Source organism: Hemitrygon akajei, chromosome 4, assembly GCF_048418815.1.
Source record: "Hemitrygon akajei chromosome 4, sHemAka1.3, whole genome shotgun sequence".
Classification (NCBI taxonomy): Eukaryota; Metazoa; Chordata; class Chondrichthyes; order Myliobatiformes; family Dasyatidae; genus Hemitrygon; species Hemitrygon akajei.
The window spans coordinates 107,237,017-107,381,195 of record NC_133127.1 but is presented as its reverse complement, the minus strand read 5'-3'; the positions used below and the strand labels follow the sequence as shown (position 1 = coordinate 107,381,195).

The 144,179-nt window shown below is 43.5% G+C and overlaps 1 protein-coding gene across 1 annotated transcript; it reads right to left on the bottom strand.

Annotated features, from left to right (window-relative positions):
* Nucleotides 1–30,342: 30,342 nt before the first annotated feature.
* Nucleotides 30,343–116,427, bottom strand: LOC140725947 (nectin-1-like). Its single transcript, XM_073041869.1, has 8 exons — nucleotides 116,347–116,427; nucleotides 92,889–93,125; nucleotides 88,748–89,008; nucleotides 84,493–84,613; nucleotides 74,027–74,193; nucleotides 65,791–65,869; nucleotides 46,434–46,467; nucleotides 30,343–30,651 (listed from the first exon to the last, which is right to left on the bottom strand). Exons 1-8 carry the CDS (start codon nucleotides 116,393–116,395, stop codon nucleotides 30,523–30,525), a joined length of 1,077 nt encoding a protein of 358 aa, XP_072897970.1. The 5' UTR covers nucleotides 116,396–116,427; the 3' UTR covers nucleotides 30,343–30,522.
* Nucleotides 116,428–144,179: the final 27,752 nt, after the last annotated feature.

Below are 144,179 nucleotides of genomic sequence, written 5' to 3'. Positions count from 1 at the left end.
GTCAATAGGGGTCAGCCTGTCCCTATGCCTCCTGTAGTCGACAACCAGCTTCTTTGTTTTTGTGACATTGAGGGAGAGGTTGTTTTCTTGACACCACTGTGTCAGGGTGATGACTTGTAGGCTGCCTTGTTATCATTTAAGATTAGGCCAATCAATGCAGTATCATCAGCAAATTAGCTGTGGGTGGTGACAGAGCAATCAGTATACAGACAGTAAAGGAGGACACTCCTGTGTTGAGGGTCAGAGGGCAGAGGTGAGGGAGCCCACTCTTACCACCCGCCGGCAATATGACAGGAAGTCCAGGATCCAGCTGCACAAAGCCGAGGTCTCTTGAGCTTTTTGTTGAGTCTGGAGAGAATTGTGGTGTTGAATGCTGAACTGTATCCCAAGAACAGCATTCTCACATAAGCATCCTTCTCTTCCAGATGTGTAAGGACAGTGTGCAGAGCTGTGGCTATTGTGTTATCTGTCGATCGGTTGTCAGAAGGCAAATTGTAGGGGTTCCAGTGTGGGTGGTGGCATGCTGCAGATGTACTCTTTGACCAGCCTCTCAAAGCATTTGCTTATTATTGGAATGCAAGGAATCTGGCAGAGGATAAAAAGGAGCCTTTATCAGGAGAGGACTTGGAGAATGACTATTCCCTGTCAACATTCTCCCTTTTTGCTTCCCCAAACAGTACTTCGGAAAAAGACCTCGACGATTGTAGGGGTGACTTGCAGCGGACTGAAAAGCTTGAACATGTAAATATTAAGGAAGAGGATGTGCTTTTGGAAAGCATCAAGTTGGACAAGTCACTGGGACCGGACAGGATGTACCCCAGGCTACTGTGGGAGGCGAGGGAGGAGATTGCTAAGCTTCTGGCGATGATCTTTGCATCATCAATGGGGACGGGAAAGGTTCTGGAGGATTAGAGTATTGCGGATGTTTGTTCCTTTATTCAAGAAAGGAAGTAGAGATAGCCCAGGAAATTATAGACCAGTGAATCTTACTTCAGAGGTTGGTAAGTTGATAGAAAAGATCCTGAGAGGCAGGATTTATGAACATTTGGAGAGAAATACTATGATTAGCATCAGCATGGCTTTGTCAAAGGCAGGTCATGCCTTACAAGCCTGATTGAATCTTTTGAGGATGTGACTAAATACATTGATGAAGGTAGAGCTGTTAGATGTAGTGTATATGGATTTCAGCAAGGCATTTGATAAGGTACCCCATGCAAGGCTTATTGAGAAAGTAAGGAGGCATGGGAAGCAAGGGGACCTTCCTTTATGGATCCAGAATTGGCTTGCTCACAGAAGGCAAAGAGCGGTTGTAGACGGGTCATATTCTCCATGGAGGATGGTGACCAGTGCTGTACATCAGGGACTATTCTGGGTCCCCTTCTCTTCATGATTTTTATAAATAAACTGGATGAGGAAGTGAAGGGATGGGTTAGTAAATTTGCTGATGACACAAAGGTTGGAGGTGTTGTGGATAGTGTGGATGGCTGTCAAAGGTTACAGCGAGACATTGATAGGATGCAAAACTGTGCTGAGAAATGGCAGATGGAGTTCAACCTAGATAAGTGTGAGGTGGTTCGTTTTGGTAGGTCAATTATGATGGCAGAATATAATATTAATGGTAAAATTCTTGGCAGTGTCGAGGATCAGAGGGACTTTGGGGTCTGTGTCCATAGGACACTCAAAGCAGCTGCGAAGGTTGACTGTATGGTTAAGAAGGCAAACGGTGCATTGGCATACATCAGCTGTGAGATTGAGTTCAAGAACCGAGAGGTAATGTTACAGCTATAGAGGACCCTGGTCAGACCCCACTTGGAGTACTGTGCTCAGTTCTGGTCACCTCACTACAGGAAGGATGTGGAAACTATAGAAAGGGTGCAGAGGAGATTTACAAGGATGTTGCTTGGATTGGGGAGCATGCCTTATGAGAATAGGTTGAGTGAACTTGGCCTTTTCTCCTTTGAGCGGCAGAGGATGAGAGATGACCTGATTGAGGTGTATAAAATGATGAGATGCATAGATCGTGTGGATAGTCAGAGGCTTTTTGCCAGGGCTGAAGTGGCTAACGTGAGAGGGCACAGTTTTAAGGTGCTTGGAAGTAGGTACACAGGAGATGTCAGGGGTAAGTTTTTCTACGCACGGAGTGGTGAGTATGTGGAATGGGCTGCCGGTGACTTTCGTGGAGGTGGATATGATAAGGTTTTTTTAAGAGTCTCCTGGAGCTTCTTGGAGCTTAGAAAAATAGAGGGCTATGGGTAACCCTGGGTAATTTCTAAAGTAAGTACATGTACGGCACAGCATTGTGGGCCCAAGGGCCTGTATTATGCTATAGGTTTTCTATGTTTCTATGTTTTCTTCACATTGCACAGAGGGTGAGGTAGGAACCCTATTTATCTACACCTCTAGGACCCCAGCTTTGAGCAACGCTAAAAACTTAAAATTACAGGACATGCGGGATCCCCCATTCCCCATCTGCTTATGTAACTTCCATACCTGCCTACGTACACCCTCTGCCACATACTCTAAATCTTATAATAATTGAATCACAACACATATAGGATGATCAACAGCAGGTGGGTTTAAAGGCAAAAATACCCCTTTAATTTGGGAAACTGGCCGTAACCACATGTCATATCATTCCAGAAGTTAATTCAATGTTCTCTGGCAGAGTACAACTATTGCGGTATAATTCTGTGATAAGGGACCACTGGTGTAGAATTTTAGTGCCCCCCTCCACTGTGCTCCACTCTGCTTGGGAGTTAAATTCCATTCAGTAGGAGAATGATATTTAGATTTAACGGCTCCCATTACTCGATCCCATAGTGATTGTTTGCTAGTGCTGTTGGGGAGGTTTTAAACCAATATAGCAGGGGGATGGGAAACCACACAGAAACGAAGAGAGAAGTATGCAGAGCCCAAAGCTAAAGTTAGTGAAGAAAAAAGTAAGAGTAGAGTGCATAAAGATAAAAAGCAAAATCACATAGATCACTACATTCTAAAAGGACAATGAGTATAAGGGCACTTTATCTAAGTGCCCGTAGTATTAGAAACAGTTCAGTACCAAGGTATATGATTTAGTGGCCATTACAGAAACCTGCTGATTTGGCCGGCTGGCGGTGTAGTGGTATCAGCACCGGACTTCGGAGCGAAGGCTCCCGAGTTTGAATCCAGCTGGCTCCAAAAACCATAGAATACTACAGCACAATACAAGACCTTCAGCCCTCCATGTTGTGCCGACCCATATAATCATTAAAAAAAAAGTACTAAACCCACACTTACCCATAACCCTCCATTTTTTTTTCATCCATGTGCCTGTCCAAGAGGCTCTTAAATACCCCTAATGTTTTAGCCTCCACCATCATCCCTGGCAAGTCATTTCAGGCACTCACAACCCTCTGCATAAAAAACTTACCCCTGATGTCTCCCCTAAACTTCCCTCCCTTAATTTTGTACATATGCCCTTTGGTGTTTGCTATTGGTGCCCTGGGAAACAGGTACTGACTATCCACCCTATCTATGCCTCTCATAATCTTGTAGACCTCTATCAAGTCCCCTCTCATTCTTCTGCGCTCCAAAGAGAAAAGTCCCAGCTCTGCTAACCTTGCTTCATATGACTTGTTCTCCAATCCAGGCAACATCCTGGTAAATCTCCTCTGCACCCTCTCCATAGCTTTCACATCCTTCCTATAATGAGGTGACCAAAATTGAACACAGTACTCTAAGTGACACAATACCTGGAGAAGTATGAGCTCCGCCAGGTTTAATATGCCCAAGCAATCACCATAAAGATCGGTGCAAAAAGCTTATCATGATGGCGCCTCGACTCCACCAGGAGTTAAGGGCACACACACACACACACACACACACACACACACACACACACACACACACACACACACACACACACACACACACACACACACACACACACACACTGGGAATTAAATATCCAAGGGTATCAAGTAATACAGAAAGATAGGCAGGAAGGCAAAGGAGGTGGGTGGTACTCTTAATTAAGGATGAGATCAGGGTGATTGTGAGAAACGATATAAGATCTATGGAGCAAAATGTTGAGTCTATCTGGGTGGAGATTAAGAATAGTAAAGGGAAAAAAATCGCTGGTGGGAATTGTTTTTAGGCCACCCTATAAAAATATTGCAGTGGCAGAGGCAATTAACCAAGGAATAACTGAGGCTTGTAAAAACAGAACAGCAATTGTCATGGGGGATTTTAACTTCCACATAGATTGGGTGAATCAGGTTGGTCAAGGAAGTGTTGAGAAGGACTTCATAGAATGCATCCGTGATGGCTTTCTTGAGCAGCATGTTAATGAACCTACAAGGGAAAATGCTATCTTAGAGTTAGTCTTGTGCAATGAGACAGGTAAGAGTAATGATCTTGTAGTCAGGGATCCTCTTGGAAAGAGTGATCATAGTATGTTTGAATTTCACATACAGATGGAGGATGAAATAGTTAGATCTAAAACTAGTGTATTATGCTTTAACAAGGGAGACTACAACAGGATGAGGGAGAAGTTGGCTAATGTGGATTGGGAGCACAAGCTGTTTGGTAGGACAGTTCAGGAACAGTGGAATACTTTCAAAGAGATTTTTTCACAGTGCTCAACAAAAGTATATTCCAGTCAAAAGTAAGGACAGTAAGTATGGGGAGAGCCAGCCTTGGATAACCAAGGAAATAGTATCAAATTGGGAGACTGGAAGATTAGGAAAACTTTAAAAAGCAATGAAGAACAACTAAACAAGAAATAAGGAAAGGGAAGATAGAGTATGAAAGTAAATTAGCACAAAATATAAAATCAGCAAAAGTTTTTATGAGCATATAAAGCGGAAGAGGGTGGCTAAAATCAATGTAGGTCCCTTGGAAGATGATAAGGGGAAGTTGATATTGGGTGATAAGGAAATGGCTGAGGCAATGAATGACTATTTTAAACATAGAACATAGAACATAGAATAGTACAGCACAGTACAGTTCCTTTGGCCCACAAAGTTGTGCCCACCCTTAATCGCTGCCTCCCATATATACCCGCACCTTAAATTCCTCCATATACCTGATATGTTCCTGGTAAATCTCCTCTCTACCCTTTCCAGTGCTTCCACATCCTTCCTATAGTGAGGCGACCAGAATTGGACACGGTACTCCAAGAGTGGCCTAACCAGAGTTTTATAGAGCAGCATCATTTTCTCGCGACTCTAAAATCTATCCCTTGACTTATGAAAGCTAACACCCCACAAGCTTTTTTAACTACCCTATCTACCTGTGAGGCAACTTTCAGGGATCTGTAGACATGTACCCCCAGATCCCCCTGCTCCTCCACACTACCAAGTATCCTGCCATTTACTTTGTTCTCTGCCTTGGAGTTTGTCCTTCTAAAGTGTACCACCTCACATTTCTCCAGGTTGAACTCCATCTGCCACTTCTTAGCATCCTATCAACGTCTCTCTGCAATCTTCGACAATCCTCAACACTATCCACAACACCACCGACCTTTGCGTTGTCTGCAAACTTGCCAACCCACCCTTCTACTACCACATCCAGGTCGTTAATAAAAATCACAAAAAGTTAAGGTCCCAGAACCGATACTTGTGGGACACCACTAGTCACAACCCTCCAGTCCAAATGTACTCTCTCCACCACGACCCTCCGCTTTCTGCAGGCAATTTTGAATCCACCTGGCCAAACTTCGTGGATCCCATGCCTTTTGATTTTCTGAATAAGCCTACCGAGTGGAACCTTGTCAAATGCCTTACTAAAATCCATGTAGATGACATCCACTACACTACCCTCATCTATATGCCTGGTCACCTTCTCAAAGAAATCTATCAGGCTTGTTAGAGATGATCTGCCCTTCACAAAGCCATGCAGACTGTCCCTGATCAGACCATGATTCTCTAAATGCAAATAGATCCTATCTCTAAGAATCTTTTCCAACAGTTTTCCCACCACAGACATAAGGCTCACTGGTCTATAATTATCTGGACTATCCTTACTACCTTTTTTGAACAAGGGGACAACATTCGCCTCCCTGCAATCCTCCAGTACCATTCCTGTGGACAACGAGGACATAAAAATCCTAGCCAGAGGCTCAGCAATCTCTTCCCTCGCCTCGTGGAGCAGCCTGGGGAATATTCCGTCAGGCCCCGGAAACTTATCCATCCTAATGTATTTTAACAACTCCAACACCTCCTCTCCCTTAATACCAACATGCTCCAGAACATCAACCTCATTCATATTGTCCTCACTGTCATCAAGTTCCCTCTCATTGGTGAATACCGAAGAGAAGTATTCATTGAGGACCTTGCTCACTTCCACAGACCCCAGGCACATCTTCCCACCTTTATCTCTAATCAGTCCTACCTTCACTTCTGTCATCGTTTTTGTTCTTCACATAATTGAAGAATGCCTTGGGGTTTTCCTTTACCCTACTCTCCAAAGCCTTCTCATGCCCCCTTCTTGCTCTCCACCACCCCTTCTTAAGCTCTTTTCTTGCTGCCCTATATTCCTCAATAGACCCATCTGATCCTTGTTTCCTAAACCTCATGTACACTGCCTTCTTCCACCTCACTTGTCACCCATGGTTCCTTCACCCTACCATTCTTTATCTTCCTCACCGGGACAAATTTATCCCTAACATCCTGCAAGAGATCCCTAAACATTGACCTCATGTCCATAGTACATTTCTCTGCAAAAACATCATCCTTATTCATACCCACAAGTTCTAGCCTTATAGCCTCATAATTTGCCCTTCCCCAATTAAAAATGTTCCTGTCCTCTCTGATTCTATCCTTGTCCATGATAATGCTAAAGGCCAGTGAGCAGTGGTCACTGTCCCCCAGATGCTCACCCACCAGATGAGCTGTGACCTGACCAGGTTTGTTACCTAATACTAAATCTAGTATGTGTGTGGGTGGAGTATTTGCTCACAGGGTGTGTGTGAAGTGTCTAGTGAAGTAGTGTAGTAGTGCTTGTAGATAGTGCATGCTGTATGCTGTATGCCACATAGTGCTCTCTGCTTGCTTCTTTCTGCTTACAGCTATTGCCACTGGCTAGCCTTCTCAACAGAGGGTGAAATGAGGAGCCGAATGTGCAAGCCTCCTCCTGCCAGTACAGAGCCTCTCCACCACCAAGACTCCTGCAGTGCCTTCTCGGCGCCACACGCAGAAACTGGGTATCTTACAGGCCCGCGTTAAACTACAGGAGATCTCGGAGCAGCAGTGGGCCTCAGAGACGTGGCATGCAGGCCCACCATTGTGTGGATACGCCTTGGTGCCCATCAACCACTGTCTCAGCTATGGGTAAATAGCCCCACTGTCTTGTGGTAAGTCTGTTGAGACAAGGCTAAGCGAGCACTCGCTGACAGAAAAGCAATGCGCTGGCAGTGCGCAATAGGTGGGCCTTAACAGACCAAGGACCCGGCAGCCTCTTGCAGCCAAGATGTTGGACCAGTTCTCCTGGGTTCACCCTTGCCACCGGGATTTACCTGATCATGGTGAAGATAGTGCTACTGGGGATGGCACCTCCCCGTGGCACTGTAAAATCTTCCTTATGCATGTCTCCACCTCTGACCACGGTGACCAATACCTGGACCTTACATATGGTTGAAGTCTGATGGCAATGGGGTGTCTGGCAACAGGAGCAGGTACGAATGGACTGGGAGCTCCTAGTCAGAACCCTGCATGGCAGCGGCACAGGGTATTTGGTCGCTAGCAGCTGGGAGTGAGTGGCAGCTGTTTTTGGCAGACCCCTGTGCAACTGAGCAGCCCTTTTTAGTGACTGCACTGCTCACCCCAATTGGGGAAGGGCCTAGAAAAGTTGGCCTAAAAATTGCCCATTCAATCACTCACCTGGATAGGTTACAACATCTCCACCGAGTAGGATTAGCCTTCAAGAACACCTTTCTACCAATTCTCACAGAAACACCTGTTGGCATTAGTGAAAGACTAATGACCCTCCGTATCTCCCTGGCAAAGAAACATTATGCCACGCTTCTCAGTGCCTATGCACCAACTTTGCCACCTGAGAATGAGGCCAAGGAATGCTTTTATCATACATTGGATGAAGATCTTTGCCAGATCCCTAAGAATGATAAGATCCTTTTGCTTGGGGACTTCAATGTTAGGGTGGGACAGAAAAACAGGATATGGAGTGGAGTGCTAGGTAGGCATGGTATTGGCAAGGTGAATGCAAATGGCATGAGGCTACTTACTCTTTGCTCTGAGCATAACCTTACCAAAGCCAACAACATCTTTCAGCAGAAGGCAAAATATAAGACCTCATGGTTGCACCCTCGCTCTAAACATTGCACATGGTCGACTTCATCATTGTGAGATGTAGTGACATCAAGAATGTTCTCATCTCCCGTGCAATGAGAGGTGCAGAGTGCTGGACTGACCATCGTATGATTGTGGCCCAGCTCCATATGAAAGTGCGACCCCCACCTCACCACGGCTGCAAAAGCCCAATAAAAGGCGTCTAAATTGCAACCACCTGAGAAACACAGAAGCAAGAAGTGAGTTTTGACGCATCCTAGATGAGAAACTAAGGGAGCTGGAACCTTGTCTGAGTTCAGAAAAACAGTGGACCTATATCAGCGCTGTGTTCTATAAGGCAGCAGCCCAATCCATCCGCCATAAGAACAGAAACCACCAAGACTGGTTTGACAATAACTCAGACACCATCCACGACCTGCTTAAGGACGTGCACAAAGCACACCTGGCAGCTTCCCCCCCTGTGTTCGTTTAGGAAGAGAGACAACCAACACCGGAATATTACAAAACTTGGGTTTATTGCAGAATTCGTAACTGGCACAGCGAATCCACGGAGTCGCTGGAGAAGGCGCGTTCCGACTTCCCCTTACAATCTGCTCTTATTTATACCCCTTTTTCCCCCCAGCACAACCCCCCGCTACATATTAGGTAATATCGGGCACTTGTGTCCATCTTATTGGCCCGATGCCATACACTCACGAGTTACCTGTTTCTTTTGTTTACTGAATCGCGTGACGCTAGTAGTTTCGGTGTAGCGGAATCCCCAGTTTCGCTTCCCCCCTCCCTCGCATTCCGGTCTCCTAATATTACATGAGCCACTCCTGACCTGTAATGGCAGTCTTGAATTAACCCTAACATTAACCCTAACACTCCCTCCCTTGGCCTCCCAGAGGCCACATCCCTTACAAGCTTTTCCGCGGCTGCCGGGATCAGGCAGGGAGGTGAGCGTCCCCCGGCACTCTTTGGCATGTCCTCCCTATTTGCATATCCTGATTTGTCCGACCTAGGGTCACAAAATATGGGTAGGGGTTCCCTAAACATCGGCAATTTTTACAAGTAGCATGCAACATTTCAAAAGACTTATTCAAAAGCAACTCTCAATTTCCCCCTCTGCACGGCCCATTCCAGTCCGTGTCCTCCCATAGCGCGTCCATTTTCCGGGAGGGCCGTGTCCTCCCCTTCCACCGGGAACAAGGGTGCCTGGTACGCCGGTGGAGGTCCATTCTTTCCAGTCAAGGCTCGATCTATAGTCCGGATGACTAGGGTCCTGATACAGGGTATGCAACAACAACCACACGTGATAAAGATAGCAATTGAAATAGACAGTCCTAGAGCCGACTGTCCCAGAAACGCTCCCCACTTGCCAGAGGTCTTATTTAGCCAGTAGAAAATGATGCCAGTTATTGTCCCCCTCCCTTCTTACCTTTTAATGCCCTGTTGGAGACCTCGGTGACAGGGTATGGACCATGCCACCGTTTTCCGTTCCAGGTGAGCCTCCCCGGCCTCGGAGGAACACTTCCACTCCTACCTTGATGGTGTCCGACCCCTGCGGCTGCTCACTGTTAGATTATTGAACTCGCACAGTTATCAATTTTACCATATTTCTAAAAACTCTCATATACTCTGTTACTCAACATGCAAATGTCTGAGTTTTGATAACTCGAAATTGAAGTGCTCCATGGCTCCCTAGTACACAGAGAGGATCAAATGTGGGACGGTCACCTTTCAAAACCTGACCTTCGCGTGGGAGATTTCTCCTCTTAACAACCAGTCTAAGGTAGGCGCCGTCAGTATCCCTGTGTACTACGGTGTACCGCGACACTTTTCTCCTCCTCACTCCTGAGACTTTTATGCCCTTCGTGGGCGGCGGGTACCCTCACTCAGAAGACTTTTCCACGGGCGGAGGATCTTCCTAAAAACAGATAAGAGTTAGTACTTACCAGTCACGATTCTGCACCGGGAATGATCTCTCCCAGGGTAATTTGGGGTTGGTGAGGATCCGTCAGCAGACAAGATCTAACTCGGTGATTTAACTATCTAGTGGAAGTCTTCGATATAACAGGCACTTCCTGACCTTAGTCGAGGTTGCGGCCGCAAGTTGTCTGCTGTCGGACCCGCCAGCCTGTGTTGTCTCTCCCTCCCCACGTCGGGGTCACCAAATGTTGGGCTTGAAATTCTGCCCTGTGTTCGTTTAGGAAGAGAGACAACCAACACCGGAATATTACAAAACTTGGGTTTATTGCAGAATTCGTAACTGGCACAGCGAATCCACGGAGTCGCTGGAGAAGGTGCGTTCCGACTTCCCCTTACAATCTGCTCTTATTTATACCCCTTTTTCCCCCCAGCACAACCCCCCGCTACATATTAGGTAATATCAGGCACTTGTGTCCATCTTATTGGCCCGATGCCATACACTCACGAGTTACCTGTTTCTTTTGTTTACTGAATCGCGTGACACTAGTAGTTTCGGTGTAGCGGAATCCCCAGTTTCGCTTCCCCCCCTCCCTCGCATTCCGGTCTCCTAATATTACGTGAGCCACTCCTGACCTGTAATGGCAGTCTCGAATTAACCCTAACATTAACCCTAACACTGCTTAAGGACGTGCACAAAGCACACCTGGCAGCTTTAGACAACCCTTTATCCATCAGCATCAGGCAGCTCGGAGAAAAGTGCAAAAGGCAATATGGACCATACAAAATGAGTGGTGGACTGAAATCCTCAAAACATCATATCATGCTCGCAGTGTCAAAGTGTAATGTTGAATCAGGTTCACAGGTCTGGCGAGTGAGACAGAAAATACAGACTGTGAATGCATATTAATCATTTATTTACAAACAGTGAAAATTCAACCAAACATTCATGTTCCCCAAGTTCCAGAAACTACAAAGTTGAATACTCAACAAACATACTTATTTAAAAGCTTGCACAGAGCTTACCTTCCCAATGGTCATGTGCACCGCTTGCCTCAAACAAAGGAAGAGACAGCAAGCCTCTCCCATGTGCTATTTTATACCCAGGATATTTGACACTGGACACCATGTAGCTAAACAATGGGAAAAGCTGCTAAGTTTTTAAACTAACCAATCATGATGCAAGCAACTTTTGACAGGACAGCTTATCACTCAAAAGTGCAGCACGACACATTGAAAGGGCCAAGCTTTAAATGACATCAAACTTATATATGTTGAGTTCAGCCAGTTCAAAGTAGAATTAAGCCAGAACTGCCATCAACCAAAAGTTCTGATAAAACTGTGCAGTGTTCCAATAGGACCACATGAATTGTGTTGTCCTATTACGCTAACTAGGAATCAAAAGGGATCTTGGATTCAGAATACTGTCTCAGCTTAAATTGTACAAGTGCACAAAGAGGATGCAGGGACATATTTCTATATCTTTCCACAGAAGCTGCCTGACCTACTGAGTGTTCTAGCATTTTCTTTTTTATTAGTTTAACATTTGTAAAGGAAAGACTGAGAACTCATATCCTGAAATCTTTCTCACACAATCTTTCTGGACATGTTTTCAAAAGAATTTCAGTCCAATATTGAGGTAAAGTAAATGAAGAAGCATTTTTTGTGTGAATATTCACCTGTACATCCACTATGACCTTCGCTCTCACAAGATACAACAGCTTTCACAATTACTGAACACAAAATATATTCTTTTGTCAAAATTAATAATACATTTTACAAAAAAAATTACTTCCTCCTGAAATATAAAAATGCAAATGAAATTTTTAAACAAATACATCATATTAAGATACAATTATAAATATGCAACCTGAGTTTTAATTCTTCAGTTTGAAATAAATTAGGCTAAGCTACAAGTTTAACTAAGCTGCTGAGTTTCCATGGAACAACTACAAAACAGCTACATTATTACTGATGGACTATGTTAGGAGCCCATGGTATTACAGGAAAGTTACTAACATGGTTAGAGCAATGGCTGTTTGGTAGGAGGCAGTGAATGGGAATAAAAGGTCCTTTTTCGTTTGACTGTCAGTGACTAGTGGTGTTCCATAGGGGTCAGTGTTGGGACTGCTTTTTATGCTGCATATCAATAATTTAGATAATGGAAAAGATGGCTTTGTTGCCAGGTTCGTAGATGATATGAAGATTGGTGAGGGACAGGTAGTGCTGAGGAAGCAGATAGGCTGTAAGGACTTAGACAGATTAGGAGAATGGGCAAGAGAGTGGTAAGTGAAATACAATGTTGGAAAATGCATGGTCATACACTTTGGTAGTAGAAATCAATGTGGGTCTTCCGGTATGGTGGCCACTTAGAGAGTCGTGTCTCACGCTGCTCTGCTTTAGCTACTGTGTGGGTGCTATAATGCCGAAGGCTGGTAAGATAAGTAAAGAGCATAGCGTCTTTTCAGCTGAAGTTAACTTACTACGGCAGCACACACAAAATGCTGGTGGAACACAGCAGGCCAGGCAGCGTCTATAGAGAGAAGCGTTTCGGGCCGGCGTCGACAGCGCTTCTCTGTAAATGCTGCCTGGCCTGCTGTGTTCCACCAGCATTTTGTGTGTGCTGCTTGAATTTCCAGCATCTGCAGATTTCCTCGTGTTTGCCTTTTAACTGACTACGGGGTTCGTGGTTAACGGAGAAATGGCAGAAGAGGAGGCCAGCGTAGCGGGGAAACTCGGAGTTATGAAGACGGACACAATAATGGCTGCTATAAACTGCAGGAAAACAGTTTTCATTAAGGCTTGACGGAATTAATGGCAGCGATACAAGATATGAGGAAGGAGATAAATGATTGTGCTGAACGTGTAGCACAGGCCAAAATACGAATATCTAACGCTGAGAATAATGTAGCAAACTTGAAGACTAAAATACATACACTGGAATCAAAAAATAAGACTTTGGAGGATAAACTATTGGATTTGGAAATGAGGTCCCGATGGAACAAACTGAGCCTGGTAGGCCTGCCGGAGGGTGTTGAGGGACGAGATACATGTTCTTTTTTAGAGAAGTGGTTACCGGAGGTATTGGAGATTAAAACTCTGCGGTCCTCAATCGATATTGAACGGGCACACCGAATTGGACTGATGAGGGAAAACAATGCGCCACTGAGAACACTAATAATGAAGTTCCTCAACTACAAGGACAAGCAGGCAGTCTTTACTACTTCACGGGCTAGAAAAAGACATTCGGTACAAGGACCAGCAAGTAAGATTCTACTCGGACCTAGCCACGGGAATACACCAATTGAGGAAGCAATTTGACCCGGCCCGCCAGGATCTATGTAGCTTGAGGATCCGACATGGAGTGGTTTACCCTGCAAAACTGTTAGTGACACATAAACGACGCACCTACACTTTCAAAACCCCGACCGAGGTGGAAGAGTTTAAGAAGATCTGGAAAGAAGCCGACTGAAGCTAAATAAAAACGGTAGAATATTTGAATAATGTAAGATAAAACAATGTACTAAACACATGACTGTTACAAAATCTTCTTAATCAGTGTTTTGGACTCTGCTACAATGTTTGGCTGATATGGCCAATATATTAAGCACAAATATGTTCACGCAGGCAGACGCGCATGTAAAAGCATACACATATTGAAATACTAAAAGTTGAAGTATAAAATATGTTCTTTAAGGATATGTTGTGTTTTATATGTGGGACAAAAATAGTTAAACGGTTAAGAGCTCATGACTTAGAGTAAAATACTACAGGTGTTGCAGATGAGAGTTAATTTGCGTTATAATAAGGATAGCAGCAGTGATTGATTGGTTTGAGTAAAGATAAGAGTGATCCTCATTAAGTGTGGAACTGTCATCAGCAATAACGGGAGACAATGTTTTTTTGGGGTTCCCACGAAAGTGGGAGGGGAGGAATTGTTTGTGTTCCGTGTGTTGGATGTGGGTTCAAGCATTTAGGTTTGTTAGGCTTCTCTTTAAATGTATTCCTATATTGCAAGGTAATCTATTTTTTGTTGGAAATGTCTCAAGGTGTAAACCTTAATTTTGTTTCTTGGAACTGCAGAGCTCTGCAGCAGCTTAGAAAAATTAAACAAGTCATGAACAAAGATAAACGATGCGAATTCCAAAATTATATTTTTGCAAGAAACTCATCTCTTAGATGAGGACAGTATAAAAATTAAAAGGAGGTGGCAGGGTAGTGTATACACAGCATCATTCTTATCTAGAGCTAGAGGAGTTATGATTCTTATTCATAAAACAGTCCCATTCCAAGTGAAAAATCTAATTAAAGATAGAAAGGGAAGATATTTAATAATCCAAGGTTCTCTACTAACTGAAAACTTAAACTTAGTAAACTTGTATGGCCCCAATATAGATGACTCTAGTTTTTTTGAAGACCTGTTTCTTAATTTATCAACATTTGCAGGGCAATACATAATAGCAGGAGATTTTAACTGCACATTGAACGCCAGTATGGATAGGGCCACAGGGATAGATCAAACATAACAGGTGTAGAACAGTTATTCATCACTTTATCAAAGAATTAAATCTGATAGATATATGGAGAGAATTGAAACCAAATATCAAAACCTACTCTTGTTACTCTAGTACATTCCAGATGTATTCTCGAATAGATTATTTCTTAATATCCTCAGGATTACGGACCAAAATTCAGAACTGCTACTATGACAATATTGTGATCTCAGATCATGCTCCATGTTGCCCAGAATACATAGATAAAAAGCTGACAAAAGATCCTTCTAGATGGCACTTTCAACACAAATGGTTACAAGATGAAGAATTTGTAAAATATTTAGGGAAACAGATAGATGAGTTCTTTGAAATTAATACTACACAAACATCTGCATGTACAATGTGGGAGGCATTTAAAGCTTTTCTTAGAGGGCATATCAGTTATACAGGCTCAAAATACAGATCCTCAGGGATCTGTATTGGGTCCAATGTTTGTCATATACATTAATGATCTGGATGATGGGGTGGTAAATTGGATTAATAAGTATGCAGATGATACTAAGGTAGGTGGCGTTGTGGATAATGAAGTTGGTTTTCAAAGCTTGTAGAGAGATTTAGGCCAGTTAGAAGAGTGGGCTGAACAATGACAGATGGAGTTTAATACTGATAAATGTGAGGTGCTACATTTTGGTAGGAATAATCCAAATAGGACATACATCATAAATGGTAGGACATTGAAGAATGCAGTAGAACAGAATGATCTAGGAATAATGGTGCATAGTTCCCTGAAGGTGGAATCTCATGTGGATAGGGTGGTGAAGAAAGCTTTTGGTATGCTGGCCTTTATAAATCAGAGCATTGAGTATAGGAGTAGGGATGTAATGTTAAAATTGTACAAGGCCGGTGTACAGTTCTGGTCACCGAATTATAGGAAAAATATCAACAAAATAGAGAGAGAATACAGAGAAAATTTACCAGAATTTTACCTGGGTTTCAGCACCTAAGTTACAGGGAAAGGTTGAACAAGTTAGGTCTTTATTCTTTGGAGTGTAGAAGGTTGAGGGGGGACTTGATAGAGGTATTTAAAATAATGAGGGGGATAGATAGAGTTGACGTGGATAGGCTTTTTCCATTGAAAGTAGGGGAGATTCAAACAAGAGGACATATTTGAGAGTTAGGGGGCAAACGTTTAAGGGTAGCACGAGGGGGAATTTCTTTACTCAGAGTGGTAGCTGTGTGGAATGAGCTTCCAGTAGAAGTGGTAGAGGCAGGTTCGGTATTGTCATTTAAAGTAAAATTGGATAGGTATATGGACAGGAAAGGAATGGAGGGTTATGGGCTGATTGTGGGCCACTGGGAATCGGTGAGTGTAAGCATCGGCACTGACTAGAAGGGCCGAGATGGACTGTTTCCCTGCTGTAATTGTTATATGGTTATAAAATCAAAAAAGGTGCATGAGGAGAGAGTACAATTGGAACACAAAATAAGGACTCTCCAGGTAAAAGTCTTAAACAGAAACCCACAATTGGAAAAAGAATTACTAGTTTTGAAAGTTGAATATGAGAAGATGTCTGTATTTAGGGCTGCTCCTAGTCGTCTTAGACTAAAGCAATCATTTTATGAACAGGGCGACAAATCAGGCAAATTATTAGCATGGCAGATCAAACAATTAGAAACTAAGACATCAATTACAATCATCATATTCAATGGGCACGAAGTTGTGGATCCCACAGAAATTAATGATGCCTTTAGAGGCTACTACGAAGAATTATATAATACAAAAAATGAAATCAATTTGCAAACCCTAAATAGGTTTTTGGATGAGCTACCTATACCACATATCTCAAAGGAAGATCTGGAATTAGATATCAACAAAGAAGAAGTTGGGCATGCCATTGATAATTTGAAATCAGGAAAAATTGGCCTTCCAATTGATCTGTATAAAAAAATTCAAGAATAAATTGCTAACTCCACTTTTGGAAATGTTTCTAGAGGCATTTCAGAATGGTAGTCTTCCATCCTCTATGAATAACTCTTTGATTACCTTACTGCCAAAACCATGTAAGCCTCCAAACAGGTGTGAGAACATGAGACCCATTAGTTTGTTAAATTCTGATCTTAAGATAATCTGTAAACTTTTTAGCAAAACATTTACAAAACTTACTGCCTAATATCAGTAGAGATCAAAATGGATTTATAATGAAAGGCAAGGTTTCCATAATGTAAGAAGGGTATTGAATATTATCCACAATAACAAGGAAGCATCAGATACAGCACTTCTATCATTGGATGCCAAAAAGGCCTTTGATAGGGTTGAATGGCCTTATCTTTTCAATGTCTTAGAAAGATTTGGGTGTGGAAATAACTTCATAAATTGGGTTCAGGTAATAAACAAAAATTCTACAGCAGAAATCTTAACAAATAGAAACATTTCAAAACCAATAACAATCAGTAAAGGTTACCAACAAGGTTGTCCACTCTCGCCCTTATTATTTACAATAGCAATTGAACCTCTAGCAATACGTTCACACCCACAGTTCTGTGGAATAACAACAGGACAGATAGAACACAGAATTGCCTTGTATGCTGATGATATAATTTTATTTATATCCAATTTAAATAAATCAATCCCAACCTTGCTACAGCTAATTAAATCATTTGGTGAGATTCCAGGATACAAAGTGAATAATACTTGTTACGTATTCAGGCAACAATAAATATATGTGAGTTAGGCAAGGGTTTTTATAACAAATAACACGTTTATTAAGCACTGAAAACAAACCCCCCAAAAGTAAACAAACACTAACGTAACTGGAAAACAGCTGCTGTGCGGCAGCTTAACAGTTCTTAAAATGATGTTGCAAAAACAGTTCTTTAAAAGTGGTATGCCAAAAGTTCAAAATGCTCACAGTCCATTTAAAAGGAGAGACTTTTTAAGGCGATTTAAATTCTCCTCCACGTCGTTTTCCTTCAATCCCCGGCGTTGAACTCTTCCCACGAAGAATTTTATGAAACGTAATGGCTTAAAGGCACTGACCTTTCCTTTATCACACTGTCCTCAATCTTCTGCTATCCCGCAGAGATTAACACGAGAGCAGTCAACGAAATCCTTCCAAATGAGGATCACACAAGGTCAAACCCGTTTCACAGTTGAAAATCAATTCTCCTCGATCTTTAACTTCCGAACTCCAATCTTCACTCTGCACTAGCAGTATTGTAAAGAAACTGCTGGCAATAACCCTTTAAACTTTAGGCATTAGATAAAACTTCATCTTTCAACTAAACTGCGTCATAACATTAAATCATGCACTGGCATGAAGTCAACATGGCAAATCCAACCACGAACTGCCCCACCTCACAGGGTGGGGTCTTCCTTTTATACCCTGTTAAAAAAAAACTGTCACATGATCTCTACTGGCGGGAAAATGACGTCACAAGACCATCACAAGACCATTACCTCAAGTCCAGTATAGCTTCAACCCCAGTCACGTGACAAGGGTACCACTGTCACGTGTCACAGGTACGTAACACCTCCCTCCAAAAAAACATTTTTGGTCTGACAAGAACAAAAATTTTAACAATTACTTACAAGAAAAACAAATGTATAAATTGTTAACATACACAATGTACAATACCATCATATAACATCTTACAACTCACAATACAGTAGGAGTGTTACAATTGAAAAAAAAACCACTCCATAAAAAAAATTACATTGTACATTCAACATCGAGATAGACAATCAGCAACCACATTATCTTTACCTTTAATATGAGTTATCACAATATTGTACTCTTGTAACATCAAACTCCAATTTAATAATCTTCTGTTTTTGTTTTTCATCTTACTCAGAAAAACTAACGGATTATGATCAGTGTAAACAATAAGTGGTTTTTGAGTTGTACCAACATATACCTCAAAATATTCTAAAGCTAAAACAAGAGATAACAATTCTTTTTCTATTGTCGAATAGTTTATTTGATGCTTATTAAATTTCTTAGAAAAGTAAGCTACTGGATGATCAACCTCATCACCCTCATTCCTTTGCATTAATACTACTCCCGCAGCCTCATCACTAGCATCCACAGCTAATGAAAAAGATTTTTCAAAGTCAGGTGCCTTAAGCACAGGTTGTTGACATATCATTATTTTCAATTTTTCAAATGCTTCTTGACAAGGCACTGTCCACACAAACTTCACATTCTTCTGCAAAAGGTTAGTTAATGGAAGGGCAACATTAGCAAAATTCTTACAAAATTTTCGATAATATCCTACCATTCCCAAGAATCTTCTGAGAGTTTTTTTCCCCGTTGGAGTGGGAATCTCTAAAATTGCCCGAACTTTTGCCTGAACAGGAGCTACCTTACCTTGACCCACAACATAACCAAGGTAAGTCACAGTGGCATGTCCAAATTCACTCTTAGCTAAATTAATAGTTAAGTTAGCTTTTGAAAGCCTTTCAAACAATTTCTCCACCGCAATTATGTGTGCTTCCCAAGTATCATTTCCTGTCACTAAATCATCAATATAAGCATCAGTATCTTTCAATCCCTGAATCACAGAGTTAATCATCCTCTGGAAAGTACCTGGGGCATTCTTCATCCCAAATGGAAGAACATTATACTCATATAACCCAGATGGAGTTACAAATGCAGAAATCTCTCTACCTCTGTCCGTTAATGGAACACACCAATACCCTTTCAATAAATCAATCTTTGTAAGGAACTTTGCTTTTCCAACTTTATCTACACAATCATCTACTCTAGGAATTGGATATGCATCTGTTTTCGTTACAGCATTCACCTTCCTATAGTCCGTACAAAACCTAATACTACCATCTGGTTTTGGCACCATAACACATGGCGAACTCCAATTCGAGTTAGAATGTCTAATAATATCATTCTCTAATATATATTCAATTTCTTTCTCAGCAAGTTCACATTTTTCAATGTTCATCCTATATGGATGTTGTTTGATAGGTTTAGCTTCTCCAACATCTACATCATGTGAAGCTATAGTAGTCCTTCTCAGAACATCTGGAAACAAATCCTTATATTTAAAAATCAATTCCTTCATCTGCTGTTTCTGCTCTAGCTGTAAATGTGCTAATTTCTCATCAATATTTTCCAGAATGGTTGAATTTGGTAACCTAACAGAAACAATGTTGGATTTAGAATGAAAGTCAGATGAATCATCTATCATGTTCCTAGTTAAATCAAACTCATTCTCCCTAACCACAACAGTCACAGTATCAGATTGTTTCCCAAAATATGGTTTTATCATATTTATATGGCAAAGTTGTGTTGACCTTCTATGACCTGGAGTTTTTATTACGTAATCCACATCATTGATTCTAGACACAATTTCATAAGGACCATGAAATCTAGCTTGTAAAGGATTTGTCTGCACTGGGAAAAAAAACCAACACCTTATCTCCAGGCTTAAACATCCTCATCCTAGCTTCTTTATCATACCAAGTTTTCATTTTCTCCTGAGCCAACTTTAAATTTTCCTTGGCTAAGCTACAAGCTTTATATAACCTGTCCTTAAATTTCAAAACATAGTCCAACAAATTAGTGTGTACTTCCTTTCTAATCCACTGTTCTTTCAATAAAGCGAAAGGTCCTCTAACTCTATGCCCAAACACAAGTTAAAATGGACTAAAACCTAAAGAATCCTGTACCAATTCCCTTACTGCAAATAAAAGTAAGTTTATACCCTCATCCCAGTCACTTTCATTTTCCACACAATATGTCCTAATCATATTCTTGAGGGTAGAATGAAACCTCTCCATGGCACCTTGCGATTCTGGATGGTATGCAGACAAAGTGATTTGCTTAGCTCCCAATTTATAAACTATCTGTTGAAACAATCCAGACATAAAATTACTGCCTTGATCAGTTTGTATTTCCTTAGGTAATCCAAAATAAGTAAAGAATTTTATAAGAGCCTTTGTCACAGTTTTAGCTTTTATATTCCTTAGTGGTACTGCCTCTGGAAACCTCGACGAAGTACACATGATAGTCAACAAATACTGATAACCAGTTTTTGTCTTTGGTAATGGACCAACACAATCTACAATAACTTTAGAAAACGGTTCACCAAATGCTGGAATAGGTTGTAATGGAGCTACTGGTGTAACCTGATTTGGTTTACCCACAATTTGACAAGTATGGCACATTTTACAAAACATCGCCACATCTTTTCTTAGACCAGGCCAGTAAAAATTTATTAAAATCTTGTCCACAGTTTTCCTTACCCCTTGATGTCCACCTAAAGGCACCCTATGAGCTAAAGTCAAAATCTCATTCCGATAAACTTTAGGAACAACTACCTGGTAAACAATATTCCATTCCTCACTTGCAGGAATTGTAGGCGACCTCCACTTCCTCATCAACACTCTTTTTTCCAAGTAATATCCTACTGACACCTTCTCAATTTCACTATCTAGTAAAGCTTGTTCCCTTAATTTTATAATCTCAGGGTCTCTATTCTGCTCTGCCATCATCTCCTTCCGAGACAGAGATAAATCTTCATAGTCAGACTTACTCCCAGAATCTTGTTCAAACAACAAAGGTAAGAAAGTCTCTGACACATCCTCAAAACCTGAATTCTGAGTTGAACAGTCATGAGTAACAACCTCATTCTGCACATCAATCTTTTTAGCCATAGCTCTAGTCACAACACAGGAAAAATCTGTGTTAGAATTCATCTCTGGTTCCTCTGACTCCATTGTCAAATGCACTTCAGGAAAAACATGTCCACCTGCCAAGTCATTACCTAACAATAAAGAAATACCCTTCACAGGTAAGCTATGCTGTAATCCTACTTTAACAAATCCTGTAACTAACCCTGACTTTAAATTTACTTTATGTAAATGTACAGGCATAATATCACTCCCAACACCTCTTACGTAATTTACCTCACCAGTATCACTCTCTTCATTAAACTTCAACACACTGTCTAACATCAGTGATTGAGAAGCTCCAGTATCCCTAAGGATTTTTATTGGCACTAGAGAAGATCCTTCTTTCAAGGATACAAACCCTTCAGTTATAAAATGATCATATCCCTTTTTAACTTGGTCAGACTCTAACAAAGCCTCATTTCTGTTTACCAAACCCTGTAACTTTACAGGTGCTTCAGTATGTTGCACACAAGCATCTGGAACTGCTTCCTTCTCTTTCTTTTTCAATTTGAAACAGTTAGCTATTACATGGCCAGGCTTCTTACAATAGTTACAAATAAGACCAAACTGTCTTTCCTTCACAGGTTTTCCTTCCTCCTTACCTTTCTCATTAACCTCTGATTTAATTTCTGATTTACCTTGAGTCTCCATGTTATTTTTCCTCTTAAAAATTCTGCCCTGAGGAAATTTATTCTTATGGATTAAAACATACTCATCAGCTAATCTAGCACAGTCCTGCAATTTATCAGTATCCCTCTCATTTAAGTAGGTCCTTACTTCAACAGGAATGCTTCTTTTAAATTCCTCCATTAAAATCAGCTCTCTCAATGTATCATAGACCCCATTTACATTTTTAGAAGAAACCCATCTCTCAAAACACATAGCTTTATCATAGGCAAATTCCACGTAAGTCTTTTTCAAACTTCTGAATCTTTCCCTATAAGCTTCTGGGACTAATTCGTACGCTTTGAGAATATGCATTTTCACAATATCATAATCAAGTGCTTGCACAGCAGTTAAAGCTGTGTAAACTTGTTGTGCTTTACCTTTAATTACACTCTGTAACAACACTGACCATTTATCTCTCGGCCACTCTGACATCCAAGCAATAGTTTCAAAATGTTGAAAATATCTTTCCACTTCTGTTTCACTAAATGGAGGGACCAATTTAATTTCTTGACTAGCAACGAACGGTTTTTTAGAACCAGAAGACTGTTTCCCAGACCTTAATTCCTCCATTGCATATTCAAACTCCCTCTGTTTTTGTGCAGCCTCTAATTTACAACGCTCTAACATCATTTGTTCGATTTGCAACTGCATCTCCAGATTACTTATTGGAAACGACTCTAAAACCGAATCATCAAAAACACCCGAATCCACATAGTGAGACGCAATTTTTCTCTGTATAACAGCCTTTGATGTAGTCTGCAAAATACCTTTAAGTTGCAATCTACTAGCTATCTCACTCAGTCTTTTTCGCCTTCGCTAATAACTCCGCGCCTGGCGAATCCAGAAACTCATCAATATTCATCGTTGCCGATTACCACTCACAAGCCAATCAAACAAATGAATCGAGTATCCCCCGTTTCCAAAACACCGACTCAAAAGTTAACAAGCATTTAAACTCAAACAATCCAATCCGGATGCAGCCCCCATATTTATGTTACGTATTCAGGCAACAATAAATATATGTGAGTTAGGCAAGGGTTTTTATAACAAATAACACGTTTATTAAACACTGAAAACAAACCCCCCAAAAGTAAACAAACACTAACGTAACCGGAAAACAGCTGCTGTGCAGCAGCTTAACAGTTCTTAAAATGATGTTGCAAAAACAGTTCTTTAAAAGTGGTCTGCCAAAAGTTCAAAATGCTCACAGTCCATTTAAAAGGAGAGACTTTTTAAGGCGATTTAAATTCTCTTCCACGTCGTTTTCCTTCAATCCCCGGCGTTGAACTCTTCCCACGAAGAATTTTATGAAACGTAATGGCTTAAAGGCACTGACCTTTCCTTTATCACACTGTCCTCAATCTTCTGCTATCCCGCAGAGATTAACACGAGAGCAGTCAACGAAATCCTTCTGAATGAGGATCACACAAGGTTGAACCCGTTTCACCATCGAAAATCAATTCTCCTCGATCTTTAACTCCCGAACTCCAATCTTCACTCTGCACTAGCAGTATTGTAAAGAAACTGCTGGCAATGACCTTTTAAACTTTAGGCATTAGATAAAACTTCATCTTTCAACTAAACTGTGTCATAACATTAAATCACGCAGTGGCATGAAGTCAACATGGCAAATCCAACCACGAACTGCCCCACCTCACAGGGTGGGGTCTTCCTTTTATACCCTGCAAAAAAAACCTGTCACATGATCTCTACTGGCAGGAAAATGACGTCACTCCACCATCACAAGACCATTACCTCAAGTCCAGTATAGCTTCAAACCCAGTCACGTGAGAAGGGTAACACTGTCACGTGTCACGGGTACGTAACATACTAAATCCTCTATATTACTGCGCAACACTAATGAAAGAAGGGATCCAATTTTGGAGGTAATCCAATTTAATGTTGTACAACAGTTATAGTATTTGGGAGTAGAGATTCTGCCTAGGTTAGAACATATTGTTAATGCTAATTATGACCCCTTGATGATAGATATTAATAAGTCAATTGGAAGATGGGTGGCTCTACCAATATCTACAATTGGGAGAATCAACATTCTAAAAATGAATATACTACCAAAGCCACTTTATCTATTCTAAAAATATTCCTTTGCCACCATCCTTAGACCTGTTCTCAAAAATCAAAAAGATATTTCTGAGATTTATATGGAACAATAGGAGAGCAAGACCGTTTATCTTTATTGTATTTGCCATTTGATCGAGGGGGTCTAAAATGCCCAAACGTCATGTGGTATTATTGGGCTGTACAGCTGAGAACTATTATGTTCTATTTTTCAACAAATGATTCTCCTCATTGGATAGAAATGGAATCTCATGGTCTAAAATTACCCCTTTTATACATATACTCAGATACAATTAAAAAAATTACAGAAGCAAACTAAAAATCCAATTGTAAAGCACATGACAAAGGTATGGTATGATGTAAAAAAAATTTAAAGGAACCATATGTATTATCACAATATAGTCCAATATAGGGCAATCAGTTCTTTGTACCAGGAAGAGCAGATGCGACATTTAAAGAATGGAAATTCAAGGGACTTCAAATGATTCAAAACCTTTATTTAGCAGACTCAGACATTATGATGTCTTTTGAAGAGCTGAGGTGTACCTTTAACCTCAATAGTAAACATTTCTACAAATACCTCCAGCTTAAGAAGTTTTGTTAAGGTAAACCAAAACAACACTTACCAGACCCCAACATTCACACTAGGAAAAAATTATGATAAAGGACAGTTTGAGAAAGGGTATCATTTCGGAATTTTATAATTTGCTGGTATCTTGCTCGTCTGAAAATTCACAATACAAATTGAAAACTTGGGAGGAAAATTTGCAGCTTAAAATTTTGGATGAAGAGTGGAAAACAGCTTGTACCAGTGCTCATACTAAGTTAATAAACACTCACCTTAAATTGATACAGTACAAATGGTTAATGTGGACATATGTCACACCAGTGGAATTAAACCGATACAACAAAAACAGATGTGCACAAAATGTACAGAAGCTAGAGGTACATTGTTTCATTGTATGTGGCAATGTAGAGAGACTGGAGCATTCTGGGAAGAGGTATGAGCTATAATAGAGAAAATTATTTCAAAACAAGTTTCACTGGATCCTAAACTCTTCCTGTTGGGTTTGTACCTAGAGAAACATAATTACAGTAAAAATGAATATGCATTTATAGATATCAGCTTACTTCATGCTAAAAAATGTATTGCACAATTATGGAAAAGTACTCGTAGACCAAGCACTACTCAATGGATAAGGCAGATGTTATCAAGTCTCCCATCGGAAAGGATAACCTATATATTAAGGACTAAACAGCAGATATTTGAGAATATATGGAGACCTTCATTAACTACGTCAAGGATTTGGACTTAACAGAAGATTAGAAGAGTATTAGACAATACTCTTTGTCTACAATACTGTAGACAATGCAGCTTCCAAAATTTGTAGAAAATTTATATTATTGATTTTTGAATTGTATTATAAATACCTGTTAAATTTTACACATTTTTTATATATAGATTACCACTTGTTGAAGTAGGAGAAGCATTTTTTGTGTATTTTTGTGTGTGTTGTCTTGTTTGTTGTGTTAATATAGCAACTAGTGTATTTTCTGAATAATGTTATGTACCCCGTAACTGGGTCACTTACCAGCAAAGATAGAGAGGTCCGTTGAAGTCTGATGGTACTAATTTTTTTAACAGTATTTATTGATAAAAAGACACAACATAATATTAATGCAAACATACAGATAATATACTTCGTCAATACTAACTCTAAAAGTGCGGGTATAATAATTAATCAATAAGAAATAGCTCTATCATTGTCTAGGGGATAATGTATTGTCCGATGGAAAAATAAAAGTCACTGTCATTCAAGCTGCAGCTCTTTGGGTTTAAGAGAGACAGTTTTAAACTTGCCCAGGTCTTTTATGATGCCAGTCCTTTGAGTCGGGGGAGTTGATTTCCCCGTTGCTAGCTAAAAGCCATTTTCCGTGGTTCCAGCCACCAGTCCCAAGCAATGGAACTGAACGCATGTGGCCTCCTTCAAATGGCTTCCCGCTATTACGGGATCACTAGCGTTTCTTCTGGTGCATCTGAGGGGCTGGTCCTACAGCCCCTCTTTTATCCTGACTTGCAGGGTTGTAGATGTCAATCAGGTTGGGGTGATGCAATCTCTTTCTCACCCAGCCCACTTTGGCCTGAGGGCATTCACGTAGCATAGCATCTCAATCCACAAATGTGTCTCCAAGAGACAATGGCCATGTCCCGTGGCTTTGAATCGCCGGGGAACGAGGCACTCTGCACGTCTCTCTCTCATTTCCGGGGTCCCCTGACCCAACCCAATAGTGATCTTGCAATTCTCACAAAGGAGGGGGCTGCAGGCATAACAATAATATAAGAAAATATAGGAAGGTAAAAGCTGTCTTTTGTGGTATTAAAATGCAAATAAACATATTGTGGCAAAAAAGAAATCAATGTGCAGACTATTTTCTAAATGGGGAGAAAATCCAAAAGCCTGAGATACAAAGGAACTTGGGAGTCCTTGTGCAGGACACCCTAAAGTTTAACTTGCAGTGGTGAAGAAGGCAAAAGCAATCATTTCAAGAGGCCTAGAATACAAGAGCAGGGATGTGATGTTGAGGCTTTATAAGGCACTGGTGAGGTCTTAGGCTCCTCCTCTACAAAAATATGTGCTGGCATTGGAGTGGATTCAGAGGGGGTTCACAAGGATGATTCTGGGAATGAAAGGGTTATCATATAAGAAATGTTTGATAGCTTTGTGATGGTGCTTGCTGGAATTTTGAAGGATGGGGGGTTATCTCATTGAAATCTTTTGAAGGTTGAAAAGGCCTACAGAGTAGATGTGGAAAGGATGTTTCCCATGGTGGGGGAGTCTAGGTCAAGAGGGTGCAGTCTCAGGGAGAGTGGCATCCATTTAAAACAGAGATGCGGAGAAATTTCTTCAGCCAAAGGGTGGTGAATTTGTGGAATTTGTTGCCACATGCAGCTTTGGAGGCCAGGTTGTTGGGTGTATTTAAGGCAGAGCTTGATAGATTCTTGATTGGACACGGCCTCAGAGGTTATGGGGAGAAGGTCGAGGAGTGGGACTAAGGAAAGGAAATAAAGGATCAGCCATGAATGAATGGTGGAGCAGACTTGATGGGCCAAATGGCTTAATTCTGCTCCTATGTCTTATGGTCTAATGGACTATTCCAATATCTCTCACTCACCTGAGTGACTCCAGTTGTAAAGAGCTCTAAATAACTTAAACAATGAAAAATAGTTTATTGAAATATTTGAAAAGTGAGCGGAGCTGTCAGAAAATTCTGAAGGGAAAATTTGTAGACATCACAGACAGTTGCAAGAAAAATAAGGTTATGGTATTGTTGACTATATTCCACATATTCAATGGAACACCCAAGGGAATAGAATAGATGGGATAGGGTTTGTCAAATGCGTTCAGCAGTTTCCTTAATCAATCTACAGAGGCCTCAAATTGAGAGTGTAATACTGGACCTCTTAGGGAATGAGTCAGGACCAATGACAGAAGTTTATGTAGGGGAACAGTTTGGATCTAGTGGGTATAATTCTATTAATTGCAGGATAATTAAAGAGAAGGATAGGTCTGATCCTTGGATTGAGATAATAAATTAGATGGCATCAGAAAGGATCTGGCAGCCCAGAAAGGACTGGGATTGGACGTTACCTGACAAAAGGATGCTCAGTAAGTGTGAGGCCTTTAAAGGTGATATATTGAAATATTGAGAGAACAGAGTTTATCTGTTCCTGTGAGAATAATAGGCAATGCTAACAGGTTTAGGAAATACTGGTTTTCATTATATATATTGAGGCCCTAGCTGAGAAGAAGGAAGTGCATAGCAGGTATACACAGCAAGGAGTAAATGAGGCTCTTGAGTATAAAAGTGCAAGAGAACAAGAGGGAAGACTAAAAGAAGGCAAGAGGTTGTGAAGAAGAATCCCATGGGATTCTATAGATATATTAAGATCAAGAGACAAAATCGGTCCACTTGATGATCAGAGCGGTTAACAATGCACGGAGCCAAAAGAGATGGGGGAGATCTTGAATTGTTTTTTGTCATCTGGATTTACTTAGGAGATGGACACAGAGTCTGTAGAAGTGGGGTAAGATGGATATCAGGGCAATATATGGTGACATATCTACTTTGATAATACATTTACTGTACCTTTGGCATATTGGCCTCATAAATACAACATATTGAGTACAGGAGTTGGGATGTAATGTTGAAATTGTATAAGATGTTGGTGAGGTCAGATTTGGAGTATTTTGTGCAGTTCTCGTCACCTAACTACAGGAAATATATCAATAAGAGTGTTACTTGTAGAATACACCTTCTGGTGCTACTTGGACACGTCTTCAGTGATGAACCAGGGGGTCATAGGATGTTTTGTGTCTTTAAATATCAGACATCCTTGCCCCTGGGTGATCAGCCCCTGACTTGTGTCCAAGTGGTGAACTAATCCACGGATTCCCCCCTCCGGATCCACAGCCACCGTGAGGCCTTTTCAGCAGCCTCCAGAATGTTCTTGGTGGCTCTTCTGCACTGCAGTCCTTTAACTCCAAGGAGTTTGAGTCCGCTGTAATGAATAGCAAGCAAAGCCCCAGCACCCAATTTTGACTGGCTCACAGCGAGCTCTCCAGCCATTACTCCAGCATTCTGCAACAAATTCTGTGTATTTAACCCTCTTGTTCTTGTTGACCTCTTCAATCTGGTCTTCCCAGGGGACAGTAAGTTCCATCAACACCACTTGCTTTGGAGACTCCAATATTAACACCATGTCTGGGCAGAGCGGAGTAGCTGCGATGATCTCTGGGAACTTGAGCTGCCTCCATAGGTCAACTTGGATCTGCCAGTCTCGTGCAGTGGCAAGAAGCCCTCATGAGGAGCTAGGCCGATTTTGAGCCTTCTCCCCGGCTCTAATAAAGGTGATGGACTGTTTGGAATTGCTGTGCTGATTGCGTCCGCCATTGACCTTGTGACTTGGTCATGGCGCCAGCAGTATCACCCTTCCCCCAATGACTCCGGGGAGCATTGAGGATATGCTCCAAAGTGCCCCTCTTCTGGTACAGTTGGTATGGTGGAGTGTTTGCAATGCCCCAGCTGTGCAGGTTGGCCAGGCTTGGGAGAACGTCATAGACTAATTGAAAGAGAAACTTGATGCAAAATGGTTCTACTCTCCAGAGCTCTGTCCAGGTGAACTTGCAAGGTTCTGCATGCTCCCATCTAGTCCGGGCACCCTGTTTGTACGACCATCTTGCTGTATTGTTCCTCCTGCACTTCTGCTCGTATCTCGTCCTGAACCAGTTGGCGCTTCTCCTTTCCATGGATTTTGTCATAGCGTGGTATGAGAAAACAGCCCAGTCTCTCCCGCCCCACTGCCCACCAAAACACTGTGCCACAGCCATGCCTCCGCTCTGTCGACACCTTCCTGTGCCTGCCACTTCCTACGCAGATTCCTGCCAAAGTGACTTTAACATCAGAGGAGTCTCGGTACATCATAACTTCCCTGGCTCGAGTGACTTTGAATTCCTCTGATAGGCCGCTGATGGGGAGCTGCAGTTTGGTAGAATGCCCATACAGGGCAATGCTGCTTAAGGTCCGGGGGAGCCCCAACCACCTCCGGAGAAACTGACCGATGGTCTTCTCTAGAGCCTCCACTGTTGACATTAGCAACATTTGTGTATTAAATGCATGCCTGTGTATCCTTAAAATGTTAATAGTGATTGATAATTGATATACATGGTGCCACCCAACTCTCCCACTCATCATCTACTACTGGGTGAAATAATACAGAGAAAATTTTACAAGGATTTGGCCGGGACTTGAGGACCCAAGTTATATGGAAAAGTTGAATAGCTTAGGACTTTATTCCCTGGAGCACAGGAGAATGAAGGAGAGATTTGATAGAGATTATTCGGAGCTGATATGTATCCATGTAAATCATGAATAGGTCTTCTATGGTTAAAGAAAGGGAATCAGGCATGCATAAGGAGTAAACAGGAGATTCTGCAGATGCTGGAAATCTCAAGGAACACATGCAAAATGCTGGAGGAACTCACCAGGTCAGGCAGCATCTATGGATGTGAATAAATGGCTGAGATTCTTCATCAGACATAAAGGAATTTGATTTTTACCTTTATTAGTGGTGAAAAATACATTTGTATATTAAATGAATGCCTGTGTATCCTTAAAATGTTAATGGTTATTGATAATTAATATACATGGTGCCACCCAACTCTCCCACCCACCATCCACTAATCCAATGCCACATGCAGAAGCTAAGTGGAATTAATTGCATGCTATTAAGTATAAGCTTATGATAGTTTCAATTTAACAGGTAACATTCTGAATTTAAGTTTCACACATCTTGACCTTTTCTTCAGAAGCAGCTGAATGATCAACATTATCTGAAGATTCAATGCTTTTTTTGGGAGTTCACTGGTGTAGAAACAGAGCCTGCACCAATTCCAGCATCTTGTTGGATTTTAATGCAGCAAGGGTCTTCCATGGTTGTTTGATATCCAAAGTTTTGAACTGAATATTGCTAAAAATGCAAATCATAAAACTTATTTCAATTATTCCAGGATATAAATATAGCAACTGTAAACATTAGGAGTAATGCATATTAATAAATTTTTCAGCCATGAAGATTTTGTGACCTTTGTCAGCTGGGCAGTAATCAGTCAGGATATAGAAATATGCCTATAAAGGCATATAGAATGAATATGTCTTCATTCTAAGGCAACCCAATACATTAACTTCCTGGCAGCAAACACCAATTTAAGCAAATTTCTTAATGTTGAAATAAGTAAAGATAAACTGATACAGTACCACCTTAGCATAAAAGATCATCTGATCCTAGGTTACACAAGCAGAGTAAAATACTACCCAGAATCAAGCAATTATAGGCCTGTAAGTTTGACATCAGTGTTGGGTAAATTAATGGAAAGTATTCTTAGAGATGGTATATATAATTATCTGGATAGACAGGGTCTGATTAGGAACAGTCAGCATGGATTTGTGCGTGGAAGGTCATGTTTGACAAATCTTATTGAATTTTTTGAAGAGGTTACGAGGAAAGTTGACGAGGATACAGCAGTGGATGTTGTCTATATGGACTTCAGTAAGGCCTTTGACAAGGTTCCGCATGGAAGGTTAGTTAGAAAGGTTCAATCGTTAGGTATTAATATTGAAGTAGTAAAATAGATTCAACAGTGGCTGGATGGGAGATGCTAGAGTAGTGGTGGATAACTGTTTGTCAGGTTGGAGGCCAGTGACTAGTGGTGTGCCTCAGGAATCTGTACTGGGTCTAATGTTGTTTGCCATTATACATTAATGATCTGGATGATGGGGTGGTAAATTGGATTAGTAAGTATGCAGATGATACTAAGGTAGGTGGCGTTGTGGATAATGAAGTAGGCTTCAAAGTTTGCAGAGAGATTTAGGCCAGTTAGAAGAGTGGGCTGAACGATGGCAGATGGAGTTTATTGCTGATAAGTGTGAGGTGCTACATTTTGGTAGGAATAATCCAAATAGGACATACATCGTAAATAGTAGGGCATTGAAGAATGCAGTAGAACAGTGATCTAGGAATATTGGTGTATAGTTCCCTGAAGGTGGAATCTCATGTGAAAAGGGTGGTGAAGAAAGCTTTTGGTATGCTGGCCTTTATAAATCAGAGCATTGAGTATAGGAGTAGGGATGTAATGTTAAAATTGTACAAGGCATTGGTAAGGCCAAATTTGGAGTATTGTGTACAGTTCTGGTCACCGAATTATAGGAAAGATGTCAGCAAAATAGAGTACAGAAAAGATTTACTAGAATGTTACCTGGGTTTCAGCACCTAAGTTACAGGGAAAGGTTGAACAAGTTAGGTCTTTATTTTTTGGAGCGTAGAAGGTTGAGGGGGGACTTGATAGAGGTATTTAAAATTATGAGGGGGATAGATAGAGTTGACGTGGATAGGCTTTTTCCATTGAAAGTAGGGGAGATTCAAACAAGAAGACATGAGTTGAGAGTTAGGGGGCAATAGTTTAAGGGTAACACGAGGGGGAATTTCTTTACTCAGTGAGTGGTAGCTGTGTGGAACGAGCTTCCAGTAGAAGTGGTCGAGGTAGGTTTGGTATTGTCATTTAAAGTAAAATTGGATAGGTATATGGACAGGAAAGGAATGGAGGGTTATGGGCTGAGTGCGGGTCAGTGGGACTAGGTGAGAGTAAGCATTCGGCACGGACTAGAAGGGCCGAGATGGCCTGTTTCCATGCTGTAATTGTTATATGGTTATAGCTGAGATGGGACTCTTGTTCAGTATGGGCCAAAGGGCCTACTTTTGCACTCTTGGATAACATGGAGTTAGGATTGCTTGATTCTGGGTAGTATTTTACTCTGCTTTTGTAACTCTGCTTGGGATTTTAATATCCCAAAAATAACTTTTTGGCAGGTGTACAATGAAATACATGATAAATAAATATAGAGAAAAAAGCTGAATTACTATAAGTAGATATACTTCTGTTAAATAGTTAAGTTTAAAAAGTAGTGCAAATAAAAATCTCCACTTTGGTCTTTGAGGGCCTCTATTATCTCCCAAGTTTTTCTTTTCCCTTTAATTACACTTCCTTCAGTGCTCCTTGATTACTTACTCTGCCTTGGGGTTGCCTTCTATATACTGATTCTGGAAATTTTCCTGGGCAGAGTTCACAAGATTCAGCCCATTTAGACCCTTAATACTCTTGATGGCCTGGCCAACACAAGGGAAACTAAAATCTCCTACTAATGCAAACCTATCATTCTTACAAGTAATTTCTCTACATATCTTCTCAAGTTCCTGCTGATTATTGTGGGGATATATATAACAGGCTTACTGCATCCCTTTGTTGTTTCTAAGTTTTATCCACTAGATGATTTAGCTCATCTGTCATGGACTTTATCTGGAAATGCACAGAGGACTGTGTGTCTCGCAAGATGATCCAGGTATTCCCTAACCAGAAGCCTTGGATGAATTGAGGTCCAGTCCCTTTTAAAGGCTAGAGCTGCGCCTTTTAGGTTTGGAGATACCAGTCGCTACATGGAATCCATGTGTGAACTCTGGAAAGCCATTAAGGGCACCAAGAGGCAATATCGAGCCAAGTTGGAGGCCCAGGCTAACCAGAGGGATGCCAGTAGACTATGGCAGGGTCTAAATGAGATCACTGGGCTCAAAGAAAAGGCTGGGAATATCAATAACTGTAGCGTTTCTCTTCCTGATGAACTTAAAGTATTTTACGCAAGATTCAAACAGAAGAGGAGCATCCTGCCCCCTCCAGATGAACTGGACCTGGTGGCATCAAGATTCATCGTCACCAAGGAAGACGTTAGAAGAGCCTTCCTGAAGATAAATCCAAGGAAGGCGACGGGCCCAGATGGCGTCCCGGGACGGGTTCACCGGGCCTGTGCAAGCGAGCTAGCTGGAGTGTTTGCTGACATCTTCAACTTCTCCCTGCTTCAGTCTAAATCTCTCATGTTTTAAGAAGGCAACAATAATCCTGGTGCCAAAGAAAAGCAAGGTGGCATGCCTGAATGACTACCGACCTGTGGCTCTGACATCAACTGCTATGAAGTGCTTTGAGCGATTGGTTATGGCACACATCAACCATAACCTACTGGTCAACCTCGATGCTTTGCAATTCGCATACCAGAGCAACAGGTCAATGGCAGATGCCATCTCTCTGGCACTACATTCCTCCTTAGAACACCTGGAGAATAAAGACGCATATGTAAGGCTCCTTTTCATGGACTACAACTCTGCCTTTAATACCATCATTCCAAATAAACTGATTCCTGGGTCTTAGCACTCAGATCTGCAGCTGGATCTTCAACTTCCTCACAGATGGGACCAGGCTGTAAAGATAGGGGACAAGCTCTCCTCCACAATCACTCTGAGCACTGGTGCCCCACAAGGCTGTGTACTCATCCCCCTGCTGTACTCACTGTACACCCATGATTGTGTAGCCAAGTTTCCATTGACCTCAATATACAAGTTTTCTGATGACACCACAATTATAGGCCGCATCTTGGGTAATGATGAATCTGAGTACAGAGAGGAAATTAAGAACCTGGTGGCATGGTGTGAAGACAATAACTTATCCCTCAACGTCAGCAAGATGAAGGAATTGCTTGTTGACTTCAGAAGGAGTAGCGGACCGCACAACCCCATCTACATCGGTGGTGCGCAGGTGGAACAGGTCAAAAGCTTTAAGTTCCTCAGTGTGAATATCACAAATGACCTGACTTGGTCTAACCAAGCAGAGTCCACTGCCAAGAAGGTCCACCAGCGCCTTTACTATCAGAGGAAGCTGAAGAAACTTGGCCTGTCCCCTAAAACCCTCACTAATTTTCATAGGTGAACCGTAGAAAGCATTCTTCTAGGGTGCATCACAACCTGGTATGGAAGTTGTCCTGTCCAAGACTGGAAGAAGCTGCAGAAGATCATGAACCTAGCCCAGCACATCACACAAACCAATCTTCCATCCATGGACTCACTTTACACCACACGCTGTTGGAGCAGTGCTGCCAGGATAATCAAGGATAAGTCTCACCCAGCCAGCACACTTTTTGTCCCACTTCCCTCTGGGAGAATGTTCAGGAGCATGAAGATTTTATACTACCAGATTTGGGATCAGATTCTTTCCAACTGTGATAATACTGCTGAACAGATCCTGATCCAGATCTGGGCCGTACCTTCCAAATATCTGGACCTGACTTGTACTACCGTACTTTCCCTTTTCTATTTTCTAATTATGATTTATAATTTAAATTCTTATTATATTTACTTTGATTTGTACTTCAGGGAGCGCGAAGTGCAGAAACAAATATCACTGTGATGATTGTACGCTCTAGTATCAATTGGTTGGTGACAATAAAGTATACCTCCCTTACAGCTCTGTCATGCCTGTAGCACCTGTATCCTTGAATACTGAGCTGCCAGTCCTGCCCTTCTGTCAACACTGCAAACACCAGAGGGCATAGGTACAAAATTAAGGGAGGGAAGTTTAGGAGAGACATCAGGGATAAGTTTTTTTTACACAGAGCGTAGTGAGTGCCTGGAATGACTTGCCAGGGATGGTGGTGGAGGCTAAAACATTAGGGGTATTTGAGAGCAAACACAAAGAAATCTGCAGTTGCTGGAAATTCAAACAACACACACAAAATGCTGGCGGAACACAGCAGGCCAGGCAGCATCTATAGGGAGAAGCACTGTCGACGTTTCAGGCCGAGACCCTTTGTCAGGACTAACTGAAGGGAAAGATGCTAAGAGATTTGAAAGTAGTGGGGGGAGGAGGAAATGCGAAATGATAGAGGATCGGAGGGGGTGGGGTGAAGCTAAGAGCTGGAAAGGTGATTGGCCAAAGTGATACAGAGCTGGAGAAGGGAAAGGATCATGGGACGGGAGGCCTCGGGAGAAAGAAAGGTGGGGGGAAGCACCAGAGGGAGATGGAGAACAGGCAGAGTGATGGGCAGAGAGAGAGAGAAAAAAACAAACAACTAAATATGTCAGGGATGGGGTAAGAAGGGGAGGAGGGGCATTAACAGAAGTTAGAGAAGTCAATGTTCATGCCATCAGGTTGGAGGCTACCCAGCCAGTATACAAGATGTTGTTCCTCCAACCTGAGTGTGGCTTCATCTTGATAGTAGAGGAGGTCAGGTATAGACATATCAGAATGGGAATGGGATGTGGAATTAAAATGTGTGGCCACTGGGAGATCCTGTTTTCTCTGGCGGACCATGCGTAGGTGTTCAGCGAAATGGTTTCCCAGTCTGCGTTGGGTCTCACCAATACATAAAAGACCACACCGGGAGCACCAGACGCAGTATACCACACCAGCCGACTCACAGGTGAAGTGTCGCCTCACCTGGAAGGACTGTCTGGGGCCCTGATTGGTGGTGAGGGAGGAAGTGTAAGGGCAGGTGTAACACTTGTTCTGCTTACAAGGATAAGTGCCAGGAGGGAGATCGGTGGGAAGGGATGGGGGGGGGGGGGCGAGTGGACAAGGGAGTCGTGTAGGGAGCGATCCCTGCAGAAAGCAGAAGAGGGGGGAGGGAAAGATGTGCTTGGTAGTGGAATCCCATTGGAGGTGGCGGAAGTTACGGAGAATTATACGTTGGACCTGGAGGCTGGTGGGGTGGTAGGTGAGGACAAGGGGAACCCTATCCCGAGTTGGGTGGTGTGTGGATGGGGTGAGGGCAGATGTGCAGGAAATGGGTGAGATGCGTTTGAGAACAGAGTTGATGGTTGAAGAAGGTTCCTTTGTTTAAAAAAGGAAGACATCTCCTTCGTCCTGGAATGAAAAGCCTCATCCTGAGAGTAGATGCGGTGGAGACGGAGGAATTGTGAGAAGGGGATAGCATTTTTGCAAGAGACAGGGTGGAAAGAGGAATAGTCCAGGTAGCTGTAAGAGTCTGGAGGCTTATAGTAGATATCAGTCGATAAGCCATCTCCAGAGATGGAGACAGAAAGATCAAGAAAGGGGAGGGAGGTGTTGGAAATGGACCAGGCAAATTTGAGGGCAGGTTGAAAGTTGAAGGCAAAATTAATGAAGTCAACGAGCTCAGCGTGCGTGCAGGAGGCAGCGCCAATGCAGTCGTCGATGTAGCGAAGGAAAAGAGGGGGACAGATACCCGTACAGACTTGGAACATGGACTGTTCCACAAAGCCAACAAAAAGGCAGGCATAACTGGGACCCATGCGGGTGCCCATGGCTACACCCTTGGTTTGGAGGAAGTGGGAGGTGCCAAAGGAGAAATCATTGAGAGTAAGAACTAATTCTGCTAGATGGAAGAGTGGTGGTAGAGGGGAATTGGTTAGGTCTGGAATCAAAAAAGAAGTGAAGAGCTTTGAGACCGTCCTGGTGGGGGATGGAGGTATATAGGGACTGGACGTCCATGGTGAAAATAAAGTGTTGGGGTCCAGTGAACTTAAAATCATTGAAAAAATTCAAAGCGTGAGAAGTATCATGAACATAGGTATTTAAGAGCCTCTTGGATAGGCACATGGATGAAAGAAAAATGGAGGGTTATGGGGTAGTGCGCGTTTAGTACTTTTTTTTAAGGATTATATGGGTCGGCACAACATGGAGGGTTGAAGGGCCTGTACTGTGCTGTAGGGTTCTATGGTTCTATTGTTTCTGTGATGGATGTACCATTCCAGTCACCAGACTTAATGCACACTCTGAGTTTTTCCACCTTACCTGTTAAGCCGTGTGCAGTTCAACTGAGTTCCCTTGCCCTCCCCCACCCCACCTTTATTATGCCCACAGCTATCCTGATGACTAAATTTGTTCTTGCTGCCAACTTGTTTATCCCATGGCTTGCTCCTGCTCAGAGTGCTCCTTCTCTGCCGATCTAGTTTAAAACCTCTCAAATAGCACCAGCAAATTTCTTTGCAGTATTTTAGTCCCTCTCCAGTTCACGTGCAACTTATCCCTCTTCTACAGGTTAACTCCACACCAGAAGAGATCCCAGTGATCCAGAAATGTGAAACCCTGCCTCCTGTACCAGCTCCTCAGCCGCACATTCATCTGGCCTATTGTTCTATTTGTGACTCACCAGCACATGACATCGAGAGTAATGTTGAAGATCACTGTCCTAAGCTCCTGTTCCTTACCTAATTACCTATAGTCATCCTGTTGGACCTCATCCCTTTGGCGTCTGTACAAACATGTACAATGACTAATGGCTATTCAACCTTTTCCGTGAGAGTATTTTGCAGCCACTCAGAAATACTTTCGATCCTGGCACCCAGGAGGCAATATACCAACCTGTTGTCTCTTTGGCTGCTACAGAAACACATGTCTAGCCCCCTTACTATTGAGTGTCTATCACTAGTAATATTACCCTATTTGTCTATACCCTTTACCTCAGAGTTTGTCACAGTGTCAGAGAGATCATCCCACTTAAAAATATCCAAAGAGGTATAGTTATTAATGACAGAAATGGCCACTCCCTCCATTGTCTGCCTACTCCGCTTAATTCTACTGGTGGTCAACCATCTATCTAAAGCCTGGGACTCAAGTGTAACCTCAATAAAAGTCTCAGGTACAGTGTTCTCATCATCAAGGATAATCTCAAGTACTTTCAACTCCAGCTCCAGGTTCCCTGACTCAGTTTGCCAGAAGCTGTGGATGAATACACTTCGCATTAATGTGGTCATCAGGGAGACTGTGAGATTCCTAGCCTTTCCACATCTTGCTGGAGAAGGTATGGAATGGCATCAAATCAGTAGAAATATGTGGCATAGGATTGGAACAGGTTGAATGCTTGTGGGTCGAGTTAAGAAATTGCAAAGGTAAAAGATCCCTGATGACAGTTATATACAGGCCTCCCAACAGAAGCTGTTGGATGACAGATTACAACAGGAAATAGGAAAGCCACGTCAGAAGGGCAATGCTATGATAGTCATGGGAGATTTCAACATTCAGGTTGATTGGGAAAATCAGGTTGGTAGTGGATCTCAAGACAGTGAATCTGTTGAATGCCTACAAGATGGCTTTTTAGAACAGTTTGTCGTTGAGACTACCAGGGGATCAACTATACTAGATTGGGTGTTATGTAATGAACTGAAGGTGATTAGGGAGCTTAAGGTAAAAGAACCCTTAGGAAGCAGTGATCACAATATGATTGAGTTCAACTTGAAATTCGATAGGGAGAAAATAAGGTCTGACATATCAGTATCCAGTGGAGTAAAGGAAATTACAGTGGTATGAGAGAGGAGTTGGCGAAAGTAAATTGGAAGGAAATGCTGGCAGGAATGACAGCAGTGGAGCAATGGAGTGAGTTTATGGGAAAAATGAGGAAGGTGCAGAACAGGAGCTGGAAAATGCATGTAAAAAGGGTAATGACACAATGTAATGGTGGACTTCAATATGCAAGGGGATTGTGAAAAACAGATCTGTGTCAGATCGCCAGAGATGGAATTTGTTGTATGCCTGCGAGATGGCTTTTTAGGGAAGCTTATAACCCAGATCTTATTAGGGAGCTTAATGTGAAGGAACCCTCAGGATCATAATATGACTGAATTCATATTGCAATTTGAGAATTAGAAACATAAGTCACATGTATCAGTATTGCAATGGAATAAAGGGCATTACAGAGGCATGAGAGAAGAGCTTGCCCATGTGGATTGGAGCAGGATACTGGTGGGGATGATGGTAGAACAGAGGTCGCTGAAGTTTCTTGAAATAGTTCACAAGACACAGGATAGATATGTCCCACAGAAGTTGTTCTCAGATGGCAGGGGTAGGCAACTGTGGCTGACAAAGGAAGTTAAGGACTGAATAAAAGCCAAGGAAAGGGCATATAAGGTAGCAAAAGTGAGTGGGAAGTTGGATGATTGGGAAGCTTTTAAAATCCAACAAAAGACAACTAATAAAGCTATAAGAAGGGAAAAGATGAAATATGAAGGCAAACTATTCTATAATATAAAACAGGATACTAAAATTTATTTCAGTTATATAAAGCGTAAAAGGGAGGTGAAAGTTGAGATTGGACCACTGGAAAATGATGCTGGTGAGATAGTAATGGGGGACAAAGAAATGGCAGATGAACTTAATGGGTACTTTGCATCAGTCTTCACTGTGGAAGACTCCAGCAGTGTACCAGAGGTCTGTGAGTGTCAGGGAGCAGGATGAGTGCCATTGCTATTACAAAGGAAAAAGTGTCAGGCAAACTGAAAGGAGGTAAGGTGGATAAGTCACCTGGACCAGACAGACTACATCCCAGAGTCCCGAGAGAGGGTTACTAAAGAGATAACCAATGCATTGGTCATGATCTTTCAAGAATTGCTTGATTCTGGCATGGTCCTGGAGGACTGGAAAATTGCAAATGTCACTCCACTTGTTAAGAAGGATGGAAAGCAAAGAAAGGAAATTATAGGCCAATTAGTCTAACCTTAGTGGTTAGGAAAGTGTTGAAATCTATTATTAAGGACGAGGTTTTGAGGTACTTGGAGACTAATGATAAAATAAGTGAAAGTCAGCATGGTTTCTGTAAAGGGACATCTTGCCTGAGAAATCTGTTAGAGTTCTTTGAGAAGTAACAAGCAGGGTGGACAAAGATGTCATTTGCTTGGATTTTCAGAAGGCATTTGATAAGGTGCCGTGAGGCTGCTTACTAAGATAAAATCCTATGGTGTTACAGTATAGATATTGACATGGACCAGAGGAATGGCTGACAGGCAGAAGGCAGTGAGTGGGAATAAAGGGGGGCCTTTTCTGGTTGTGTGTCAGTTAATAGTGGTGTTCTTCAAGGGACAGTATTGGGACCGCTTCTTTTCACATTGTCAATGATTTGGATAATGGAATTGATGACTTTGTGGCAAAGTTTGCAGATTATATGAAGATAGGTGGAGGGGTAGGTAGTGCTGAGGAAGCAATGCAATTGCAGCAGAAGTTGGACAAATTGGAAGAATGGGAAAAAGGTAGCAGCTGGAATAGAGTGTTGGGAAATGTATGATAATGTGTTTTGGTAAAAGAAACAATAGTGCGGATTATTATCTAAATGGGGAAAATGTTCAAACGTCAGAGGTGTAAAGGGACTTAGGAGTCCTCGTGCAAGACTCGCAGAAGGTTAATTTACAAGTTGAGTCTGTGGTAAAGAAGGCAAATGCAATGTAGGAGTTTATTTCAAGGGGAATAGAATATAAAAACAAGGAGATAATGCTGAATTATTTAAGATACTAGTCAGACTGAATTTAGAATATTGTCAACAGTTTTGGGCCCCTTATCTCAGAAAGGATGTGTTGTCATTGCAGAGAGTCCAGAGGAGGTTTACTGTCCAGTCGTGCTGAACCATTTAAATTGCCTCGTCCTATCAAACTGCACCTGGACCAGAGTTCTCCATAACCCTCCCATCCATGTACCTATCCAAACTTCTCTTCAATGTTGAAATCATCCCTACAATCTCCGTAGTGAATACTAAAGCAAAGTATTCATTAAGTACCTCTGCTATCTCCTCCACTTCCATACACTGTCACACTTGATTGGTCCTATTCTCTCACATCCTATCCTCTTGCTCTTCACATACTTGTAGAATGCCTTGGGTTTTCCTTAATCCTGTCTGCCAAGGCCTTCTCACAGCCCCTTCTGGCTCTCCTAATTTCATTCTTAAGCTCCTTCCTGCTAGCCTTTTAATCTTCTAGATCTTTATCATCATCTAGTTTTTTGAAACTTTCGTAAGCTCCTCTTTTCTTCTTGACTAGATTTACAACAGCCGTTGTACACCATGGTTCCTGTACCCTACCATCCTTTCCCAGTCTCATTGGAACGTATCTACGCAGAATCCCATGCAAATATCCCCTGAACATTTGCCACATTTCTTCCGTACGTTTCCCTGAGAACATCTGTTTCCTGTTTATGCTTCCAAGTTCCTGCCTGATAGCCTCATATTTCCCCTTACTCCAATAAAATACTTTTCTAACTTGTCTGTTTATATCTCTCTCTAATGCTATGGTAAAGGAGATAGAATTATGATCACTATCTCCAAAATGCTCTCCCACTGAGAGATCTGACACCTGACCAGGTTCATTTCCCAATGTCAGATCAAGTACAGCCACTCCTCTTGTAGGCTTATCTACATATTGTGTCAAGAAACCTTCCTGAACATACCTAACAAACTCCCATCTAAACCCCTCACTCTAGGGAGATGCCAATCGATATTTGGGAAATTAAAATTTCCCACCACAATAACCCTGTTATTATTAGACCTTTGCAGAATCTGTCACCCTATCTGCTCCTCGATGTCCCTGTTACTATTGGGTGGTCAATTAAAAAAAAACTCAGTATTTGACCCCTTCCTATTCCTAACTTCTACCCACAGAGACTCCGTAGACAATCCCTCCATGACTTCCTCCTTTTCTGCAGCTGTGACACTATCACTGATCGACAGTGCCACGCCCTCACCTCTTTTGCCACCCTCTCTGTCCTTTCTGAAACATCTAAAACCTGGCACTTGGAGTAGCCATTCCTGCCCCTGCACCTTCCAAGTCTCTGTAATGGCCACAACATCATAGCTCCAAGTGCTGATCCACGCTCTAAGCTCATCTGCTTTATTCATAATACTTCTCGCATTAAAATAGACACATCTCAAACCATTGGTCTGAGTGCGTCCCTTCTCTATCACCAGCCTATCCTCAGTTTCATACTGTCTCCAAGCTTTCTCTATTTGTGAGCCAACCACCTCTTGCTCCACCTCTCCATCCTCACCCCCCCAGCAATTCTAGTTTAAACTCTCCTCAATAGCCTTTGCAAACCTCCCCGCCAGGATATTGGTCCCCTCAGATTCAAGTGCAACCCATCCTTTTTGTACAGGTCACACCTTCCCCAGAAGAAGTCCCACTAATCCAGAAATCTGAATCCCTGCCCCTTGCTCCAATCCCTCAGCCATGCATTTATCCTCCACCTCATTCTATTCCTATACTCACTGTCACATGGCACAGGCATTAATCCCGAGATCACTACCTTTGCGGTCCTGGTCCTCAACTTCTTTCCTAACTCCCTGTAGTCTGCTTTCAGGACGTCCTCCCTTTTGCTACCTATGTCATTGGGACCAATATGTACCACAACCTCTGGCTGTTCTCCCTCCCATTTCAAGATATCATCGACGTGATCAGAAGCATCCCGCACCCTGGCACCTGGGAGGCAAACTACCATCCGTGCTTCTTTCCTGCATCCATAGAATCGCCTGTCTGAACCCCTAACTATAGAGTCCCCTATCACTGCTGCCATCCTCTTCCTTTCCCTACCCTTCTGAGCCACAGGGCTGGACTCTATGCAAGAGGCACAATCACTGTTGCTTCTCCCAGGTAGACCATCTCCCCCAACAGCACTCAAACAGGAGTACTTATTGTTAAGTGGGACAGCCACTGGGGTACTCTCTAGCACCTGCCTCTGGCCCTTCCCTCTCCTGACTGTTATCCACAATCTGTCTCCCGAGGCCCCGGAGTGGCTACCTGCCTCTCTTCCCCTAACACGGTCCCTCAGGAGCTGCAGGTTGATGTACCTGGTGCAGATGTGGCCAACCGGGAGGCTGGGAGTCTCCCAGACCTCCCATATCTGACACTGAGCACAGAAAACTGGCCTCACACACATACTTTCTGTCTGTATTCTAAACAGATAGCCTACCTCACCTTGGCTCATACACGCCATAGCCCCGTTGAGCCAAAGCCTTCCTACTCTGTCTCCCTCTACTCTAATGCCTGTTCTGTAAAGCTGTCTTCTTTTTAAACTCTTTTCACTGTTCTCACTGGCTGACATCCACGCGCTTGCACAGTCATGCCCCATTCAAACTGCTGAAGAAATAACCGTCACCTTTTGAACTCTTCTCGCTTTTAAACTCTTCTGTTCCCACTGGTCAGTTTTTTTTCTAAAGTGTTCTTTTGCATTTCATGTACTTCACTTGTTCCTACCTGGCTATACCTGCAATGCAGCTCATTATTTTCCTTAACCAAGGCCTCAATATCTCTTGCCTTTTATTCTGACAGGTACATACAAGCTTTGTACTCTCAAAGTTTCACTTTTGAAGATCTCCCACTTACCAAGTACACCCTTGCCAGAAAGCAGCCAATTCACGCTTGCCAGATCCTTTCTGATGCCATCACAATTGGCTTTTCTCCAATTTATAATCTCAACCTGAGGACCAGACCTATTATTTTCCATAATTACCTTGAAACTAGTGGCATTATGGTCACTAGATGCAAAGTGTTCCCCTACACAAACTTCTGTCACCTGTCCTGTCTCATTCCCTAATAGAAGATCAAGTATCACACAATGGGCTTTTAAGGTACTGATTAAGGAAACTTTCCTGAACACATTTTACAAACTATATCCCATCTCGTCCTTTGAGCTGTGATCTACTGTCACAGCCTTCTGTTTCTTGCAACCGTCTCTCTTAAATACTGTGGACTGTTGGGTGTTCTGAAATATAGCCCCATTCATGTGATCTGAAATATGGGCCCATTCGTGCGATCTGAAATATAGCCTCATTCGTGTGGTTTGAAATATGGCCCCATTCATGTGGTCATACCTTTCTTATTCCTCAGTTCCACCCATAAAGCCTCACTAGATGACTTCTCCAGTCTATCCTGATTGAACATTGTCGTGACTTTTTCCCTGACTAGTATTACCACCCCTCACCCTTTAAATCCTCCCTCTCTATCACATCTAAAACAGCAGAACCCCAGAATATTGAGCTGCCAGTCCTACCCCTCCTACAATCAAATCTCACTAATGGCTACAATGTCATAATTCCAGGTGTGATTACCCTGAGCTCATCTGCCTTTCCTATGATACTTCTTGCAAATGGAATATATACAGCCCCAGACATTAGTTACAGTGTTCAACCTTTTGATTCCTGACTGTCTGAGGTATTAACAACATCTGTCTCCACAACCTCTCCACTAACTGCTCTGGCAATCTGGTTCCCATCCCTCTGCAACTCTAGTTTAAACCCCACCGTGCAGTACTAGCAAACCTCCCCTCTAGGATATTAGTCCACCTCAGATTAGGTGCAAACCGTCTCTTCTGTACAGGTTCCACCTTCCCTGGGAGAGAGCCCAATGATCCATAAGTCTAATGTCCTATCTCCTACACCAACTCTTTAGCTGTGTTTTAAACAGTATGATCTTTTAAATGTAACTAGCCTCACTAGCATATGGATGGGTAGCAATCCTGAGACCACAATCTACTGTCTTTTAAGGTAGCATCTAACTCACTGTGTGGAGATTTTTATCCATTGTTGGGTGGAGCTACAATGGCTCTCGACAGCGACTTCTTCAAGCTCAACTGTGGAAACAGCTTAATTTCTACCTTTAATGAATTTATTTTTCCTTTTCAATGTAGACGGGGAGCTGCACTCAAGGTTTGGTTCCTTGTGGCGATGGGACCTGCTTCCAGCATTCACCAACCAGCTATTTTTCAGTATCCCAAGAAGGTGGCCTAGAAGATGAGGCTTTCCAGCCCTGGGGATGAGCTGATTCTATGCCAGTGCCACCGTATGAAGCATCGCAGGAGATAACAGAACATAAGGAACAGAGGATCAGCTGTTGGGGGCTCTGTACTCAAATGGTACTCTCCCTTCTCTTTCTCTCGTTGTGGGAGAGAGCTTGTTGCCGATTCTCGAATCGAAGAATTCAGAAAAAGAGTGACACGGCAGACTTCAATAGCAAAAACAGCAAGTTGTTTGTTTTCATTGAACTCGCTTCTCTTGATAAAAGTGGTGCACTTTTGATTGGTCAATTGGCCAGTTCCTGCTCCTATTTCTTTTTTTCAGATATATCTTATCTCCCTAGCAATAAATGATAACATTCCATTAAATTTCCTCATTTTATGTAGTAACTGTGCTGTAGGCTTTTGTGAATCATGCACTCTATAACTTTGGTTCTGCAATCTCTAACCTATTAGATAATATCTTTTTTAAATTGGTACCCATATTACACTCCATTTACCAGATATTAACTCATCCAACTATACTATCTCAACCACTCTGTAGCTTCCTTTTGTTCATTTTCCTACCTATCATTGTTTAATCAGTAAGTTTAAAAAGAATATTTTCAGTGTTTTCATGCAAGTAAATTATCTAAATTGTAAAAGCCTTAGTCTTCAATACCAGTTCTTCTGATACATTACTCATCAGATATTGCCAAGCAGGAAAAACACGTACGTTTACCAGATAACTGTGTAGATGGTGACATTTGTCATTGGTAGAAAATTGGCAGCAACCTTTGGCACAGCACCTGAATGACTACAAAATACTGGGAAACAGGCCTGAATTTCCTTGTATAAATGATATACAATACATTGCATGGCCTCTGCATACATTCTAGACCAATAATCTAATTTTCAACAGGCTATTCAAAGAGCTATCAATTCATTATTGTAGACGAGAAGCAAAGAGAGATCCTAATGATAACTACGATAGGTGACTGATAAGCTATGGCTTAAGGTAGAAAGAGATGAGTTATACAGCTCTTGTTACATGCACATGCTGTTCAACTCTTTGAGTGATTATGTGGAAAGTTTGAAGTTAATAAGTCATCTCCTTCTACCTTAAGCCACAAACTTATCAATCACCAATCTGTGGACACTTTCCGGAGGTCCAAGATCCGTATGCTCCACGACCGCTGGACTAAGTGTGTAAATGTAGGAGGGGACTATGTCGCAAAATAAATGTGCTAGGTTTTTTAAAATTGACTCCTTCTACCTTAGGCCACAAACTTATCAATCACCCCTCGTATAAGAGTTAAAGGAAAACTCTAAGATTTCTGCAACAACAGTAGCTGTCAGTGAAGAATCTTCTCACCTGAGGAATAACTACCAGTTGTTTTCTTTTATACCTGAAAAACAATAGTTCAATATTTCAATACATTTTCAGTAACTTTATTTCAATTACTGAATATCAGGATAGAACTGCGACACTACACATGACAATTTGTGACTATGTAATAGTGCACATCGCACTACTTACCGGATAGAAGCACAACCCTGAATGTTCAGTCTGGAAGAATGTGGAATAGGTTGTGATATCAGTCTTCTAACAAAATTCTATAGTGTATGTTTGGGTCTATTAAGCTGTGTATACACTCTATACTTCGGGTATTGTGTGAATTGCACCTTGGATAAGATGTCAGTGTATCAGGAAGACTTTACATACTGCATCAGCATTCAGACCATAAGATATAGGAGCAGAACTAGGCCATTTGATCAGTCAAGTCTGCTCTGCCATTCCATTATGGTTCAATCATTATCCCTCTATTCTGAGGTTTTTCTCCATCCTAGACTCACCCATTATAGGAAACATCATCTCCAGTCCACTCTATCTAGGCCTTTTAATATTCAATAGGTTTCAATGAAAACCCCTTCATTCTTCTAAACTCCAGTGAATACAGGTCCAGGTCCATCAAAGCTCCTCATGCACAAACCCTTTCATTCCCAAGATCATTCTCATGTGCTTCCTCTGGACCCTCTCCAATGCCAGCACTTCATTTCTTATATAAGGTGCCCAAACTTACTCACAATACTCCCAAGTGCCGTCTGACCATTCCCTTATAGAGCTTCAGCATTACATCCTTGTTTTTACATTCCAGTCCTCATGAAATGGACGCTAACATTGTATTTGCCCTCTGTACCACCAACTCACCCTGCAAGTTAACCTTTAGGGAACCCTGTATAGGAATCCCAAGTTCTTTTGCATCTTGGATTTCTGAATTTTCTCTCCATACACTTCCCTGTACTGTACTCCGTCTGTCACTTATTTGTCCATTCTCCTAATCTGTCTAAGTCCTTCTGACAGACTCATTACTTCCCCATCACTACCTGTGCCTCTACCTACCTCTGTATGACCCGCAACCCTTTATTCCCACGCTTTGCCTCCTGCCAGTCAGCCAATTTCTGATGCATGCTAGCATATTTCCTTTAATACTACAGACTCTAATCTTGTTTAGCAGCATCCTCTGTGGCATCTTGTTAAAGTCAAGTCAAGCCCACTTTTATTGTCATTTCGACCATAACTGCTGGTACAGTGCATAGTAAAAATGAGACAACGTTTTTCAGGACCGTGGTTTACATGACACAGTACAAAAAACTAGACTGAACTTCGTAATAAAAAAAAACACAGAGAAAGCTATACTAGACTACAGACCTACACTGGACTGCATAAAGTGCACAAAACAGTGCAGACATTACAATAAATAATAAACAGGACAGTAGGGCAAGGTGTTAGTCCAGGCTTCGGGTATTGAGGAGTCTGATAGCTTGGGGGAAGAAACTGTTATATAGTCTGGTCGTAAGAGCCCGAATGCTTCAGAGCCTTTTCCCAGATGGCAGGAGGGAGAAGAGATTGTATGAGGGGTGCATGGGGTCCTTCATAATGCTGCTTCCTTTGCGGATGCAGCGTGTAGTGTAAATGTCCATGATGGTGGGAAGAGAGACCCCGATGATCTTCTCAGCTGACCTCACTATCCACTGCAGGGTCTTGCGATCCGAGATAGTGCAATTTCCGAATCAGGCAGTGATGCAGTTGCTCAGGACGCTCTCAATACAATCCCTGTAGAATGTGATGAGGACGGGGGGTGGGAGATGGACTTTCCTCAGCCTTCGCAAAAAGTAGAGACACTGCTGGGCTTTCTTTGCTATGGAGCTGGTGTTGAGGGACCAGGTGAGATTCTCCGTCAGGTGAACACCAAGAAATCTGGTGCTCTTTGTGATCTTTACCGAGGAGCCATCGATGTTCAGCAGGGAGTGGTCGCTCCATGCCCTCCTGAAGTCAACAACCATCTCTTTTGTTTTGTTCACATTAAGAGATGGGTTGTTGGCTCTGCACCAGTCCATTAGCCGCTGCACCTCCTCTCTGTAAGCTGACTCGTCGTTCTTGCTGATGAGACCCACCACGGTCGTGTCATTGGCGAACTTGATGATATGGTTCGAGCTGTGTGTTGCAGCACAGTTGTGGGTCAGCAGAGTGAACAGCAGTGGACTGAGCACGCAGCCCTGGGGAACCCCCCGTGCTCAGTGTGATGGTGTTGGAGATGCTGCTCCCGATCCGGACTGACTGAGGTCTCCCAGTCAGGAAGTCTAGGATGCAGTTGCAGAGGGAGGTGTTCAGGCCCAATAGGCTCAGCTTTCCAATCAGTTTCTGAGGGATGATTGTGTTGAATGCTGAACTGAAGTCTATGAACAGCATCCGAACATATGTGTCTTTTTTGTCCAGGTGGGTTAGGGCCAGGTGGAGGGTGGTAGCAATGGTGTCGCCTGTTGAGCGGTTGGGACGGTATGCAAACTGCAGGGGGTCCAGTGAGGGGGGCAGCAGGGTCTTGATATGCCTCATGACGAGCCTCTCGAAACACTTCATGATGATGGATGTAAGTGTAACGGGATGGTAGTCATTTACGCAGGACACTGAAGACTTCTTCGGCACGGGGATGATTGTGGCGGCCTCGAAGCACGTTGGAATGGTGGTGCTGCTCAGGGAGATGTTGCAGATGTCAGTGAGAACATCTGCTAGCTGGTTTGCACATCCTCTGAGCACTCTACCGGGGATGTTGTCTGGTCCAGCAGCCTTCTGTGGGTTGACCCTGCACAGGGTTCTTCTCACGTCGGCCACGGAGAGACACAGCACCTGGTCATTGGCAGGAGGGGTGGACTTCCTCGCCGCCACGTCATTTTCCGCCTCAAACTGGGCGTAGAAGTTATTCAGCGCATTTGGGAGGGAGGCATCACCTGCACAGTCAGGTGATGGTGTCTTGTAATTGGTGATGTCCTGGATGCCCTTCCACATGCGCCGCGGGTCGCTGCTGTCTTGGAAGTAACTGTGGATTAGCTGGGCATGTGCACGCTTTGCCCCTCTGATGGCCTGGGACAGTTTGGCCCTTGCTGTTGTTAAAGCTGCCTTGTCGCCTGCTCTGAAGGTGGAGTCGCGGGACCTCAGCAGCGCACGCACCTCTGCGGTCATCCATGGCTTCTGGTTAGCGTGTATAGTGATGGTCTTGGACAGAGTAACATCATCAATGCACTTGCTGATGTAGCTGGTCACTGATGCTGTGTACTCTAAGTTGGTGGAGTTGCCATCGGTGGCAGCCTCCCTGAACATGTGCCAGTCTGTGTTTTCAAAGCAGTCTTGAAGAGCAGAGATGGCTCCTGCTGGCCAGGTTTTCACCTGCTTCTGAACTGGTCTGGAGCGCCTGACGACCGGTCTGTATGCTGGGATTAGCATAACAGAGATGTGGTCTGAGTATCCGAGGTGGGGGCGGGGATCTGCCCGGTACGCATCGGGAATGTTTGTGTAAACCAGGTACAATGCGTTCTCCCCCCTTGTTGCAAAGTCCACATACTGATAGAATTTGGGGAGCACTGACTGAAGGTTCGCGTGGTTAAGATCACCGGCGACAATAAACAGACCATCAGGATGTGCGTTCTGCAGTTCGCTAATAGCCCCGTACAGTTCACAGAGCGCCTCCTTAGCATTAGCACTGGGGGGAATGTACACACTGAATATAAGGACAGAGGTGAATTCCCGTGGCAAATAAAATGGTCTGCATCGAACTGCCACAAACTGCACTAACGATGAGCAGTGTCTGGAAACCAGCACAGAGTTCTTACACCATTCCGTGTCGATGTAAACACAGACACCGCCACCGCGGACCTTACCGGAGACAGCTGCATCTCTGTCGGAACGAAACAAAGCTAGCCCGTCTAGCTGGATGGCAGCGTCCGAAATCCCATCAGTGAGCCATGTCTCTGTGAAGACATACGCGGAGCAAACTCTGTACTCCCGTCGAGTATTACGTTGGAGTTGGATGTAGTCCATTTTATTGTCCAGGGAGTGGACATTGGAGAGCAGAATGGATGGGAGAGCCGGCCGGCTAGAGTTTGCTTTTAGCCTGGCATGGACCCCTGCCCGTTTGCCTCGCTTCTGCTTCCTTGCACATTGCTTTCGACGTCTCCATCTCTGGCTCCCAGCATCAGGCAAGTCCGAGGATTGTAGGCCCGTTCCCCTCAGCAAGCCGATGTCGCGTAATTCAGCCAGCAGATCTTTGTGAAGGTTTGTTTTTGGGCGATCTCTGTATTGTAGTGGTATCTGGCGATGGTAGATAGCCGCTCTGTTATCCGCTCTGATAGCCGCTCTGTGCCCTAATCGAAAATTGTGTATCAAACTTAAAATAGAAAATTAAATTAAATTAAAGTAACACCAGGTCTGAAAGGCCACTGCTGCTGTGCCGCGCCGCCTTATGGACTTTATGGCTGTCTTAAAGGCCTTCTGAAAATCCAAGGAAACAACATCAACTGACTCACCTTTGTCTATCCTACCTGTTATTTCCTCAAAGAATTCTAACCAATTCGTCAGGCAAGATTTTGCCTTAAGGAAACCATGCCAACTTCAGCATAATTTATTGTGTACCTCCAAGTACATTGAAACCACACCCGTAATAATGGACTCCAACACCCTCCAACTGAAGTCAAACTAATTGGCCTATAATTTCCTTTCTTTGGACTCCCTCCCTTCTGAAAGAGTGGAATGACATTTGAAAATTTCCAGTCCTCTGGAATGTTCTTGAATCTAGTGTTTCTTGAAATATTAATACTAACTCTTTTTATAATCTCTTCATATTCATATTTCAGAACCCTGGGGTGCAGTTTATCTGGCCCAGGTAACTTATGTACCTTTGAAACTTTCAGCTTCCTAAGCTCCTTCTTAGTTACAGTGACAACTCCCAATCCTGTCTCCTGATACTCGAATATCTGGCATACTGCTAGTATCTTAAGCCTGTTGCAAAATTTTTAGTGAGCTGAAAAGTAGGAGTTACAGGGTAGTAATCTTTCGATTGCTGCCTGTGCCACGAGGCCAGTGAGAGTAAGAATAGGATGATTTAGAAGATGAATGTGTGGCTGAGGACTAGTGCAGGTGGCAGAGTTTCAGATTTTTCAATCATTGGGATTTCTTCTGGAGAAAGTATGATCTGTACAAAGAGGACAGGTTATGCCTGAACCCAAGAGGGATCAATATCCAGGTTGCTGGAGTTGTTGGGGAGAGCTTAAACTAATTTGGCAGGTGGTTGTGAACCGGAGTGATAGGACTGAGATAAGATAAAACAACTTATCCCAAAGGAAATTATTGTTGCAATGCTGCTCAGTCAGAAATATATACTTTAAAATACAAAATTGAGGTCCAAAAAAGATACAAAGTATGTATTAAAAATTAACAGTCCAATATACAGCTGTGCAATGATAGAGGTGTGTAAAAGAAGCAGTGTGTAGTGAGACTGTGAGGAAGATCAAAGGGGAAAATTGCAGTCAGTGGGATGAGATGAAATGTAACAAAATGAAAAAGGTGATCAAGGCAGGATTGAAGGTGTTATATTTGTACACAGTATAGGGAATCTTGTAGTACAGATAGACTGACAGGTATGATGTTGTGGGCATCACTGAGTCATTGCTGAAAGAAAATCATTGTTGGGAGATGAACATCCAAGGATAGACATTGTAACAAAAGAACAGGCAGGTAGGCAGAGGGGTGACATGGCTCTGATGGTAAAAAATGAAATCAAATCCTTAGAAAGAGATGACATAGGATCAGAAGATGTAGAAATCTTAAGGGTAGAGTTAAGAAACCGTCAGGGAGTTATATACAGACACTGCTGGGAGTTATATACAGGCCTCCGAACAATAGCCAAGAGGTAGGGTATAAATTACAATGGGTGACAAAAAGGCCTGTCAAAAGGGGTAATGCTATGATAGTCATAGTGCATTTCAATATGCAGGTAGATTGGGAAAATCAGGTTGGAGCTGGATACTGAGAGAAAATTTGTAGAATACCTATGAAGGGTTTTTAGAGCAGCTTATGGCTGAGCCCACAAGGGGAGAGGTGATTCTGGATTGGGTGTTGTGTAATGAATCAAATTTGATTAGAATGATTGAATGTAAAGAAACCCTTAGGAGACAGTGATCATAATATGATCACTGCAGTTTGAGAGGGAGAAACTAAAGTCAGATGTATCAGAATTACAGTGGAGTAAAGGGAATTTCAGAGGCATGAGACAGGAGCTGGCTGAAGTTGATTGGAAGAGGACACAAGAAGACCATAAGACAGAAGAGCAGAATTAAGCCATTCAGCCCATCGAATCTGCTGCGTCATTCCATCATGGCTGACCCAGATCCCACTCAACCCCATACACTGCCTTCTTACCATATCGTTTGATGTCTTGACAGATCAGGAAACTATCAACTTCCGCCTTAAATATACCCAAGGACTTGGCTTCCACTGCAGTCTGTGGCACAGCATTCCACAGATTCACCACTTTCTGGCTAAAAAAAAATCCTCCTTATCTCTGTTCTAAAAAATCACCCCTCAATTTTGAGGCTGTGCCCTCTAGTTCTGGATACCCCCCACCACAGAAAACATCCTCTCCACATCCACCCTCTCTAGTCCTTTCAACATTTGGTAGGTTTCATTGAGATCCCACCAAATTCTTCTAAATTCCAAACACTCCTCATATGTTAATCCCTTCATTCCTGGAATCATCCTCATGAACCTCCTTGTCTATCCAATGACAACATATCCTTTTGGAGATATGGGGTCAGATGCACTAGTGAAGTTTAAGAGACTACTAGACAGGTATATGGAGGAATTTAAGGTGGGGGGGTTATATGGGAGACAGGGTTTGAGGGTCAGCACAACATTGTGGGCTGAAGGGCCTGTAATGTGCTGTACTGTTCTATGTTCTATGTATCGCCTCCACCACCGTTGTCGGCAGCCCATTCCATGCACTCACCAGTCTCTGCCTAAAAAACTTACCCCTGACATCTCCTCTGTACCTACTTCCAAGCACCTCTGGAATGATTGGACATGTGGTTATGGCCAGTTTCCCAAATTAAGGGAGTATTTCTGTCTTTAGTCCCACCTGCTGTTGGTCATCCTATAAGTGTTGTGATTCAATTATTACAAGGTTTAGAGTATGTGGCAGAGGGTGTACGTAGGCAGATATGGAAGTTAGATAAGCAGATGGGGAGTGGGGGATCCTGCATGTCCTGTAATTTTAAGTTTTTAGCATTGCTCAAAGCTGGGGTCCCAGAGGTGTAGATAAATAGGGTTCCTACCCCACCCTCTGTGCAATGTGAAGAAAACATATAAACATAGAAAACCTATAGCATAATGCAGGCCCTTGGGCCCACAATGCTGTGCCGTACATGTACTTACTTTAGAAATTACCCAGGATTACCCATAGCCCTCTATTTTTCTAAGCATCATGTACCTATCCAGGAGCCTCTTAATAGACCTTATTGTATCGGCCTCCACCACCATCACCGGCAGCCCATTCCATGTACTCACCACTCTGTGTGTAAAAAAAAAACGTAACCCTGACATCTCCTCTGTACCTACTGTCAAGCACCTTAAACCTGTGCCCTCTCATGCTAGCCATTTCAGCCCTGAGAAAAAGCCTCTGACTATCCATATCATCAATGCCTCTCATCATCTTATACATGTCTACCAGGTCACCTCTCATCCTCAGTCACTCCAAGGAAAAAAGGCTGAGTTCACTCAACCTATTCTCATAAGGCATGCTCCTCAATCCAAGCAACATCCTTGTAAATCTCCTCTGCACCCTTTCTATGGTTCCACATCCTTCCTGTAGTTAGGCAACCAGAACTGAGCACAGTACTCCAAGTGGGGCCTGACCAGGGTCCTATATAGTTGCAACATTACCTCTCGGCTCTTAAACTCAATCCCACGATTGTTGAAAGGCCAATGTACCATATGCTTTCTTAACCACCGAGTCAACCTGCACAGCAGCTTTAAGTATCCTATGGACTCAGACCCCAAGATCCCTCTGATCCACCAAACTGCCAAGAGTCTTAACATTATACTATATTCTGCCATTGTATTTGACCTACCAAAATGAACCACTTCACACTTACCTGAGTTGAACGCCATCTGCCACTTTTCAGCCCAGTTTTGCATCCTATCGATGTCTACTGTAACCTCTGATAGCTCTCTACACTATCCACAACACCCCCAACCTTTGTGTCATCATCAAACTTACTAACCTATCCCTCCAATTGCTCATCCAGGTAATTCATAAAAATTATGAAGAGTAGGGGTCCCAGAATAGATCCCTGAGGCACACCACTGGTCACCGACCTCCATGCAGAATATGACCCGTCTACAACCACTCTTTGTCTTCCGTGGGCAAGCCAGTTCTGGATCCACAAAGCAATGTCCCCTTGGATCCCATGCCTCCGTACTTTCTCAATAAGCCTTGCATGGGGTATCTTGTCAAATGCCTTGCTGAAAGATCATGATTCTTGAAAGATCATGACCAGTGCATCCAATATCTCTTCAGCAACCTCTTTGAGCTCTCTGGGATATAGTCCATCTATCCAGGTGACTTATCCACCTTAAGACCTTTGAATCTGCCTAACAATTTTTCTTTTGTGATAGCAATGGCACTCACTCTTGCACCTTGACAGTCATGGACCTCTGGCACACTGTTAGTGTCTTCCACAGTGAAGACTAATGCAAAGTACCCATTAAGTTCATCTGCCATTTCTTTGTCCTCCATTACTACTTCACCAGCATCATTTTCCACTGCTCAAATCTCAACTCCCTTTTACTCTTTATATAACTGAAAAGACTTCTGGTATCGTGCTTTATATTATCGGCTAATTTGCCCTCATATTTCATCTTATACCTATTTTAGTTGCCTTTTGTTTGAATTTAAAAGCTTCCCAATCATCCAACTTCCCACTCACTTTTGCTACCTTATATGACCTTTCCTTGGCTTTTATGCAGTCCTTAACTGCCCTTGTCAGCCACGGTTGCTTAGCCCTGCCATTTGAGAACAATTTCTTCTGAAGGACATATCCATTGTACGCCTTGTGAACTATTCCCAGAAACTTTAGCCATTTCATCCCCGCCAGGATCCTCCTCCAATCCACCTGTGCAAGCTCCTCTCTCATGCCTCTGTAATTCTCTTTATTCCATTGCGATACTGATACATGTGACTTATGTTTCTCCCTCTCAAATTGCAGTATGAATTCAGTCATATTATGATCACTGCCTCCAGAGGATTCCTTTATATTAAGCTCCCTAATGAGATCTGGGTTAGTAAACAAGATCGTATCTAAGATAGCTTATCCATGAGTAGACTCAAGCACAAGCTGCTCTAAAAACCAATTCGCAGACATTCAACAAATTCTTTCTCTTGTGATCCAACACCTGATTTTCCCAATCCCCTTGTATATTGAAGTCCCCAATTACAACTGTGTCATTACCCTTATTATACGAGGGGTGATTGCTAAGTTCAACTCTTTGGGTGATTATGCAGAGAGTTTGAAGTTAATAACTCACCAGTTAATAACTGATAGGTTATTGATAGGTTCGTGGCCTAAGGTAGAAGGAGATGAGTTATTAACTTCAAACTTTCTGCATAATCAAAGAGTTGACCTGCATGTGCATGTAACAAGAGCTGTATAACTCATCTCCTTCTACCTTAGGCCACGAACTTATCAATCACCCATCTGTGGACACTTTCTGGTGGTCCAAGATCCATATGCTCCATGACCGCTAGACTAAGTGCGTAAATGTAGGAGGGGACTATGCTGAAAAATAAATGTGCTAGGTTTTCTAAAATTGACTCCTTCTACCTTAGGCCATGAACTTATCAATCACCCCTTGTATGCTTTTTCCAGCTCCCTTTTCAATCTCAACCCCATATCTTGGCTCTGTTTGGAGGCCTATATACTGTATGATACCCATAATGGTTTTTTTCACCCTTGCAATTTCTTTGGATGGATTTGCAAGGATTTGGATTACAGCTTTGATAGCTGGAGGACTTAGATTGAGAGAATGTGCAAAGAACTGGCAGAAGGAATATAGTGTTGGGAAGTGTATGGTTATGAACTTTGGTAGTAGTAATAAAGATATAGACTATTTTCTAAATGGGGGAAAAATTCAAATATCAGAGGTGCAAAGGGAATTGAGAGTCCCCGTGCAGGATTCCCTGAAGGTTAACTTGCAGGCTAAGTCAGTGTTAAGAAAAGCAAATGCAATGATAGAATTCATTTTGAGCATACTAGAATATAGTGGCATGGATGTAATGTGTTGTTTTTAATGCACATAATGCAAGGATATAATGACTAATTTATAGGGAATTGGGTCAGATCACATTTGGAATGTTGTGAACAGTTTTGACCCTTTATCTAAGAAAGGGTGTGCTGGCATTGGAGATGATTCAGAGGAGGTTCTCAAGAAAGATTCTGTATGAGGAGCATTTGATGTCTCGGGCCCTGTATTTGCTGGAGTTTATAAGAATGAGGGGGGATTTCATTGAAACTTACCATATATTGAAAGGCCTAGATAGAATGGATGTGGAGAAAATATGTTCTATAGTGTGTGAGTTTAGGATTTAGGGCACAGCCTCAGAATAGAAGGATGTCCATTTAGAACAGAGCTGAGGAGGAATTTCTTTGTCCAGAGGGTAGTGAATCTATAGAATTTATCGCCAAAGACAGCAGTGGAGGGCAGGTCATTGGGTATATTTAAAACAGAGGTTGATAGGTTCTTGATTATTTAGGGTGTCAAAGGTCATAGGGAATGGAGTTGAAAGGGATGATAAATCAGTTACGATGGAATTGTGAAGCAGGCTAATTCTGTCCTGAGGTAGAGTTACGATGGTGCTCAATGGTGACTCTTTCACATTCGTCTACAAAAACAGCTTAATTTCTATCTTTGATGTCTCTAATCTTCATTTTAGGGAGGATGGGGTTCTGTTGAAGACTCTGACCTGGAGTTACACTCAGACTTCAATTCTTTGTGGTTATGGGACCTGCTCCCAAGGACTAGTGACCATCTGCTTTCAAGGGTGCGGCCTAGAAGATGAGTGTACCATAGGGTTTCTGAGGTTTTGCCAGTCGGTGCTACCGACTGTGGCATTATGGGAGAGAAAGGAACATGAGGAATGTCAGATCAGCTGTCAGAAGCTCTCTACTTGATGAATCATTTCCTCTCCCTCTCCCTCTTGCTCTCCCTCTCATTGGTGGGGAGAGATTGTTGCTGATTCTCCGGACAGAGAACTCCGAAAAAAAGTAATGCAACAGACTTTTAACACCATAAATTAGTGAGCTGTTTTGTTCTGTCTCGCCTATCACTGTGAAAGGAGACACCTCTTTTCCCTACATTAGGGAGAGAGATAGTTTATGGCATGTCGAATTGTCGGGTGAACAATTAGTTTTTGTTGTACTGCAGATCATGGTCTTTATTGGAGGCTTTGCTATTGCTTGTTTGGTGAGTGGAGGGTGCTGATTTTTTTTATGGAAGTGTGTGGGACTGGGGGATTCGTTGCTTTGCTGCTTCTAGTGTATGGAGAGGAGTAGGAGGGAGCTTTGGGGTTCTAACATTTTTAACTGTCACTCATTCTTTGGGGCACTCCTGTTTTTGTGAATGTCTGTGAAGAACAAGAATTTGAGGATGCATATTGCATATATTTTTCTGGTATTAAGTGGAACAATTGAACTACTTATATGGTTTTATGGTCTAGTGACAAAAGTTGAAAGTGACTTAACGTCCATGGTGCAAATGAGGTGATTAGAGCCAGGGAAGTAAAGGTTGTCCAAGAAAGTGAGAGTATCTCCTGCTTATCAGTGAAATTTACCTAAGCTATGTAATAATTTGAAGCTCTTTCTCTATAAGGTGTGACTCCAATCAACTGTTACGTATCCCGTAACTGGATCACTTACCAGCAGAGATAGAGAGGTCCGCTGAAGTCTGATGGTACCATTTTTAAACGTTTTTATTTATAAAGGGGCACAAACGTAAGGTTAATACAAACATTTAGATAACATACGTCATCAATACTCAATCTAAAGCGCAGGTATAGTAATAATCAATCAGAAATAAGCTCTATCGTTGTCTAGGGGATAATATATTGTCCATTTGGAAATATAAAAGTCATTCAAAAGTCTGTAGGCTTCAGCCTTTTGGGAACCGCTGGGTTTCCCGTGTTGGAGAGAGAGAGAGAGATTGGTGAGAAAAGGAACACTTGCCCGGGTCCTTACGAAGCAAAGCCGTGGAATCAGGGGAGCAGGCTTCCCTGTTGTTAGTTAAAAGCGGTTTTCCGTGATTCCAGCCACAGACTCCCGATTCGGAATCTAACGCACGTAGCTTCCTTCAAAATGGCTTCCCGCTACGACGGGATCGCTATCGTGTCTCCTTGGTGCGTCTGAAGGGGTCGTCCCCCCCTCCCCAGACCCTCCTTTATACTTCCTCACGGGATCGCAGGTGTCAATCTCTCTCTCAACCAGCCCACTTTGCCCGAGGGCTTTACATGTGGTCTTCATGAGACAATAGTCAAGGTCACCTTATTCTGCATCCCGGTGGAACGCGGGATTCAGCACGTCTCTCTCTCTCTCTCCCATTTCCTGTGTCTATTCAGCACGTCTCTCTCTTCTCTTGGGTCATTGACCCCCCCTTCACTAGGGCTCTTGCGATTCTCACAAAGGAGGGGGCTGGTATCATAACACAACGCAAGCAGATCACGTGAGTGATGCACCCAAATTTAAATCTGTGAATAAGTACCAAAGCACCAAGCCTCAAAATTATCATCACCCAATGTTGTAGTCATTTACCAAAGATGTACGTTCATACTTCAGGTGGGAACAGTACCTAGGCAATCTGACATGGGTCCCTCTTTAAAGGTGCATAGGTCCAAATGTGGGCAAATGGGACTAACTTCATCAGGTATGTGGTCGTCATAGCCAATTTGAGCTGACCGTCCTGTATCCGTGGTGTATTATTTTGTATTTCACTTTGTTTTTGACACAAATTTTCCAGCATGAATGAATTTCCAGGAAATTCATTTTTAAAGCAGTATTTAAATTGATATGAAGTCAAAATTGATAAATCTTTATCCCAATTTTAATAAGGTAAATTTGCTAAATTTCTGTAGCTCTCCATTAGCCAATTTCATACATCATAAGATTATACAGATTGAATAAGGGATTCAGACAAAAGCAAATTTTCAGTAGATAATAAAATTATCTTTCCTGTTGGTGTTAGTAATCTACTGCCTTTATATAGATTCATCATTCTGCCATTGATGTACTTCCTAAAGTGATCATGATTCAGTTTAAAATTTATCAATGGTTTAACCATTATTGTGCATATATCACTGTGGATTGTAGTCTGAGTTATGTTCACAACACCAACAGTAGCTAAATACGACATCAAGAATGTCTTGCTATTTTCCAGAATTGCCACTTATAATTTTAGCTAATTATTTAGTGCTGATTGACATATGAATTGTGGTTAATTTAAAAATTGTAACAACATCTTAACCAGTCTCATGCCAGAAAATGGCAGGTTGTAGCGGTGTGCTACACGCTGTGCTGCAATAACGACATGGAGTTGGTGAGCTGCAGTTACAAAAGAGGTTTATTCAAACTTCTTGGCCTCGCTTTAAAGCCTTCCTGATCCTGCCCTCCCCAGGCGGGAATGCGTATTCACAGTCCTGTCCCGCGCACGGGCTTTTCCCCTTGCTGGTGAAGCAGTCTTGGCGCCCTCTTTGGGACCTGCCTCAATGTCGGCGCGAGCCGCTTTGTGAGCCGGTTCGAGTGCGCTGGGAAGTGGGTCTCCACATAAGCACCCCCCCAGAACCGGCGATACACCCCCCAATGTCCACAGTCTGGGTCGGACTCTGTTTGGGAGGTCTGCCTCTGCGCCGCGGTGCCGGAATCTCAACCAGCTGCGCCAAGACCACATGGGCCGGTTTGAGTTGGTCCACCGTGAAAACCTCCTCTTTCCCTCCAATGTTCAGTACGAATGTGGACCCGTTGTTTCTAATCACCGTAAACGGCCCCTTGTACAAAAACAAACTTACAGTTTTGCAGGTATTTGGGTTCTGCCCATGCTGCGAAGTGGGTATGGGGGCCAGGTTACCGAGCCTCTCGTGTAGTCTGTCCAGGACTGCTGCGGGTTCTTCCTCTTGCCCCCTTGGGGCTGGTATGAACTCTCCTGGGACGACCAGGGGTGCACTGTACACCAACTCGGGTGACGAGGTGTGCAGATGTTCTTTGGGTGCCGTGCAGATTCCGGGCAGGACCCAGGGGAGCTCGTCCACCCAGTTAGGCCCTTTGAGGCGGGCCATGAGAGCCGACTTCAGGTGATGGCGGAAACGCTCCACTAGTCCGTTCAACTGTGGGTGGTAGGCAGTTGTGTGGTGCAGCTGTGTCCCCAAAAGGCTGGCCATAGCTGACCACAGGCTGGAGGTGAACTGGGCACCTCTGTTGGAGGTAATGTGGGCCGGTACACCAAAGCGAGATACTCAGGTGGCAATTAGTGCCTGGGCGCAAGATTTGGAGGTGGTGTCGGTGAGCAGGACCACCTCTGGCCATCTTGTGAACTGGTCCACAATAGTCAGGAGGTGCCGCGCTCCTAGCAACACTGGCAGGGGGCCCATGATATCCACATGAATGTGGTCGAAACGCCGGCGGGCGGGGTGGAACTGCTGTGGCAGAGCTTTGGTGTGCCGCTGCACCTTGGCTGTTTGGCAGTGCATGCACATTCTGGCCCATTCACTGACCTGCTTGCGGAGTCCGTGCCACACGAACCTGTTGGCTACCATCCGGATGGTTGTCCTGATGGAGGGGTGCGCTAAGTTGTGAATGGAGTTGAAAACGCACCACTACCGGAACGACGGGGCGGGGTTGGCCAGTGGTGACGTCACAGAGTAGGGTCTTCTCACCTGGGCCTACGGGGAGGTCCTGGAGCTGCAAACCGGAGACTGCAGTCCTGTAACTAGGGATCTCCTCGTCTGCCTGCTGCGCCTCTGCCAGTGATTCATAGTCTACCCCCTGGGACAGGGCTTGGATGTTAGGGCGGGAGAGGGCGTCCGCCACAACATTGTCCTTTCCCGAGACATGCCAGACATCCGTCGTGTATTCGGAGATGTAGGACAGATGTCGCTGCTGGCGGGACAACCAGGGGTCGGATGCTTTCGTGAACGCAAAGGTAAGCGGTTTGTGGTCCGTGAACGCGGTGAAAGGCCTACCTTCCAAGAAGTACCTGAAATGCCGGATTGCCAGGTATAGCGCCAACAGTTCCTGGTCGAAAGCACTGTATCTGAGCTCGGGTGGTCGTAGGTGTTTGCTGAAAGATGGCAGGGGTTGCCAGTGACCCTCGATGAGTCCACCGACTGCCGTGTTGGATGCTTCCACTGAGAGGGCGGTAGGGACGTCCGTTCTGGGGTGCACTAGCATCGTGTCGTTTGTCAAGGCTTCTTTGGTTTTAATGAAAGTGGTGGCAGACTCCTCGTCCCAGGTAATGTCCTTGCCCTTACCCGACATCAGGGCGAACATGATTGTTTGATTCGGGCAGCTGAAGGGAGGAAGCGGTGGTAGAAATTCACCATACCCACAAATTCCTGAAGGCCTTTGATTGTGTTGGGTCGGGGGAAATGGTGGACCGCGTCTACCTTGGGGGGGCAGAGGGTTGCCCTGTCTTTAGTAATCCTGTGGCCCAGGAAGTCGATGGTGTCGAGCCCGAACTGGCATTTGGCCGGGTTGATTGTCAGGCCGTATTCACTCAGTCGGGCGTAGAGTTGACGGCGGTGGGACAGATGCTCCTGATGACTGCTGCTGGCTATGAGGATGTCATCCAAATAGATGAAAGTGAAGTCCAGGTCACGTCCCACCGTGTCCATTAACCACTGAAACGTCTGTGCGGCATTCTTTAGGCCGAACGGCATGCAGAGGAACTTGAAAAGGCCAAAAAGGGTGATGAGTGCCGTTTTGGGGACGTCGTCCAGATGCATCGGGATTTGATGGTATCCCCGGACGAGGTCTATCTTGGAGAAGATCCGTGCACCGTGCAGGTTTGCTGCAAAGTCCTGAATGTGCGGCACAGGGTAGCGGTCTGGTGTTGTAGCCTCGTTCAGCCTGTAGTAGTTGCCGCACGGTCTTCGGCCCCCTGTTGCTTTGGGCACCATGTGCAGGGGGGAGGCCCATGGGCTGTCAGATCGCCGTATGATCCCCAATTCCTCCATCCTCTTGAACTCCTCCTTCGCCAGTCGGAGCTTGTCTGGGGGGAGCCTTCGAGCACGGGCGTGGAGGGGTGGTCCCTGGGTCGGGATATGGTGCTGTACGCCGTGTCTGGGCATGGCTGCTGTGAACTGCGGTGCCAGAACCGATGGGAAATCCGCCAGGACTCTGGTGAAGTCGTTGTCAGACAGCGTGATGGAGTCTAGGTGTGGGGCCGGCCACTGGGCTTCACCCAGGGAGAACGTTTGAAAGGTCTCGGCGTGGACCAGTCTCTTCCTGGGCGGGTTGACCAGTAGGCTGTGAGCTCGCAAACAATCCGCTCCCAGAAGCAGTTGGGCTACGGCGGCCAGTGTGAAGTCCCACGTGAACCGGCTGGAGCCAAACTGTAGCCGCACCGTACGGGTGCCGTAGGTCCTTACTGTGCTGCCATTCGCGGCCCTCTGGGTGGGACCTGGTTCTCTGTTGCGGGTGTCGTAACTCGTCGGAGGTAAGACGCTGATCTCAGCTTCGGTGTCGACCAAAAAGTAGCGTCCCGACTGCTTGTCCCACACATACAGGAGGCTATCCCGATGGCCAGCCGCCATAGCCATCAGCAGCGGCTGGCCCTGGCGTTTCCTGGGAACTTGCAGGGCGGACTACAGTGGCAGGCTTCTGTGCCCCACCGCTGGTGGTAGAAGCACCATTGTTCGTTGGTCTCTTCACCCCTGCCTCTGGGGTTAGTGGGCTCTGCGGCCGGGCCTGGTCTGGTTTGCTGCTGGGAGCGTGACCTGGTGATCTGTGTGACGGATGCCCCACTCTCCTTCTTGGCTTTCCACAGCACGTCCGGCTGGGCCGCCACCTTCCGGGGGTCGCTGAAATCCACATCAGACAGCAGCAGGCGTATGTCCTCGGGCAGCTGCTCTAGGAACGCCTGCTCAAGCATGAGGCAGGGCTTGTGACCTCCGGCCAGGGACAGCATCTCATTCATGAAAGCTGACGGTGGCCAGTCCCCCAAACCATCCAGGTGCAGTAAGCGGGCAGCTCGCTTGCACCGTGAGAGTCCGAAAGTCCTTATGAGCAAGGCTTTGAATTCTGTGTATTTGCCGTCCGCTGGGGGCGATTGTATGAACTCCTCAACCTGGGTGGCTGTCTCCTGGTCGAGGGAGCTCACCACGTAGTAGTAAAATGTGGCATCCGAGGTTATCTGCCGAATGTGGAATTGGGCTTCCGCTTGCTGGAACCATAGGTGAGGTCGCAGCATCCAGAAGCTTGGCAGTTTTAACAAAACTGCATGAACAGATGCGGTGTCGTTCATCTCCGGTCCAAATATTGTTTGGGCCGTCGGGGTCACCAATTGTAGCGGTGTGCTACACGCAGTGCTGCAATAAACGACACGGAGTCGATGAGCTGCAGTTACAAAAGAGGTTTATTCAAACTTCGTGGCCTCGCTTTAAAGCCTTCCTGATCCCGCCCTCCCCGGCCGGGAGTACTGTAGGGGGCACGTATTCACAGTCCCGTCCCGCGCGTGGGCTTTTCCCCTTGGTGGTGAAGTAGGCTTGGCGCCCTCTTTGGGACCTGCCTCAATGCTGGTGTGCGCCGTTTTGTGAGCCGGTTCGAGTGCGCTGGGGAGTGGGTCGTCACAAGGTGTCCATTTATGTTAATGGACATTAGGAGTACTCCCTTTCTTGTTATCCAAACCAATGGCCAGCGTTCCCAGTGCATTGCCAAAGCAAGCGGTAAAAATTGTAAATTTGTCAACTGTTTATCCTTGCTTTTCAAAGGGTCAGGAAAGAAGACAAGTATTTCTTAAATAGTTACTTCATTGCAAACATTTATGGATTTTCTATGAACCAGCTTGTATAAACCAGGAATAAAAGGATAGTGTTTCAGAACAAATGGCTGAAGATTTTAGAGGAATGACACACATAACACTCAGCTATATTAATAAGGATGAGGATAGTAGTGTACTTTTCAAGCATAATTCCCTCAAAATGAACATTGGTCTAATGGGTTAGGAGCAAGAACTAGGGTAAAAATTGAATGACTTCTTGGTACTAAATGACACCAAATTGGCTAGAAGCCAAATAGCAAGGAGCATATATATTTTTGATAGTTCAATTGAAGAAATAAGATGTATTTCATCAAACACATTAGATAATGTTTAATCTATTCAATTTATGGAGTAAAACATCACTGCAGTCTTCCTTACTGACTGGCTTCCAGGATGAGCATAAGGGATGCATAGAGAAACAGGTTATTGCGGACCGTCAGCACTATATTGCAGCTTTCCATCTAGCTCTTGAACCACACCTTATCACACAACATGGTACAGATTTGCTGAAATGCCCATGAATGTCCAAACCAATTTTGGAGGTGAAAATGAAAAAAACAATATGCACACAATGTAAGCATCTTGATGCAAACCTCTAGGCTAAAGAACTTCAGCCTGCTTGATAGGGTTGTAACTTAAAAGATGAAATATTGGGTGAACAGGACCAGGAATTAACTAGAAAACTGACAATAGATTCCACAAAGGCATTTTTGCTAATTACAGTACTTCTTGTTATTGATACCCAATTTTGCATAGAAAGCAAAATTATTAGAACAAAGATGTTTCTGAACCATGGAAAGTTTTTACTATGTAGTACAGAAATTAATGATACTTCACCGTTCTACAAACTCAATGCAAAATTCACAAAATTCACAATTAATACTTGATTAAGCCTGTAAAATGTAACCACTTGCTCTCTGGACTGCAACAACATTTATAGACAATTCCAGTAAAGCAAGCTGTGTGGAGTCCTTGTGTTGAACTCTACTTCTCATTAGGATGGATGTTTAGTACAGCACTCAAAGGTAAGTCCATAATGCCATTCAGTAACTTTACCCCAGAATACTGCAGAAGCTTGCTGCTAACTATCACAACCCAACTAGTCATGTGTTTGGGACAGAACAGAGATTTTGCATACTAATGACTGCTTTATCCATCACTCACATCCTAGCACAATTGAACTTGCAGGCTGGGGTGTTTAAGGGAAGTGCACAGGATGGCAAGTTAGAGCTTGCAGACTATTCTTGGATATTTTGAAAGAAAAGATTTTTGACAACGTGACTGGGTTGTTATCTATTTGAAGTACACTGATTTTCGTACTTACCACCTCAGAATACAGAAAAAAGAAACAACTCCTGTGAAGAGCACACACGATGCTATCAATATGGGTCTTGTAGGAATCCCTGAAAAGATAAATCATAATCAATAAAATTGTGAACATTTACTTACTGTGATTAATTGCTAATTCTTGTACAATAAGACCTCTTTGTCAGATCAAATAAAAAAGGCATACTGAAGGAAGATGAATTTAGAGTATTGATCAACACATGGGAATATTGTTATTGCAATGACAGAGAAGTGATTGAAAGAGACACAAAATTGGCAATATTTCAAGATAGAAAAGCTTCAGGTGTATATGGGGAGGAAGTGAAAAAGGAGACATTGCAGTTTTAATGCATTTATGCATGAGCTGGAAGGTGTTCTAATAAGGATATATGGTTTAACTTTGAAATAAAAAAAGAACAATCACTTTACTGCAGAGTTTTAAACAGTCAATTGGAGAACCAGGAGAAGATGATAGGATAATTACAAGAACACAAGAGCAAATGGATTATGGCAGTAGGGGATTTCAGCTTCTCTAATATTAACTGGGATTGGTTTTATGTAAAAGACCTGGAATGATCAGAATTTTAAAGTGTATTTGGGAAAGCTTTTATGGCCAGTTGTACCAGATAAGAACCTAACCATAGCTAATGAAGCCAAGCAAGTAGTTAAAGTTGCCTTGGGTGAGCATCGTTAGGACAGTCATGACTTGTCTGTAAATATCAAAATAGTTATGGAAAGGGATTGGGTTGGTTTAGAAATGCTGAATTCTGACAAGATCGATTTCAATATCATAAAACATCCTGGCTGAAGTGTTCTGGGAGCAGGTGAATCCATATTCAACAAGTGGAAACCTTTCAGGAAACTTATACAAGTGAAATACTGATGAGCTCAGGTGAAAGGTAAGGAAGGCGAGGACAGGGAGCCCTGAATGTCAAGGGATATCCAGGAACTGACAAAGGGAGCTTTTGCAGATGCAGAATGCTGCGAAAAGGGGAGATCTTATGAGGGATATAAACATGTGGTGGGGAGTGATTACAAATCAAATTAGGAGAGCACATTAGCCATATGAATCTCACTGGCAGACAGATTAAGCAAAATCCCAATACATTTTATTAATATATTAAGGAAAAAGGTGCAACCAGATCGCACTTCACAAGAACTTAGGTTTAAGTGAAGTGGCCAGGATTAGAGAGAAGATCTGCAGATGCTGGGAAATTCAAGCAACACACATAAAATGTTGGAGGAACTTAGCAGGCCAGGCAGCTTCTAGTCCTCAGCTTTTGTTTCTCCAGTCCTGCTGAAAGGTTTTCGACTGAAACATCAACTGTACTTTTTCTCATAGAATCTGTCTGGCCTGTTAGAGAAGAGAGATTGAGGCTTTACCTCAAGAGGTTTGTTGAGGAGAGGCGTAGACTTAGGCAAGTTTCTGGTATGTTTTATTCTTATTTCACAGTTAGAGCATTAGCAATGCCACTCAGGCCAATTGAATGTGCGTCAAGGGATGTGGGAAGACAGGGAGACCACCAGTATCCTTGACAACTACACCTGCAAGAAGTGCATCCAGCTGCAGCTTCTTACAGACTGTGTTAAGGAACTGGAGCTGGAACTAGAGTTAGATGAACTCCAGATCATTCAGCAGGTTGAGTAGTTGTTTGACAGGAGATACGGGGAGGTAGTTATACCAAAAATTCAGGACACAAGTAACCGGCTGACTGTCAGGAAAGAGGAAAGATATAAGCAGTTAGTTCAGTGTACCCCTGTGGCATTTCCCATCAATAACAAGTATACCATTTTGGTGGGGGGGGGGGAACGACACAATAATCAGGTCTGTGGCAGTGAGTGTGGCTTTGTGGCTCAGAAGAGAAGGGGGTTAAAAAAGGAGAGTGTGATGATAAGGAATTCAATAACTAGGGGAAAAGACAGGAGAATTTGTGGACATGACAGAGGCTCTCGATTGATATGTTGCTTCCCAGGTGCCAGGGTTCGGGATATCTCAGGTCTTGAGGAGAGTGAGCAGAAAGAAGTAGTGGTACATACTGGTACCAATAACATAGCTATGAAAGGGGATGAGGTCCTGAATGGAGAATATAGGGAGTTAGGTAGGAAGCTGAAAATTGGACCTCAAGGATAACAATCTCTGAATTATTGCCTGTGCCATGCACCAATGAGGGTAAGAGTAGGATGCTTTGACAGAAGAACATGTGGTGGAAGATTTGATGCAAGAAGCAAAGTTTAAGATTTGTAGATCATTGGGATCTATTCTGTGGAAGTTTAGATCTAAATAAAATTGTCAGGTTACACTTGAACTTGAGGGAGACCAATATCCTTGCAGGCAGATGTCTTAGAGCTATCAGGATGTGTTTAAACTAGTTTGACAAAGGGAAGGAAACATGAGTAATGGGTCAGAGGATGGGGCAGTTAGTGCAAAGGTAGATGCAGCCTGTAGAGAGGCGACATGGAAGGATAGGTAATGGGAAGATTCAAGATGCAAGTTTCTAACATGTAATTTCTGGTACATAAGTGTAAAGGAAGATGAAATAATTGTTTCTCTAGTAACTAGCTAGTGGCACAGTGACATCAGCCCCAGACTCCGGAACGGAGGTTCCCGGGTTTGAATCCCAAGTATGCTTTCCATCTGTGCGGAGTTGAGTGTTGAGCTGTAAAATAAAGGAAAATGTTTGGCGCACCACAGTCTTTCATTCTGTGCCTTGCAAGGCATGAGACTGCCCAACATTAGCCTCTTAGGCCTGAGTCAATGTCATCATCGTCATCTAGTAACAGGAACTAATAAAGAGGTGGTGGTGGGTGCAGGTGTTGATCAGCCTTACTGCTTGGGGAAAGTAACTGTTTTTGAGTCTGGTGGTCCTGATGTGGATGCTACATAACCTCCTCCCTGATAGGAGTGGGACAAAAGAGGGTGGGTCAGATCCTTCATAGTGTTATTGGCCTGTTTCCCGCATATTTCTGTATATATATCCTTGATGGAAGGTAGGCCAATGCATCGGGCAGTTTTGACCACCTGTTGTAGAGTCTCCCTGCCCACTGCAGTGCAGTTTCCATACCATATCAGTGTGCTCTCTACTGCGCATCTGTAGAAGGACATGAATATAGATGTCTACAGTCCAGCTCTCTTCAGCTTCTTTGGAAAGTAAAGATGTTGGTGAGCTTTCCCAGTTGTACAGGATGTGTTCTGGGACAATGAGAGGCTGTGCGACATGTGCACTCCCTGGAGTTTGAAACTGCTGGCAGTTTCCACTGCTGTGCTACTGGTGTGAAGAGGGGTGTGAGTAATATGAGTTCTCTTGAAGTCAATGTCTTGTTGACATTGAGGAAGGCGGTTTTTCCAGTTGTGGTAATTACAGGCATAATTTGCTAGGGCACTGGCAATTTCTGCATTCGCCTCCCACTAGGTCCGAGGGAACACCTTGTCAGGCCCTGGGGATTTATCTACCCTAATTTGCCTAACAGCAAATGCCTCCTCCTTTGTAATCAGTATGGTGTCCATGAAGTTGTTGCTGCTTTACCTCACTTCAATAGACTCTGTGACCCTCCTCTGGGTAAATACAGATGCAAAAAGTTCATTTAAGATCTCCCAGATCCGTGCCAGCTCCATGCATGGATTAGCATTCTGATCTTCCAGAGGACCAATTTTGTCTCTTGCAATCCATTTGTTCTTAACATTTCTGTAGAATCCCTTAGGATTCCCATTCACCCTGTTTGCTAGAGCAACCTTGTGCCTTCTTTTAGTCCTCCTGATTTATTTCCTTCCTTTTTTTTTTCTTAACCAGGGCCTCAAAATCTCTTGAAAATCAAGATTCCCCAGATGTTATCTTTACCTTTTATTCTGATGGGTACATACAAGCTTTGTACTCTCAAAATTTCACTTTTGATTGCCTCCCTCTTACCAAGTACACCTTTGTCAGAAAACAGCCTGTCCCAATCCACACTTGACAGACCCTTTCTGATACCATCAAAATTGGCCTTTCTCCAATTTAGAATCTCAACCCATAGAACAGACCGATCTTTTATCCATATTTACTTAGAAACTAAAGGTTTTATGGTCACTGGATACAAAGTGATCTCCTAGATAAAGTTCTGTCACCTGTCCTGTCTCATTCCCTAATAGCAGATCCAGTATCACATACTCTCTTGTTAGGACATCTATGTATTGATTAAAGGAACTTTCCTGAACACATTTGACAAACTCATTTTATGGCCCCATTAAAGAGGTCTTACCTCTCTTATTCCTCATTTCCACCCATAACACTTCACTAGTTGAGTTCTCCAGTCTGTCCCGACTGAGCACTGCCATGACATTTTCTTGACTAGTAACGCCACCCCTCTTCCTTTAATCTCTCCTGTTGTGTTTAAATCATCATAACCCTGGTATATTGAGCTGCGAGCCCTGCAACCAAGTCTCACTAATGTCATAATTCCATGTGTTGATCCACACCCTGAACTCATCCACCTTTCCTACAATACTTCTGGCATTGAAATAGACACATCTCAGGGCATTAGTCGCACCATGCTCAACCTTTTGATTCCTGGGAGAGAGCCCAATGATCCAAAATTCTGATGCCTTCCCTCTTACACCAACTCTTTAAACTGTGTGTTCTTTCTATTTCTGACTTCACTAGCACGTGGCATGGCTAGAAATCCTGAGATCACAACCCTGGAGGTTCTGCCAGGGTTAGCACCTTAGCATCTAACTAAGCACCTAACTCCCTGAACTCACTTTGCTGAATCATTATGAGGATTAATTTGTAAGCACCTTAAAGGCAAGAGGATAATCAGGAAAAGAGTTAAAGTGCATTCAAACTAATGAGGTGATTTATTATGGAACCAGACGAGGTGACTGTCATATTGACTGTAAGAGGCTGTTAACAAGTAAAGTGATTTCTGGCAAGTTGAAGGCTTTCAAAAGTGAGATAGGGATAATTCAATGACAGTTCTGTTTGAGTGAAGATCATGGTTGGAAAGATTAGGGAATCCTGGTTCACAAGGGAATTCAGGGAAGAAAACAGTTATGTTTTGAAACATAAAAACAAGTGCTGGAGGAGCTCAGATGTTCAGGCATCATCTGAGAAAATATGCTGTTAATGTTTTGGGTTGTTTTTGGTCTGAATGAAGAGCAGAGGGGAGAGAGTCAGTATAAAGAGGTGAGGGGGAAGGAGTGGAGGAAGAGCCACATGCAATGCGTGATCCAGGTGAGGAGAGGTGATATACTGATGTATGAGGGTAGAATAGAAGTAGCAATAGAGATTGGCAGATGGCAGGTAGAGGTGATGGAATCTGATAGGAAAGGAAGGTGGAAGATGGAAACAAAGAAGGGGATTGGGATGGGCAGATGGGAACAGTCAGTGAGGGACCCAGTGTGAGGACTGTTTGGGTGATGGGCAGGCAGGTGGAATAGTTGGAGGAGGGCAAAGAAGTGTGTGTGTGTGTGTGTGTGTGTGTGTGTGTGTGTGTGTGTGTGTGTGTGTGTGTGTGTGTGTGTGTGTGTGTGTGTGTGTGTGTGTGTGTGTGTGTGTGTGTGTGTGTGTGTGTGTGTGTGTGTGTGTGTGTGTATAACTGGGTTAGATAGGGAGGAAGGGAAAAGGAACAGCGGAGAATTCAGTGCTCAAGCTGTCAGGTTGTAGAATCTGAGGTGTTATTCCTTTAACTTGCATTTACCTTTACCCTGGCAGTGGAGGATGGACAGATCAATGTGGAAACATAAGGGCAGAAATTAAAATGGTGTGCAGTCAGGAGTCCCAGATAGCAATGGCAGAGGTAGAGTGGTCCCTGCAGAAAACAAAATAGGTGGGGAGGGAAAGGTGTGGCTGGTTGTGGAATCACATTTTAGCTGGCAGATAGATCAAAGAATGTTGAGCTGGATTCAGAGTTTGGTGGGGTGAAGAGTAAGGAGGAAGACAACTCTGTCCCTACATCATGCTGACAGGGTGAGCACACAAGTGTGGGAAGTTGAGGAGATGCAGTTGAGGGTTCAATCAATCATAGTAGTCCAGCAAGTTCCATTTTCTTTAAAATATGGATATGTCAGAAGTCCAGGAGCATAAAGCCTAGAAACATTATGCCTTTAAAAAGATCCACGTTACAAAAGAGAAGATATTGTTGGTCTTAGAGAAGAGAAAGGAGGATAAATCCTCAGAGCCAGACCACGTGCAGCTTGGCACATTGTTGGGAAAAAAAGAAAGAAGTGCTTGGCAGAGATTTTTGGTTCATCATTTAGTCATGAGTGGGGTGCCATTAGACTGGAGAGTGGCGAATGTTAAGCCTGTATTTAAGAAGGGTGCAAGAACCTGACAGTGAACTATAGGCTGCTGAGCCTTCTATCACAGCGAGGAAGTCATTGGAGGGGATCTGAGATACAGGATCTAGCTGCCTTTGGAAAGACAAGGACAGGTTAGGGTTAATTGTCATGACTTACTGCTTGGAAAATCATATATCATGAATTTAATTCAATTTTTTGAAGAAGTAACCAAGAAGATTGATGGGAGCAGGGCATCAGAGTTTGATATAGTACTTGACAAGGTCCTGCATTGTATACCTGTACTTGGCAGGAAGGTGAGAACACATTAGGATCCAGGGACAATACCCAACCTGGTACAAAACTGACTTTGTGCAGGGAGTCAAAGGGTTGTAGAGGAGGTTTTTATCAGACTGAAGGCCTGAGACCAGTGGTGGGGCACAGGATTGGTGCTGGACCCTATTGTTTGTCATCTATAGTAATGATCTGGATGAAAATGTAGCGGATGTTTAGCAAGTCTGTGGATGCCATCATAATTGGTGGTGTTGTGGACAGTGAAAAGATTATTTAAGTAAACTACTTAAGAACTTTTTAAAAGCTATTATTAATGCTTTTTGAGAGGGTGATTTTAGATGCATATCATATTTTTACTGAGTTAATTATTGTATGTAATTAGTTTTGCTACAATAAGTGTATGGGACATTGGAAAAAATGTTGAATTTCCCCATGGGGATGAATAAAGTATCTATCTATCTATCTATCTAAGAGTTATCCAGGGTTACAACAGGATCCAGATCAACTGTGGAGGTGGACTAAAGATTTTCAGCTAGAATCTAATTCTGATAAATGTGAAGTGCTGCATTTTGTGGCGGTGAACAGGACAGGTCTTACACAGTAAATGGCGGAGATTTGTAGAACAAGGAAGGTACAAGTACGTAGTTCCCTGAAAGTGGAAATATAAGGGGATAAAGAAGGCATTTGACAGACTTGTCTTCATTGGCTCTGGCATTAAGCATGAGCTGTGACATGATGTGGCAGCTGTCCAAGACTGGTTGGAGGATGTGTACAGTTTTGTGTCATTAATCTGGAAAGTGTACTGGGATGATCCACAAGGATGCTACCAGGACCAGAGAGCTTGAGTTGTAAGGAGTGGTTAGATTGGCTGGTGCCATTTTTCCTGGAACATAGGAGGATAAGATTAAAATCATGATCTTCATTGATAAGCTGAATAGTCACAGATTTCCCCCAATTTAGAGGAGCCTAGTGGAGCATAGGTATGAAGTGAGACAATAAAGATTTAAAGGGACAAGCTCATTTTACAAGACCTTGGTGGGTACATGGAGCTAGTTGCTACAGTAAGTAATAAAGGCAGGTATAATTAAAATTGTTAAAAAGACGTTTGGACAGGTATATGAATATTAAACAGATATGGCCAAGCACATGAAAATGTAACTAGCTTAGGCAGGCAGTTTAGTCAGCATGTACAATTTGGACAGAAGAGCTACTTTTGTGCTCCTATGTCTGGAAACAGGTTGGCATCAAAGTTCCATCACTCACCTACACAGTCAGGATCATTTATTTACCTACCAATTGCACATCATCAGGGTATGGCAGGAAACCTGAGCAACTGGAACAATTCTGTGCAATCCCAGAGAGAATCCGCAAACGCCTACAGAGAGCGCTAGAGATTAAGACTGAGCCTAGCTCTGAAGCAGCAAATGTACTCGTTGTGTACTATACCAGATTCATGTTTTAAATGAATATTCTGAGTTATACACCTCAGAAGGTTAGTCACATTTACCACCTATAGTAGAACCTTAATGACTTCATTTCTACAACTTGTGAATATTCGCATGTATTTTTCCAACTATATTACTACAAATAAAGCATTAATTTGATTTATAAAAGCAGATCATTCAAAGAAGTACTCCAACACTTTTTCTGTCCAACATAAAATGTTCTTAATTAATTTATTAATACATACAGTGATTTTCATCCGAAGTAATCTCAATCTCCCACTGTGCTGACAACTTCCACTGTTGATTCAAAGCTACACATACATACTTGCCAGGGTAGCTTTCTCTCATAGGTCCTTTGAATATGAGGTGATTTTTAATCAATTCAATACCTTCAGGAAAGGAGCCATTTTTTCTTGGAGGAAACAAAACAAATGAAAGGTCGAATAGCTCTAACTGTATTTGGCAAAAGCACATTTCTTAGAATATGATGCAAAACACTTAAGACATTATGACTGTATGTTTTGACTATTGCATTATATTTACTAATAAGCTAAGACATGGACCTAACCCTACATTATTTGCATTTGCTTCTGGTTTGTAAAGGTCAGTCAAATCTAGGGAGACCAAATGATAAGAAGGATGTCATCCAAAAAGATCTTTATTTGTGGACACCTTTAACATGTCATCATCCATTTATCCAGCCCTTAGTAACATTAGCTGATTTGATTTCCTTCCATGTGTATTCTGATTCTTAAGGACTCAGAACTAAAAGTGATAAACACACACCATCTCTTGCTTAACCAGATCACCATGAGGCTGAAATCACTGCATTGTCAAAGCTGGTAGCCTTTCCAGGCCATTCCAGAATATTCCACATGTGTTCCAAATTTCCAAATAGTTATCAGAAATAAACAACAATAGATTAATAATAAATGCATTGAAATAAATCTATGTGAAAAGTTGAGTATGATGGCCTAGGTGATTACACATTGCAGGGCTAGATACAATCAGAATCAGAATGCAGTTTATTATCATCGGCATGTGACATGAAATTTGTTAACTTAGCAGCAGCAGTTCAATGCAATACATAATATAGAATAAGGAAAAAATAATAATAATCAATAAATCAATCAATTACAGAATATTGAATAGATTAAGAATCATGCAAAAAACGGAAATATATATTTAAAAAGTGAGGTAGTGGTCATGGGTTCAATGTCCATTTAGGAATCGGCAGCAGGGAAGAAGCTGTTCCTGAATCAGTGAGTGTGTGTCTTCAGGCTTCTGTACCTCCTACATGAGGGTAACAGTGAGAAAAGGGCACAGCCACTGCTGGAATAGCATGGATTTGCAAAGTCACAGTAAACATTTATGTCATTTATGGAACAGGGCCATGGAGTTGCAGTGCTGTACAGCACAGAAAAAGAATCTGTGGCCTATCACATCTATACAACACATCCACACTAATTTCATTTGCCCTCACTAGGTCCATGGGCTTCTATGCCTTACCTTTTTAATAGATCTCTAAGCATCTCTTAAGCATAGTAATTATATCTGACTCCACCATCTCCTCCGGTATCAACTACTCTATAAAAACTATAGATGGATTTTGGGATACAAGCTGATGGCTCCCTAAAAATGGCATCACAACTGGATGCTGACCAAGAAGGTGTACTACATGCTAGCCTTCGCTGGTTGAAAGTAAAAGTTAAGCAGCTATTTAATTAGGCCATGGTTGGAATATTATGTGCAGTCTGTACTCTACATTATACCAAGAAATGGAGTCTTTAGAGAAAGTGAAGATGAAGCTCACTGGGATTGGAGAGTATTAACTATACAAAGAAGATGGAAAATCTTGGATTGATTTCTCTGGAGTATTGAATATTGAACTAATCTGAATGAAGTACATAAGATTATGAGGGGCATAGACAGGGTAGATAGTCAGTGACTTTATCCCAGGGTTCCAATTCTAAATAGCACAGATTTAAGATGAAAAGTGAAAATTTTAAAATAGGTTGTCGTCTTTGCTGTTTCTTGAAGTTATATGCAGAGAAGTTAAGCATCCAGTTAGGATGATTTCTAGGGTGCATTGACAAACGTTTAGTAATGATTGAAAAAGGCATGCCAAATTGCTTTAGATTCCCGAGGAAGTAGAGGCATTGGTAAGCTTCCTTGGCCATGTTGTCTATGTGATTGGACCAGGGCAGGTCCACTCCTAGGAACTTGGAGCTCTCAATCTTGGCAATGTCAATGTAGACAAGAGCAGGTGCACCACCCACCCTTCTGAAGTCGATGACCAAATATTTTGCTTTACTGACATTAAGGGAAAGGTTCTTGTTATGACAGCATGCAAATAGGTTGTCTCTGTCCACCCTGCACTCTGATTTATCATTATTTGAGGCACAGCCATTACGGTGGTTTCATCTACAAACTTATAGATGGAGCTAGGGTGGATTCTGACAATGAAGTTCTGAGTACTGTAGAGTAGGGGACTAAGGACATAGCCTTTTGGAGCAACAGTATTTAGGATAATCATGGCTGAGGTTGCAGAGGAAGATGTTGACTTCCAGGGTCTAGAGTTAGATGCTGACTTACAGTATGCTTCTCATTATTGTATAAACCTCTGTCAGGTTTACCCTCAGCCTCTGCCACTTGAGAGAAAACAAATCAAGGTTGCCCTACCTCTCCTTAAAGTACAAGCCCCTCGTCCTATCTCTCCTTTCTTCTTCATCCTCTCCAAAGACTCCCATCCTCCCTATTGGGATATAATAACCATATAACAATTACAGCACAGGAACAGGCCATCTCGGCCCTTCTAGTCCATGCCAAATGCTTACTCTCACCTAATCCCACTGACCCGTACTCAGCCCTTAACCCTCCATTCCTTTCCTGTCCATATACCTATCCAATTTTGCTTTAAAAGACAATACTGAACCTGCCTCTACCACTTCTACTGGAAGCTCATTCCACACAGCTACCACTCTCTGAGTAAAGAAGTTCCCCCTCATGTTACCCTTAAACTTTTGCCCCCTAAGTCTCAACTCATGTCCTCTTGCTTGAATCTCCCCTATTCTCAATGGAAAAAGCCTATCCACGTCAACTCTATCTATCCCCCTCATAATTTTAAGTACCTCTATCAAGTCCCCCCTCAACCTTCTACGCTCCAAAGAATAAAGACCTAACTTGTTCAACCTTTCCCTGTAACTTAGGTGCTGAAACCCAGGTAACATTCTAGTAAATCTTCTCTGTACTCTCTCTATTTTGTTGACATCTTTCCTATAATTCGGTGACCAGAACTGTACACAATACTCCAAATTTGGCCTTACCAATGCCTTGTACAATTTTAACATTACATCCCAACTCCTGTACTCAATGCTCTGATTTATAAAGGCCAGCATACCAAAAGCTTTCTTCACCACCCTATCCACATGAGATTCCACCTTCAGGGAACTAGATCACTCTGTTCTACTGCATTCTTCAATGCCCTACCATTTACCATGTATGTCCTATTTGGATTATTCCTACCAAAATAAGCAGATGAGCAGAATTAAAAGCAATGCTCAAGATGCAACTTAACTAGAGATTTATAAACATGCAACTTAATTTCCTGACTCTTGAACTCAGTGCCTTAACTAATAAAGGCAAGCATGCCATATGCCTTCTTCACCACCCTGTCAACTTGTGTGACCACTTTCAGGGAGTTAGAGACCTAGACCCCATGATCAATCCATACATCAACACTAATAAGGGTCTTGACATAAGCAGTTCATTATCCTTTTACAGTTGATCTCCCAAAGTGGAAAATCTCATACTTAGCTGGATTAAAGTCTATCTACCATTTCTTGCCTCATGTAGAAACATAGAAACATAGTAAATCTAGAGCACAATACAGGCCCTTCGGCCCATGATGCCCTGCTGAACATGTACTTATTTAGAAACTACCTAGGGTTACCCATAGCCCTCTATTTTTTAAGCTCATGTACCTATCCAGGAGTCTCTTAAAAGACCCTATGTATCCATTTCAGCCCTGGGAAAAAACCTCTGACTATCCACAAGAACAATGCGTCTCGTCATTTTATACACCTCTATCAGGTCACCTCTCATCCTCTGAGAAAAGGCTGAGTTCCTAATATTGATTGGCACCTGATTAGTTCCAATATTTTAGATGGGGCAGAGTTTGTCAAGTGTGTCCAGGACGGATTCCTGTCACAGTATGTTGACAGATCGACTGGGGGAATGCCATACTAGATCTAGTATTAGGTAACGAACCGGGTCAGGTCACAGATCGCTCAGTGGGTGAGCATCTGGGGGACAATGGCCTTTAACGTTACCATGGAAAAGGACAGAATCAGAGAGGACAGGAAAATTTTTAGAGCAAACACGAGGAAATCTGCAGATGCTGGAAATTCAAACAACAACACACACAAAATGCTGATGGAACACAGCAGGCCAGGCAGCATCTATAGGAGAAGTACTGTCGACGTTTCGGGCCGAGATGTCGACAGTACTTCTCCTATAGATGCTGCTTGGCCTGTTGTGTTCCACCAGCATTTTGTGTGTGTTGTTGCAGGAAAATTTTTAATTGGGGAAGGGCAAATTATGAGGCTATAAGGCTAAAACTTGCAGGTGTGAATTGGGATGATGTTTTTGCAGAGAAATATACTATGGACATGTGGTCGATGTTTAAGGATCTCTTGCAGGATGTTAGGGATAAATTTGTGCCGGTAAGGAAGATAAAGAATGGTAGGGTGAAGGAACCATGGGTGACAAGTGAGGTGGAGAATCTAGTCAGATGGAAGAAGGCAGCATACATGAGGTTTAGGAAGCAAGGATCAGATGAGTCTATTGAGGAATATAGGGTAACAAGAAAGGAGCTTAAGAAGGGGCTGAGGAGAGCAAGAAGGGGGCATGAGAAGGCCTTGGCAAGTAGGGTAAAGTAAAGCCCGAAGGCATTCTTCAGTTATGTGAAGAACAAAAGGTTGACAGGATAGGACCAATTAGAGATAAAGGTGGGAAGATGTGACTGGGGGCTGTGGAAGTGAGCGGGGTCCTCAATGAATACTTCTCTTCGGTATTCATTAATGAGAGGGAACTTGATGACGGTGAGGACAATATGAGTGAGGTTTATGTTCTGGAGCATGTTGATATTAAGGAAGAGAAGGTGTTGGAGTTGTTAAAATAATTAGGACGGATAAGTCCCCGGGGCCTGACAGAATATTCCCCAGGCTGCTCCACAAGGCGAGGGAAGAGATTGCTGAGCCTCTGGCTGGGATCTTTATGTCCTCGTTGTCCATGGGAATGGTACTGGAGGAATGGAGGGATGCAAATGTTGTCCCCTTGTTCAAAAAAGGTAGTAGAGATAGTCCGGGTAATTATAGACCAGTGAGTCTTAAGCTGTTGGAAAAGATTCTTAGAGATAGAATCTATAGGCATTCAGCGAATCATGGTCTAATCAGGGACAGTCAGCATGGTTTTGTGAAGGGCAGATCATGTCTAACAAGCCTGATATAGTCATTTGAGGAGGTAGCCAGGCATATAGATGAGGGTAGTGCGGTGGATGTGATTTACATGGATTTTAGTAAGGCATTTGACAAGGTACCACACAGTAGGCTTATTCAGAAAGTCAGAAGGCATGGGATCCAGGGAAGTTTGGCCAGGTGGATTCAGAATTGGCTTGCCTGCAGAAAGCAGAGGGTCATGGTGGAGGGAGTACATTCAGATTGGAGGGTTGTGACTAGTGGTGTCCCACAAGGATCGGTTCTGGGACCTCTACTTCTTGTGATTTTTATATGTGGGGGTAGAAGGGTGGGTTGGCAAGTTTGCAGACAACGCAAAGGTCGGTGGTGTTGTGGATAGTGTTGAGGATTGTCGAAGATTGCAGAGAGACATTGATAGGATGCAGAAATGGGCTGAGAGGTGGCAGATGGAGTTCAACCTGGAGAAGTGTGAGGTGGTACACTTTAGAAGGACAAACTCCAAGGCAGAGTACAAAGTAAATGGCAGGATACTTGGTAGTGTGGAGGAGCAGACGGATCTGGGGGTACATGTTCACAGATCCCTGAAAGTTGCCTCACAGGTAGATAGGATAGTTAAGAAAGCTTTCACAAGTCGAGGGATAGAGTTTAAGAGTCGCGAGGTAATAATGCAGCTCTATCAAACTCTGGTTAGGCCACACTTGGAGTACTGTGTCCAGTTCTAGTCACCTCACTATAGGAAGGATGTGGAAGCACTGGAAAGGATATAGAGGAGATTTACCAGGATGCTGCCTGGTTTAGAGAGTATGCATTATGATCAGAGATTAAGGGAGCTTGGGCTTTACTCTTTAGGGAGAAGGAGGATGAGAAAAGACATGAAAGAGGTATACAAGATATTAAGAGGAATAGATAGAGTGGACAGCCAACGCCTCTTCACCAGGGCACCACTGCTCAATACAAGAGGACATGGCTTTAAGGTAAGGGGAATAAAATTCAAGGGGGATATTAGAGGAAGGTTTTTCACTCAGAGAGTGGTTGGTGCGTGGAATGCACTGCCTGAGTCAGTGGTGGAGGCAGATACACTAGTGAAGTTTAAGAGACTACTAGACAGGTATATGGAGGAATTTAAGGTGGAGGGTTATATGGGGGACAGGGTTTAAGGGTCTGCACAACATTGTGGGCCGAATGGCCTGTACTGTGCTGTATTGTTCTTTGTTCTTTGTTCACTCAACCTATTCTCATAGGGCATGCTCCCCAATCTAGGCAACATCCTTGTAAATCTCCTCTGCACCATTTCTATAGTTTCCATATCCTATAGTGAGGTGACCAGAACTGAGCACAGTGCTCCAAGTGGGGTCTGACCAGTGTCCTATAAAGCTGTAACATTACTTCTCAGCTCTTAAACTCAATCGCATGGTTGATAAAGGCCAATGCACCGTATGCCTTCTTAACCACAGTCATCCTACGCAGCAGCTTTGAGTGTCCTACAGACTCCGACCCCAAGATCCCTCTGATCCTCTGCACCGCCAAGAGTCTTACCATTAATACTATATTCTGCCATCATATTTGACCTACCAAAATGAACCACCTCACACTTATCTGGGTTGAACTCCATCTGCCACTTCTCAACCCAGTTTTGCATCCTATTGATATCCTGCTGTAACCTCTGACAGCCCTCCACACTATCCACAACACCCCCAACCTTTGTGTCATCAGCAAATTTACTAATCCATCACTCCATTTCCTCATCAAGGTCATATATAAAAATCACAAAGAGAAGGGGTCCCAGAACAGGTCGCTGAGGCACACCACTGGTCACTGACCTCCATGCAGAATATGACCCGTCTACAACCACTCTTTGCCTTCTGTGGGCAAGCCAATTCTGGATCCACAAAACAAGGTCTACTTGGATCCCATACCTCCTTACTTTCTCAATAAGCCTTGCATGGGGTACCTTTCAAGTGTCTTGCTGAAATCCATATACACTACACCTACTGCTCTACCTTCTATAACTGATCTGTATCCTATTTTATCCTTTGGCAATCTTCTGCATTAATCACAAGGCTAGCAATCTTTACATTGTCAGTTCACTTACTAACTTATCCATCTACAATTGAATTCTGGTCATTTATATAGATCACAAGCTGCAAAGGTCTCAGTATGGATCTCTGCACAACTCCACTAGTCACATGAACAGCTTCTCCACTATGATAAGGCAATACCAACTCCAATGATAGGTCAAGTCATTCTGATGCCCAACTCACGTCTCCCAAAATAGATCCTTTATCCCCAATTGAAGGAAGTTCAGTGAGCCCCTGGTGGGCAAAAAAAAGTTTCACAGATAACATCAAAATCCATCAGAAGAAATTCAACATTATGTTTAAAAACTGGGACGATATTGCAGTCAATAGATACAGACGGTAGAAATCTGTTCAAGAGGGAGCCATGCTACATTAGAGCAATTTCTGCTATGCCAGAGAGAACAAGTAGCAGCTGCAAAAGAGGAGAATGAACAAACAAAAGGCCCAGACTCTTAACCATACCCACTACTTACTCGTATCACACTACAGCAGGATACATGGATCCTGAATCGGCTCTACAGACATCAGAGGACCCATCAATGGACATGCCCGACAGAGAACATCATTCTCCACTCCAGGGATCGCAGTACTACCATTTATATCAGATGTTATTTACATATATTTTCTTCCTTTACACATTGGATGTTTGCCAGTCTTTATTTATGAATAGTTTTTCATAAATTCTATTATAATTCTTTATTTTCCAGTAAGTGCCTGCCAGAAAATAAATCTTAAGGTAGTATATGGTGCCATATATGAACATTGGTAATAAATTTACTTCTACTTTGACTCTAGTTAACCACATCTTTCATATAACAGGTGACCAAAACTGCATACAGTTCTCCGAGTTCAATCTCAGCGATGTATTCTACAACAGCAATATAACGTCCCAACTCCTATACTAAATACCCAGATTGACAAAGGCCAACGTGCTAAACATTTTCACTATACTGCCTACCTGCGGCACTTCTTTCAATGGACAATGCAATTGTATCTTAAGTCCTTCTGTTTCATTACACTTACCCCACCCACCCCCCCCCCACCCCCAGTGCCTCATCATTCATAGCATAGATCCTTAACTGGTTTGACTCTTCAAAAAGTATCAGCATTGGAATCTATTGCTCACTTGTCTAACTGATCAAGATCCCTCAAGGGCAGTAATCTTGGGATTGCTGCCTGTGCTATGTGACAGTGCAGATAAGAATAGAATGAGGTGGCAGATAAATGTGTGGCTGAAGAATTGGAGCGGGGGACAGGGATTCAGATTTCTGGATAATTGGGACCTCTTCTGTGTCAGGTGGGACCTATACAAAAGGGATGGGTTGCACTTGAATCTGAGGGGGACCAATATTTTTGCAGGCAGGTTTACCAGAGCTGTTGGGAGTAGTTTAAACTAACATGGCAGGGGGATGGGAACCAGTATGATAGAGCTGAGGATGAGCCAGCAGGTTTACAAATAGATGATGGCTGTAATATGAATGTAAGTAAGGACAAGCCAATGATTGGGTACAAATGCAGACAGAGCAAAGAGCTAAATTGTACCACAGAGGCAAAATTCAAAAGGGCAAAGAATGCAGGACTGAAGGTACTACATTTAAATGAGTGTTACATTCGGAATAAGGTGGATGAAATTGTGGCGCAATTAGAGATTGGTCGGTATGACGTTGTGGGACTCACTGAGTTGTGGCTGAAAGAAGGTCATCATTGGGATCTTAACATCAAAGGATATACTTTGTATTGAAAGGACAGGAAGGAAGGCATAGGCAGTGGTGTGGTTCTGTTGGTAAGAGATGGAATTACATCTTTAGAAAAAGATGACATTGGATCAGAGAATGTCGAATATTTGTGAGTGAAGAGACTACAAGGGTAAAAAAGACATTATGGGAAACATATATAGGCCTGCAAATAGTAGCCAAGATGTAGGGTTGAGATTGCAAAGGGAACTGGAAAAGGCATATAATAAGGGTAATGTCACAATTGTAATGGGGTATTTCAATATGCAAGGGGATTGGGAAAAACAAGTTGGTGTCAAATTGCAACAGGGGCAACTTGTTGAATGCCTACAAGATGGCTTTTTAGAGCAGCTTGTCCTTGAGCCTACTTGGGGAAAGGCTATCTTGGACAGGGTGTTGTGTCATAACCCAGATCTTATTAGGGAGCTTAACGTAAAGGAACCTTCAGGAGGCAGTGATCATAATTCATCCTACAATTTGAGAGGGAGAAGCATAAGTCACATTTATCAGTATTGCAGTGGAATAAAGGGAATTACGGAGGCATGAGCGAGCAGCTTGCCCAGGTGGATTTGTGGAGGATACTGGCAAGGATGACAGCAGAACAGAGGTGGCTGACGTTTCTGTGAACAGTTCACAAGATAGATGTGAACAGTTAACAAGATAGATGTGTTCCACAGAAGAATATTTTCTCAAATGGCTGGGGTAGGCAACCGTAGCTGGCAAGGAAAGTTAAGAACTGCATAAAAGCCAAGGAAAGGAAATATAAGGTAGCAAAAGTGAGTGGGAAGTTGGATGATTGGGAAGCTTTAAAGATCCAACAATCAGCAACTATAAAAGTTATAAGAAGGGAAAAGATGAAATATAAAGCAGGCTATTAAGAGTTTTTTTCAGTTTTATAAAGAGTAAAAGGGAGCAGAGAGTTGATATTGATGTTGGTGAGGTTGTAATATGAATTCTCATGCAAGTTTCCCAGAAGGTTAATTCGCAGGTTGAGTCTGTGGTAAAGAAGGCAATTGCAATGTTGCCATTTCTTTCAAGGGAATAGAATATCAATGCAAAGAGATCATGCTGACACAAGGAAATCTGCAGATGCTGAAATTCAAGCAACACACACAAAACGCTAGTGGAACACAGAAGGCAAGGCTGCATCTATAGGAAGAAGTACAGTCAACGTTTTGGGCTGAGACCCTTCGTCAGTCCTGCTTCCATAGCTTTCAACACATTACTTATGGCCACTTGAGGTGTTGCATTTGCAAGTATTAGTCTTGATATTTGTGTTCACATTGAGCTCACTGTCATTCATTTATCTTCAATTTACAAGCATGTTTCAGTCCATGTGAAATGTTAGCTTCTGTTGAAATAACTTTTGGAATAGAACTAAATAGTCATTTCCCAAATACTTCAGGAAACCAATTCCACTTACTTTGAACAGCTGAAGTCAACTTTCTCCACAGAGCCTGTTATTTCAACCTGAATGATGCCCTCACTGTTTTTTCTCCCCTTAACACCATGACTGTTGCTTTTAATTCTGATTCTGAAAGGATCTGTGGAAGAAACGGTTTATTCATTAATACAGACTGCTCCCTAAACAAACCATCTCTGGTTTGTGCACTGCAGTACTGAGTGCAATGGCCTTCAATGACCAGTGGAGATCAATGGCATGATCTGGTGTCTAAACAGGCTTCAGGGAGGGAGACATGGGTCTGTGAGAGAAACTCTAATCCAGCTTTTGGTTCAATGTGGTGATGTTAGTACAAACCAGACAGTTAAATGATGTGTCTTTACTGGCACTTTTCTAGTTAATAAGTTATTAAGAGGGTGATGAATAGCTGAACATCTTGGCTGAGGGGAAGGCATATTCTGCACTCCGTAGAAGATCACAGATGCTTTCAGTATTCCAGAAAATGACATGCAGAGAAAGTGTCTCTGGTTGTAGAAGCTTTAGCAGCACCAGAAGACATTCTACCACATCCATTAGACTAACAATTTTAGCAATGTGGTTGGATTATACTTTAAACATGTGTAAAAAGAGAGGACACAGGTGTGAGTACCAAACAAACTGGAAGCCGTCAGGTAGTTCAGGAAATCTCCAAGCCCACCTCACACTCTCATCTGTTGTGCGGAAGTGCCCTGAGAGGTTGGCCATGGACAGAATCAGCTCCAGCATAAGCAAGGACCTGGACCCATTTCACTTTGCCTATCATCACAACAGGTCAACAATGGATGCAATGTCACTGGCTCTCCATTCAGCCTTCCATCAAATTTCAAAGGTCAAAACTTTGAAGAAAATTTATTATCAAAATATTTCACCATTTACTACCCTGAGATTTCTTTTCTTCTCGGTATCCACAGTAAGTACAAAAATATGCACAAGAGAATCAATGAAAAAGGTAAATAACAAGATGGACAAATAACCAATGTGCAAACAACAACAAACAGAGCAAATACAAAAAGAGAAAAATAAAAAAAAACAAAAACAATAATAATAACAAATAAATAAACAATAAATATAGAGAACATGACATGAAGAGTCCTTGAGTCCATAGGTCGTGGGAACAGTTCAGCATTCGGTGAGTGAAGTCCCCTTTGGTTCAAAAGCTAGATGGTTGACGGGTGATAACTGTTCCTGGGCTACTTGCATCAGAAAATGCAGAAGTTGACTGAAAGTGGCTTTCTAGGGATAAATAAAGACATTTGGGAGCCTATTATAGAACTAGTTGGTTAGTGTACTCGACCAGCATATTCCTGTGAGGATGAAAGATAAGATGGCAGGGTGGCAAGGTTCAGGAGCCTTGGGTAACAAGACATATTGTAAAGTCAGTCATAAAGGAAAAGGAAGCATATGCATGTAAAGATTAGAAAGCTGAAATCAGACAGGGTTTTTGAAGAATATAAAGCATGCAGGAATGAACTTGAACAAAGAAATAGATGCATTAAGGGGCTAGAAAATGCTCTTTGTGGGTAGATTAAAGAAAATACTCAGATGATTTATTAAGAGTAGAAGTGTTAATCAGGAAGTGGTTATTACTCATGTCAAAGGAAGTAATTAATGTGTAGATCCCGAGGAAGAGGGGAAGAGGGTGAGATCAAAATGAGTACCTTGCACTGTTATACATGACAGAGATCAATGATATTCTAGGGTATATTGATATTAAGGAGGAGGCAACAATGGGTGTCTTGAAAAACAGTGTTTTTCCAGGGCCTTTTGGAACTACCCCAGAGTACTGACAAAGCCAAATCAGAAGCTTGCCTGAGCATTTCACAGGATTCTCTTTAGCTACATTTGAGGTCCCAGGTTAATGGAGAATAATCCATGTTATACCTTTGTTTAAGGGCTACAGGAAATGGCAGGCTGATGAGACTTACATCCATAGGAAAGATATTATTGGAAAGGATATCTAAGGATAGGATTTGCTCGCATTTGAGAAAGCATTGTGGATATTGACGATATCAAAGGATACCGTGGGATATAAATGAGTTGAAAATTTGTGTGAAGAAATGGCAGAGGGAGTTTAATCCACAAGTGTCAGGAGATGCACTTTGGGAGGTCAAATGCAAAAGGGAAGTGTACAATAAACAGCAGAGCCCTTGGGAGACGTTGAAATCCTGGAGTGCAAATTAATCGATTCCTGAACATGGCAACATGATTGGACAGGGCGGTAAAGATGTATAATATGCTTATTTTATAAATTGAGACATTGACTACAAAATTCACAATATCATATAGCTAGAAAAAAAATCTTTGACCCATGATATTGTGGCAAACTAATGAAACACCAAACTAAACTAATCTCTATGGCCTACACAATGTCTATATCCCTCCATTCTCTGCAGTCATGTGCCTATCTCAGAATTTTTAAAACTGAATATTACTGCTGTATAAAAAATTCGGAGTATTGTGACAGTTCTGAATGGCACACTATCAGAAGAAAGTGGAGGCTTTGGAGAGGTTAATGGGAGCTACCTCAGGATGTTGTTTAGATCAAAGATCCCAGCATTGATCCTGGTGGAACACATTACAGACCTCCAATGAGAAAAACAGTTCTCTATCGCTACATGTTATCTGCTATCTTCTATGCCAATCGGAATTCAATTAACCAACTCACTGTGGGGATCCCACATGACTTATTATTTGTAAATATTTACTAAATTTACTGAACTCCATATAGAACATACCCATTTCCCTACTTACAATCATCTTCATCTCCTCAAAAAATTTCATAAAATTCTGCGGTGGAGACCAAGCCCATGGGTATATTTAAAGTGGAAGTTGATAGTGTCCTGATTGGTCAGGGCATCAAAGGATAAGGCAGGTGTATAGGGTTGAGTGGGATCCAGGTTTGAATTGACTTTATTTCTTACATCCTTCACATACATGAGGAGTAAAAATCTTTATGTTATGTCTCTGTCTAAATGTGCAATATGCAATCATAGTAATTTATAATAATTAATAATAAATAGAACAGTCAATGTAACATAGAAATACACTCAAATCAGCTTGAGTTAATCAGTCTGATGGCCTGGTGGAAGAAGCTTTCCTGGATCCTGTTAGTCCTGGCTTTCATGCTGCGGTACCATTTTGCAGATGGTAGTAGCTGGAACAGATTGTGGTTGGGGTGACTTGGCTTCCCAATGATCTTTGGGGCCTCACACCTTTTCTCACACCTGTCTTTGTAAAAGTCCTGAATCATGGGAAATTCACAACTACAGACGCGCTGGGCTGTCTGTACCACTCTGCAGAATCCTGCAATTAAGTGAGGTACAGTTCCCATACCAGGCAATGATGCATCCAGTGAGAATGCTCTTAATTGTGCCCTGTAGAAAGTTCTTAGGATTTGGAGGCCCATACCAAACTTCCTCAACAGACTGAGATGAAAGAGGAGCCATGATGAAATGGCAGAACAGACTTGATAGGCTGACTGGCCTAACTCTGCTCCCATGTCTTATGGTTTTATGGTCTAAAATTATGTGTCAGGACTTCCCATGCACAAAACCATGCTGACTATCCTCAATTAGTCTCCGCATTTTTCCAAATGCAAGTAAATCTTGATTAAGCATAAGGAAAGGCTAGACAAAGATGGATTACATTGCCAAGGGGAATTGTGGATGGAGATACAATAGCAATATTTAAGAGGTATTTAGACAGATACAAGAACAGGAAGGAAATCAAATGATAAGTACTACTGGCAGGCAGATAGGATTAGTTTAAATTGGCATTGTGTTCAGCATATACATAGTGGACCAAGGTTCTGAGCTGTATTGTTCTGCACTGTATAACTTCAAGTCAAGTCAAGTGAAGTCAAGTTTATTGTCATTTCAATCAGAAACTGCTGGTACAGTACACAGGAAAAATGAAAACAACTGTTCCTCCAGGACCCTGGTGCTACATGAAACAACACAAAACTACACTAGACTATGTGAGACAGTATAAGGCTACACTAAACTATGTAAAACAACATAAAAACTGCACTAGACTACAGACCTGCACAGGACTACATAAAGTGCACAAAACAGTACAGGGCAGTACAATAATTAATAAGACAATAGGCACAGTAGAGGACAACTTACAACATAATAATAAATGATGTAGGTGTCAGTCTAGACTCTGAATATTGAGGAGTATTCAGATTGCATTTCCAAATCATATGCAGTAATAGGAAATATTAAAAAATACTCACATCTTATGAATAGTTCCAGAGGTGTAAAAGTTGGTGGATGGTTTATTAGGCAGGTTATATTCTCCAAATGGTTGCTATACCGTGTTGACTTGTAATTACAAGCAACAGTCCTGCTTGCATTCTGCTGTTCATGTTCATACTTCCGTCTTGCTTCCGATGAAATCCACACAGTACTTTCTGCAAGGCCACCCTTAGCATTTCGGCACATTGTCACAAGTTGATCTTTTAAACTCTTCTGGTACTTTGCACTAAAAGGCTGGACTAGACAGGGCAACAGATTATGTTATTGTGTGTAATTGAGACTACAAAAACTGAAATGACATTCAGAGATTAAGAATTTTATTTCCATTTATTCATCCAATTTCCTGACAATAATATTTCTAGTTTTCTAGATATCTTAACCCCACTTAAAAGCACTTTGATCAAATCAATTGATAAAGTACACTAATTGTCCAATTTGTCTGTTTTTATCTTAACACCGCTCTGATTGGCACAACAGAGATCAATAATTCATCCTTAGTGGACAGTTTGTTGACTGGACTGTGACTAAATCCCAAAAAGGTTTCATACAATAGTTTCCTTCTTGTGAATGCTTTAAAATGGACAAAATTTCTTGAAAATGTTGATGCACTCTATAAATAAAAACTAGCTCACAGCAAGTGATGGGGACTCCCAAATTGTAAAAGGACTAGATGGGATAGAGTTTGTCAAATGTGTTCTGGAAAGTTTCCTTCCTCAGTACCTAGAAGTTCCAACAAGTGAGTGTGTGATACTTGGTCTGCTAATAGGGAATGAGACAGGGCAGATGACTAAAGTTTGTGTAGGAGAACACTTTGCATTCAGTGATCACAATGCCATTAGTTTCAAGGTAAATATACAAAAAAGATAGGTCTGGTGCATGGGTGGAGATTCTGAATTGGAGAAAGGCCAATTTTGATGGAATGAGAAAGGATCTGGCAATTGTGGATTTGCCAGGTTGTTTTCTGACAAAGGCATACTTATTAAGTGGGGCAATTACTGAAAGTTCAAGAAATTGATGGTTCATGCATCAGGTTGGAGGCTACCCAAGCAGAATATAAGGTGTTGCTCCTCCAACCTGAATATGGCCTTGTCATGGTGGTAGAGGTGGCCATAGACTGACATGTCAGATGGGAATAGGAAGTAGAATTGAAATGGACGGCCAATGGGAAATTATGCTTTTTCTGGCAGATGGAGCATAGGTGCTCGGCAAAGCAGTCTCTCAATCTATGACAGATCTCACCGATATACAGGAGGCCACAGTGGGGGCACTGGATATGGTAGATGACCCCAATAGGCTCACAGGTGAAGTGTCACCTCACCTGGAAGGACTGTTTGGGGGCCCTGAATGGTAGTGAGGGAGGAGGTGTAGGGACAGGTGTAGCACTTGTTCCACTTGCAAGGATAGGTACCAGGAGGGAGATGACTGGAGAGGGACGAGTTGGATGCGGAGGCTATTATGTAACAAGTGACATCTGCCCTCACCCCATCCTCCTGTCACAGCACAAGAGACAGGGTTCCTTTTGTCCTTACCCACCACCCCACTAGCCTCCACATCCAGTGCTCCCAGTGAGACCTGACATAGATTGGGAGTCTGCTTCACCGAGCTCCTTCACTTCATCCTCCACAAAAGCAGGAACTGCTGGAGGCCACCCATTTCAATTCTACTTCCAATTCCCATTTCAACATGATTAAGATAAAGAAGGATGTGCCTGGCAGGAACAAATGAGGTGCTTATGGAGTATAAGAAATGCAAGAGAAAATTTAAGGAAGAAATCAGGAAGGCTAAAAGAAGTCATGAGAGTGCCATAGCTGACAAGGTGATATGTTAAGAGCAAAACGATAGCAAGGGACAAAATTGGCCCTCTGGAAGGTAATTTATGCATAGAATCAAAAAAGATTAGGTGGAGATCTTAAATGTGTTTTTTACATCTGTATTTACTCAGGAAATGGACACGGAGTCTATAGAAGTGAGGCAAAGTGGCATCAACTTCATGGACCCTATACAAATTACACAGGAGGAGGCATTTGCTGTCTTGAAGCAAATTAGGGTACATAAATCCCCAGGATCTGACAAGGTGTTTCCTCAGACCTTATGGGAGGCAAGTGCAGAAATTTTTGGGGCCCTAGCAGAGATATTTAAATCATCCTTAGTAACAGGAGAGGTACTAGAGGCTGTTTAAGGAAGTCTCTAAACGTAAACCAGGGATTTACAGAAAGGTGTGCCTGACATCAGCAGTGGTAAAGTTTTTGGAAGGCATTCTAAGGGACTGGATAGACATGGACTGATTAAGGATAGTCAGCATAGGTGTGGTAGGTCATGTCTAACCAATCATATAGAGTTTTTTGAGGAAGTTACCAGGAAAGTGGATGAAGGCAAGGCAGTGGATGTTGACTAATGGACTTTAGTAAGCCAATTGACTGGATCCCACATGGGAGGCTGGTCAAGAAGGTTCAGTCACTTGGCATTCAAGATTAGGTAATAAATTGGATTAGACATTGGCTTTGTGGGAGAAGCCAGAGTGTGCTAGTAGAGGGTTGCCTCTCTGACTGGAGGCCTGTGACTGGTGGAGTGCTGCGGGGATCGGTGCTGGGTCCATTGTTGTTTATCATCTATATCAATAATTTGGATGAAAATGTGGTTAACCGGATCAGCAAATCTGCGGATGACACCAAGAAAGAGGGTGGAGTGGACCATGAAAAAGGCTATCATGAGTTGCAATGGGTTCTGGACCAGCTTGAAAAATGGGCTGAAAAATGGTGAGGTGTAGAAATTTGGTAGGACCTACCAAGGTGGATCTTATACAGTGAACGGTAGGGAACTGAGGAGCGTGGTAGAACAAAGGAGTATGGGAATACAGGTCTATAAATTATTGAAAGTGGTGTCACAGGTAAATAGGATAATAAAGAAAGCTTTTGCTGTATTGTCCTTCATAAATCAAAGTATTGAGTACAGGAGATGGGATGTTATCTTGAAGTTATATAAGTCATTGGTGAGGCACAATTTGGAGTATTTTGTGCAGTTTTGGTCACCTACCTACAAGACAGATGTAATTAAGATTGAAAAAGTACAGAGAAAATTTACAAGACTGTTACTGGGACTGGAGGACTAGAGTTATAAAGAAAGAATGAATAGGTTAGGACTTTATTCCTTGAAACATGGAAGATTGAGGGGGGATTTGAGGTTTACAAAATTATGAGGGGTATAATAGGGTAAATGTAAGCAGGCTTTTTCTACTGAACAAACATGAGGAAATCTGCAGATGCTGGAAATTCAAACAACACACACAAAATGCTGGCGGAACACAGCAGACCAGGCAGCATCTATAAGGAGAAGCACTGTCGACGTTTTGGGCCGAGACCCTTCCTCAGGACTAACTGAAAGGAAGGATAGTAAGAGATTTGAAAGTAGTGAGGGGAGGGGAAATGCGAAATGTTATCTCCCTCTGGTCCTTCCCCCCCTTCCCCCTTTCTTTCTCTCGAGGCCTCCCGTCCCATGATCCTTTCCCTTCTCCAGCTCTGTATCACTTTCGCCAATCACCTTTCCAGCTCTTAGCTTCATCCCACCCCCTCCGGTCTTCTCCTATCATTTCGCATTTCCCCCTCCCCCCACTACTTTCAAATCTCTTACTATCCTTCCTTTCAGTTAGTCCTGACGAAGAATCTCGGCCCGAAACGTCAACAGTGCTTCTCCTTATAGATGCTGCCTGGCCTGCTGTGTTCTGCCAGCATTTTGTGTGTGTTGGTTGTTTTTCTACTGAAGTTGGGTGGGACTGCAACTCATGGTTATGGGTTAAGGGTGAAAGGTGAAAAGTTTAAAAGGAACATGAAGGAAAATCTCTTCACTCAGAGAGTCTTGAGAGTATGGAACAAGCTGCCAGTGCAAGTGGTGCATATAAGCTTGATTTCAACATTTAAGAGAATTTTAGATAGGTACATGGATACTAGGGGTATGGAGAACTATGGTCTCAGTGCAGGTCAATGGGAGTAGGCAGTTTAAATGATTCGGCATGGACTAGATGTACTGAAAGGCCTGTTTCTGTGCTGTTCTTTTCTAAAACTCTAAGTTCATAACTATGTGAATGACAAGGGTTAGTGAAACATTTTGTTAAAGTTAACTTACTCAGAACTGTCAGTGTTACATGATTTCCACTGGCTGCACAGGAGTTTTTAAATGCATGCATCAGCTCTTCAGCACACACCATATTTTCCAAAGAGCTATTCTGTAAGATTACACCAAAGACATGTACTGTTTTATTGATTTCCACGTGCCACTGAGATTGGCTGATTACTACATTCTCTGTTACATTGCATCTAGTGGTCACTTGATTTTTCAGTTCAGGTCGAACATGGTGTTTCCCTGCAAAAATAACATAATTAATAGCAGAACAGAATCATGTTTAATATCATCGACATATGTCATGAAATTTGTTGTTCTGTGGTTGTGGTACACTGCAAACATAGTAATAAAAATAATAAATTACAATAAAAAGTAGATAGAAAAAATAAATTCAATAAGTTGTGCAAAAAGAGAAGGAAAAGTAGTGAGGTTGTGTTCATGGGTTCATTGTCCATTCAGAAATCTGATGGCAGAGGGGAAGAAGCTATTCCTGAAATATTGAGTGTGTGTCTTCAGTGTCCTGGTAGCAATGAGACGAGAGCATAATTGGCTCATTATATAAACAATATTTATTTAATATGCCTAAGAATTTCTTGATGAGTGGCATTGATAGCATGATGCTCAACTTTCCAAATGCCAATATGATTTCACTTCTGGTTCTGTATTTACATGACTAATTAATCACTCCTGATTTACATTGATGACCATTGACTCCAAGCATTGAAGTTAAAACTCTTCATCTTCCTATAGATTAATCCCACCTTCTCAATGCATTCTTTATATTTCTGAAATCTTTATGCTCTCCCTTGTTCTTGTTTGATGTATGTGTCCCTCTTTGTGTTTATGTTATTTATTTAATGCAGTACGGGCTCTTCCGTCTCAACGAGCTGCAATACCAGCAACCCAGCTACTTGACAGTAGCCTAATTACCGGACAAGTTACAATGAACAACTAACCCTCTAACCAGTAGGACTTTGGACTGTGCAAGGCCACTGGATCGCGCACAGGAAAACCACACATTCACAGGGGGAAACGTACAGACTCCTCACAGACAATGAACTCCAAACTCTGGAATGCACTGAGCTGTAATAGCACTGTACTAACCAGTACACTACCTCACCTCTTTAGTTACCATGATTGCACCCTTTTTAGGTGATTGCTAATGGATTTGTCCATCTTCAGCATTAAAGGAAATATTCAATGAAATCTTCATTCATACAAGTTAATTTCTCTTCACACACTGAGGTCCAAATGACATTTTATATAATGGTGTTTTTTTTACATAAATAAAGTTAAAAAATTGCAATATGTTACTCTGAAAAGCTCTATTTAATCTATATTTTCTAATATATTAACCCACAGTGGCATAGTTCTTCAAGCAAAGCACCCATATTATCAGGTTTCAAATCCTAAGTAGATATATATATATATATATATAAACTGTAATTATTAAAGCCTTCTGGATTATAAATCACAGTTTAAGTAAGGACAGAATGTCATTGCTAAGTCAGGCAATGAATTCATATGTAGAATGAAAACAATCCTAGTTTGTATTGCTAATTAGCATAACTGTATCTTCTGCTTCATGAAAAATCTTGTATAATTATGTTTTAGAGTTTGTCACATTGGCTCATGAATATATAGGGAATTGAAGGATATGGATCATATACTGACAAAAGAATAATTTAATTCAGCATAGTTTTCTACACAGACGTTGTAGACTGAATGACGTATTCCTGTGCTGTACTGTTCTATGTTTATACTCATTCATAAAGGATTGGTAAGACCAGAATACCATAAGACATAGGAGCAGAATAAGTCCATCTGGCCCATCAAGTCTGCTCCACCATTCTATCATGGCTGATCCTTTTTGCTCCTCCTCAGCCCCACCTCCTGGCCTTGTCCCTGTACCCTTTGATGCTGTGTCCAATCAAGAACCTATCAATCTCTGCCTTAAATATACCCAATGACCTGGCCTCCACAGCTGCCTGAGGTAATACATTTCACAAATTCACCACCTTCTGGCTAAAGAAATTTCTCCACATCTCCGTTTTAAATGGACGCCCCTCTATCCTGAGGCTGTGCCCTGTTCTCTTAGACTCCCCCACCATGGGAAACATCCCTTCCACATCTACTCTGTCTAGGCCTTTCAACATTCAAAAAGTTTCATTGACATCCCTCCTCATCCTTCTGAATTCCAGCGAGTACAGACCCAGAGTCATCAAACATCTCTCATTCCTGGAATCATCCTGGTGAACCTCCTCTGGACCCTCTCCAATGCCAGCACATCTTTTCATAGATAAGGAACTAAAAACTGTTAACAATACTCAAGGTGAGGTCTCACCAGTGCCTTATAAAGCTTTAGCATTTCATCCCTGCTCGTATATTCTAGACCTTGTGAAATGAATGCTAATATTGCATTTGCCTTCCTCCGACTCTACCTGCAAGTTAACCTGTAGGGTGTTCTGCACAAGGACTCCCATCTCTTTGCAGCTCAGATGTTTGGATTTTCTCCCAGTTTAGAACAAGTGTATTTATTCTACACATCTGCAAATGTCTGCACATTTATTTCTACTACCAAAATGCATGACCTTGCATTTTCCAACATTGTATTTCATTTGCCTCTCTCTTGCCCATCCTGCTAATCTGTCTGTCCTTCTTTCCCCCCCACCTCCAAATGCTGTGGACGCAATCCAAGATGTCTCTAACCCTGGCATCTGGGAGGCAACATAACATCCGGGTGTCTTGTTCATCTCCACATAATCTCCTGTCTGCTCCATAGAACTATAGAACCATAAAACACTACAGCACAGTACAGGCCCTTCAGCCCTCCATGTTGTGCTGACCCATATAATCCTTTAAAAAAGTACTAAACCCACACTACCCCATAACCCTCTATTTTTCTTTCATCCCTGTGCCTGTCCAAGAGGCTCTTAAATATCCCTGATGTTTTAGCCTCCACCACCATCCCTGGCAAGTCATTCCAGGCATTCACAACCCTCTGTGTAAAAAAACTTATCCCTGATGTCTCCCCTAAACTTACCTCCCTTAATTTTGTACATATGCCCTCTGGTGTTTGCTATTGGTGACCTGGGAAACAGGTACTGACTATCCACCCTATCTATGCCTCTCATAATCTTGTAGACCTCTATCAAGTCCCCTCTCATTCTTCTACGCTCCAAAGAGAAAAGTCCCAGCTCTGCTAACCTTGCTTCATATGATTTCTTATCCAAACTAGGCAACATCCTGGTAAATCTCCTCTGCATCCTCTCCATAGCTTCTTCATCCTTCCTATAATGAGGTGACCAGAATTGAACACAATACTCTTAAGTGCGGTCTCACCAGAGATTTGTAGAGTTGCAACATGACCTCTCTACTCTTGAACTCAATCCCCCTGTTAATGAAGCCTAGAATCCCATAGGCCTTCTTAATTACCCTATCAATCTGTGCAGCAACCTTGAGGGATGTATGGATTTGAACCCCAAGGTCCCTTTGTTCATCCACACTCTTAAGTAACTGACCATTAATCCTGTACTCAGTCTTCTGGTTTGTCCTTCCAAAATGCATCACCTCACACTTATCCGGACTGAACTCCATCTGCCACTTTTCTGCCCAACTCTGCAGCCTGGCTATATCCTCTTGTAACCTTTGACAATCTACAGCTCCATCCACAACTCCTCCAATCTTTGTGTCATCCGCAAACTTACTCACACATCCTTCCACCTCTACATTCAGGTCATTTATAAAAATCACAAATAGCAGGGGTCCCAGAACAGATCCCTGTGGCACTCCACTAGTCACCGAGCTCCAGGCAGAATACTTTCCTTCCACAACTACCCTCTGCTTTCTTCCTTTAAGCCAGTTGTTTTATCCAAACAGTCAAGGTTCCACTTATCCCATGCCTCATGACTTTCTGGATGAGTCTCTCATGAGGGACCTTGTCAAATTCCCTGACCATTGAGTCGCGCTCCCTTCTATCCCCTCTTTCCTCTTTCTACCACTACTGCTCCCTTCTTCCCCCTCTTTCCTTTCTGCACCACAGACCTGTGCTCAGTGCCAGTTACCCAGTCTCTGCAGCATTAACTGCCTATTTACATTTCCATTTCTCCTGACAGCTACTCGACTTCTCCAACTGCAGGGTGACTACTGCTCTATAACTGAAATTGATAACAGTATTTGCATTTCACCAGTCATTGGTCATAAGTTGTATAACCAGAATAACTTCTCTGCATTGCTTTCTGTCTTAAGGAATGATACCTTTTTGCAAGTTACTCCATTTAAAGGAGGTGGTGCAAACCACACTTCGACCAGATATTGACCTGCGGCCCACCCAAGACAAGAAGATCATCCTGGAGGAGCTCACATTACCATGGGAGGAAGGACACGAGGGGGGCTCCCAAGAGGAAGGCCCTGAAATACCAATCCTTAGTCCTAGAGTGTACAGACAAAGAATAGCAGTCGTGCCTATTCCCAGTGGAGATCAGCTGTAGAGGGTTCCGGCAACATTGCTGTGGAGATTGCTGTCTGTGCTGGGACTTGGTGAAAAGACGAAGAACCAAGCAGCTCACAGGATGGGGGAGGAAGCAGAAAGAACCTCTTGCTGGATATGGAGCAGGCGAGAAGTGCAGTGGTTAAGGGTCGAAACACTCTGTGAAGGTTGGGCACCACCTAACGGCATCTGCTCCTGGCCAAAGGCTATGGTTACCTCATCAGGTAATTGTAGAGAGCATGCAAATGACATCTGGTTTGCTAGTGACTTCTAGAAAAGACTGGACGGCAATCAAGGAAGGTTGGTGATGCTGGAAAGACAACTGATCTCCAGGAAAGACTGACATGGACACATAAGGCTAGCAACCTTATGTGCATGACTCACAAGAGGGAACATACAAGCTACGGATGAATTAAATACACAATAGCCCCAGAGTCTCCCAAGAGTGAGGGGGTGAGAGACTCAGTAGGATTGACATAATGGCAATGGCCAGGACTGAAAATACAATAACGAGAAGGCTCAAGCAAACAACACTGAGCAGGGAGGCATTCAAAGTGCCATTTGAGGCAAAATCATCAATGGCCTCAAATGATGGCCCGCTGATGGCTACGGCGGCTGGCCATCTGGATAGCCTCCTGTATGTCTGGGACAAGCAGTCAGGACGCCGCTTTTTGGTCGACACCGGAGCCAAGATCAGCGTCTTACCTCCGACGAGTTACGACACCCGCAACAGAGAACCGGGTCCCACCCTGAGGGCCACGAACGGCAGCACAGTAAGGACTACAGCACCTGTACGGTGCAGCTACAGTTCGGCTCCAGTCGGTTCACGTGGGACTTTACACTGGCCGCCGTAGCCCAACCGCTCCTGGGAGTGGATTTTTTGCGAGCTCACAGCCTATTGGTCGACCTGCCCAGGAAGAGACTGGTCCACGCCGAGACCTTTCAAACGTTCTCCCTGGGTGAAGCCCAGTGGCCGGCCCCACACCTAGACTCCATCATGCTGTCTGACAATGACTTCACCAGAGTCCTGGCAGATTTCCCATCGGTTCTGGCACCGCAGTTCACAGCAGCCATGCCCAGACACGGCGTACAGCACCACATCCCGACACAAGGACCACCCCTCCATGCTCGTGCTTGAAGGCTTCCCCCGGACAAGCTCTGGCTGGCGAAGGAGGAGTTCAAGAGGATGGAGGAATTGGGGATCATACGGCGGTCTGACAGCCCATGGGCCTCCCCCCTGCACATGGTGCGCAAAGCAACAGGGGGCTGGAGACCATGCGGCGACTACCGCAGGCTGAACGAGGCTACAACACCAGACCACTACCCTGTGCCACACATTCAGGACTTTGCAGCAAACCTGCATGGCGCACGGATGTTCTCCAAGGTAGACCTCGTCCGGGGATACCATCAAATCCTGATGCATCTGGACAACGTCCCCAAAACGGCACTCATCACCCCTTTCGGCCTTTTCGAGTTCCTCCACATGCCGTTCGGCCTAAAGAATGCCGCACAGACGTTTCAGCGGTTAATGGACGCGGTGGGATGCGACCTGGACTTCGCTTTCATCTATTTGGACGACATCCTCATAGGCAGCAGCAGTCATCAGGAGCATCTGTCCCACCGCCGTCAACTCTATGCCCAACAGAGTGACTACGGCCTGACAATCAACCCGGCCAAATGCCAGTTTGGGCTCGACACCATTGACTTCCTGGGCCACAGGATTACTAAAGACGGGGCAACCCCTCTGCCCGCCAAGGTAGACGCGGTCCGCCATTTCCCCCGACCCAACACAATCAAAGGCCTTCAGGAATTCGTGGGTATGGTGAATTTCTACAACCGCTTCCCCCCTTCAGCTGCCCGAATCAAGTGCCCCCTGTTCGCCCTGATGTCGGGTAAGGGCAAGGACATTACCTGGGACGAGGAGTCCGCCACCACTTTCATTAAAACCAAAGTAGCTTTGGCAAACGCCACGATGCTAGTGCAGCCCAGAACAGACATCCCTACCACCCTCACAGTGGACGCATCCAACACGGCAGTCAGTGGAGTGCTGGAACAACTCATCGAGGGTCACTGGAAACCCCTGGCGTTTTTCAGCAAACACCTACGACCACCCGAGCTCAAATACAGTGCTTTCGACTGGGAACTGTTGGCGCTATACCTGGCAATCCGGCATTTCAGGTACTTCTTAGAAGGTAGGCCCTTCACCGCGATCACGGACCACAAACCGCTTACTTTTGTGTTCACGAAAGCATCCGACCCCTGGTTGTCCCGCCAGCAGCGACATCTGTCCTACATCTCCGAATACACGACGGATGTCCGGCATGTCTCGGGAAAGGACAATGTTGTGGCGGACGCCCTCTCCCGCCCTAACATCCAAGCCCTGTCCCAGGGGGTAGACTATGAATCACTGGCAGAGGCGCAGCAGGCAGATGAGGAGATCCCTAGTTACAGAACTGCAGTCTCCGGTTTGCAGCTTCAGGACCTCCCCGTAGGCCCAGGTGAGAGGACCCTACTCTGTGACGTCAGCACCGGCCAACCCCACCCCGTCATTCCGGCAGCCTGGCGGCGGCACGTTTTCGACTCCATTCACAACTTAACGCACCCCTCCATCAGGACAACCGTCTGGATGGTAGCCAACAGGTTTGTTTGGCACGGACTCCGCAAGCAGGTCAGTGAATGGGCCAGAACGTGCATGCACTGCCAAACAGCCAAGGTGCAGCGGCACACCAAAGTTCTGCCGCAGCAGTTCCACCCCACCCACCGGCGTTTCGACCACATTCATGTGGAAATCATGGGCCCCCTGCCAGTGTCGCGCGGAGCACGGCACTTCCTGACTATCATGGACCGGTTCACAAGATGGCCAGAGGCGGTCCCGCTCACCGACACCACGTCCGAATCTTGCGCCCGGGTACTGATTGCCACCTGGGTATCTCGCTTTGGTGTACCGGCCCACATTACCTCCGACAGAGGCACCCAGTTCACCTCCAGCCTGTGGTCAGCTATGGCCAGCCTTTTGGGGACACAGCTGCACCACACAACTGCCTACCACCCACAGTCGAACGGACTAGTGGAGCGTTTCCACCGTCACCTGAAGTCGGCTCTCATGGCCCACCTCAAAGGGCCTAACTGGGTGGACGAGCTCCCCTGGGTCCTGCTCGGAATCCACACGGCACCCAAAGAGCACACCTCATCGGCCGAGTTGGTGTACGGTGCACCCCTGGTCGTCCCAGGAGAGTTCATACCAGCCCCAAGGGGGCAAGAGGAAGAACCCGCAGCAGTCCTGGGCAGACTACGTGAGAGGCTCGGTAACCTGGCCCCCATACCCACTTCGCAGCACGGGCAGAACCCGACCTGCAAAACTGTAAGTTTGTTTTTGTACGACGGGGCAGACATCGGGCACTGCTGCAGCGGCCCTCCGAGGGGCCGTTTACGGTGATTAGAAACAATGGGTCCACATTCGTGCTAAACATTGGGGGGAAAGAGGAGGTTTTCACGGTGGACCGACTCAAACCGGCCCATGTGGACTTGGCGCAGCCGGTCGAGATTCAGGCACCGCGGCACAGAGGCAGACCTCCCAAACAGAGTCCGACCCAGACTGTGGACATTGGGGGGTGTATTGCCGGTTCTGGGGGGGGGGGTTATGTGGCGACCCACTTCCCAGCGCACTCGAACTGGCTCACAAAGCGGTGCGCGCTGGCATTGAGGCCAGTCGCAAAGAGGGCGCCAAGTTTGCTTCACCAGCAAGGGGAAAAGCCCGCACGCGGGACGGGACTGTGAATACACGCCCCCTACAGCATTCCCGCCCGGGGAGGGTGGGATCTGGAAGGCTTTAAAGCGAGGCCGCGAAGTTTGAATAAACCTCTTTTGTAACTGTAGCTCACCGACTCCGTGTCGTTATTGCAGCACTGCGTGTAGCACACCGCTACAATCCTTTCATTCCCACTTGCTGCTTCATATCAATCAGCCAATTTCCTAACCATGCCAGTAAATCTCCTGTAATACCATCTGTTCTTAATGTGGTAAGCAGTCTTATGTGTGGCCCTTTGTCAAAGGCCTTCTGAAAGTCCAAATATCCATTACATCCCTTTATCTATCCTACCTGTAACCTCGTCAAATAATTCCAGCAGGTTCATCAGGTCAGATTTTTCCTTAAGGAAATAATGCTGGCTTTATCCTCTCTTGCTCTGTGTCACCAAGTACTCCATAACCTCATCCTTAACAATTGACTCCAACATCTTCTTAGCCAATGAGGTCAGCCTAACAGGTATATAGTTTCCTTTCTGCTGCCTCCCTCTTCTTAAAGAGTGGAATGACATTTGCAATTTTCCAGTCCTCTGGCACAATGCCAGAGTCCAATAATATTTGAAATGGCTGAAGGATGCTTTGTTCCCAAGGAAGAAGATTCCTCCACAATCACCCAGTTTAGGACAATCTCCTTCCGTAGCATGGAGTGCAAGATATTCTTCCCGGTGCTTGAGAGAAGGCTGACTTCTTACTTAATGAAGGACCACTGTATCAACAGATCCATCCTAAAATGTGGCAGCCCGGGTTTCTCTGGGTGCCTTGAACTCACCTCAGTAATCAGCCAGTTGATCCACAAGGCCAGGCAGAAGAAAGGCGACCTAACAGTCATCTGTTTAGTCCACATGTCCTCATCCAGGTTGGCCTGGACCACTACCATATCCCCCCAGTAACACGAGATGTGATCACTAGCTACCTACGAGGATTCAAGCTACGCTTCACTTCAGCCCACTTTACAGCCAGGAGGCAAGACCTCCAAAAAGGGCTTCTACCCGGCTGTACCTTCTCCCCCATCTTGTTTGTCATGAGTATGAACCTCCTCATGTCAACAGCAGCAGACATAACGCGAGCCCAGTGTTGGAGCCCTGCAACATGGGTGTTTATGGATGACATCACAGCTACCCATGTTCAAGCAAGATGTAACCCTGGACAACTTAACTACCTGGGCTAGGATGACCTTCAAGGCCAGGAAGTCCAGATTCATTGAAACACATTGATGAAGGTAGAGAAATGGATGCAGTGTACATGGAATTCAATAAGGCATTTGATAAGGTTCCCCATACAAGGTTCATACAGAAAGTAATGAAGCATGGGATCCAAGGAGACCTTGCTTAGTGGATCCAGAACTGGCTTGCCCACAGAAGGCAGAGTGGTTGTAGATGGTTTGTATTCTGCATGGAGGTTGGTGACCAGTGCTGTTCTGCAGGGATATGTTCTGGGATCCCTCTTTTTTGTGATTTTATAAGTGACCTGGATGAGGAAGTAGAAGGGTGGGTTAGAAAGTTTGTTGATGACACAAAAGTTTGGAGTGTTGTCAGAGGTTACATCGGGACATCGATATGATGCAGAACTGGGCTGAGAAGTGGCAGATGGATTTCAACCCAGATAAGTGTGAAGTGGTTTATTTTGGTGGCTCAAATTTGAAGACAGAATATTAATGGTAAAGCTCTTTGCAGAGTGGAGGATCAGCGAGATCTTGGGGTCCATGTCCATAGGAAACTCAAAGTTGCTGTGCAGGTTGACAGTGTTGTTAAGAAGGTGTATGGTATGTTAGCATTCATCAACTGTGGGATTGAGATCAAAAGCCGTGAGGTAATGTTACAGCTGAGCTGAGAACTGAGTTAGACCCCATTTGGAGTACTGTTTTCAGATCATGTCACCTCACTACAGGAAGGATATGGATACTATAGAGAGAGTGCAGAGTGGATTTACAAGGATGTTGTCTGGATTGAAGTTCGTGCCTTGTGAGAGCAGATTGAGTGAGCTTGGCCTTTTCTCCTTGGAGCGACGGAGAATGAGAGGTGACCTGATAGAAGTGTACAAGATGATGAAAAGCATTGGTTTTGTGTGGATAACCAGAGGCTTCTTCTCAGGGCTGGAATGGCTAACACAAGTTTTAAGGTGCTTGGAAGTAGGTACGGGGGGATGCAAGAGGTAAGTTTTTCGCACAGAGAGTGGTGGGTCTGTGGAATGCACTGCCAAAAAAGGTGGTAGAGGTGGATACAATAGGGTCTTTTAGGAGACTCTTAGATAGATACATGGAGCTTAGAAAAATAGAGGGCCATGCTTCTAGGTAGTTTCTAGAGTAGGTTACATGGTCGGCACAACATTGTGAGCCGAAGGGCTTGTAATGTGCTGCAGATTCCTGTGTTCAATGTGATCAAAAAGGACAAAGCTATTAGCAAACACGAGGAAATCTGCAGATGCTGGAAATTCAAACAACACACACAAAATGCTGGTGGAACAGTTCCCTGGCCCCCACAGCCTTATTTTCACCATGGACGTCCAGTCCCTATATACCTCCATCCCCCACCCAGATGGTCTCGAAGCTCTTCGCTTCTTTTTGGATTCCAGACCTAACCAATTCCCCTCTATCACCACTCTCCTCCGTCTAGCGGAATTAGTTCTTACTCTCAATAATTTCTCCTTTGGCTCCTCCCACTTCCTCCAAACCAAGGGTGTAGCCATGGGCAACCGTATTGGTCCCAGTTATGCCTGCCTTTTTGTTGGCTTTGTGGAACAGTCCATGTTCCAAGTCTATATGGGTATCCGTCCCTCTCTTTTCCTTCGCTACATCGACGACTGCATTGGCGCTGCCTCCTGCATGCTGAGCTTGTTGACTTCATTAACTTTGCCTCCAACTTTCACCCTGCCCTCAAATTTACCTGGTCCATTTCCGACACCTCCCTCCCCTTTCTTGATTTTTCTGTCTCCATCTCTGGAGATGGCTTATCTACTGATATCTACTATAAGCCTCCAGACTCTCACAGCTACCTGGACTATTCCTCTTCCCACCCTGTCTCTTGCAAAAAGGCTATCCCCTTCTCACAATTCCTCCATCTCCGCCACATCTGCTCTCAGGATGAGGCTTTTCATTCCAGGACGAAGAGGGTGTCTTCCTTTTTTAAATAAAGGGGCTTCCCTTCTTCCACCATCAACTCTGCTCTCAAACGCATCTCTCCCATTTCCCACACATCTGCCCTCACCCCATCCACCCACCACCCCACTCGGGATAGAGTTCCCCTTGTCCTCACCTACCACCCCACCAGCCTCCAGGTCCAACGTATAATTCTCCGTAACTTCCGCCACCTCCAACGGGATCCCACTACCAAGCACATCTTTCCCTCCCCCCCTTTCTGCTTTCTGTGGGGATCGCTCCCTACGCAACTCCCTTGTCCTTTTGTCCCCCCCATCCCTTCCCACCGATCTCCCTCCTGGCACTTATCCTTGTAAGCAGGACAAATGCTACACCTGCCCTTACACTTCCTCCCTCAGCACCATTCAGGGCCCCAGACAGTCCTTCTAGGTGAGGTGACACTTCACCTATGAGTCAGCTGGTGTGGTATACTGTGTCCAGTGCTCCCGGTGTGGCCTTTTATATATTGGTGAGACCCGACGCAGACTGGGAGAGCGTTTCGCTGACCACGTACGCTCGGTCCACCAGAGAAAGCAGGATCTCCCAGTGGCCACACATTTTAATTCCATGTCCCATTCCCATTCTGATATGTCTATCCATGGCCTCCTCTACTGCCAAAATGAATCCAAACTCAGGTTGGAGGAACAACACCTTATATACTGGCTGGGTAGCCTCCAACCTGATGGCGTGAACATTGACTTCTCTAACTTCCGTTAATGCCCCTCCTCCCCTTCTTGCCCCATCCCTGACATATTTAGTTGTTTGCCTATTCTCCAGCTCCCTCTGGTTCTCCCCGCCCCCCCCCCCCCCCGCCACTTACTTTCTTCCGAGGCCTCCCGTCCCATGATCCTTTCCCTTCTCCAACTCTGTATCACTTTCGCCAATCACCTTTCCAGCTCTTAGCTTCATCCCACCCCCTCCGGTCTTCTCCTATCATTTTGCATTTCCCCCTCCCCCCACTACTTTCAAATCTCTTACTATCTTTCCTTTCAGTTAGTCCTGACAAAGGGTCTTGGCCTGAAACATCGACAGTGCTTCTCCTTATGGATGCTGCCTGGCCTGCTGTGTTCCACCAGCATTTTGTGTTAGTTGGGCAAAGCTATTAGCAAGTTCAGTCTTCTCTTATTCATCCCCACCTATCATGGTTGAAGACTGGAGTTTCGACTTGAATTTACTAATCACAAAAAGGATTTAAAATCACTTATAAAATTTCAAAGGAACATCCAAACATAAAGCATTATTTTCAGTCATGTCTCTGAGCAATTAACAATATCATATTCCCATACGAAAATCAGTACTCTGTGTTTAACTGCAGAACTGAAGATAAGTAAAAACAGAGCAAAGTTCCACAGCACTGCTGAAGAACAGATACATGGATGAGAAAAAAATAACAGTTCTGAAAGTCTCACCATCAAGTTATTAACTGACGTAAGGAAGCAGATACCAGCGGTGACTGAACAAACACATTAATAAGAATTGTTTCCTATTGGCCTCATTATCACAGACTGATAGTGGAAAAGAAAACCACTTGGCTTCCTGTTCATCTGTCAGTTTATTACACTCTAATTTATCACACTGCCTCACTCCTTCTGAAAACCCCTATTTTCTTCTGTTCGAGTTCTTCTGTTACTCTTTTACATATTACATTTATATCTGCTTTTGCCCCTTATAGCGTTCCAGATCAGAACAATCTTTACAACACAAGCCAGGTTGCTTCCACTTCTAACAATTTCTTATTCTATTTACTTACTCTTCTGCCTATTGTAATGTTTACTCCTTATCAAAATTATTCATGATTCAAATATCTCTATCGAATCTCTGCATAATGAATGTGTAACAAAGCATTTGTTCAAAATTATCCAAAGAAAACTATTGAACAGTAGGAGATTGCAGTACACAATTGTACCAATAATGTACCTATCAGTAAAATAGGTATAAAGTTCTGCAATGTGAATTTATTGAGCTCGGCCAAAGATTAACAAAATTTGTAATCTCTAGATTACTTCCATTGCCACCTGGCAGTAACTATAGGAGTAGAAAGATAAATCAGATGAAAGTATGGTCAAAGAGAAGTGGAGAAGAGAGAGAATTTTAGATCACTGGGACTATTTCTGGGAAAGGTGGCAGTTTTACAAATTGAAAGGATTGCACCTGAACTGGAACAGGTCAAATATACATACTTATAGAGGTTTGCTACTGCTGTGGAAAAGTTTGAATGAACTTAGCAGGGGAGTGAGACATAAAATATAATTTGAAAGGAGGTGCCATCAAACACTGTAGGGAAATGAGGTCAGTTTGGAAGGTAGAACAAACATGGATGTGACATACTGGGGAAAGGAAGGAATCGGACTTGTAAGACAGTTGAACAAAGAATACAAATTTAATGCATAGGAATATGCTATTGTTGCTATCGCAGAGATATGGTTGAAGGAACCGCAGGACTAGCAACATCACACTAATATATAGAATCCACAGATATACTAGGTGAAGATGCAGAAAAGGAGGCAGCAATGCAATACTAATTAAGACCGTAAGAAATAGAAGCAGAATTAGGCCATTTGGCCCATTGAATCTGTTCCGCCATTCAATCATGGCTGATTTATTATCCTTCACAACCCTGTTTTCTTGCCTTTCCCCATAACCTTTGAAGTTCCAATTGAAGTAACTTCCACTTTAAATATATTCAAATACTTGACTTCCACAGCCATCTGTGGCAATGAGTTCCACAGATTCACCAACCTTCTGGCTAAAGAAACTCCTCTTCATCTCTGTTCTAAATGGCTGTCTCTCTGCTGAGGCTATGCCCTCTGGTCCTAGCTCACTCACCATAGGAAACGTACTCTCCATATCCTCTCTATCAAGGCCTCTCAATATTTGATAGGTTTCAATGAAATTCCCTTCTCATGTTTATAAGCTCTAGTGAGTACAGACCCAGAGCCATCAAATTCTCCTCATATGATAACTCTTTCATTCCTGGAGTCATCCTCGTGTAGCTCCTCTAGTCTCCAATGCCAGGACTTCTTTTCTTAGATAAGGGCCCCAAAATTACTCACAGTACTCCAAGTTCAGTCTGACCAATGCCTTATAAAGCCTTAACATTACATCTTGCTTTTATAGATAGATAGATAGATAGATAGATAGATAGATAGATAGATAGATAGATAGATAGATAGATAGATAGATAGATACTTTATTCATCCCCATGGGGAAATTCAACATTTTTTTCCAATGTCCCATACACTTATTATAGCAAAACTAATTACATACAATACTTAACTCGGTAAAAATATGATATGCATCTAAAATCACCCTCTCAAAAAGCATTAATAATAGCTTTTAAAAAGTTCTTAAGTAGTTTACTTAAATACATTGAGTCCTAACCCCGGCACTTTAACATATCTTACTCCTGGCGGTTGAATTGTAAAGCCGAATGGCATTGGGGAGTATTGATATTCTTGTCCTTTCAAAATGAATGGAATATAAAAGCAAGGATGTAATGCTGAGGCTTCCATCACTGCAGTAATGAAAGGGAATATCCTAGACGACTCATCAAATGAGGCTGCATGAATTGAATTCAGGAAAAAAAGAGATATTAACATGACTCATTCCCAACAATCAACAGGAGATAAGAAGATGATGAAATGTCTTAGCAAGATGAAAATTGCTGTGCGCTGACAGAGATTTTTAATTATTTGTTAGTCATGGGTGACATGACAACAGGGTTAAGCCAGGGTTAACTGGCATCCAAGTCTAATATTAGTGGTAGGGGTTTAGCTTTCCAGATGGCAGTCTACATTCTACACCGGGCAGGTATGGAACCTACACTCAATGAATTATACAGCCTTGAAGCGGGATTCCCTGAGGTAATCTTTATCATTGCCAGTTACAGCTTCGAGAGTGTGTAACCAAAATATTACCAACATGTCTCCTGCCTCACCAGAAGCTTTGACCTTTGACACGCCTTTGACCGTTGCCAGAGAACTGTCAAGGATACCTACTGAGCCAGTCCCTGTCCACATTTTGGTAACACAGAGCAGCAGGTTGTGCTCTTTCTCCCTGGATACAGAGTCTGAAACTTGAGGATCCAGTATAGAAAATAGATGAGCTTCTACGTAGCTGTTTTGAGTTAGTAGACTTGGCCACGTTCATGTTCAGAAACTCAGCACTGAGCTTAGATAAGGATGTCACCACCTCAGGTACTTTATCAGCAAGTGCTTTGAGGACTGTGTACCAAAGAAAACAAGTTGTGTGTCCCAAACTGGAAACCATGGCTGAATCAGGAGACCCTCTCTCTAATGAAGCCTAGAACTGCTGTAAATCAGGTGACTCTGGCCTTTATAAGAAATTGAGATAAGCCCTTCGTATTTCAACAGGTTACCAAGAGACAATACCAGTCCAAAGTAGTGTTAGTTGTGGCAAGGCTCACATGCTGTCTGGTGATACAACTTCCGCCATGGTCTCAGTATAGCTGGACTCTATTGCTCTCAGTAGATGGTCTGGCACTCCATAAGCTTTCAGGATCTTCAGCATTTTACCTCAGTGAATGGAGTCAAAAGCTTTGCGAAAATCGATGAAAGTAAGCACAGCTGGTAGGTTGTTCTTCTTGACTTCCTTGATGATTCTATGGAGAGCAAGTATTTGCATTACTGTTGTGTGCTTCTGCCGAAAACCATCCTGATTGACTCTTAGCTTAGGGTCAATGGCTGTGCGAATCCTATTCAAGATCACTCGATTGTATAGCTTTGCTAAGATGCAGGTCAAGCTGATACTGCGGTAGTTATCTGTCTTTGTGAGGGATCCAGACAATACAGCAGTGTTCAAGTTCCTAGCTGGTGTGCTACAAGGAGACACTCTGGCACCCTGCATCCTTATAATCGTCCTTATAATCGTTATTACGCTCTACATCAAACTACCAAAGATCATGACAAGCTTGGTTTTACCTTAAACCAGGATGAACCAAAAGGGTCAGACCAGTTACACTCACAGATCTTGATTTTGCAGATGACATAGTCCTGCTCTCTGACCAGATTGAGGAAGCACAGCAGCTACTGACAAAAGTGGAAATTGAGTGCAATAAAGTTGGACTTCACCTAAACACTAAAAAGACAGAGTACATGGCATTCAACTGCGACAAAGTACTCTCAAGACTGTAAAGAATGATACTATTAAGAAAGTCTTAGACTTCAAGTACCTCGGGTCAAGAATGATGAGTTTGGAGAAGGACATAAAGATAGAAAAGACGCTAGCGTGGAGGACTATGAATGACATGAAGGAAATCTGGAGGTCGAACCTGACCAGAAGGCTCAAAAAGAGGATCTTCATAGCAGTCATAGAGTCCATTCTCACATACGGATGCAAGACGAGGACACTCACCAAGACCATGAGAAAGTTGGTTGCTATACACGAATGCTCTGGTTGTCTCTTGAAGTGACGAACGTCGAGCTCTATGATGACCGACCGATGCTCACTACTAAAACTGAGGCAAGAAGACTGCAACTAGCAGGGCACTGTCTACGCCACCCTGTGCTACCTGCCAGCCTAGTCATCACATGAGAGCCCAAACATGGGAGGATGAACCCTGGGTGCCCTCCCAAGACTATGGTCAACACGCTCCTAGAAGATAGCGGCATGGCTAATGTAGATGAACTGAACACAATGATGAGGGAGAGGGAGGAGTGGAGAGCCCGTCATCGTGCCCGACGCCGGCCCCCTAGGCTTGAGTTGACATAGTAGTAGCAGTTACATGCTGTAAAGGGCTACGAAAGTAAGTCAGGCAGAATCACTGAACATAGCACATCCCTTCCTAATAAGCATAACTTATTCATGAATGTCACCACCCACCCGAACAGTCTCCAATATATCTGACCCCACAGTCACTATTGCAGATGTAAGATCTGTCTTCCAGAGAGTGAGTGAACGCACAGAAAGCAACTGGCCCAGAAGGTGGCCCTGGCCTGTCCTTAAATCCTATGGAGATCACTTTACTCTGCACTCTTACTGTTTTACCTTGTATATTAAACTGGAGAAACTGTTATCCACTATAGACAATCAGGCACATCCTCTCCATGACCATGAATAAGCAGCTGAGCACCCTTTCAAACAGACTCATTCAGTTCCACTGTCACAAGGATCATAACAGAAAATCTTTCCTTAAGTGCAATAAGCACTTACAACAGTTCATCTCTGTGTGACAGGACAACGCAAATCATAATATGACAGTCTCTGCTTTATTATTTTGTAAATTATTATTCCACATTATTGAACATTGGTAAATTATTATTGTGTATATTATTATTCTGTACTTTATTATTAGTTATGTCTGCACATTGCTAAGTGTGTTTTTAAATGTTGCTGCTGTAGCAAAAGGAATACCCCCTTGTGATCAATGAATTTTTTTTATTATTATTACTAGTACCTCAATGTAGTATTGTAATGTATTGATCTGTAACAACAAAATGCAAAGCACATTCTTCCACTGTACCTCGCTACATATGACAAAATTAAAACAAATTACTGAAAAAAAGGACTCAGGTATAAGAATAACCTGCACTTGGAACAGGAATTAATCAAAGATAGTCAGCATGGTTTTTTTTTGGCAGGAGATCATTCCAGTTTCAAGATTGCTTATTGTCATTCTTCAGTACATGAATGTAAGGGAAAATTATTGTTACTCTAGATCTGACGGAGTGTAGAACACCCCAGCGTGGAAACAGGCCTTTCGGCCCATCTAGTCATGCTAAACTAGTAATCTGCCTAGACCCATTGACTTGCATTCAGACCATAGACCTTCATAACCCTCCCATCCACATACTGTACCTAGCCAAATTTCTCTTGTATTTGAAATCAAACCTACATTCTGCTAGCAGCTTATTCCACACTCTCACCACCCTGAGTGAAGCTGTTCCCCTTCATGCTCCCCTTAAACATTTCACCTTTCACCCTTAACCCAAGACCTCTAGTTCTAGTCTCATCCAACCTCAGTGGAAAATGACTGCTTGCATTTACTCTATCTACAACCTTCACAATTTTGTACACCTCCATCAAATCTTCCCTCATTCTTCAACAATCTAGGGAATAAATTCCTAAGCTGTTCAACATTTCCCAATAACTCAGGTCCTCCAGTCCTGGCAGCATCCTTGTAAATTTTCTTTGCACTCTTTCAATCTTATTTAAATCTTTCCTGTAGGTAGCTGACCAAAACTGAACACAATACTCCAAATTAGGCCTCACCAATGTCTTATAAAAGTTCAACATAACATCCCAACTCCTGTACTCAGTACTTTGATTATGAAGGCCAATATGCCAAAAGTTTTCTTTACAATACCATCTACCTGTGGTGCCACTTTCAAGAAATTATGGATCTGTCTTCCCTGAACCTCACAACTGCCATTTCATGAACGAACTTGACAATGTAATTGCTTGGGTGTCTGGCCATACAGTCACGTGTGTGCAGAGTGTTCAGGCGTGAGCTCAGCACACAGTTCTAGGGGGCACCCATATTGAGGGTGATGGGAAGGGAGGAGCAGTTGTGTGTCCTGCCTGAGAGTTAATTAGATCCTGTCTAATTAATTAGATTTAAAAGGGTCCTGCGGGGAATTTTTTTTTCATATAGAAGTCAGCGAGGATATGGAATGAATTACTAGAAGAAGTGGTAGAGGTAGGTTGAATTATGACATTTAGAGGCATTTGCACAGTTACATAGATGAGAACTGTTAAAGAGATTAAGGCCAAATGTAGACAAAGGGACATTCAGAGCCTGTTTCTGTGCTGTATAGCACTACATGTCCAGCAGCTCCCACCATTATCACTGACTGAAAATTGATTTTCTAAAATAAAAATCGTACAAAATCTTCTTGACATGGAAGAATATTTCAACAATAATGCATGATGTCCTGTCAAAGTACTACAAGGGTTTCAGCTTCACTCACCTGGCGTTGAGAAGTGAATTTGTCAATTTATCAGTAGTAGGACATACAGAGGAGCAACATGGTCTTAGGTTGGGAATTCTTGGCTTTGATGCAGCATAGCTCATTATGGGTGTGCTTTCCTTAAGTTTAGGATTTATACAAAACTCATTTAAAAATTAGGCAGATCATGTTTAACAAATCTTATTGAATTTTTTGAAGAGGTTACTAGGAAAGTTGACGAGGGTAAAGCAGTGGATGTTGTCTATATGGACTTCAGTAAGGCCTTTGACAAGGTTCCACATGGAAGGTTAGTTAGGAAGGTTCAATCGTTAGGTATTAATATTGAAGTAGTAAAATAGATTCAACAGTGGCTGGATGGGAGATGCCAGAGAGTAGTGGTGGATAACTGTTTGTCAGGTTGGAGGCAAGTGACTAGTGATGTGCCTCAGGGATCTGTACTGGGTCCAATGTTGTTTGTCATATACATTAATGATCTGGATGATGGGGTGGTAAATTGGATTAATAAGTATGCAGATGATACTAAGGTAGGTGGCGTTGTGGATAATGAAGTAGGTTTTCAAAGCTTGCAGAGAGATTTAGGCCAGTTAGAAGAGTGAGCTGAACGATGGCAGATGGAGTTTAATACTGATAAATGTGAGGTGCTACATTTTGGTAGGAATAATCCAAATAGGACATACATGGTAAATGGTAGGGCATTGAAGAATGCAGTAGAACAGAGTGATCTAGGAATAATGGTGCATAGTTCCCTGAAAGTGGAATCTCATGTGGATAGGGTGGTGAAGAAAGCTTTTGGTATGCTGGCCTTTATAAATCAGAGCATTGAGTATAGGAGTAGGGATGTAATGTTAAAATTGTACAAGGCATTGGTAAGGCCGAATTTGGAGTATTGTGTACAGTGCTAGTCACCGAATTATAGGAAAGATGTCAACAAAATAGAGAGAGTACAGAGAAGATTTACTAGAATGTTACCTGGGTTTCAGCACCTAAGTTACAGAGAAAGGTTGAACAAGTTAGGTCTTTATTCTTTGGAGCATAGAAGGTTGAGGGGGGACTTGATAGAGATATTTAAAATTATGAGGGGGATAGATAGAGTTGACGTGGATAGACTTTTCCATGGAGAGTAGGGGAGATTCAAACAAGAGGACACGAGTTGAGACTTAGTGGGCAAAAGTTTAAGGGTAACATGAGGGGGAATTTCTTTACTCAGTGAGTGGTAGCTGTGTGGAACGAGCTTCCAGTAGAAGTGGTAGAGGCAGGTTCGGTATTGTCATTTAAAGTAAAATTGTATAGGTATATGGACAGGAAAGGAATGGAGGGTTATGGGCTGAGTGCGGGCCAGTGGAACTAGGTGAGAGTAAGCATTCGGCATGGACTAGAAGGGCTGAGATGGCCTGTTTCCGTGCTGTAATTGTTATATTGTTATAATTTTTATTTAAAAATGTTTAAGAAAAACATTGAAGAGCAATGCCTCTCCAGAAGCAAATGGGTTTCATATCAAACACTAGATGAATGAAACTGATGGAAAGTCCCTGGATTCTGCAGGCCCTTCAGATCAACAAAGTGTCATTACAAGAGATTTTGGCTGGAGTGGAATATTAGATGGAACAATAAAGTCTAAGGACATCTGAAAGGAGCTTGGGCAGTGTACGAATGTTAAACTAATGATTAACGGCCTAAATCTCACCTTTCATTGACACAGGAGCGCAACATTTGTAGTTCTCCATTCCTTTGCAATTTTTGCAAAAACTGCTTTAGAGCTGGCTGCACATGTTCACCCTTCCCTTGGTAATATGAGGTATATCATTTCCAGCTATTTTTTTCTTTAATCTCTATTTCAATCAATTTGATTTCGTGACAAAGTCTTCCTCTATAATACCAAGCATTCACAATAAAGGCAAAGAGGACATTTAAGATTGAAGACATGTCCTGTTATGGTAAGAATGGCATTTTAGCAAACCACATTGTGATGAAGAATATTCTGGCATTGGATATAAAGTACTGTGATTCCAGGTGCCCAAAATAAAAATGGAAAAGGTTGGAAATACTCAGGAGATAGGACAGCATCTGTGGTGAGATGAAAAGGATAGGGGCCAACAATGAGAAATTGAGAGAGTAAGTGGGAGATAAACAAGCTTTGAGAAACTCAGCACTTCAAAGGGACGGTCTGGTCCAATCATTCCAGTCTAGTCCATTCACTCTATTCTGGGTCAGTCATTCTGGTCATACACACAAAATGCTGGAGGGACACTGCATGCCGGCAGCATCTATGGAAAAGAGTAAAAAGTTGATGTTTCAGGCCAAGACCCTTCATCGGGACTGGAAATAAAAAGTTTATAAGACAGGGTAAGGAGAGCAAGAAGTACATGTGAAACTGGAAGAGAGAGAGAGAAGTGAAGTAAAGAGCTGGGAAGTCAATTTGTGAAAGAAGTAAAGGGATGGAGAAGAGGAAATCTCATAGGAGGGGACAGAAAGCTATGAAAGAAAGGCAAGGAGGAGGAGCGCCAGAGGGAGGTGAAGTGCAGGTAAGGAGATAAGGTGAGAGAGGAAAATAGGAATAGGGGAAAGATGAAGAGAAGGGGGGCCAATTACTGTAAGTTAGAGAAATTGATATTCATGCCATCAGTTTGGAGGCTACCAGACAGAATACAAGATGTTGCTCCTCCAACATGAGTGTAGCCTCACTGCAATAGTAAAGGAAGCCATGAACTGACATGTCAGAGTGGGAATGGGAAGTAGAATTGAAATGGGTGGCCACTGGAAGATCCCAGTTTTTCTAGCTGATGGAGTGAAGGTGTCCCCACCAGGGTTAGGGTTCCTCTTGTCCTCATCTACCACCCTATCAGCCTCCGTCTAGCAAATAATTCTCTGTAACTTCTGCCATCTCCAATAGGATCCCACCACCAAGCACATTTTTCCCTCCCCCCATTTTCCACTTGCTGCTCTCTGTGCGACCCCCTGTCCATTCGTCCCTCCCCACTGATCTCCCTCCCATCACATCCTTGCAAGCAGAACAAGTGCCACACCTGCCCCTTCTCCTCCTCCCTAATTACCATTCAGGGTCCCAAACAGTCCTTCCAGGTGAGGCAACATTTCACCCGTGAGTCTGTTGGGTGATCTGGTGCTCCTGGTGTAGCCTCCTGTATATTGATGAGAATTGACGTAGATTTGGAGACCGCTTCACCGAGCACCTACAATCCACCAGAGAAAGAGGGATCTCCCGTTACAATTCTACTTTCCATTTCGACATGTCAGTCCATGGCCTCCTCTACTGTCACGATGAGGCCATCCTCAGGTTGGAGAAGAAACATCCTATATTCTATCTGGGTAACTTGAAGGCATGAACATTGATTTCTCTACATCCAATATTTGCCCTCCCACCTTCACCATTCCCCATTCCCATTTCCCTCTCTCACCTTACTTCCTTACCTGCCCATCACCTCCATCTGGTGCTCCTCCACCTTCTCTTTCTTCCATGGTTCTACCCTCTCCTATTAGATTCCCCCTTCTCCAGCTCTATACCAATCGACTGCCTAGCTCTTTACTTCACTCCTCCTCCTCTCCTGGTTTCACTTATCACCTCCTCCCTAATATTTATCCTCTACTCCCCCCGCCTTCTTATTTGACTTCTAATCTCTTTTTTTCCAAATCTTGATGAAGGGTCTCAGCTCAAAACATCAACTGTTTACTCGTTTCCATAGATGATGCCTGGCCTGGTGAGTCCTCCAGCATTTTGTCAGTGTTGTTTTAATCCATTACCATCTATACAGAATGTGAACTCATAATTAAATATATACAGAAATCTAAACATAAGCTGTATGCGGTAATGATAACTATAAACTTTAAAAGTTCCTGTGAGAACAAAGGATCAGATACACAAAATATGACCACTCATTGGTACATCTAGTGTGGCCCCATTCACCAACGACCTCCAAATGAAGAGAGCTTCAGACCAAAGTGTCAAGGTATCTGAAATTTATTCTAAAACACAATATGTTTTACCCTGAATATGGACGTAGATGAAATTGCCCACTATTGCAGCTAGAAAATAGTTTATTCCCCCTTTTTGTATGGTATAATTGATAAAAACAAAACCTTTTTGAAACTTACCACCGGTGCAAAGAAAATAACAGATCAGAAGACAAAGTACGAGCCCCATTTTCAGAAGTGAAAATGCACAACTGATAACAATCTCTGTTCTGAGCAGAAAGGAAGTGAGTCAGCTGAATCAAATCAAATGACCAATCAGACTTGCATTATTCCACCATAGTCAGCAATGATGAAAATAACTGCATCAAGCTTGCATGCTTCACAGTTATACATGGTGAATAGTGGCAAAAATGATGTGCCATGCCTCTAAAAGGTATTCACCCCCTTGGAAGTTTTCATGTTTTTGTAGCCAAATGAACCTGTTGGCTACCATCCGGACGGTTGTCCTGATGGAGGGGTGTGCTAAGTTGTGAATGGAGTTGAAAACGCGCCACCGCCAGGCACCCGGGACGACGGGACGGGGTTGGCCGGTGGTGATGTCACAGAGTAGGGTCCTCTCACCTGGGCCTACGGGGAGGTCCTGGAGCTGCAAACCGGAGACTGCGGTTCTGTAACTAGGGATCTCCTCATCTGCCTGCTGCACCTCCGCCAGTGCTTCATAGTCTACCCCCTGGGACAGGGCTAGGATGTTAGGGTGGGAGAGGGCGTCCGCCATGACATTGTCCTTTCCTGAGACATGCCGGACATCCGTCGTGTATCCGGAGATGTAGGACAGATGTTGCTGCTGGCAGGACGACCAGGGGTCGGATGCTTTTGTGAACGCAAAGGTAAGTGGTTTGTGGTCCGTGAATGCAGTGAAGGGCCTACCTTCCAAGAAGTACCTGAAATGCCAGATTGCCAGGTATAGCGCCAACAGCTCCCGGTTGAAAGCACTGTATTTGAGCTTGGGTGGTCGTAGGTGTTTGCTGAAAAACGCCAGGGGTTGCCAGCGACCCTCGATGAGTTGTTCCAGCACTCCACCGACTGCCGTGTTAGATGCGTCCACTGTGAGGGCGGTAGGGAAGTCCGTTCTGGGGTGCACTAGCATCGTGGCATTTGCCAAGGCTTCTTTGGTTTTAATGAAAGCGGCGGCGGACTCCTCGTCCCAGGTAATGTCCTTGCCCTTACCCGAAATCAGGGCATGATTCCGGCAGCTGAAAGGAGGAAGCAGTGGTAGAAATTCATCATACCCACGAATTTCTGAAGGCCTTTGATTGTGTTGGGTCGGGGGAAATGGCAGACCGCATCTACCTTAGCGGGAAAAGGGGTTGCCCCATCTTTAGTAATTCTGTGGCCCAGGAAGTCGATGGTGCGGAGCCCGAACTGGCATTTGGCCGGGTTGATTGTCAGGCCGTATTCACTCAGTCAGGCATAGAGTTGACGGAAGTGAGACAAATGCTCCTGACGACTGCTGCTGGCTATGAGGATGTCGTCCAAATAGATGAAAGTGAAGTCCAGGTCGCGTCCCACTGGGTCCATTAACTGCTGAAACGTCTGTGTGGCATTCTTTAGGCCGAACGGCATGCGGAGGAACTCGAAAAGGCCAAATAGGGTGACGAGTGCCGTTTTGGGGACATCGTCCGGATACATCGGGATTTGATGGTATCCCCGGACGAGGTCTACCTTGGAGAAGATCCGTGCACCGTGCAGGTTTGCTGCAAAGTCCTGAATGTGCGGCACAGGGTAGCGGTCCGATGTTGTAGTCTCATTCAACCTGCGGTAGTCGCCGCATGGTCTCCAGCCCCCTGTTGCTTTGGGCACCATGTGCAGGGGGGAGGCCCATGGGCTGTCGGACCGCCGTATGATCCCCAATTCCTCCATCCTCTTGAGCTCCTCCTTCGCCAGTTGGAGCTTTTCCGGGGGAAGCCTTCGAGCACGGGCGTGGAGGGGTGGTCCCTGTGTCGGGATGTAGTGCTGTACGCCGTGTCTGGGCATGGCTGCCGTGAACTGCGGTGCCAGAACCGATGGGAAATCCACCAGGACTCTGGTGAAGTTGTTGTCGGACAGCGTGATGGAGTCTAGGTGTGGGGCCGGCAACTGGGCTTCACCTATCTTGGCGTGGACCAGTCTCTTCCCTTGCAGGTCGACCAGTAGGCTGCGAGCCCTCAAAAAATCTGCGCCCAGGAGCAGTTGGGCTACGGCGGCCAGTGTGAAGTCCCATGTGAACTGGCTGGAGCCGAACTGTAGCTGCACCGTACTGTAGGTCCTTACTGTGCTGCCGTTCGCAGGGTGGGACCCGGTGCCCTGTTGCGGGTGTCGTAACTCGTTGGAGGTAAGACGCTGATCTTGGCTCCAGTGTCGACCAAAAAGCGGCGTTCCGACCACTTGTCCCAAACATACAGGAGGCTATCCCGATGGCCAGCTGCCGTAGCCATCAGCGGCGGCTGGCCCTGGCGTTTCCCGGGAACTTGCAGGGCGGGCTACAGCAGCGGGCTTCTGCTCCCCACTGCTGGTGGTAGAAGCACCATTGTTCGTTGGCCTCCTCACCCCTGCCTCTGGGGTTAGCGGCCGGGCCTGGTCTGGTTTGCTGCTGGGAGCGTGGCCTGGTGATCTGTGCGATGGACGCCCCACTCTCCTTCTTGGCTTTCCACAGCATGTCTGCCCGGGCCGCCACCCTCCGGAGGTCGCTGAAATCAGCGTCGACCAGCAGCGGGCGTATGTCCTCAGGCAGCTGCTCCAGGAATGCCTGCTCAAACATGAGGCAGGGCTTGTGACCTCCGGCCAGGGACAGCATCTCGTTCATCAAAGCCGACGGCGGCTTGGCTCCCAAACCATCCAGGTGCAGTAAGTGGGCAGCTCGCTCGCGCCGTGAGAGTCCGAAAGTCCTTATGAGCAAGGCTTTGAATTCTGTGTATATGCCGTCCATTGGGGGAGAATGTATGAACTCCTCAACCTGTTCCTGGTCGAGGGAGCTCACCATGTAGTAGTAACGTGTGTCATCCGAGGTTATCTGTCAAATGTGGAATTGGGCTTCTGCTTGCTGGAACCATAGGTGAGGTCGCAGCGTCCAGAAGCTTGGCAGTTTTAACGAAACTACATGAACAGATGTGGCATCGTTCATCTTCGGCCCAAATATCGTTTGGGCCATCGGGGTTACTAATTGTAGCGGTGTGCTACATGCAGCGCTGCAGTAAACGACACGGAGTCGGTGAGCTGCAGTTGCAAAAGAGATTTATTCAAACTTAGCGGCCTCGCTTTAAAGCCTTCCTGATCCCGCCCTCCCCGGGCGGGAATGTTGTAGGGGGTGCGTATTCACAGTCCCATCCCGCGCACGGGCTTTCCCCATTGCTGGTGAAGCAGACTCGGCGCCCTCTTTGGAATCGGCCTCTATGCTGGTATGCGCCACTTTGTGAGCCGGTTCGAGTGCGCTGGGAAGTGGGTCACCACATTTTATTGTTTTACAACACTGAATCAAGTGGAATTAATTTGACTTTTCTGATACTAATCAACAAAAAAAGTCTCATGTCAAAGTGAAAACAGATCTCTACAAAGTGATCTAAATTAATTTCAAATATAAAACACAAAATAATTGATTGCATAAGTATTCACTCTTCCCCACCCCCCTTTGAAATAACACACCAAATCATCACTGTTACAGTCAATTGGGTTTAGAAGTCACATAATTAGTTAAATGGAGATCTGTTTTTGGAGACCTGTGTGCGATCAAAGTGTTTCAATTGATTGCCCGAAAAATACACCTGTATCTGGAAGGTTCAACTGCTGCTGAGTCAGTATCCTAGCAAAAACTACACTATGAAGCCAAAAGATCATTCCAAGCAGCTCCGTGAAAAGGCTATTGAAAAGCACAATTCAGGAGATGATTACAGAAAATGTCCAAGTCACAAAATATCCCCTGAAGTACAGTTAAGTCAATCATTGAGAAATGGAAAGAATATGGCACAGCTGTAAATCTGCCTAGAGCAGGCTGTCCTCAAAAACTGAGTGACCGTGCAAGAAGGGGACTAGTGAGGGAGGCCACCAAGAGGCCTATGACAACTCTAGAGGAGTTACAAGCTTCAGTGACTAAGATGGGAGAGACTGCACATACAAGAACTGTTGCCCGGGTGCTTCACCAGTTGCAGCTTCATGGGAGAGTGGTGAAGAGAAAGCCATTGTTGAAAAAACTCACATGAAATCTCAGCTATAATTTGCCAGAAGGCACATGGGAGACTCTGAAGTCAGCTGGAACAAGGTTCTATGGTATGATGAAACCAAAATTGAGCTTTTTGGCCATCAGACTAAACTCCATGTTTGGTATCAAAAACACACCAACCTTACCATGAAGCATGGTGATGGCTGCATCATGCTGTGGGGATGCTTCACTGAAGCTGGCCCTGGAAGGCTTGTGAAGGGAGAGGGTAAAATGAATGCAGCAAAATACAGGGACATTGTGCAGGAAAACCTGATACAATCTACAAGAGTTTCTGATTTCAATTTAAGCATTAAAGTGAATGATGGCAAGGATCTCTGAAACTGTGAAGCAGCTGCTCTACAATAGGCTGATCAACCAGCCAGAACATTGAGCTTGATGGTCACCAGATCTCAGAACACACTCTTTCTTGAATGAAAGTTCAAGAAAGCAGTCATAGGCTCAGAGAAATTTACAGTGCAAAAACAGGCCCTTTGGTCCATCTAGTCTGTGCTGAACCATTTAAACTGCAAATTCCCCTTATCCTGCACCAGGACTATAGCCCTCCCATCTATTTACCTATCTAAACTTCTCTTAAATGTTGAAATTGAGCTGATACAGCTCATTCCACACTCACAAACCTGAGTTTCCCCTCATGTTTCCCATAAACTTTTCACTTTTCACCCTTAACCCATGATCTCTCGTTGTAGTCCTAAACAACCTCAGCGGAAAAGCCTACTTGAATTTACCCTATCTATACTCCTTGTAATTTTGTATAGCTCTATTAAATCATCCTTCAGTCTTCTACATTCCAAGTTCTGATCTATTCAATCTTTACTTACAACTCAGGTCCTCCAGTCCCAGCAACAACCTTCTAAATTTTCACTGTACTCCTTCAACATTATTACATTTTTCCTGTAGACAAGTGAGCAAAACTGTACACAATACTCCTAATCAGGCCTCACCAATGTCTGATACAGCTTCAACGTAACATCACATCTCCTGCACGCAATACATTTATTGACAAAGGCCAATGTGCCAAAATCATTCTTCATGACCTTTTGCTGTGATGCTATGTTCAATGAATTATGGACCTGTATCCCCAGATCCCTTTGTTTTACAGTACTGCTCAGGGCCCTACTGCTCACTGTGTAAGACTGACTTTGATTGGTCCTACCAAAGTGCAAACCTCGCACTTGTTTGCATTAAATTCCATCTGCCAGTTTTCAGCCCGTTTTTCCAGTTTGACCAGTTCCCACTGTAAGCAGTGATGGTCTTCCTCTCTGTCCACTATACCCTGAATCTTGATGTCATCCACAAATGTGCTGATCCAGTTATCGTCCAGATCATTGATTTAGATGACAAACAACAACAGACCCAATGCCGATCCCTGCAGCACTCCACGAGTCATGGGCCTCCAGTCAGTGAGGCAACCATCTACTACCACTCTCTGGCTTCTCCCACAAAGTCAATGTTTAATCCATTTTTTCTATCTCATCTTGAATGTTGAGTGACTGAAACTTCTTGACCAACCTCCCATGTGGGATCTTATCAAATGCCTTGCTAAAGGCCATGTAGACATTATCCACTGCCTTGTTTTCATCAACTTTCCTGATAACTTCCTCAAAAAACTCTATAAACTTGTTTGGACATGATCTTCCAGAGGTCCAATTTTGTCCTTTGCAATCTTTTTGCTCTTAACATATGTGTAGAATCCCTCAGGATTCCATTTCACTTTGTCTGCTAGAGCAACCTCATGTCTTCTTTTAGCCTTCCTGATTTCTGTCTTAAGTGTTCTCTTGCATTTCTCACACTCCATAAGCACCTCAACCAGGGCCTCAATATCTCTTGTAAACTAAGGTACCTTTAACCTGTTATCTTTACCTTTTATTCTGACAGGCACATACAAGCTTTGTACTCTCAAAAGTTCAGTTCTGGAGGCCTTCCACTTACTAAGTATACCTTTACCAGAAAACAGCCTGTCGCAATACCTGCTTGGCAGATCCTTTCTGATGCAATCAAAATTGGCCATTTCTCCAATTTAGAATCTCAATCTGCGGACCAAACCTATTTTTTGCATGCTGAATTTGAAACTAATAGCAAAAACTAGATGCAAAGTGTTCTCCTACACAAATTTAATCACCTGTCCTATCTCATTCCTTAATAGAAGGTCAAGTATCGCACATTCTCTCATTGAGACTTATACGTACTGATGAAAGAAACTTCCCTGAACACATTTGTCAAACTCGATCCTATCTAGTCCCTTTTCAGTATGCGAGTCCCTGTCAATATGTGGAAAGTTAAAAACACCTACTATCACAACCTACACACACAAAATGCTAGTGGAACGCATTTTGGAAGTACTTCTTCCTATAGATGCTGCCTGGCCTGCTGCATTCCACCAGTATTTTATGTGTGTTGCTTGAATTTCCAGCATCTGCAGATTTCCTTGTGTTTACTATCACAACCTTATGTTTCTTGCCTGTGATCTCTCTACATGTTGGCTCCTCCAAATCCCGCACTGTTGTGTGGTCTGTAATAAGGCCCCATTAGCATGATGATACCTTTCTTGTTCCTCAGATCCACCCATAACACCTCACTAATGAGTTCTCCAGTCTGTACTGACTGAGCACTGCTGTGATATTTTCTCTGACCAGTAACACCACTCCTTCCCTTTTATTCCCTCCCACTCTGTTATATCTAAAACAACAGAACCCCAGAATATTTTAATATCTTTTAAGAGACTCTTAGATAGGTACAGGAAGCTGAGAAAAATAGAGGGCTATTGGTAACCCTAGGTAAGGACCTGTTTGGCACAGCTTTGTGGGCCAAAGGGCCTGTATTTTTTATGTTTCTAATATTGAACTCCTAGTCCTGGCCTTCCTGCAACCGTCTCACAAATGGCTACAATATCATAATTGCATGTGTTGATCCATGCCCTGAGCTCATCTACCTTTCCTGGGATATATCTTACAGTGAAATTTATGCAACTCAGGATATCTGTCACACCATGCTCAACCTTTTGATTCCTGACTTTGTCTGAGATCTTCACAACGTCCGTCTCCACAACCTCTCGACTATCTGTTCTTGCATTCTGGTTCCCATCCCCCTGCAACTCTGGTTTAACTGCCTCCCTCCCCTGTGCAGCACTGGCAAACCTTTGCACTAGGATAGCAGTCCCTCTCCAGTTCCAGTGCAAACCATCTCTTCTGTACAGATCCCAGCTTCTGTGAGAGAGAGCCCAATGATCCAAAACTCTGATACCCTGACTCCTATGTCAACTCCTTAGCTGTGTTAGCACATGGCATGGGCAGCAATTCCTGCCCTTAACTTTGCACCTAACTCCCTGGACTCACTTTGCAGAACCTTGTCACTCTTCCCACCGGTTATTGGTACCTACGTGGACCACGACCTCTGGGTGTTCACCCTCTCACCTCAGAACACTGAGGATTTGATCAGAGATATCTCTGAAGGCTGATTTATAGTTCTGCCTATGGGCTACGCCGTAGACCTAATTTATACTTCTGCATAGGCTCTACGCCGTAGCGAGCACGCATTGGTGTGCGCCAAAACGCTAGTTGGCGGTGGGGTTTCTATGCCACTGTGTTGAGTTTCTTCGTGAGAGACATGGACGAGGAAATGCATTTCAAACCTACATGTCGGCAGGTAGATTTGACGATTTGGTTCATCTATTTTGCATCAGCGTACAGACATGGCGGAGAAGAAGCAACTGGAAATTCGTAGAAGGAAATGCGATGCCACCAAGCGGACCAATCACAGTTGTTGCGGTCTGCGTTGCTGTGACGCATGAGATACTTTTTTGGGGAGGTGCACATCATAGGGTACAGCATATGCTATGTGATGCCTACAGTGTGCCTTGACCTGGTACTCGGGACGCAGCAAAATCTCTTTCTTGATCACAGAAACTCCTTTCTGTTCCCCTAACTAATAAATCCCCTATTATTATAGACAATAGACAATAGGTGCAGAAGTAGACCATTCGGCCCTTCGAGCCTGCACCGCCATTTTGAGATCATGGCTGATCATCTATTATCAATACCCGGTTCCTGCCTTGTCCCCATATCCCTTGATTCCCCTATCCATAAGATACCTATCTAGCTCCTTCTTGAAAGCATCCAGAGAATTGGCCTCCACTGCCTTCCGAGGCAGTGCATTCCAGACCCCCACAACTCTCTGGGAGAAGAAATTTTTCCTTAACACTGTCCTAAATTACCTACCCCTTATTCTCAAACCATGCCCTCTGGTACTGGACTCTCCCAGCAGCTGGAACATATTTCCTGCCTCTATCTTGTCCAATCCCTTAATAATCTTATATGTTGCAATCAGATCCCCTCTCAATCTCCTTAATTCCAGCGTGTACAAGCCCAGTCTCTCTAACCTCTGTGCATAAGACAGTCTGGACATCCCAGGAATTAACCTTGTGAATCTACGCTGCACTTCCTCTATAGCCAGGATGTCCTTCCTTAACTCTGGAGACCAAAACTGTACACAATACTCCAGGTGTGGTCTCACCAGGGCCCTGTACAAATGCAAAAGGATTTCCTTGCTCTTGTACTCAAAATTAATTAAGAAGAAGGCACGAGAGTCCAGGAACGCAGGCCTAACATCATCTTTACTTTAAGTGAGACGTGCACATATCACATGGTAGCATGATGCTATATGTAATTAATGTATTTTACATATAAACCATAATTAATTATGTAAACAAACAAAAATGCTTCATCAAACAATATATATTCAAAATTACTCAGATATTATTAAAACATGAAATACACAACACTCCTCCCTGCTTAGCTATAAACTCCAACTCTATATAGAATACACCTCAACTATATACACATATTATATAATAAAACTACTTTATATAGATATCCACAGCATAGTGCATTTTAAATTATCTGATTTAGGTTTAAAGATTTAATCACTGTGGATATCTTACTCTTGTGGGATAACATCTTTCCTGATGGGGGGAGGTGGTGGTAGTGTGAGGTCACTCTCCTTGGCGGGTGAGACATGGCTGTGAAACAGTCTCAGGTTCTGGGGTCTCCTCCATAATGGTTTTAGGAGTTGACTCTGAGACTGCTGGAAGTTGTTCTGACATCTCTGGTCATCTTTCATCTCCTTTCCTCTCTCTGGATCAAGGTACTTCAGTCCCTTTCTTTTTCTTTCTTACATTCCTTCTCTCTTTCACACCTGTCTCTTTCTTGTTCAATTTCTTTCTCAGCATCTCTCCCCTCCATTTTCTTCTTATAGTTTGTGCATTTTCATCTTGGAAAGGTCTATTTAGTTTGCTGGAGTGTTCTCATTCTAATCCTTCTATTGCTCCCTTGGTTTCTCTCTCCTCTTGGTTTTCATGTTCACAACATCTGATGAATCCTGCTTTTGTAACTCCAGTGACTCCCTTCTTTTTGGCCTTCCATTCATCCAGCTGTGCTTTGGTCTTTGCATCTACTTTTACAAGCAGCTTTTTATTTCTGATTTGAAGTTCATCCAATAACTTTAATACATGCATAGTAGATTCTGGTTTTTCATACTCACAAAAGCTGAATATTTGCAACTGCCCTGAAGCTCCTTGAGCTCCCTTCCAGCTTGAAACCAAGCCACATTTCTCAAGTAACTGCCTGATTAATGTACCAGATGCTTTCTCAGGTATGTTGCTATAAGAACTTGTAGTCGGACCACTGCTTTCATCACTTTCATGCTTCCTCTGAGCATGTCCTACTTTGGTGCCTTTTCTGCAGGTTTTACCATTAAATCTTCATTTGTTTGATGTATGTGAACCCCTGCCACAATGGTAATACAAACTGGTTGACCAGGCTGGTTTCTGTTTAGCTGCTATAATTTTATTCACACCCACTTCCATTCCTCACTGCAAATCAATTGTGTCTCTGTCTGCAGTTTCCATTGAAACAGCAATTTCCACTGCTCATTTGAATGTAAATTGTGCTTCAGTTAGGAACTATTTTTGAATGCTTTATTTTAAGATTCTACAAACTAAACCATCTCTCAGTGCATCATTGGGCTCATTACTGAACTGACAATGCTCAATCTCTTCAATTCAGCCACATGAGCTGAAATGGATTCTCCTCCTTTTTCATTCTAGTTATGAAACCTAAAATGTTCTGTAATCAACAATGGCTTTGGTTCTAAATGTTCCTGCACCACTTTTACAATAGCAGCAATGCTCAATTCTGATGGCTTGGCTGGAGCAGTCAAGCTTCTTAGCAAACTGCATGACTTTAAACCCAATGTACTCATCAAACTTGCCACTCATGTCACATTAGTTATTTTATTTGCTTCAAAATACTTTTGTTGAGCCAATTATCCATTGTGTGATCAAATTCATCAGTCTTTCCAAAATAGCCAGCTATTTACTCATTCTTTATAAACCCATGAATTCTTCCATTTTCTTACTTTCTTTTTAAATCGATCGTGTCTTCCCTTCTGAAAAATGTGTGCTGTGTTGTTTTTTGCTCAAACTTGACCATCTCCATGTGCTGGATGGCTGTGTTTTAACTCAATTTTCCTCTGTTATTTTAATTTGCTCTGTTGGTAGGTACTTCAGGTTCATTTTTAAAATACCTCATCACCAATGTTATATTTTGTACCTTCAAAACATTAAATTAATTCAAAGAAACTCACAGGAGTCCAAAAATATTGGATTTGTGTTTATTTTAAGCATGGTAGTGTGTTGGCATATGCAATTAGCACATTTTTACATGTAACCCATAATTAATTATTTAAATGAACAAGAACACTTAATCAAACAATATCTATACAAGATTACTCAATTATTATTGGAATATGAAATACACAGCTTGCCTCTTCTCCCCTGCTCTCTCCCCACCCCTTTTCTTTCTAAGTCACAGAGCCAGACTCAGTACCAGAGATCTGACCGCTGTGACTTTTCTCTGTTAGATCACCCCCCCCCCCCCCAAGTAGCATCCAAAGTGACAGGGGTACCTGTTGTTGAGGCGGATGGCCATAGGGGTACTTTGCACTGACTGTTAAACCTCTTTCCCCTTCCTGACTGTCACCCAGTGTCCTGCATCTTGGATATAACTACCTCTTTATACATCCTGTCTATCACCCCCTCTGTGTCAAGGGGTGTATATCATGCAGGGGGGTGGGGGGGATAGTTTACTTTTTGGTCGAAAACTGCTCCTATTGTGCCCATCATCGGTTGGCCCATTTGAAGTATGCAGCAGCTCCTTCTCATTGGTTGCCTTGTGGGCCGCAGCACTGCTGTTTGATTTCAGACACCTCTGGGGTATATGAACAGCACATGTGTGAGGGTCAGCCTCTTACCCTTTTGTCCCCAGGCACTCTCAGTGAGGTTTCAATTAGTGTTGAAAAAAATATTGGAAAGGTACACTATAGATAGTAGACACCAGACACTAGACACTAGAATACTACAGCACAGTACAGGCCATTCGGCCCTCGATGTTGTGCCAACCCATATATTCCTTAAAAAAAGTACTAAACCCACACTACCCCATAACCCACTGTAGTGTTATTGCACAGGTGTAAAAGAACTCTGAACTAAACACCAAGCATAAACTGGTCAATGAGGCGGTCCCAGTAAGATTAACCGTTTACTGTTCACTCTTCTACATTAACGTATGGTGAAAAGGAGTTGCTTCACTAATGTTTCTAGTGCGTAGAAAGAAAACTTTTCTCGCGCTGATCCTGCACACATAAGCCCCCTCCTTCCCGTTTCTCCAAACCGGTATTTGGAATATTGTGTACAGTTCTGGTCACCGAATTATAGGAAAGATATCAATAAATTAGAGAGAGTGCAGAGACGATTTACTAGGATGTTACCAGGGTTTCAGCACTTAAGTTACAGAGAAAGGTTGAACAAGTTAGGTCTCTATTCATTGGAGCGTAGAAGGTTGAGGGGGGATTTGATCGAGGTATTTAAAATGTTGAGAGGGATAGATAGAGTTGACGTGAATAGGCTGTTTCCATTGAGAGTAGGGGAGATTCAAACGAGAGGACATGATTTGAGAGTTAGGGGGCAAAAGTTTAAGGGAAACACGAGGGGGTATTTCTTTACTCAGAGAGTGATAGCTGTGTGGAATGAGCTTCCTGTAGAAGTAGTAGAGGCCAGATCAGTTGTGTCATTTAAGGTAAAATTGGATAGGTATATGGATAGGAAAGGAGTGGAGGGTTATGGGCTGAGTGCGGGTAGGTGGGACTAGGTGAGATTAAGAGTTCGGCACGGACTAGGAGGGCCGGAATGGCCTGTTTCCGTGCTGTGATTGTTATATGGTTATATGGTTATAAGATGCGACGAAACCGGGTGTGACGTCATCGCATGCTGTGATATATCACAGGGAACGAATTTACTTTAAACAATCTTAACTTTAACTAGAAAATGATAACAAACGAATTACTAAAGCGAAAATATAATAAACTAAACAAATGCCTTAAAGGCAACACACTCCCCGCCTGACCTTCGTAAGGTCACAATGAACATAATACAAAAGTTCAGTCTCTAAATCAGTCCTTAGGTAGGAGTAGAATGACTTCTGCAACTGGCCTTTGGTAAATATTCATATCACCTTGGTCAGAAGTTTTCAACTCAACCTTCCTGTGGGAATGTGGCAGTGATTCTGGCCATGTGAATGAGGAACGCAAGTCCTCTCACTAAAGAATTCAAAGTGGAGAACCGCTGAAAGCGTTCATTAGTACGTATCGATTCTTCGAGGTAGGTGACTCCTGTTTGTATTTGCAGCTGAATTTCTGAGTCTCTTTCGGGTTCGATCAGCTCAAATGTCTCGCTCATTTGAGTTTTTTCTGTCGGTGGCTGATACAGAAAGGGGGGTCCGGTGAACCAGGATGTCTGAGCCAGGCGGGATGCAGGTAAGGATCTCGATGCATGGTCTGCAGGGTTATCCTCAGTACGTACATAATGCCATTGTTCAGGCTTTGATGACAGGCGGATACGTTGAACTCTATTATGAACGTACACGTAGAAGCATTTTGATTCATTATAAATATAACCAAGCACTACTTTGCTATCTGTGTAGAACTTGGTGTAATCCAGCTCTAGATCTAGCTCGTCCTGGATAAGATCTGCCATTTCCACAGCCAGGGCAGCCGCACACAGTTCAAGCCTTGGAATTGTTGGCTCGGACTGAGGAGTGAGCTTCGCCTTACCAGTTACAAATCCTACTTCAACTTGACCATCCTTCCCGACTACTTTCAAGTAAGCCACAGCACCGATGGCCTTGGTAGACGCATCCGAAAAAACACACAATTCTGTGTGCGCTGCCTCAGTGGGTGAGGTCGCAGTGCACCTATGTTGGATATGAAGCTGTTTTAGATCTTGAAGTGAATCTCTCCAAGCCTCCCACTTGCTTAGCTTGTCTTCTGGTAGGGGAGTATCCCAGTCAGAGAGCTCAGAGGTAAGTTCTCTGAGAAGGACTCTTCCCTGGATCGTAACTGGTGCCGGTAGACCCAAGGGATCAAAAACACTGTTGACAGTGGAGAGAACTCCACGGCGGGTGAATGGCTTGATCACGGTCGGCACGGAGAATGTGAATGTGTCAGTTGTAATCTCCCAAAGGAGACCCAAGCTCCTTTGTGTGGGTATGGTTTCTCCATCTAAATCTAGGTCTTTGATTGCGGGAGCACAGTCATCGTGTGGAAAGGCCTCCATTACTGCCTGACAGTTTGATGCAAACTTATGCAAGTGGAGGTTTGACTCAGTGAGTGAGGCTTGTGTACATCGTAGCAGATCGATTGCTTCGTCTTCTTTCTGTAGTGATATCAAGCCGTCATCGACATAGAAGTGCCTTTCTACAAACTTAACAGTGTCATCGCTGTGCTCCTGTGCGCCCTCTCTGATGGCTCTTCGCAACCCATAGATGGCCATGACAGGTGATGGACTATTGCCGAAAACGTGGACTTTCAATGACTTCCTTGTAAATGTCATTGTCCTTGTACCATAAGAAACGGAGGAAATTGCAATGGTCCTCCTGTACTAAGAAGCAATGGAACATCTGCTAGATGTCCGCTAAGATTGCGACCTTCTCCTTCCGGAAGCGCAGCAGGGCCCTGAGAAGGGTATTGTTAAGGTAGGGGCCTGTAAGGAGCACGTCATTAAGGAAGCACTGGAGTAAAAGACCACCCTGATCTGATTGGGCTTTTGTGGGTGGTAAACCCCAAACGTTGGGAGGTACCAGCACTCCTCGCCTTCCCTCAGTGGCGGTGCTACTTCAGCATGTCCATTAGCGAAGATCTTCTCCATGAATGCTACGTATTGTTGCTGCATCTCAGGTTTCCTTTTCAGGGTTTTTTGCAAGGACGTGAATGACTTGACTGCCTGTTCTTTGTTGTTTGGCAAGAGCTGGCATGGTTCTCTGAAAGGTAGTGGGGTGACCCAATTATTTGCTTCATCTCTGAAGACCTTGGTGTCCATTATTTTTAAGAAAATAACGTCTTGAGCTGATGGAGCAAGTTTATTATCATGCTCAGTTTGAGCGAAGACTGACTAACCCAGCGTCTTGACGGTTACTTTACATTTGTTAAAGCCATGTCGTGATTCTCATACACACACACTATCTCATAGACAGACACATTCTCTAACATGGACAGGCACACACTCTCTCTCATAGACAGATGCACACTCTCTATCGTAGACACACACACACACTATCTCATAGAGAGATACACACGCTCTCCCATAGACAGACACACAATCTCTCTCTCATAGACAGACACACACTCTCTCATAGACAGATACGCTCTCTCTCTCTCATAGAGAGACACACACCCATTCTCATAGACAGACACACTCTCTCATAGACAGATACACTCTCTTTCTCTCATAGACAGACACACCCACACTCTCATAGACAGACACACTATCTCATAGACAGACACACACTCTCTCTAATAGACAGACAAACTCTCTCATAGACAGATACACTCTCTTTCTCTCATAGACATACACACCCACACTCTCATAGACAGACACACTATCTCATAGAGAGATACACACACTCACTCATTGACAGACACACACTCTCTCATAGACAGACACACACACTATCTCATAGACAGACACACACTCTCTCTAATAGACAGACACACTCTCTCATAGACAGATACACTCTCTTTCTCTCATAGACAGACACACCCACACTCTCATAGACAGGCACACTATCTCATAGAGAGATACACACACTCTCTCATTGACAGACACACACTCTCTCATAGACAGACACACACACTATCTCATAGACAGACACACACTCTCTCTAATAGACAGACACACTAGCTCTCTCATAGACAGACGCACTCTCTCTCTCATAGACAGACACACACACTCTCTCTGATAGACAGACACACTAGCTCTCTCATGGACAGACACACACACTCTCTCCTAGATAGACACATGCACTCTCTCAGAGAAAGACACACATTCTCGCTCTCATAGGCAGACACACACACACACTCTCTCATAGACAGACACACACTCTCTCTCTCATGGACACATACACACACTCTCTCTTAGAGATGGACACACGCACACTCTTATAGACAGATACACAAACCCTTTCAAAGACAGACGCACTCTCTCTCTCATAGACAGACGCACTCTCTCTCATAGACAGATACACTCTCTTTCTCTCATAGACAGACACACCCACACTCTCATAGACAGGCACACTATCTCATAGAGAGATACACACAGGCTCTCATTGACAGACACACACTCTCTCATAGACAGACACACACACTATCTCATAGACAGACACACTCTCTCTCTCATAGACGGACACACTCACTCTCTCTCATAGACAGACAGATGCTCTCTCTCATAGACAGACACTCTCTCTCTCTCTCTCTCTCTCTCTCTCTCTCATAGACAGACACACACACTCTGTCATAGACAGACACACTATCTCATAGACAGACACACACTCTCTCTAATAGACAGACAAACTCTCTCATAGACAGATACACTCTCTTTCTCTCATAGACAGACACACCCACACTCTCATAGACAGACACACTATCTCATAGACAGACACACACTCTCTCTAATAGACAGACAAACTCTCTCATAGACAGATACACTCTCTTTCTCTCATAGACATACACACCCACACTCTCATAGACAGACACACTATCTCATAGAGAGATACACACACTCACTCATTGACAGACACACACTCTCTCATAGACAGACACACACACTATCTCATAGACAGACACACACTCTCTCTAATAGACAGACACACTCTCTCATAGACAGATACACTCTCTTTCTCTCATAGACAGACACACCCACACTCTCATAGACAGGCACACTATCTCATAGAGAGATACACTCTCTTTCTCTCATAGACAGACACACCCACACTCTCATAGACAGGCACACTATCTCATAGAGAGATACACACACTCTCTCATTGACAGACACACACTCTCTCATAGACAGACACACACACTATCTCATAGACAGACACACACTCTCTCTAATAGACAGACACACTAGCTCTCTCATAGACAGACGCACTCTCTCTCTCATAGACAGACACACACACTCTCTCTGATAGACAGACACACTAGCTCTCTCATGGACAGACACACACACTCTCTCCTAGATAGACACATGCACTCTCTCAGAGAAAGACACACATTCTCGCTCTCATAGGCAGACACACACACACACTCTCTCATAGACAGACACACACTCTCTCTCTCATGGACACATACACACACTCTCTCTTAGAGATGGACACACGCACACTCTTATAGACAGATACACAAACCCTTTCAAAGACAGACGCACTCTCTCTCTCATAGACAGACGCACTCTCTCTCATAGACAGATACACTCTCTTTCTCTCATAGACAGACACACCCACACTCTCATAGACAGGCACACTATCTCATAGAGAGATACACACAGGCTCTCATTGACAGACACACACTCTCTCATAGACAGACACACACACTATCTCATAGACAGACACACTCTCTCTCTCATAGACGGACACACTCACTCTCTCTCATAGACAGACAGATGCTCTCTCTCATAGACAGACACTCTCTCTCTCTCTCTCTCTCTCTCTCTCTCTCATAGACAGACACACACACTCTGTCATAGACAGACACACTATCTCATAGACAGACACACACTCTCTCTAATAGACAGACAAACTCTCTCATAGACAGATACACTCTCTTTCTCTCATAGACAGACACACCCACACTCTCATAGACAGACACACTATCTCATAGACAGACACACACTCTCTCTAATAGACAGACAAACTCTCTCATAGACAGATACACTCTCTTTCTCTCATAGACATACACACCCACACTCTCATAGACAGACACACTATCTCATAGAGAGATACACACACTCACTCATTGACAGACACACACTCTCTCATAGACAGACACACACACTATCTCATAGACAGACACACACTCTCTCTAATAGACAGACACACTCTCTCATAGACAGATACACTCTCTTTCTCTCATAGACAGACACACCCACACTCTCATAGACAGGCACACTATCTCATAGAGAGATACACACACTCTCTCATTGACAGACACACACTCTCTCATAGACAGACACACACACTATCTCATAGACAGACACACACTCTCTCTAATAGACAGACACACTAGCTCTCTCATAGACAGACGCACTCTCTCTCTCATAGACAGACACACACACTCTCTCTGATAGACAGACACACTAGCTCTCTCATGGACAGACACACACACTCTCTCCTAGATAGACACATGCACTCTCTCAGAGAAAGACACACATTCTCGCTCTCATAGGCAGACACACACACACACTCTCTCATAGACAGATACACTCTCTCCCTCTCTCATAGACAGACACACACTCTCTCTCTCATGGACACATACACACACTCTCTCTTAGAGATGGACACACGCACACTCTTATAGACAGATACACAAACCCTTTCAAAGACAGACGCACTCTCTCTCTCATAGACAGACGCACTCTCTCTCATAGACAGATACACTCTCTTTCTCTCATAGACAGACACACCCACACTCTCATAGACAGGCACACTATCTCATAGAGAGATACACACAGGCTCTCATTGACAGACACACACTCTCTCATAGACAGACACACACACTATCTCATAGACAGACACACTCTCTCTCTCATAGACGGACACACTCACTCTCTCTCATAGACAGACAGATGCTCTCTCTCATAGACAGACACTCTCTCTCTCTCTCTCTCTCTCTCTCTCTCTCATAGACAGACACACACACTCTGTCATAGACAGACACTCTCTCTCTCTCTCTCTCTCTCTCTCTCTCTCATACACAGATATCCACACACTCTCATAGACAGACACGCTCTCTCATAGACAGATACACACTCCCTCTCATAGACAGACACACCCACACTCTCATAGACAGACACACCCTCTCATAGAAAGACACACTCACTATCTCATAGACAGACACATTCTCTCACATGGACAGGCACACACGCTCTCTCTCATAGACAGACGCACTCTCTCTCTCATAGACAGATGCACACTCTCTATCGTAGACTGACATACTCTCTCGCCAATAGACAGACACACACAATCTCTCAAAGACAGATTCACGCACTCTATCATGAACACACACACACACAGTCTCTCATAGAGAGATACACACGCTCTCCCATAGACAGACATTCACTCTCTCATTGACAGACACACTTACACACTCTCATAGAAAGTGAGGCACTCTTTCTCTCATATACAGATTCTCTCTGATAGACTGACACACTCACTCTCTCTTAGACAGACACACTCACTCTCTCTCATAGACAGACAGATGCTCTCTCCCATAGACAGACACACAATCTCTCTCTCATAGACAGACACACACTCTCTCATTGACAGACACACTTACACACTCTCATAGAAAGTGAGGCACTCTTTCTCTCATATACAGACAGACTCTCTCAGATAGACAGACACACTCGATCTCTCATAGACAGACACACTCACTCTCTCTCATAGACAGACAGATGCTCTCTCCCATAGACAGACACACAATCTCTCTCTCATAGACAGACACACACTCTCTCATTGACAGTCACACTCACACACTCTCATAGAAAGTGAGACACTCTTTCTCTCATATACAGACACACACTCTCTGATAGACAGACACACTCGCTCTGTCATAGACAGACACACTCACTCTCTCTCATAGACAGACAGATGCTCTCTCCCATAGACAGACACACAATCTCTCTCTCATAGACAGACACACACTCTCTCATTGACAGACACACTCACACACTCTCATAGAAAGTGAGACATTCTTTCTCTCATATACAGACACACTAGCTCTCTCATGGACAGACACACACACTCTCTCCTAGATAGACACACGCACTCTCTCAGAGACAGACACACAATCTCTCTCTCTCTTATAAAGAGAGACACACAATCTGTCATAGACAGACACACACATTCTCTCTCATAGACAGACACACTCACACTCTCTCATAGACAGACAGATGCTCTCTCTCATAGACAAACACACACACGCTCTCCCATAGACAGACACACAATCTCTCTCTCATAGACAGACACACACACTCTCTCATAGACAGCCACACTCTCTCATAGACAGATACACTCTCTCTCTCTCTCATAGAGAGACACACACCCATTCTCATAGACAGACACACTCTCTCATAGACAGATACACTCTCTTTCTCTCATAGACAGACACACCCACACTATCATAGACAGACACACTATCTCACAGAGAGATACACACACTCTCTCATAGACATACACACCCACACTCTCATAGACAGACACACTATCTCATAGAGAGATACACACACTCACTCATTGACAGACACACACTCTCTCATAGACAGACACACACACTATCTCATAGACATACACACACTCTCTCTAATAGACAGACACACTCTCTCATAGACAGATACACTCTCTTCCTCTCATAGACCGACACACCCACACTCTCATAGACAGGCACACTATCTCATAGAGAGATACACACACTATCTCATAGACAGAAACACACTCTCTCTAATAGACGGACACACTAGCTCTCTCATAGACAGACGCACTCTCTCTCTCATAGACAGACACACACACTCTCTCTGATAGACGGACACACATTCTCGCTCTCATAGGCAGACACACACACACACTCTCTCATAGATAGACACACGCACTCTCAGAGACAGACACACATTCTCGCTCTCATAGGCAGACACACACACACACTCTCTCATAGACAGATACACTCTCTCCCTCTCTCATAGAAAGACACACACTCTCTCTCTCATGGACACATACACACACGCTCTCATTGACAGACAAACTCACACACTCATAGAAAGTGAGACACTCTTTCTCTCATATACAGACACACACTCTCTGATAGTCAGACACACTAGCTCTCTCATGGACAGGCACACACTCTCTCTCATAGACAGACACACACACTATCTCATAGACAGAGACACACACTCTCTCATAGAGAGACACACACATTCTCTCTCATAGACAGACACAAACACACTCTCATAGACAGACACACACAATATCTCATAGACAGACACACTCGCTCTCTCATAGACACACAATCTCTCTCTTATAAAGAGAGACACACAATCTGTCATAGACAGACACACACATTCTCTCTCACAGACAGACACACTCACTCTCTCTCATAGACAGACAGATGCTCTCTCTCATAGACAGACAGATGCTCTCTCCCATAGACAGACACACAATCTCTCTCTCATAGACAGACACACACTCTCTCATTGACAGACACACACACTCTCATAGAAAGTGAGACACTCTTTCTCTCATATACAGACACACACTCTCTGATAGACAGACACACTAGCTCTCTCATGGACAGGCACACACTCTCATAGGCAGACAAACACACACACACTCTCATAGACAGACACACACACTATCTCATAGACAGAGACACACACTCTCTCATAGAGAGACACACACATTCTCTCTCATAGACAGACACAAACACACTCTCATAGACAGACACACAATATCTCATAGACAGACACACTCGCTCTCTCATAGACACACAATCTCTCTCTCTCTTATAAAGAGAGACACACAATCTGTCATAGACAGACACATACATTCTCTCTCATAGACAGACACACTCACTCTCTCTCATAGACAGACAGATGCTCTCTCTCATAGTCAGACACACACACACTCTCACATGGACAGGCACACACTCTCTCTCTCATAGACAGATGCACACTCTCTATCGTAGACTGACATACTCTCTCGCCAATAGACAGACACACACAATCTCTCAAAGACAGATTCGCACACTCTCTCATGGAAACACACACACACAGTCTCTCATAGAGAGATACACACGCTCTCCCATAGACAGACATTCACTCTCTCATTGACAGACACACTTACACACTCTCATAGAAAGTGAGGCACTCTTCCTCTCATATACAGATAGATAGACACACTCTATCATAGACACACACACACACTATCTCATAGAGAGATACATACTCTCTCCCATAGACAGTCACACAATCTCACTCTCATAGACAGACACACACTCTCTCATTGACAGACACATTCACACACTCTCATAGAAAGTGAGACACTCTTTCTCTCATATACAGACAGACTCTCTCTGATAGAAAGACACACTCGCTCGCTCATAGACAGACACACAATCTCTCTCTGTTATAGAGAGAGAGACACAATCTGTCATAGACAGACACACATTCTCTCTCATAGACACACTCACACTCTCATAGACAGACACACACGCTCGCTCTCATAGACAGACACACTCTCTCATAGACAGATACACTCTTTCTCTCATAGACAGACACACCCACACTCTCAAATATAGACATACTATCTCATAGAGAGACACACACGCTCTCTCATAGACAGACACGCACTCTGTCATAGACAGACACACTCTCTCTCATAGACAGACACACACTCTCTCCCTCATAGACAGGCACACACTCTCTCTCTCTCGCTCTCATAGACAGACATACACTCTCTCCCACATAGACAGGCACACACTCTCTCTGTCTCTCATAGACAGACACACACACACTATCATAAACAGCCACACTATCTCATAGACAGACACACACTCTCTCTAATAGACAGACACACTAGCTCTCTCATGGACAGACACACGCACTCTCTCCTAGACAGACACACACGCTCTCTCAGAGACCGACACACACTCTCTTTCTCATAGACAGACACACACACACTCACATAGACATACACAATCTCTCATAGACAGATACGCGCACTCTCTCATTGACAGACACACACTCTCTCATAGACAGACACACACAATCTCTCATAGACAGACACACCCTCTCATAGACAGACACAGACATATTCTCTCACATGGACAGGCACACACACTCTCTCTCATAGACAGACGCACAAAATCTCTCATAGACAGACGCACTCTCTCTCTCATAGACAGATGACACACTCTATCATAGACACACACACACACTATCTCATAGAGAGATATACACTCTCTCCCATAGACAGTCACACAATCTCACTCTCATAGACAGACACACACTCTCTCATTGACAGACACATTCACACACTCTCATAGAAAGTGAGACACTCTTTCTCTCATATACAGACACACACTCTCTGATAGACAGACACACTAGCTCTCTCATGGACAGGCACACACTCTCTCATAGGCAGACACACACACTATCTCATAGACAGAGACACACACTCTCTCATAGATAGACACAAACACACTCTCATAGACAGACACACACAATATCTCATAGACAGACACACTCGCTCTCTCATAGACACACAATCTCTCTCTCTCTTATAAAGAGAGACACACAATCTGTCATAGACAGACACACACATTCTCTCTCACAGACAGACACACTCACGCTCTCTCATAGACAGACAGATGCTCTCTCTCATAGACAGACAGATGCTCTCTCCCATAGACAGACACACAATCTCTCTCTCATAGACAGACACACACTCTCTCATTGACAGACACACTCACACACTCTCATAGAAAGTGAGACACTCATTCTCTCATATACAGACACACACTCTCTGATAGACAGACACACTAGCTCTCTCATGGACAGACACACGCACTCTCTCCTAGACAGACACACACGCTCTCTCAGAGACCGACACACACTCTCTTTCTCATAGACAGACACACACACACTCACATAGACATACACAATCTCTCATAGACAGATACGCGCACTCTCTCATTGACAGACACACACTCTCTCATAGACAGACACACACAATCTCTCATAGACAGACACACCCTCTCATAGACAGACACAGACATATTCTCTCACATGGACAGGCACACACACTCTCTCTCATAGACAGACGCACAAAATCTCTCATAGACAGACGCACTCTCTCTCTCATAGACAGATGACACACTCTATCATAGACACACACACACACTATCTCATAGAGAGATATACACTCTCTCCCATAGACAGTCACACAATCTCACTCTCATAGACAGACACACACTCTCTCATTGACAGACACATTCACACACTCTCATAGAAAGTGAGACACTCTTTCTCTCATATACAGACACACACTCTCTGATAGACAGACACACTAGCTCTCTCATGGACAGGCACACACTCTCTCATAGGCAGACACACACACTATCTCATAGACAGAGACACACACTCTCTCATAGATAGACACAAACACACTCTCATAGACAGACACACACAATATCTCATAGACAGACACACTCGCTCTCTCATAGACACACAATCTCTCTCTCTCTTATAAAGAGAGACACACAATCTGTCATAGACAGACACACACATTCTCTCTCACAGACAGACACACTCACGCTCTCTCATAGACAGACAGATGCTCTCTCTCATAGACAGACAGATGCTCTCTCCCATAGACAGACACACAATCTCTCTCTCATAGACAGACACACACTCTCTCATTGACAGACACACTCACACACTCTCATAGAAAGTGAGACACTCATTCTCTCATATACAGACACACACTCTCTGATAGACAGACACACTAGCTCTCTCATGGACAGGCAAACACTCTCTCTCATAGGCAGACAAACACACACACACTCTCATAGACAGACAGATGCTCTCTCCCATAGACAGACACACACTCTCTCATTGACAGACACACTCACACACTCTCATAGAAAGTGAGACACTCTTTCTCTCATATACAGACAATCACTCTCTGATAGACAGACACACTAGCTCTCTCATAGACAGACACACACTCTATCTCATAGACAGAGACACACACTCTCTCATAGAGAGACACACACATTCTCTCTCATTGACAGACACACACACACTTTCATAGGCAGACACACACAATATCTCATAGACAGACACACTCGCTCTCTCATAGACAGACACAAAATCTCTCTCTCTCTTATAAAGAGAGACACACAATCTGTCATAGACAGACACATACATTCTCTCTCATAGACAGACACACTCACTCTCTCTCATAGACAGACAGATGCTCTCTCTCATAGACAGACACATACACACTCTCTCATAGACAGGCACACACTCTCGCTCGCTCTCATAGACAGACACACACACTATGTAATAGTCTGACGCACCCTCTCATAGACAGACACATTTTCTCACATGGACAGGCACACACACTCTCTCTCTCTCTCGCACTCTTAGACAGACACACTCTATCTCTCTCTCTCTCTCTCTCTCATAGACAGACATCCGCACACTCTCATAGACAGACACACTCTCTCATAGACAGATATACACTCTCTCTCATAGACAGACATACACTCTCTCCCACATAGACAGGCACACACTCTCTCTCTCTCTCATAGACAGACACACACACACTATCATAGACAGGCACACTAGCTCATAGACAGACATACACTCTCTCTAATAGACAGACACACTGGCTCTCTTATAGACAGATGCACTCTCTCTCTCATAGACAGACACACACACTCTCTCTGATAGACAAACACACTAGCTCTCTCATGGACAGACACACGCACTCTCTCCTGGACAGACACACACACTCTCTCAGAGACAGACACACACTCTCGTTCTCATAGACAGACACACACACATTCTCATAGACAGACACACCCTCTCATAGACAGACAAATTCTCTCACATGGACAGGCACACACTCTCTCTCTCATAGACAGATGCACACTCTCTATCGTAGACTGACATACACTCTCGCCAATAGACAGACACACACAATCTCTCAAAGACAGATTCGCACACTCTCTCATGGACACACACACACACAGTCTCTCATAGAGAGATACACACGCTCTCCCATAGACAGACATTCACTCTCTCATTGACAGACACACTTACACACTCTCATAGAAAGTGAGGCACTCTTTCTCTCATATACAGATTCTCTCTGATAGACTGACACACTCACTCTCTCTTAGACAGACACACTCACTCTCTCTCATAGACAGACAGATGCTCTCTCCCATAGACAGACACACAATCTCTATCTCATAGACAGACACACACTCTCTCATTGACAGACACACTCACACAATCTCATAGAAAGTGAGACACTCTTTCTCTCATACACTCACTCTCTCTCATAGACAGACAGATGCTCTCTGTCATAGACAGACAGATGCTCTCTCCCATAGACAGACACACAATCTCTCTCTCATAGACAGACACACACTCTTTCATTGACAGACACACTCACACACTCTCATAGAAAGTGAGACACTCTTTCTCTCATATACAGACAGACTTTCTCTCATATACAAACACACACTCTCTGATAGACAGACACACTAGCTCTCTCATGGACAGGCAAACACTCTCTCTCATAGGCAGACAAACACACACGCACTCTCATAGACAGACACACACACTATCTCATAGACAGAGACAGACACTCTCTCATAGAGAGACACACACATTCTCTCTCATAGACAGACACACTCGCTCTCTCATAGACAGACACAATCTCTCTCTCTCTTATAAAGAGAGACACACAATCTCTCATAGACAGATACGCGCACTCTCTCATTGACAGACACACACTCTCTCATAGACAGACACACACAATCTCATAGACAGACACACCCTCTCATAGACAGACACAGACATATTCTCTCACATGGACAGGCACACACACTCTCTCTCATAGACAGACGCACAAAATCTCTCATAGACAGACGCACTCTCTCTCTCATAGACAGATGACACACTCTATCATAGACACACACACACACTATCTCATAGAGAGATACACACTCTCTCCCATAGACAGTCACACAATCTCACTCTCATAGACAGACACACACTCTCTCATTGACAGACACATTCACACACTCTCATAGAAAGTGAGACACTCTTTCTCTCATATACAGACACACACTCTCTGATAGACAGACACACTAGCTCTCTCATGGACAGGCACACACTCTCTCTCATAGGCAGACAAACTCACACACACTCTCATGGACAGACACACACACTATCTCATAGACAGAGACACACACTCTCTCATAGAGAGACACACACATTCTCTCTCATAGACAGACACAAACACACTCTCATAGACAGAGACACACAATATCTCATAGACAGACACTCGCTCTCTCATAGACACACAATCTCTCTCTATCTTGTAAAGAGAGACACACAATCTGTCATAGACAGACACACACAATCTCTCTCACAGACAGACACACTCACTCTCTCTCATAGACAGACAGATGCTCTCTGTCATAGACAGACAGATGCTCTCTCCCATAGACAGACACACAATCTCTCTCTCATAGACAGACACACACTCTTTCATTGACAGACACACTCACACACTCTCATAGAAAGTGAGACACTCTTTCTCTCATATACAGACAGACTTTCTCTCATATACAGACACACACTCTCTGATAGACACACACACTAGCTCTCTCATGGACAGGCAAACAATCTCTCTCATAGGCAGACAAACACACACACACTCTCATAGACAGACACACACACTATCTCATAGACAGAGACACACTCTCTCTCATAGAGAGACACACACACACACTCTCATAGACAGACACACACACTATCTCATAGACAGAGACAGACACTCTCTCATAGAGAGACACACACATTCTCTCTCATAGACAGACACAATCTCTCTCTCTCTTATAAAGAGTGACACACAATCTGTCATAGACAGACACACTCTCTCTCTCATAGACAGATGAAACACTCTATCATAGACACACACACACACTATCTCATAGAGTGATACACACTCTCTCCCATAGACAGTCACACAATCTCACTCTCATAGACAGACACACACTCTCTCATTGACAGACACATTCACACACTCTCATAGAAAGTGAGACACTCTTTCTCTCATATACAGACAGACTCTCTCTGATAGACAGACACACTCGCTCGCTCATAGACAGACACACAATCTCTCTCTGTTATAGAGAGAGAGACACAATCTGTCATAGACAGACACACATTCTCTCTCATAGACACACTCACACTCTCATAGACAGACACACACGCTCGCTCTCATAGACAGACACACTCTCTCATAGACAGATACACTCATTCTCTCATAGACAGACACACCCACACTCTCAAATATAGACATACTAT

What these genes read in the sequence shown, in the direction of transcription:
- LOC140725947 (XM_073041869.1), bottom strand. Translation starts at nt 116,395, where the DNA reads ATGGGGCTCGTACTTTGTCTTCTGATCTGTTATTTTCTTTGCACCGGT. An exon ending in TGTAACACTGACAGTTCTGA is followed by an intron (nt 89,009 to 92,888) that starts GTAAGTTAACTT and finishes TGCCCTGTCTAG; the next exon opens with TCCAGCCTTTTAGTGCAAAG. An exon ending in AACTGGTAGTTATTCCTCAG is followed by an intron (nt 30,652 to 46,433) that starts GTGAGAAGATTC and finishes TTGCATTTTTAG; the next exon opens with CAATATTCAGTTCAAAACTT.